This window comes from Euleptes europaea, chromosome 6, assembly GCF_029931775.1.
Source record: "Euleptes europaea isolate rEulEur1 chromosome 6, rEulEur1.hap1, whole genome shotgun sequence".
Classification (NCBI taxonomy): domain Eukaryota; kingdom Metazoa; phylum Chordata; class Lepidosauria; order Squamata; family Sphaerodactylidae; genus Euleptes; species Euleptes europaea.
The window spans coordinates 60338881-60483059 of NC_079317.1; the positions used below are offsets into that span (position 1 = coordinate 60338881).

General features: G+C 44.5%; 3 protein-coding genes across 4 annotated transcripts; 1 reads left to right on the forward strand and 2 right to left on the reverse strand.

The window, feature by feature from the left end:
- The first annotated feature begins 6480 nt into the window (after nucleotides 1-6480).
- On the forward strand, nucleotides 6481-8197 carry CHRM4 (cholinergic receptor muscarinic 4). Its single transcript, XM_056851227.1, has one exon. The coding sequence runs from the start codon at nucleotides 6514-6516 to the stop codon at nucleotides 7930-7932; it is 1419 nt and encodes a 472-aa protein (XP_056707205.1). The 5' UTR covers nucleotides 6481-6513; the 3' UTR covers nucleotides 7933-8197.
- An 8789-nt stretch (nucleotides 8198-16986) lies between these two features.
- On the reverse strand, nucleotides 16987-20930 carry MDK (midkine). Its single transcript, XM_056851225.1, has 4 exons — nucleotides 20836-20930; nucleotides 20518-20679; nucleotides 18628-18789; nucleotides 16987-17295 (listed from the first exon to the last, which is right to left on the reverse strand). The coding sequence occupies exons 1-4, from the start codon at nucleotides 20912-20914 to the stop codon at nucleotides 17270-17272; spliced, it is 429 nt and encodes a 142-aa protein (XP_056707203.1). The 5' UTR covers nucleotides 20915-20930; the 3' UTR covers nucleotides 16987-17269.
- Nucleotides 20931-47884: 26954 nt separating this feature from the next.
- DGKZ (diacylglycerol kinase zeta) lies at nucleotides 47885-108422 on the reverse strand. 2 transcript variants are annotated; one of them, XM_056851440.1, is made up of 31 exons: nucleotides 107548-108422; nucleotides 105185-105293; nucleotides 103310-103405; nucleotides 96572-96649; nucleotides 93603-93659; nucleotides 91897-91965; nucleotides 91258-91329; nucleotides 90043-90159; nucleotides 89875-89946; nucleotides 87086-87181; nucleotides 86873-86955; nucleotides 85842-85902; nucleotides 84591-84704; nucleotides 84318-84458; nucleotides 83143-83221; nucleotides 82676-82731; nucleotides 79797-79859; nucleotides 79486-79559; nucleotides 79214-79325; nucleotides 77448-77647; nucleotides 76380-76480; nucleotides 75503-75582; nucleotides 73620-73689; nucleotides 67965-68005; nucleotides 66130-66311; nucleotides 59188-59219; nucleotides 57123-57166; nucleotides 55246-55366; nucleotides 53734-53770; nucleotides 52496-52595; nucleotides 47885-48295 (listed from the first exon to the last, which is right to left on the reverse strand). In XM_056851440.1, exons 1-31 carry the CDS (start codon nucleotides 108417-108419, stop codon nucleotides 48179-48181), a joined length of 3546 nt encoding a protein of 1181 aa, XP_056707418.1. In that variant the 5' UTR covers nucleotides 108420-108422; the 3' UTR covers nucleotides 47885-48178. The 2 variants fall into 2 exon arrangements, 1 of the variants encoding a protein (XP_056707418.1); XR_008933365.1 differs by lacking the exons at nucleotides 47885-48295; nucleotides 52496-52595; nucleotides 53734-53770; nucleotides 55246-55366 and having other exon boundaries at nucleotides 57148-57166; nucleotides 66103-66311.
- Nucleotides 108423-144179: the final 35757 nt, after the last annotated feature.

The window sequence follows — 144179 nt, forward strand, 5'->3', positions numbered from 1 at the left end:
ATTCTCCACTCTAAGTTAAAAATAAGGCATGCACCAAAGAATGTAGGACATGAGTCAGAGGTACAGAAATTAGGTGGTGGTTTCAGAAGGGGTTGGTTGGAAATTCTCTAAGAAATTGTGACCTATATAGACTGGCAAAGACAGCAAGAGTGGTGTAGTGGTTAAGGTGTCGGGCTAGGACCTGGGAAACCCAGGTTCAAATCCCCACTTGCGCCATGGAAGCTTGCTGGGTGACCTTGGACCAGTCACACACTCTCAGCCCTGACCTTGGCTAGTAGTGGACGGAAGACCTCCAAGGAATACTAGGGTCATGATATGGAGGCAGGCAATGGCAAACCACCTCCAAATGTCTCTTGCCTTGAAAACCCTACAGGATCACCATGAATCAGCTGTGACTTGACAGAAAATATGAGGTTTGAGGTCACAATCATTTCATAGCCGTGCCATGACTGGCATCCTACAGTCTATCAGTGTAGGGAGCTGTGGTCAAATAATCCTTAATTAATGGATACTTTTATGTCCTTTTGTGGCAGGAAATCTGGCGTCAGACAAGTATCATTATATAGCATCTAAAGATTGGCTGTCAGCACCCCCCATTTCTTCCCATTCGCTTGGATCCAATTTTCCCCTTTTGAAAACCAGTGATTTCTAGCATGAAGTTAATTAGACCTATGGATATGCATTAAATTAAATTAACCCTAAAAGTGGTATGAATGCTAAGTCAACAATTTCTAAATACCTTTTTTGGATTGTGGGTTTTGGGTGTTTTTATGTGGGGTGGTGGTGTTTGTTTTTAAGAAGAAGAAGAGTTGGTTTTTTATATGCTTTCTCTACCACTTGAGGAATCAAACTGCCTTACAATCACCTTCCCCTCCCCACAACAGACACCCTGTGAAGTAGGTGAGGCTAAGAGAGCTCTACGAGAACTGTGACTAGCCCAAGGTCACCCAGCTGGCTTCATGTGTAGAAGTGGGGAAACCAACCCAGTTCACCAGATTAGTGTGTCGCTCATGTGGAGGAGTGGGGAATCAAACCTGGTTCTCCAGATTAGAGTCCACTGCTCTTAACCACTACACCACACTTGCTGGAATCATACCACTTGTTTGATACCCTGGGTTACCGTTCAGAAATGTTTACGATTTTTTCATACCAATTGTAAAGACAACACAGATGAGCAGATGACACAAGTGTTTAGTTCTTCCTCATGTTATCAGTAACTATGGGCCCATCATGATGTTGGTCTGCAGGCAGTGTGAAACAGGAGACTCATGTCCTCAATACCAGGGCTCGAAGGCAATCTGTCTGGGGACAGCAGCCTAGATAGAGAAGGGAGAGAGCCAGGTACAGCAGCCCGATAATCAAGGCTGACTGCTGCCCTGTTCCTGATGTGGATGTTTTTCTAGCCTTACCAGGTCACAGGAAACTAATTATCTGCCTGGATAGAAAGTGTCACCCTTGAGCACATCATAGTCTTGGGAGCTTTTTATTTTGCAGCCCTGGGTAGTTTATTATGGAGGGCAGCAGAGCAGAGATCTGCAGGCTCCGAGGCTCTGGTAGCCCTTGGTTTATCTGAGAAAACAAACCGTATTGACTATCCCAAGAGGAATATTGTCCAGGGTTATTATCTCAGACAGATGTATAAAGTTTGGCCTATGACTACATTGGTCATGAGGGGGAGCAGAAAGTATGTATGAGGGAAACTGTCTCTTGGCACCATCAAGGCAGTGCCACGGGAAGGTGGATGGGGGCGCAAGATAAATGTGTACCCAGAAAACTGTCTTGCCTACCCTTTACCCATGCATAGCTAGCAAAATAGCAAGGCAGAGTACCATTCCCAACCCAAGTTACTGTCGGCTACAATTTGCAGCTCAGACAGAGTATACTGAAAGGTTTATAAGCAACTGGTTCAACTCTTTTGCAGATAAACTACTTATAATTTGCCGGCTGGTCAAGATGTCTCCCTCCAAGCATAGCCAGAATTTCAGCAGAAGATTGCATGTGATGGTATCAGCAAATGGTCCCCTTCCTTATAAATCTCTTGGTTTATTATGCCTCTGAGAGAGATGTATGATGAGTATAAGACAAAAGGGAAGAGGAGTGGAGGGAAAATTCTCAGCAGCCGCCCTGTAACAATATCCTAGATGGAGATTTCAAAAACTGCCTCCTTTATTGCGGTGTCTTCTACTGCTCTAATAATTTGCCATCTAGCCTAGAACAACAGAGCACCTCATTCTCAAAAGTAATTTAGTTATCCAAAAGTTGGTGCTCAGGAGAACGGCACTCCACTAACAGGATTCCATGTTGGGTACTGAGCAGATTAATGTAGTCTTGAATACAGGCAGTCTTGAATTCCTTTACCTTTTTCGTGTATGTTCAATCATCAGGGTTGCCAAGTGGCTTTGGAAAAAAAAAAGGTTCCATCCCTTTGATGGTGGGAAATGTCCCTTTACCAGAAGCTTAACATGTGGAAATGGGCCATTGAAATTTTTCATGGTGACACCCCCTGGTAAATAACAGCCAATTAAGCCTCTCTTAAAGGGATAGGATATTTTTCTCCAAGCCACTTGGCAACCCCTCACTGTTTTCTTCACTTCAACACTATCTCAGTTTCTCTCTGCATTAATTAATTAATTATGTTTAAGTTCTACCCCACCCTCCCCAGCCTAGGCCAGGCTTCTTCCTTCATCCACTCCCATAGATTGGCTCCCTTACTCAATCACATCTTAGTTTTTTTACTCAAACCTTTGTCAAGGCACCTTGGATACCACTTTATATCTGTGCTTTCTATTTGGTTCCTGCCAGGGCTCCTTTGCTTTTTATTCATGCCAATGGGCAGATGTTCAACAGGTAGTGCATTCATTCATTCATTCATTGCATCTCCATTCTGGGACAGCTGTCCTGTGGAATTTCTGCCATGAAGCTGTTAAAGGCAAAACTTTCTACCTGCAGAAGACTTTCTTCTATAAGTCAGATCGGGAAGGCTTAATCTGATTGTCCTGTCTTCAGAAAAAGAGTGCCAAATTCACAAGGGCTAGGAACTTCCTTATTTAAAAATTTTTTTTCTAAAATGTATATAAAAAGTGATGCTAATCAATAAGGATTAGAACAGCAGTACAGATAATGGTGTAGTGGTTAACAGCGGCGGACTCTAATCTGGTGAACCGGGTTGGTTTCCCCACTCCTACGCATGAAGCTTCCTTGGTGACCTTGGGCTAGTCACAGTTCTCTTAGAGCTCTCTCAGCCTCACCTACCTCACAGGGTGTCTGTTGTAGGAAAAGGAAGGGAAGGAGATTGTAATCTGGGTTTATTCTCCTTAAAAGGTAGATAAAATTGGCATATAAAAACCAACTCTCATTATTATTTTAAATATCTCTATGCCACCTTTCCACCCAATTCAGGGTCCCCAATGTGGTGGGAAACATTAAAACATCAAAACAAAACATTTAAAAGTTTCAGATGTTAAAAAAATTAAAATATATAATGACAGGAAACAATTTGAAACAAATAAGGGGAACAACACAGGAGGATCTTCCACTGTTTTAAAAGAATACACATAAAGACCTCTATAAAGCTCACATTCCTGATTTCCACTGCTTGCATGAATTTTTGTGGCTGTGATCTCACTTTAATTGGCAAAAATGGCCTACAGTATATTCTAAACCAGACACAGCAAACAGCAAAAGCATTACCCCCGCCCCATCCTCCAAAGATTATGCTCTATGCCTTCCTTTCCTGTGGCTGGGGAAAGAGTTCAGAGGGCTTTGGAGAAGCAGGTGAGACGCTTGCAAGAGGTCAGCTCTCAACAGCACAATACTAGAAACGCCCAACAGAGAGCAGGCTCCCCTAAGCGAACCCCAGGAGTGTGCCTGGCGCAGAGCGGTCTGCTTGGAAGGCCCTTTTCCCCTTGCTGGTTTTCTCCGGCCCTTTGGGCGTCTGCGTGTTCTCATAAATAATTGAAAACAAAACCGAGAGTTGCTCCTGAGGTTGCTTCAGTCCATCATGCAAACTGCTGCCATAAATAGCTCCTGTGGAAAGTGCTGCAGAGATCTGGGGACAGACAGGAATAGTATGGCAGTTTTTCCCAGACATTTTGCCTGGGAAAATGCAGGGGCTTAAAGAGCCACAACTGTTTTAGCTGAACCGACAGTCCAGGGAGGTGAAGGTGGTGGCGGAGGGACGGTGGCTTCTCCATTTTGCTAAGCAACCTCTTAGAACATGAGAACATAAGAAAGGCCATGCTGGATCAGACCAAGGTCCATCAAGTCCAGCGGTCTGTTCACACAGTGGCCAACCAGGTGCCTCGAGGAAGCCCACAAACAAGACGACTGCAGCAGCACCATCCTGCCTGTGTTCCACAGCACCTAATATAATAGGCATTTTCCTCTGATCCTGGAGATAATAGGTATCCATCTTCTGAACAAAAACAAACATTTTCTGCCTTTACTTACTGTTGGATTTGAGAAATGGAGGACGACAAGTTTCGCTGGGAAATGGAAATACCTTGACACCATTCACAGATTATTGGACTTCATTCTTTCGATATGCAGGGAGGAAGAGCCAGTGTTGCATAATGGTTAGAGCATGGGGGGGATGGGGACCGGGGAGGTCCTGGATCAGATCCCCACTTACCATGAAGCTCACTGGCTAACCTCAGGCCAGTCACTCTTTCTCAGCCTACTACCTCACAGGGTTGTTGTGAGGATAAAATGGAGGAGGGGAAAGAATCTTGTGTGCTGCATAAAGGCATCCAGCTTATGTGTCTCCCTGGTGCTTTTGGGGTATCATCTGAGCACTTGTTAGGGCTCCTTTATACAACCAACAGGTGAATTAGTAAAGCCATTCTTGGACAACAGTATTCCAAGCCAAGAACCATATGATTCACTTCTTCTCCATGAATAAAGTTCCCTGCATATGGAAAAATTGCACATTGGGGTGAAGGCTAGCACCCCTCTCTCTGGTACAGCTGGTTTTCTATATGCAGGGAGCAGTGGTACAGTCCTAGAATAGTGGTCCTACCTTATTAGCTGTATGTTCTAGGCCATAATTGGAGAGTCTCACCTTCTGCTTCCTGTATGGTCCCTGTATGTTTCCTCCCATATATAGTGGCCTAAGGGTGAGGCTTGCCCTTTCTCCTGCCACCAGCCATAGAATGTTTTGGGGACCAAGAAAAGGTGTAGAGGGCTCCACCTTTTGCCTCATTCAGGACCCTGGACAGTGGTCAATGTTTCCTTAGCCAGAGGAAGGAAGGAAAGAAAGGAACCTGGGATTGAAGACCAACCCCTCCCTTGCTGCCCCACGGCAGCTGTATTGAGGGGTTCTCTGGCACATGTTGAGAGCTCACTAAGAGAATTTAGCAACAACTTATTCCTGATAAAAGCAAAGATACTTATTTGGAAGGTTTTTTTAAGGTAGAAAGGCTAATAAGGTTAGCATCAGTGCAGATCTAATTAGAAGTCAAAAAAGGACGCAGCTAAAATCCACGAAGACAAAAAGAGAGAGAGAAAATAAATAAAAACATAAACAGACCATCTAACTGGGTACATCTCCTGGCAATCGAAAGTAGCATCATGTTGGTGGGATGAGCACCAGGATTCAGCCCTCCTCACTTCTCCAGTGATTGTCAGGAAGAGAACAAAGGGCAATGGTTTGAAGTCTTCTTTGATATGAAAACTGGTGCTCCATCAAGCCATTGGCTTAATTCCCACAGGAAACTGTTCATAGCCTGCAATCTGGTCAGGTGGGGGATTCAAGGGCTAATTATGAGGTGTGGAAGAAGCCATTCACAGGTTGTTTTCTAGCTGGCCTAGTTACTGAGTACAACTGGACATGTCAGATTTTGAAGCATCTCCGTTTCTTTTCTGTGGATGTGATAGCCACCTCCCATACTGTATTTTCCAGCCAGCTAGCAGGAGCCTGGGATTTTGGTTACCCAGAGAAAGAAGGTTGACTGGCCTATCACTACCCCATAGGGCAAAAAGCAGCAATGGGCTGCGCATGTGTGATTTGCCTGAGGCAAAGAGTTAATCTCCACTCCTGCATCATCACCCCAATCTGAACAGTGTCTTGCCTGCCAGGTTAGATCCTCTTCCTAAATCCTGGTGGCGGGAGGGGTTTTCACTATCTTTCAGTCTAATCTACTTATAGGATTATTGTGAGACAAAAATGGAGGAAATTCCAAGTACATCACCCTGAACTGTCAAGGGAAGAATGAAATACAAATATGATGAAGGGCAATTTGGCAATGTATCAGTACCCTTCAAAAAGTCATTTCTGCCAAATCAAGAGGTGACCTATAAAGGGAAAGCACCTAGAAATTATAGCTCAAATGTATTCCATAGTAATGCTGGTTTAAGGGGAGTTGCAAAAAGGGAGGTAATTTGTGAACTTTCACCTCTACAGTGCAATGTTAATTCTTGAGCACTGCAGATGACCTATTTCTCCCATTTTCTCTTCCCCCCTCCTTTTCTGCAGACTCTATATACAATCTTACTTCTCAGACATTGCTGATAAAGATGGATAACCTCACCAATGACAACATCACTGAGAATAATGAGGTCTCTACCAAGTATAAGACTGTGGAAATGGTCTTCATAGCCACTGTGACAGGGTCACTTAGCCTTGTCACTGTGGTCGGAAATATCTTGGTCATGCTGTCCATCAAGGTGAACCGCCAACTCCAGACTGTCAACAACTACTTCCTCTTTAGCTTGGCCTGTGCTGACCTGATCATTGGCGTCTTCTCCATGAATCTCTATTCAGTATATGTTATCAAGGGTTATTGGCCACTGGGGGCTGTAGTGTGTGACCTCTGGCTGGCTTTGGACTATGTGGTGAGTAACGCCTCTGTCATGAACTTACTCATCATCAGTTTTGACCGCTACTTCTGCGTAACCAAGCCACTGACATACCCAGCTAGGCGGACAACCAAAATGGCAGGGTTGATGATTGCTGTTGCTTGGATATTGTCCTTTCTCCTTTGGGCCCCTGCCATCTTGTTTTGGCAGTTCATCGTTGGAAAGAGGACAGTTGAAGAAGGCGACTGCTACATCCAGTTCCTCTCCAACCCAGCTGTGACGTTTGGCACAGCCATTGCAGCTTTCTACCTCCCTGTGGTCATTATGACCGTGCTCTACATTCACATCTCACTGGCAAGCCGGAGCCGTGTGAGAAGGCACAAGCCTGAGAGCAAGAAGGAGAAGAGGTCTAAGCCCATTAATTTTCTGAAGAGCCCTCTGGTCAAGCAGAATAACAACAACTCTCCCAAAAAAATAGTGGAGGTGAAGGAGGAGGTGAAAAATGGCAAAGTCGATGAGCAACCCCTACAGCCATCAGAGACTACTGGTCATCAAGAAGAGAAAGAGACCTCCAATGAATCCAGCACTGTAAGCATCACTCAGACCAATAAAGAGAAGCAGGTGTTGGACATTTCTACAGCTGATCAAGGGCAGAGCCCAGCCCACCCACGGGTTAATCCAGCATCCAAGTGGTCCAAAATTAAGATTGTCACCAAGCAAACTGGCACTGAATGCATCACTGCCATTGAGATTGTCGCAGACAAAGAAGCCAGCTCTACCCCAATTACCTTGTCAAACAGCCGTCCAGCCAACGTTGCCAGGAAATTTGCTAGCATTGCCAGGAGTCAAGTGAGGAAGAAGCGCCAAATGGCAGCCCGGGAGAAGAAAGTCACCAGAACCATCTTTGCCATCTTGCTAGCCTTTATTCTGACATGGACGCCGTACAACGTGATGGTCCTCATTAATACCTTCTGTAATTATTGTATCCCTGACACAGTCTGGTCCATTGGGTACTGGTTGTGCTATGTCAACAGTACTATCAACCCAGCTTGCTATGCTCTTTGCAATGCCACATTCAAAAAAACCTTTAAGCACCTTCTCATGTGTCAGTACAGGAACATTGGCACAGCGAGATAATTTGGAACTGAGGCACTGCTTAGCAGAGCTGTTAGGGAGACTTATTCTTTTGTTCCCCAGCCAGATATATGTACTGTTGTACCTGTACTGTTAGATTCCAGAAGTTGTTCATTCAGTGCCAAAATTAAAAGAGATAAGGCACGGCACCTTTTAACCATTCTTGGCCCGCAAGCCTTTGCTAATCAAGAAGTATCCCTTACACCTACATAAGCCTGCCTGTGCTTCTCCAGAAAATGAAGGAGAAGGGAAGTTAGGTGCCGGATCCTACAAGAAGGTGGACGGACATGATCAGTCCTACTCCATTGGTTGAAGATATCCTAATCTCTGGATAAAACCCACAAAATTCCTTTCTGATGGCTATGCCAGTATGTTAGATGGAGCATCTCTATACAAGAAAACATGATGTACCTCATAGTTCCTCTTTTCCCTGGATGCCTTGCTGATGTGTGCGTGTATGTGTGTGAGTGGCTGAGTGCATGTAAAGGCACCTCAGTGCTAATTAATTCATAAACAATGGACATGAAGACCAAAAGGGACTGTCTCCGCATCAGTTTCCAAGCAAGTGGAATCTAGACTGGTCATGCTCAGAATAGGTGAACAACCGATGTATAAACATTTATTTTACTCAGTGTAGTACATTGTCCACCTGGATCTCTGCTGTTCTGGGTGAAAGGGATGGCTTCCCCTCAGGGAGAGTGCTCAATAGTTGGAAGAACACATTTGTGTAGATTATTTTGTCTTGATTTCCCATGGCAGGCAGTTGGACCAGACAGACAGATGAATGGAAAGACTCATATCCAGGTTAGAAGTATGACACCTAATGTAATTCTGAAAACAAATATCTCTCTCTCTCTCTTTCTCTCTCTCTCTCTCTCTCTCTCTCTCTCTCTCACACACACACACACACACACACACACACACACACACACACACACACACACAAAAGAGTTAGTACTGCAATGTTTTTGACCACATTCTCTTGGCATGACCAGAATTCCCCTTAGGGTTTTTAAAAAATGCCACATGCCATATGTCCTCCTAGCTCCAAATATTGCAGATGGAACAATTTGTTTACCTATTAGATATTAGCCCTGACCTGGATGGCCCAGGCTAGCCTTATCTCGTCAGATCTCAGAAGCTAAGCAGGGTCAGCCCTGGTCAGTATTTGGATGGGAGACCACCAAGGAATACCAGGGTTGCTGTGCAGAGGAAGGCACTGGCAAACCACCTCTGTTAGTCTCTTGCCATGAAAACCCCAAAAGGGGTCGCCATAAGTCGGCTGCGACTTGAAGGCACTTTACACACACACACATTAGATTTCCAACGGCAGGTTCCTATAGGAGCTGGAGGAGGAAAGTGGGTGACCCTCCTTGCTCTCTGCTGCTCCAAGTGCCTGAGAGCACGTCAAGCAGATGGCCAGAGAGCTTTGTAAATGACCATTACCTTCTGCCTAGTCAGTGTTGTCATGGAGTCTTCTGCATGTGGGCTCCGGTGTAAGTGTACAGCCAAAATCCCAGAATATTCATGTACAACTAAGGCCAATTCAACTCAGCTGTTGCTCAGTTTCTCCTGCTGCTACCAGCACCCTCCAGCCTTCTCAGGCAGAGCAGGTCCATCGATGGCCTGGCATATCCTGGGCTGAGACAGGGTGGCACAGGTGTGCAAGTCTGCATCTCAGGGCGAAGGGTTCGGGGCTTGGGAGATGCAATGGTATTTGGCCAAAGGCTGCTGCTTCATTCTGTTGGGGAGGCAGATACGCTGCCTCTGCCTTTAGAATAATTTGCATAATGTTGCCCAAAATGCCTTGCAGGGTTTTTTTTATTGTTACAACTACAGTGGGACCCACTTAAACAAATAAAGTAATTGAGCTACATGAGCCAGGCCTTTTGGTCATTTTTCAGCAGGTTGCAGATGCCTTCCTCTTTATTTATGTAGTTATTCTAAGAATGTGGTGGTTTAATCTAAGATCTAAAACTTTTGTATATCTATGGCTATGATGCAAAACCCAAGGCGGACTAGTGTGCCACAGTTATAATTCAAGACATTTTGAATTAATGATCGGGTATAGAATGAGCATAAACACTGTTGCACTTTTGACAGGCTGCAGAACTAAACAAGATGCAAAATAAATGTATCTCAGATAGGCCAAGAAAGAGGCACTGGTTGAAGAATATTTACTTTAGAGTCCTGAACTAGTTAAGGAAAGTTCTGATTTTGGCTGGCTTCTAAGCAGAGCAATGAAAGGTGGCATTAATCTTGTATTTGGCATTTTGCCACATAATGACAACCACCTGCTTGCTCAGCCAATTAATTTTGTTTCCTGGGCCTGCAGTAACCCCTGGCAGATGAAGTAAACCAGGCAATAATAAGGCCTGAAAGTTTTTCTGCAGTGTCATAAAGACCACAGGCCATATTAGACAAATATTTTAAAAGAAAACATGCAATAGATGTCTTAAGTGTACATTTTAAAATGTAAAGCATGAAATCAAGAAGAAAAAGAGTTGGTTTTGATATGCCAATTTTCTCTACCACTTAAGGAAGAATCACACCGGCCTACAATCACCTTCCCTTCCCCTCCCCACAACAGACACCCTGTGAGTAGGGTTGCCAACTGCCAGGTAGTAGCAGGAGATCTCCTGCTAATTCAACTGATCTCCAGCTGATAGAGATCAGATCACCTGGAGAAAAATGGCCACTTTGGCAATTGAACTCTATGGCATTGAAGTCCCTCCCCTCCCCAAACCCTGCCCTCTTCAGGCTCAACCCCCAAGGTCACCCAGCTGGCTTCATGTGTAGGAGTGGGGAATCAAACCCGGTTCTCCAGATCAGAGTCTACCACTCCAAACCACCACTCTTAAACCACTACACCACGCTGGCTCTCAGGAAACACAGCATGTTTGCAGGTGACTGTATTGTACAGTACACTTTGCTGCTGTGCAATGTATGGAACAGGTTCTTGATGTGCATGATTTGAGTCCAGTAGTACCTTAGACAAACCAGATTTCCTGGGTATAAGCTTTTGAGATCCAAAGCTCTCTTTGTTATCTGACAAAGGGAGCTTTGACTCTGGAAAGCTCATACCCTGAAAATCTTGCTGGTCTCTAAAGTGCTACTGGACTCCAATCTTGCTTTTCTACTGCAGACCAACATGGCTACCCACCTTAATTATGGTTTTTGATGTCTTTGCGCAAGCTTGGGATAGTGCAAAAGAAGCTCCTACTTGAAATAAGCAAGGAACTCACGTCTTGCACTGACCAGCAGCTTGAAGTTTCCACAAAGGTCGCAAAAAAGCCAGTGTGATGTGGCTGGATTATTGGACTAGGATTGGAGTGGCATAGGTTCAGGTACCTTCCGTGCCATGTAACGTCTTGAAAGGCCTTAACCCAGTCACTTTCTCTTGGCTTATCCTACCTCACCGGGTTATTCTAAGGAAGCCACATTTGCTATACTTAGTTCTATGAAGGAAGAAGAGGATGCAAATGTGATACATATGATTAAATTCCAAATGCCAGGTCTCACAGCTGAAGAACCCTGTCTAAACTACATTTCCTGTTACCCACACAGCTTTCTGTGCAATCAATTTGTGATTTTTTTGGTGTGTCACCAAGAAGATAAATGAGGCTGCAATGCAGCAAGAAGAAACAATTAGCAGGGCTTATTAAATAGAGCCCCTATGATGAGCTCATAGGAAAGGATTGAGTAATATGTATTTATTGTAGACAGAGAGCATGTGTGCAAAGTTTCATGAAGATGGCACACTGCTTGTGAAACTCTGCAATAAGCTTAGCAAGAGATACGACTGGGGCTTTCGAAGCAGCTCCAGTGTATTTAATGTAGTACAGCCATTGGTTTTATAGGGTGATATGACAGAAATGTGAGGTGAAACACATTGCCTCAGGTCTACTCTGGCCTCAGGTCTTTCACAGCACCTATGTCATGATCTGTTTAACTGAAGATGCCAGGGATTGAACCTATGATCTTCTGCGTACAAATCAAATGCTCTGCCACTAAGCCACAGTCCATAATGCATGAACATGGTGAATTTTTCTTAAGTAGTCCAAACATATCTTGAAGTAGCAACCATTGTAAATGGTAAATGGTAAATTCAGCTTGTTCATAATCTTTTGTCTCACTGGAGACCATAATATTAACTGAGGGTGGAAAACTTTGCAAGACTGGCCCAGCATGCTGTATGGGGTCATTTCCTGGGATGAGAAGGCTCCCCAGGCAAAAGCAAATGGACACCTGGCTTTAACCATTTAAAGAAACTGGGTTGATTGGTGGGTCCATTGTCTTCCAGTGCTCCAGTAGCAAGATTTTGTTGGATGTTTTGCTTGTGACACAGCTTCAAAGTAGCAAAGGCCTGAAACAGCAATTCTGGTAAGAGGGAGAGTTCTGCAGATAAAACACACACACAAGAATCAGCTGGTTGGACATTGCCCTGCTGGCCATATACCCAAGAGATCTCTCTTAGCCCTTGAGTGGGCTTGCAATCACCCTGCAGCATTTCTAGTCCTGAGCTGATCTGGTAGCAATTATGTTTCATTAATGGAGGAATTTTAGGGATCATGATGAGAGCCTAGAGCAGGGATTATGCTCCCACAAGGGGAGGAGCGTTTTTGGAGAGTAGGGAGGGAGGGACAGGCAGGCAATCAGGTGGCTACCCCTGCAGGAATACAGAGGCCCTCTCTGAGGCCCTTCTGTCATTAGGTACTGGGCAGCATACCTGCTCTCGTGACCAGGTGGAGAGTATTAGGCTGGCCTCAGCAAAATCTCCAGCTAAACCTTCCCCAGCTGCCTTACCTGAGGGGTGTACAGTGACGATTGATAGCTGAGTTTGACCTTTGAGTGGAGGACCCTGATGAAGGCAGAGATGGGAAGGCTGGAGAAGTCAGAAGAAACTGGAACAGCTTGTCTTCACGCGACATCCCTCAGGATGGAAAGGAACTGAATTCACAGTAAATAAACGGGAAGCTTGCGAGGTGGAGAAAGGTGGAGCCAATCATAACTGCAATCTGAATGGAAGACCTTTGGGGTTTTCCCCTTTGCAAGGATGGGATTTATGCAAAAAGCACATAGGCACCTATTCATTTCAATAGCTCTTGTGCTGGAGATGCCCTCAAAGATTGTGCCAAGATAAAGTTCAATAATGGGAATGGTGTGTTCACTCCCCAGAATACCATATCAGTCTGAGAGATCACTCAAAGAAAAGTGAGCTAAGCAGTAACTTTGCTAACACAGCAAGTCCAGAGAAAGAAGTAATAGGCATGCAGATTATTGCTCAAAGCATTTCAGACTACACATGCTTAAGTGGAATATTTGATATCTAATCTAGATACAGTGAGGGGAAAAAGTATTTGATCCCCTGCTGAATTTGCCCGTTTGCCCTCTGACGAAGAAATGACCAGTCCATAATTTTAATGGTAGGTTTATTGTAGCTGTGAGAGACAGAATAACAACAGGAAAAAACCCCAAAAACCCTGAAGACAAAAGTCAGAGATTGATGTGCATTATAATGAGTGAAATAAGTATTTGATCCCTTTGCAAAAGATGACTTAGTACTTGGTGGCAAAACCCTTGTTGGCAATTACAGAGGTCAGACATTTCTTGTAGGTGGCCACCAGGTTTGCACACATCTCAGGAGGTATTTTGTCCCACTCCTCTTTGCAGATCCTCTCCAAGTCAGTAAGATTTCGAGGCTGATGTGTAGCTACTCGAACCTTCAGCTCCCTCCACAGATTTTCGATGGGATTAAGGTCTGGAGACTGGCTAGGCCACTCCAGGACCTTAATGTGCTTCTTCTTGAGCCACTCCTTTGTTGCCCTGGCCGTGTGTTTTGGGTCATTGTCATGCTGGAATACCCATCCTCGACCCATTTTCAATGCCCTGGCTGAGGGAAGGAGGTGCTCATACATGGTCCCGTCCATCGTCCCTTCGATGCGGTGAAGGTGTCCTGTCCCCTTAGCAGAAAAACACCCCCAAAGCATAATATGTCCCCCTCCATGTTTGACCGTGGGGATGGTGTTCTTGGGGTCGTAGACAGCATTCCTCCTCCTCCAAACACGGCGAGTTGTGTTGATGCCAAAGAGCTCGATTTTGGTCTCATCTGACCACAACACTTTCACCCAGTTCTCCTCTGGGTCATTCAGATGTGCATTGGCAAACTGCACACAGACCTGTACATGTGCTGTCTTGAGCAAGGGGACCCTGCGGGCTCTGCAAGATCTCAGTCCTTCACGCCGTAGTGTGTTACCAAATGTTTTCATGGTGACTATGGTCCCAGCTGCCCTGAGATCATTGACAAGTTCCCCCCATGTAGTTCTGGGCTGCTTCATCGCCGTTCTCATGATCATTGCAACTCCACGAGATGAGATCTTGCATGGAGCCCCAGACCGAGGGAGGTTGACGGTTAGGGTTAGGGTTGTCACCTTCTCACCCAGCTGCTTGGCTTGTAGCCCAGTCCAGCCTTGTGTAGGTCTACAATCTTGTCCCTGACATCCTTGGACAGCTCTTTGGTCTTGGTCATGGTGGCTAGTTTGGAATCTGATGGATTGATTGCTTCTGTCAACAGCAGAACCCTAACCCTAATATGGCTGGTTGATAGGGGATCAAATACTTATTTCACTCATTATAATGCACATCAACCTCTGACTTTTGTCTTCTGGGTTTCTGGGGGTTTTCCTGTTGTTATTCTGTCTCTCACAGCTACAATAAACCTACCATTAAAATTATGGACTGGTCATTTCTTCGTCAGAGGGGAAACGGGCAAATTTAGCAGTGGATCAAATACTTTCCCCCCCTCACTGTACATGAGTCAGTGTGAACCTTCTAAACTAGTATTTTGATTTTCCCTAACTAATAATAGTTGAGGGTCAAATATTAACAGAAAACAAATGCTTCAGTAACACAAAAAGGTTGTCGCGTGGAGCCAGTCAGTCTTGGCTCTGCCTAGACCAGCCTTTCTGCATTGCTATCCTTCCCAGAATGGTCTTCACGCAGCCTATAGGAAGCAAGTTATTCCAGCTACCTTGTGGGAGAAACTAGTTCTACAACCCACTACAATCTTGTTTCAGAGCAATCAGCTGCAACTGACACTGTCCTTGATGTCTTATTCCTCTTTTTGTCCTTTCCTTGGCCTGAGCAGAAGACTCTCTACCCGAGGAGACAAAGGATTCTCAAAGGTAAGTTCCACACCAGACATTTTCCCTGTGGGGCCAGCTGACACATATGTGGAACTTGACATCTTGTTATAGTACTTTTGACAGCCAAAAATATTGCATTTATCCTCACCTTGCCTCAACTAGTTATTTCAAATGCCCCCATGTCTTGTGTATCTCACTCCACCAGCCTAAAACATACACTAGAGAATTCTGAATGGAAAGCATGCTCCCTGCCCTCCAGTCATAGAATCATAGAGTTGGAAGGGATCACCAGGGTCATCTAGTCCAACCCCCCTGCACAATGCAGGAAATTCACAACTACCTCCCCCCACACACACCCGGTGACTGATACTCCATGTCCAGAAGATGGCCAAGGTGCCCTCCCTCTCACAATCTGCCTAAGGTCATAGAATCAGCATTGCTGACAGATGGCCATCTAGCCTGTGCCTAAAAACCTCCAGGGAAGGAGAGCTTACCACCTCCTGAGGAAGCCTGTTCCACTGAGAAACCCCTCTAACTGTTCGAAAATTCTTCCTAATGTCTAGATGGAAACTCTTTTGATTTAATTTCAACCCGGTGGTTCTGGTCCGACCTTCTGGAGCAACAGAAAACAACTCGGCACCCTCCTCTATATGACAGCCCTTCAAGTACTTGAAGATGGTTATCATATCACCTCTCAGTCTTCTCCTCTTCAGGCTAAACATACCCAGCTCCTTGAACCTTTCCTCATAGGACTTGGTCTCCAGACCCCTTATCCATCTTTGTTGCCCTCCTCTGGACATGTTCCAGTCAATGTCTCTCAGTTTTCTTTTGGCCTCCTACTAAGGTTTGTCAGGCCTGAATGGCCGGTCCCCTTTCCTCCCTCTCACCTATACATATCCAGGACATTCCTATGCTCACACAGCAGCACTGGAGTCAGTGAACCTCAGCAGTCGCAGCAACAGCTGTCATCCTCCTTCATAGTCCTGTAGCTCAGCCTATGGCCTTTACAGCATCTGCCACCGAAACAGGACATCAAAGAGGAGGATTGTTTTTGTAAAAAGATTTTTATTGGAAAAGGGGAGGGATGTAAAAAGCAGAGAGGGCTTCCCCAGCACCAATAAAGTAGGGAAAGGCTGCAGCGTCCCAGCAAAAATACAGATAAGAAGGGACAGAAGGAATGAAGACATCATGACTGACAGAAAAACAATGCTCGTTAACTCTGGTGAAGATTCTTTTCTGGATGCCGAAGGGGATGGAAGGTATGGTCTGCTGGCAACCCCCCCCCCCAAAAAAAAACACCAAAAAAAAAAACTGGGCAAACATGGCTCATAGAGGAAACCCCTCTCACTCTCACTCTCTCTCTCTCTCTCTCTCTCTCTCTCTCTCTCTTTCACACACACACACACACTCTCTCACTCTCACACAGTCCTCTCCCCAGATGGGGAGCCTCCAACAGAATGTGATGCTGATGCTCACACATAAATTGGAGAGATCACATAGGAAAAATAACCACACACACGTACATAAAGCGCCATGGGTAGCAGGTACAGATTTAGCTCCCTGGAAATCTGAGGGTGCCAAGATGTCATCAAAGAAGTCAAAACCTTCCTACTCACATGGTCTCCCTAGTAAGGAGGAAGGCAGATTTGGGGCTCTGCACTCCCCCTATTCTCACTGCAATTACCTCCCCCCCCCCCACCAACATCCTCTGAAGCTGTCCGCCTTGGCTAGCTTAATTTGTATGTGGCAAGGCAAGGTTGCATGGGGAAGTTGCCACCGCTGCTAATCTTGCAAGAAGTGTGCCAAAGGCCACTTGGCTTTGACAAAAGATCCCAGATGTGGATCCACCGCCTCGCTCAGCCCAACCCATCTCAACACGCATCATGCTGAATTTTTGGGGGGTGGGAAGGGGGAACCAGAGCAAAGAACACTGGGGTACATATAAAAGGGGGAGAAGGGAGGAGTTAAGGGGAAGGCAAACAGCACCTCCTTCAGAACAGGGTGGGCTTGCTCTCTACAAAACTAGTGTTTAGAAATAGTATCTTGGTTAAGGACAAAGTTGTGCATGCAGAAGAGCAGTGGGATTTGGCAAAGCATCGCCGAGCTGGGAGGGACCACGCTGCAGCTCTGAGTGGTGTGTGTCCGATTGGGTTCAGGCATCATGCCCTGAAGATGGTGGGGTTGTGTCCATCGTTCTAGTCTTTCCCCTTTCCTTTCCTGGCTGTGAAGAAAGACAAGCATTAGTGTGACCCATGGAGGCACCAATAGTCGTCTGGATGGGGAAGGGCCAATGTTAGCCTGGCACCCACCAGCATTCAAACATGCCAGCTGACCACGAGTCTTGACTCGTAGTTTAGGTGTTATTAGCAAATCAAACAACTACCCTGAGCAAATCCAGCCAGGGACAGGTTGAAATATTCTACTTATTCCTGTCACCTTTTCAGTTTGCCCTTTTTGAACAAAGCACTTGCCTTTCACATGAAACTGCTATTTGCTGACAAAGCACCTCCTTAGAATCAGAGTTGGAAGGGGGCAAACAAGCCATCTAGTCCAACCCCCTGCTTAATGCAGGATCAGCCATTGTAAGCTAGTTGGACAGGCTCGTGGAGCTGCCCTATACTGAGTCAGATCATGGGTCTATCAAGGTCATTACTTTCTACTCTAACTGGCAGCAGCTCTCCAAGATCTCAGGTTCAGGTCTTCCACATCACCTACAATCTGATCCTATTAACTGGAGATGCTAAAGACTGAAACCAGGGCCTTCTGGGGGCTAAGCAGATGCTCAGCCACTGTGTCATCGCCCCTTCCCAAACCAAGGTGATGTTGGTTATACTCAGGAATGCTGGGCTTTTGACTGCTCTTTTAGTCCATTTAGCACTTCATACTTTATATAGCTGTAATAATTTAAAAATCAGATTAATAACTTTAATTGTAATATTAAATTAAATGAGTTTCTGTTTTGAGCTGATTCTGAATCTGAAATAGTTCTTTATTACTTACACACCCCTACTTAGCAAGCAGGAAGTTCTTGTTTCAGTCCCTGGCATCTCCAGTTAAAGGATTACAGATTGCCAACATCTGCTTAAACCTCTCTCTGCCCGAGACCCTGGAGATCTACTGACAGCCAGAGTACATAATACTGAAGGAGGACCAGAGCTCTAATTCATTATAAGGCAGTTTCTTATGTTAATTCTGATCCTCAGAATTGTCAGATTTGCTCACATGGGTAAGAGTGCAAGATCATAGCCGGACTTGGTACCATCTTACTTCCTCTGGGTCCAGACAGGAAGAGGAAGAGTGCAGAGTTATTCTGATGGGTGTTTGGCAATGTTGGATTCTTTCCTTCCCCCGCCCCCCACTTCTTTTAACGTATTTATAACTGTAAACTTGTCATTGTTTGGCTTTCACGTCAGCCACCTTTATTTGATTCTTGTAGATAGCAATGGTGGTGTATAAGTACAAACAAACATGCTAAGTTCTGACTCTAATTCTCCAATATAAATTATCAAAGGAAAAAAGACCCCCCCCCCAAAAAAAAAGAGCTGGAACTGACCTTTGGATTTTGATTTGGCCTTAGGAGAACAAGGCTTAGTCACTTGAATAGTATCCTGACATTCGGCATTGTACAGGGCCTTTTTCAGGGTACCCGAACGGGCCTTCAGACCTGTTGCTGCATCACAGCCACCCCAGCTCTCAAATTTGTACTTGCAGTCAGCTAGGAGAGAAAGTAAACCCTGTTAGACCTGCTCAGCATCCGCAAGACACCTGATGATGAAAAGCATTCACTTAGATTCCACCTCCGTGCTCTGACTTTCGCCTCTCCTGTTATGAGTTCCATTATGTTGGGTAAATAATTCATACAATCTCATGTAACCAGAACCTGACACTTCATGATGAATTCATTTTACCATACAGCCTTTTTGTGTGTCATTGAAGAACCAGTTTTGTTGTTGGTTTATGAGCCTGTTTGAAAAGACTGGCAATTTCCAAGACATGTACTTCTATACCATGATCAGATGAACTCTATTTATTCCCAAGCCAACACAGGTTGTAAGAAAGTCATCAGCAGCAATCAGCAGCAGAGATTCAAGTTAGAGTAAAGCTGGGAGGTTGCCACTGATAGTAAACCCTTCTCCCAGCTGGTCATAGCCTAACCTTTCCACTGTGAGCTTTTTCTCCCATTCACAATGAACCCAATGAAGTTGATAGGCAATAAGGAATAGGACAGATAAATACGTGTAGGCAATAGGTATAGGACAGACAAAGGAAAATACTTATTTACTCAATGAGCAATTAAGATTCCCTGCCAGTGGCACAGTTATGGCCACAAGCATCAATGGCTTTAAAAGGGACTAAAGGGAAAATTCATGGAGGACTGATCCATCAATGGCTGTTAGTCATGGAGACTAAAGGGAACCTCCACATTCAGAGGCAGTTAACATCTGAATACCAGGGGTAGGAGGCCATACCAGGGGGAGGCCTTGGCCTCTATGGCCTGATTTTTGGCCCTCCAACGCAACTGGTTAGCCACTGTGTGAAACAGGATGCAGGGCTTTTCTTATGTGATTAAACAGTGATGCAGAGGAACATTAATATGACCACGAGGTGGCAGTAGAAGCACCAGACTGGCAAGGAGAGAAAGAGAGACAAAGGGGACGGATGGAAAGTGGTTTAAATGTACAGATCAACCAACTATCGACCCTGTTCCCTGCTGAGTTCCATGTCTTTTCACGGAACATGCTCCGTACTCCTATATCTTCATTAAATCCACTGACCTGTTTCTTGCTGAGCATCAACACTCACACTGCGTAGGAAGGCTAGAGCCAGGTATTTTGCTCACCTCCGGGCAATTCAGCTTCCCAGCAGAAGGTAAGCAGAGTGGAAGCTACTCTAGTTACGGCAGTATTTTGGGCCAGACAAACTCCGTCCCAACAACCCTTATCTTTCCCTCTCCTTCACTTTAGATCCAAAGCCCTTTACCAGCACCCCCTTTGGCCTCCCAACAAGCCCAGTTGGTATCACTGACGAGAAACAACACGGAAAAAATTAAAATATACTTATTTGACAGTAGGTGGGAACACAACAGTTTTCTGACAAAGTTTTGCTTTTTAAGGGCATTGTCTAAGACCACAGCAGATACAGGAAACCACAGTCACATATCTTTGTTGGAAAGTCCACTTCCTGCCAGGATATGCTTCTAATAATGGAAGTGCTGGAACAAGAAGATTACCAGATGCAAATACACTGTAAGCAATGCAAATCAGTTAAACACATGTATGACCTACCACTGCCCACACTCTCCTATGACCATTCTGGATCATGAACCATTTATAAATGCTCTACCATTTGGTAAACTGCCTTACTAGCACACTATAGCTGTCATAGGCCAGTGCATCATTCCTTAAGCCTAATTGCGTTCCCTGAGAAGGAGATGTCCGCTCACCTCCAAATTCCTTCTTCCAGTTGCAGGGGATCTTGCACTTGAGTTTCTTGGTCTCCTCATTACAGGTTCCTTCACGGTAGCCCACACCACAGTCTTTGCTGTTGGGGACGCAGGGACCCCAGCGCCATTCCTCACAATCAGAGCCATTTTTCTTCACCTTGTCTGCAGTGATAATACGGGAGCAGGCAGTCATTAGAGGAGTCATCTTACCCCTCCTGCCCAAAAGCGTTAAAACAGCCTGTGTCCCACCTTCAGGCAACCCCAAAGGACAGCAGATTGGACCTCTTCTGCCTGGGCAACCAGAAGTCCCCCACTCACCTTTTTTATTCTTGCCAGCCTCAGAAGATACAGCCAGAAGAATCAGCACCAAGAGGAGAAAGAGTCCACGGACCTGCATTCTGTGAAATAAAAGGAAATCTCCTTAAGGATTCAAATTCCTACATGCAGAGGTGAAAAGGAAGAAGAAGAAGAGTTGGTTTTTATATACCGACTTTCTCTACCCCTTAAGGAAGAATCAAACTAGCTTACAATCACCTCCCCTTCCCCTCCCCACAACAGACACCCTGTGAGGTAGGTGGGGCTGAGTGTGACTAGCCCAAGGTCACCCAGCTGGCTTCATGTGTAGGAGTGGGAAAACAAATCCAGTTCACCAGATTAGCCTCCAGATCAGAGTCTACTGCTCCAAACCACCACTCTTAACTACTACACCACGCTGGCTCTCAAAGGAGAAGCATACATAGAAGAAACATAGCTCCACAAATAACTACTAGCCGTGGTAAGAAACAGGAACCTGGACATTCAGAGGCAGGAAGCCCCCAGATACCAGTGTCCCGAGGCAGCATCAGGAGAAGGCCTTGGCCTCTGTGCCCTGTTTATTGGCCCTCCAGGGTGACTGGTGGGCCACTGAAGCAATATGCTGGAATAAATGGACCACTGGTTGGATCCAGCAGGGCTGTTAAAGTTAGGAGCATCGATAAATTGACAGTCTTGCTACCAGCCTTGCCCCTGTGCCTTGAACTGCAGGGATATGCAGACATTAATCAGGCAAACCATCTTCATTCCAGAAGCAAACTTACTTTGACAAATTGTCTGCTTGTAAACTTTGGTTAAAGATACAGAAACAAGGCCGGGGAAGCAGGATTTGAGACCAACAAGAGATTCAGGGTATATGTTTTTGAGACTCAATGCTCCCCTCATCAGCCATAAGTAATCTGATGAAGGGAGCTTTGACTCTCGAAAGCTTATACCTTGAAACTCTTGTTTGCCTCTAAAGTGCTACTGGACTCAAAACTAACTGTTCTCCTGCAGACCAACATGGCTACTCTCTGAAACTTATTATTTAGGGATAACTAGTGCTACTAACTTCTAAAGCACCTCTCAGGGTACAAAAAAGCTTTACAATTCTACTGTCTTTCAGGTGTCCTCAACCCCACCCTGTGAGGAAGGTTGCTTTTTTACCTTCTACTCCAACTGTGACCACTGGGCAAGCCCTGTTGAGGCCAACACTTACATATATGCCTACCATTTCCGCATTGGACTGGTCAACTGGCTCCCCCGTCATGGGTCACAGGTTCAAATAAAGGACCCGTACTCCCCACACACTCCAATCCATCCCTAGACCAAGAGGCAAAAACTGATCAGGATTCTGACCTCCCATTTCAAAATTTGGGCAACACACTCTCTTTCTCTCCCTGCCCCTTCCCAGATTTCACACCCAGAGCAACCAAGTGGAAACTGGTAAAGCAAACTTGCCAGTGGGATTTATGCTGTTCCCGCCTTTGGATAGCCAGAAGGCTTCTGCCTGCTGGCAATGGCGAGGCCCTGCTCCCCTCAAACACTTCCACAGCCCTCCTCCCCCATCCATCCCCTCATTTCCCAGTGCCTCTTTTATCCAGCACTCAGCGGGCTACCTCGCTGATGCCAAAGTTCCCCGAGATTGGGGGGATCTCAGCTGCCATGGAACCTTTATCCAGTTCGAAAAGAATCCAGGGTGGGAAAAGAAACCCCGACAGGCACAGTTTTTGAGAACTAAAACAGAAGATTAAAAATAAAAGCCTTGCACAATTGGATCTCATGTGGAGCTTTAGAAGGCAGGCTGCTCCCCCTGCCGGCTCTCTTAATGTCAGCCCATTACCATATCCCTACAAAGGGGCTATGGAAACAAGGCTCCATGTCTATGTGGATGTGAGTGCCATAAAGAAGAGGCCGCAGGTGAATAGAGATGAAACAGAGAGCTGTGTGAACTGTAGTTTTCTGCATGTATGCTTGGGTGCACCCACAGACATACATGGTGTATAAGAGGTGGAGATGAAACGCCATGGTTACAGCCAGGGCAGACACTGAAAGTGACAAGAGTATACAGCATGTTCCGTTTGCTGAAGGACTTTTTCCTCTGTGCAGAATCAGACTGTGGAAGAACCTGCAGTTCTCGTAATGCAATTAATTATTTTAATGTGTAATTCTTATACAGCCAGGAGTGCCCAGCAGCAAGCTGGTTAGAACAAATAATCAAGAATAAAGGAAATGCATAGCAAAAGTCTTCCATTCAAAGCTGGGAGGCCAGGAATGTGGAGACAGAACAGAAAACACAGAACAGAAAACAAAGTTCTTATTTAGTTACACAGGGTTTGCTAATGTACCCCCCAATACATTATTCTGTCTTGCACATGCAAGGTTTTTTACTGGCATGGAGGGTGCACAAAGATGGACTATGGACAAACTATGGATGTTGTAGTACCACCAGAGGGAGCAATATGGTTTGGTACTGGAATGCAGAATCTGCCTGGAGGCTACATTCTACTTTATCAACTTAAATACTGTAGCTTTGAAGAACTGGGCAACAAGCAGCTACCACTGATTCAGTGGCTGTTATAGTCTCAAAATAGCCACAATAGACTCCATAAAGACAGGGTGCATCAGAAACACCACTTGGGAATAATACTGAATTTCCTCATTTACACGCAGTATTTTTCTTATAAACCCCATGAACTGCCTTTTTTTTTAAAACAGAAATGTTATGCTATGCATAGCTCTGGCTATTTTAAAAATTATATTTAATTTCTACCCCACCCTTTCCCGGCTAAAGTTGGGCTCAAGGCAGCAAACAACAATATAATTTACATGTGTTAAAACATCAACACAATTCCCCCCCACATATATATAGAAGTTGTTTAATATCAACCATAATAGACTTAAAAACTCAATAGTTAAAATGTACTCTCCATGCTAAAATATCTACATTCCACAATCCAGATGAATTGTTTCCCTCATTTTGCATAAATTATCCTGTTTTTACTAGTCATGGTGAGAGGCAAAATGCAAGGAAGGATGGTGAAGTTTTGTCCTTGGACCCCTGAAAATGCTTCTCAGGCTTGTTCTGGCTTCTGACATTTCATAAACACTGCTTTAGGACTGTTAAGGACTAGAAACATGTTTTCAAATGAAATTCTCCAGATTTTCAATTTTGATACAATACAAGATTCCAAGCTTGCATGGTATTTTTCTGGAATCTACACAGCTGTCTGACTATATTGCGTGACAGTCTGGAAACATCCCAGGATGAAACTAGAGCTGGGACCATGGCATAAAACCTGAAAGCTTTTGACAAAGGCTGGGTAGAAGAATGGGGTGGGGAGGACGACCTTCCGGATGCTTCTGCAGGAAGCATGACATTTTTCTCAAGCACACAACTCCATGGTACCAGCTCCAAGCTGGAAGATCTAACCAGTAGATGTTTATGGATTTGCAGGATTTCCAGTCTTCTCCTTCCTATGCCCCTCTCCCCAAAATGCATGGCAGAGGAAAACCGCCCCTGAATGGAGCCTTGGAGCGCAAAGAGCTCCAGAGTGCACCACACAGGGCATAGTGGAAAAGTTCTCTTGCTTCTGATCTACTGTCACAGCAGCTCATAGAGGGGCTGGCTGAATCACAGAATGGGTTGAAACATGCCGTGCTCAGTGTAGGGGAAAGAAATGTCCAGAAGAGCTGAGGAAAGAAACACTGGGTCAGCAATTCTGCCCCTCCCCCCCACGTCCCCCCAGGCAGCCCACTGCCGAGAGCGGCAGCGCTGTTCATTATTCAGGCTCCAGTGGGCTCACCTTTTGTGTGTCTGTTGCTGTGAAGCTGCTGGATTCACTCTGAATTGAACTGTCACAGAGAATTACACAGCTTGGGTGGCTGAAGGCAAAGCCCAAGGGAGGAGAGCCACATTCCCCGCTTTCAGCTGGGAACTGTCCTCCGGGGAGCAGAGTGTCTGCCGGGGTGCTGCCCAAGCGTCTTTCCACCAAACTCTGTCCTCCAGGGACAGGAACTTAGCCCTGACGGCAATCCACATCCAAACCCTGCTGAGATTGGAGTCTCTGATAATAGTATTGCCAGTTGTGTGGGTTAAGGCAATTTATTCAAGTCATGAACGTTAACAACCCACATAAAACCTGCAGTTAGGATTGGAAAAAAAATGGCCTTTAGATAGCTAGAGGTCAAGCTAAGAGCTCTCCTATGATACCATCATTTCCCATGATTAAAGTTCTCTAGAAAAATGTAACAACAAGAGGGAGACAGAGATGACCTTCTAGGTGAACATCCTGGCTCATTGTTGCAAGGGGGTGGGAAGAAGAAACTCCAAGTGAGGGCAAAGTCATATAGATCTGCAGGGTGTTGGCTGCTTCTGTGTGGTTAGGTTGTGTGCCCCCCCTCCCCTGGTGAGCTTTGATAATGATGAGAGTAAGGCTTAGTCTAGGCGAGGTAGGCATCCTGGGGCCATTTCTCTTTCCTTAGTTCATTTAAAAGATTTACCATGTAAATCTCCTTGCTCAAGAATCTACTTCAAGGATTCTGTGATTGTTTCCTCATGATCTTTTTTAGTCCATAGCAATTAAAACATATTACATTATGCTCCCAGAGAAGAAGGCTGTTAAGGATCAGCTGGCTGCAGAGTTCTGATTTCAAACCATCTGAAAGGATGGGGAATATCCAGCTGCAGTTATCCTTTCAAAGAACCAAGTTCTGTAACAGCCCTTGGAAAGCTTACAGTGACTAATAGGATCATTTCTCCAGAGCTCTTGGGAAAAGTTTTTTCCCCCTTTAAAGTCCTTTACGACATGCAATACAATTAACATTTGCAGACATCTACAGTTGTGGCAAGTACTTTTATTAGACATCGCATCATCAGACAGGAACATGGTGAGTGTATCATCTAACCTTAGCTTAAGTGGGATGGCCATTGGCCATACAATGCGTTTACTTTCCGTGGCAGTACCTCTGGCTCTCCAAAAGGGGTTTCAGAAGTAATCACATCATCTACCCATCTCACATAACCTTTCTGGTTCAGTTTTCTCCAGCATGGCATCAGATCTGACCACGTAGAAACCGAAACCACACTGGGGTGTCATTGGCCCAAACTGAATATTCCTCTCCACCAAACAATGAGCAAAACATATTCACCCAGGATATCATTGTTATCTTCTTCTTGTTACCATTATTTTTGAAAGAACATTCACTGTGGAAAAACAATTCTCCAGAGAAACTTGGCATGGCCCAAAGCATCACCCACCCACTCTTCTTTTGTTAACATCAGCTCTGGTAAAGAATTCTGACAGAATGTGAAAACTTGCACACTTTGGTGGATATTACATGGGCATTTTTTGTTTGGTTTTTCTTTGGGCCAGCATGGCTTCCTGGAGCACCAGGCATGTGCTGGTGGAGCCGATCCAGCTTCTCATTCCCTTCCCCTGTAAGCCTCATATGGAGAATGTGCAGGTAAGGATCAAGGGATCAGAAGAGAGTGGATCAGATAATGATGAGGCATGCTGTGGAGAGGCAGGAAAGAATCATCTGAATAAGAAAGCAGAATTGAAAGATGGTTTAAATGCCTCCGTGTGAACTGAAAGTAGACATCAAATTGAATTCTATGTTACTTGTCTCCATATTTTTTTAAGCAAAGCAGTCTTGGCATGGTGACCCATGGGCTTTGGATGCAGTTGATTTTGAACTGAACAACTGCTGAAGGTGCATGACATAAGCCAATAACTCCCTACCTGGCCTTCTGCTGGTCAAACTGGCAGTTTGCCTAGATTTTTGCTTTTAAAAATGCAGAGGAAAGTAACACAGAACTCTGTTTAATGCCTAGTTTGGCCCATAGGTCTGTCTACCAGCAATGCTCACTATAACTAGTCTCTTCCTTGGCCTTGGTCTTATCATCCTTCTAATGCTATAAGGCTCTGACCTGTATGTCCCAGGCTAGCCCGATCTCTCATCTCCTACCTTGAAAACCCTCTGGTGAGCTGTGACTTGACAGCACTTTCCATCACCGAAGCCACATGACTCTGGGGTGATATAAATTCCACTCCTTAGTAACAGCAAGTTCCTCTAGCCTGAACTGTTGCAGTTCATTTGTCCTTGGCCTTCTGGAGTTTTAGCTGTACTTTCCTTCCCATGCAACAGATCACTTTCAATCCCTCCTCTGACCACTCCAGAGTTCTGTGGGAAACTGCTGCCCTTTCTTCTTCTTCTTTTTTGCTTGCTGCGATCTTGCTCTGCCCTGTGTCACAGATCTCCTGCTCTTCTGTGGGCAGGTTTCTCAACAGATTCAGAAATCTGCCTTCTCTGCAGCTACTTCGGATGAAAATATGACAAATCCCCCAAGTCTTTGGAAGCAGAATAGAGCTCCCATTCTACTAAGAACAAATGCAAGGAACATGTTTAGCATCTGCCATCAAATAAAATGGTGGGGGTGCAAAAAGAATTACATGGCAAGACAAACTCACCAACATCCAAACAGACATGAGACTGTGGAATGGAAACAGCCCCGTATGGCAGGTAAAGCTAACTATAGCTAGGACTAGAAACAGGAGAATCTACTCCCCTTATTTCAGAAGCTATTTTCAAAAGTAAACAGAATAGCAGTATGCAAGTCCTCATTTGCTGATTGTGATGAAATGTGTTACGGACAAACAAATGAGGGAACTTATTTATGGTCCACTGGCAACTAAAGCTCAGCACTAAGAACTAAGGCACACTACTTATTGAACCGCATCTCCCAGTAAACTCCCCATGCACCAGTTACATTCCTCAGACAGCCTCCACCTAATATGCCCTCCCTTAGGACTGTCCATAAGGCTACAGTGATCTCACGGGCCTTTTCCACAATGAGAGCATTTGTTTGGAAAGGTCCACCCGATTGGTTGAGGAGAGCACCTTCGCTTGGGGTTTTTATACCCCAATTTTCTCTACCTTTAAGGAGTCTCAAACCGGCTTAAAATTGCCTTCCCATCCTCTCCCCACAACAGACATTGTGTGAGGTAGGTGGGGCTGAGAGAGTTCTGACAGAACTGTGACTGGCCCAAGGTCACCCAGCAGGCTTCATGTGGAGAAGTGGGGAATCGAACCCGGTCCTCTAGATTAGAGTCCTCCACTCTTAACCACTATACCCCGCTGGCTCTCATGGCATAAGGTGGGTAAGGCAGTCTTTGCTCCAGAAGGCATTTGGTGGAGATGTAAATTGTCTCATCAGATTTGCCTGTGTTCATTCTACTCCTCTGTATTTTAATGCTTGTGTGTTTTAAATCCTGAGAGCTATTAAATTTGTATTTTAATTTGTGTTTTAAACTTGTTAATTGGACTGGTATAATTAGTGTCCTGGCAACTTGATTGCTGCACTGTTTGCCACCTTGAGTCCAAGGTGATAATGTGGAATAGAAACGTTTAAAATAAATTAATGAAATAACAGTTTGATGTATCACTAAAGTCCTACACTCACAGTTGTACTCAATACAAAAACCTATGTATTCACATGTATCATTCCTACACAGAAGTGCATTTTATGTAGGAGTTTTGTTATGTATGAAGCATTGTTCAGTCTCCATTGAGTCAAAACAACAAATCATGCTTTTTTGCAGTGCAATCCTATGCAGAGTCTATCCATTCTAAGCCCATCAAAACCAACGAGCTTAGTCCGGAGTCACTGTATAGGATTGTACTGCAAGGCTTGGAAGTCCTCAGGCTTACATTCTCCCTCCATGTTCTACCTCTGCTGGCCTCCAAAACTGATGACTTCCTGGTTCACAACAAACCATTGTTATTTGTAGGTAACAAAAACAAACTATGGCTTGTTTTTTGCCTACAAACTAGGGTTCCAAATCAAGCTTCAACCACTGTACAGGTAGGTTCCTCTTCTTTTATAATTTAAATGTGCTGAAGTCAGAGATTGGCTTAGGGGCATTGTGAACCCATCTGAAATAAAGAGAGTGGAGAAAAAACTGGCAGAGCAAGAGATAGCCAGGTGCCAAAGTATCACCTAAAATTAGAATCTACTGCTTCAAATAACAGAAACCAGCAACGTGCATAATCAGCTCCGGCATTCCTCTTTCCCCCTTCGATTTTGTTCCAGTGAAAACAAACGTTTTAAAAAATCAAAACTCTAGTTTAGATGTTTAGAGGCAAGCCCCCCACCCGATCCCACAGAAAATAATAGAATACAGTGAATAATCCCAAATGAGAAAATTTATTAAGATGAATCAAACATTTGGGGATTATTTTTCCCTTCCCTGAAAAGCTAAGATGCTTTTGGTAAGCAGTTCTCCCAGGCTTCCCAGTGACTCATTCTACTCTCCTGTCACATTTAACATATTCAGGTCTGGAAGTACCCCTCATTGCTGTTACCTCTTTCACCTCACTGACGGCACATGCTGAGCTGTAGCTGAAAGTTTAGACATACTTTGGCAACAGTTAGGACTGCCAAGGATTTGACTAACCCTGGACCATATCCACGGAAAACCTCTAGTTGATACAGGAATGGGACTGTAGGTGCCAAACACAATAATGAGGGCCCCTTCTGTCACTCTGACCTGTATTCTTTGCCAAGCAACATCTGCTCCAGGTGTTCTAATCTAGTTATCAGCATAGGGTGCTCCTACCCACTAGATTAGCCATTACACAGGCTATGAACTCCTTCACTGGGCCAACTCAAGACTCTAAAGCTGTAATCCTAGGCCCACTTTCTGGGGAATGTCTGATTGAACTCATTGGGGTTTACTCTTCAGTAAACAGGCACAGGACTGGACTACAAGTATTGATGAACAGTTAGCTATTAACATCCTGTAAGTCCTTTGAATACATATACTTGCCTGAGATTGATGAAGGCAGAGTCCGCCCCCCACCAAATATGTGGACTACTCTCCAGCAATTCCCTCCTCCCTCCTTTGGAACTGCAGAGCTTTCAGGAAACAAGAACCCTGTATATTGCTTCATTAAGAGGTCTTAGCAAAAAATGGGAGGAGGAGTCAGAATGCCCAAACACATTACTGATGCTGGGATGAACCCAGGTGGCTGGTGGGGAAGGCATAGGCTTTCCCAAAAACATTCATAACTCTCTCAAAATAAATGATGGTCCAGTTCTCATAACTCAAGATGTTCTAGATTATCTTGGAAGCTCTCATCTATTCCAGGGTTTTGGAGCTGGTCATCAAAATTTCTCAGGCTGGCATTCTCCCATTTCTTTGGAATAGCAATCCACATGCCCTCCTTTTCTTATATCAGCTCACAATGTAAAATGTTGAGCAACCCCTAATTCTGTTGCTACACAGATGTCAGGAGCATGAGATACAAGACTAGAAAGTGTTGGCAAAGCCACCACAAGCAATACATGATCTAAACAGGTTCTTTCTCAAGCTTTCCTAGACAGTTCTCTTAATTCCCTAGATTGGATTACTGAGGCCTGATTTAAATGTGATGCCAGCAGACAAGAAGAACTTACCCATGCAACTTTGCATACCCTCAGAGTATTGTTAGAATAGATGTGTGGGCAATATTAGCATGCCAGAGCGACACCTACAAAGGCTAGCGTCCTCTGATGTGCTACCGTTCTATGCATAGCGGCAGAGGGTCAAGTTTAATTGAGAAGCTGGGCACAGGCAACATTGCATGGGTTAGTTCTTATGTCCTGCCAGCACTTTGCTTAAATCAGTCCCAAATCCTTCTTCAGGGCAGAAACCATATCCCTGCATTCCAATCCAAAATGTGACCCACTATATTATACAATGAGGTTCCTATACACATATTCCCTGACTTCTTTGGTGCATCAATTTGCTTCTTTGAGGAGCTGACACACCTAGATTCAGTTTTCCATGTGAAAAAAAATGAATTTCCACATGGCGGCTGCCACTGAGGAGTCAATTATTATAGGGATATCCTCTCATGGCATCAGTCCATCACCTTACAATGTGAGGAAGGTGGGAATAATTAAAAAGGGCCATCCATTGCACACCAATGGCCGTAGGATATCAAACAGAAAAGCATCAAATATATCACGTTGATTCAAGTACAGCTAGGAGTGAAGGTGGGTACTGACAGGTATAGAACACAGTGAGCAGCAAATAATGGGAATTCAAGAAAGACCTGCCACTCATTTTCTTCACTATGCATAACTCACCTTAACCTTCTTCCCTGAATTAAGGAAGTTTCAGAAGCAGAGAATACTCTGGAAGCCATGACATCCAAAATGAGCGATGTGAATCGATAATATCCTTGAATAACGGGTAAACATGCATCTAAGGCACATCCTAAACAGGGTAAACATGAATTGTACAGGTTCTCTTATCCCCTCCGTCTATTTTGGGGCAGCTGCTTGCTTCTTCCTTTACATGGAAAAAGACCACATGCCCTCCCCAACTCCTTTCTCACCTGCTTTCCTTCTTTTGGCTCCCTTACTGCCTCCCATTGTTGGTCCTGCCTCTCCCCCTCCCCATAAAGTATTTGATAAATTGGCCCCCTCCCCTCACTTTCTCCCTGCAACCAGCAGCCTCCTCAAATTTATGCAGCCAACATTGTTCACTGTTCTTCCACTCAATCCTCTGTGCCTCCTCCCACCCCTCAGGCTCTTTCCTGCCATGCTTCAGAGACAGCCTTTCAGGACTCCTTTTCCACGGCTCTTTATTCTCAGACTTCTCCCTCACCCATACCTGTTGTTTCCAGGGCATACAGTGGTTCGGTTACACTTTGCACAGATTCAGATGGGCAGAAGGCTGCATCTTCATGGCATCTTCTACCATGGCTGACTTAGCACTGAACTGGAAAAGGCCCCTCAAAGAAGCACCAAATACGGCCACCTGTTTTTCAGAACTGACGGTTTATTTATTTCCATTTATACCTTGCATTTTGGACAATGGGGAACCAAAGCAGCTCACCTTGTTCTCTTCACAACAACTCAGGTAAGTTAGGTTGAGTGTGTGTGATTGGCCCAAAGTCACCCAGCAATCTTCCATGGCAGAGTGGGGATTTTAACTGGGGTCCCCCAGATCCTAGCCTGACACTCTAAGCACAACCCTAAACACAATGTTCTAAGCCCACTAACTTCAATGGATGTAGAAGGGTGCAGCTTTGCTTAGAACTGCACTTTACAGAGCAATCCTAAGTGTGTCTACTCAGAAGCAAGTCCCATTTTATTCAATGGGGCTTACTCCCAGAAAGTGTTCTTAGAACAGCAGCCTTACAGTGCAATTCTAGTGACACTTTCCTGGGAGTAAGCCCTATTGAATAGACCTGAGAAAGATTCTGAGTAGACTTACTTATGACCCTTCTCTTAGTCACTCCTATGGGCTGTGCAGCCTGCATCTACCCTGAGAGCACCTGGTTTGCTATGTAGACTAGCAGCAATTAGCAGAAGACCTGGCACAGTCCCTATGTGGGTTGCCAGGGGCATTGACCCAGCATGCCTGACACTTCCCCCCCTCCACCAAAAAATCCCTGCAGGCACCAAAATGGACTATCACAATTCCAGACAGAGAGCAAAAACAAGAGATGGATTCTTGCTAAGCTGACATTTCAACCAGTGGAGCCAATGCAAGAGGAGGATAACGCTACTCTGTGACTCATTAAAAACTGGAGGTAGAGAAGGAGGATTTTGCTTTGTGTAGTCGGGTGGAATAGATGCATCGTAGATTATTCATAACTACCCTCAGGAATGGTTGGAGGGCACAGCTAGAGATGGACAGGCAGACCTAAGTGCTGACACTTCTTTGGCCCATGAAGCCATGAGAACAGTGCCCTGACAGCTTGGAAGAAAAATACTTTTCTGATGGAGGACTTGCCAGTAAAGGTTGCCATTACAAAGGACAGCTGCTTCAGCACAAGACATCCCCTCCCAAGATTCCCTGAATTGCTTTGCAGAAGAAGCAAGCTACGCCTCTCCAAAAATCATACCTTGGAGGAGCAGCAGGGAAAGAATTATAATTTTACCACATAAAAACCCAAAGCCAGGAAGGTGTAAAGGAGACTCAACCACAGGTCTCATGATTGTTATGGGCTACAAATTTTGAAACAAGCACATTTCAGGGTTGCAGATGTAAATGTGTTTGCTAAAGGTAGGACCTAATTCATCTAGCTTGTACCCTCTTGCACTGTTTTCGCTCCTACATGGGAATCACCTCCACTCCAGTTTGTAATGAAGTTTCAAAAATCTGGAGGGAAAGGAAGAATGAACCAAAAAGATGCTTTACGCAGAGAATAATGCACGTAACATTCAAAAATAAAAGGGAGGAGAGAGAATGATGGAAGCTCCTTTGGGTCTCCATCAAGGAGAAAGGTAGGGTATAAACGAAGTAAATAAATAAATGCACACCAATTTGCCTAAAATGTACATTTCAATCCAGTTGAAGAATCTGTGCTTTCCAAGTTTCATCAGTCAGAACGATTTTTTTTAAATGCACAATTCTATTGACTCTGGCCATAGCCCAAGATCCCTAATTGAAGGAAGAAGGGAAGAGGAATTACCTCAATACCTACTTGTTGCCAAAAACTTTCAGACTTTGGGTGTGGAGACCATTGCAGAGCAGGAGAGGCAGGAGAGCACGTTCTCTTTACAGGATTCAGTTTTGCATCTTGGTTGTTAATGTATCACAGGGCTACATAAAAAGCCAGGCCTGAACAAACTGGGGTCAAGACTGGGTAGAGAAACAGGCTGAGCTCTGGGAAAGGCCCCTGTTAAGACAGAACCCTTAACTGCAAAATTAGTTCAAAGGGGGTTATAAAGACCCACCAGCAGCTTCCCCTCTCATAAGAATGCACAATTTTTTTTGTTTGTTTGCATGTATAGTGAGACGAGCTGTCCTAGTTTCATGGGGACACTTCCTTCCTGGAACCAGCCACGGGGAGAAATAACTCCCTTCTCTTATTCTTCTTCAGGCTGGAGCAGGTCCAAGAGCGCCGGGACTTTTGAATAGAGTGAAGCTCCTCATTTCGCATTATGTTCACTCTTCAGTTCCAAATGCCTGGCTCTGAAGCAGCCCCACACTAAGTTAGTGCCCCTCTATCCCCCAGCAAAGCTCAGCCTGCTCCAGGCAGGAGAACCAAACAGAGCAGTCTTTGGAGCACAGCCTCAGTGGGAGAAACAGTCACCCGTCATTAACAGCTTCCTCTCTATGTACAAAACATGCCATGGGGCCTGGATCGATGCAGACCCTACTCCTCTGCTCCCAAAGGCTGAAAGTGGTGTGGAGGACACCTGCCATAGGCCCAAGCGTTGAGAAGGAACACCCCCCTCCTCCTTTCCTTAGCCCAAATAACCCCAGATTAGACTGTGACAAAAGCAGAAATCATCCAGGTGCACTGGATCAGAGGTGCAGGACAAATCAGAAGAAAGTTTGGTTAACAACAACACCTGGTGTAGTCTCATTCTCACTTAAGGTGAACTAATTAAGTTAAAGTTCTCTGTAACATTTTTGCAAACAGAGGACTTAAAAATGGATTTCCCCCTCAGCGTTTTCGACTCATGCATAGAGGAGTTATGTGTTAGTGGAAGTGAGAAACAAATAGTATGTGCGTATGTGTGTCTGTCTGTTGGTATTTGCAAGAGCATAAATGTGGTACCAGATGGTTCCAGCAAGCAAACCTGTGCTCAGGAGAAAACAGAAACACCCCCTCGCAGTTTACAGGTGGGGCACAGAGGAGACCCACTGCTGTATCTGAAGCAACAGCGCACAGGGGCAGCAAACCCAAAGAAGGGGATCTCCAGTTCTATCCACTTCTTTTTACTTGGTGACGTACCAGCTTCCCACGCAGAACTCGATTAAGCACACACATGCCATTGGTTCTTGTAGGTTATCCGGGCTGTGTGACCGTGGTCTCGGTATTTTCTTTCCTGACGTCTCGCCAGCAGCTGTGGCCGGCATCTTCAGAGGAGTAACACTGAAGGACAGGGTCTCTACAGTGTCTCTTCAGTGTTACTCCTCTGAAGATGCCTGCCACAGCTGCTGGCGAAACGTCAGGAAAGAAAATACCGAGACCACGGTCACACAGCCCGGATAACCTACAAGAACCAATGAACTGTGACCGTGAAAGCCTTCGACAATATTTTACACACATGCCAGTTACCTGAACTGCGCCAGGATGCCCAGTCGTGCAGCCTTGGCATCAAACTACCATACAGGGGCAGTTCCTGTAGCTTGTGATAAGATTCCAAACCCTCCCTGCAAAGATCCGTTTCCCTGGGACACTTTAGCGGGCACAAAGGTTGGTGTGCCCAATTGCAAAGGAAGCAGCGGTATGAACCCTCCGAACCCTCCCTTCGCTTCCAATGCTTCGGCGACCCGTAGAAGACGGGTCTCCATCGGCTCCCTCTCCAAACGACCAGGACAACTCGGGAGAAAGCGGTGGGGGTCTCAAATAAGGCGCAGCCCCCTGCAGGAAGGGAGCTGGGGCCACAAAGCGAGCGCCTTCTCCGCCCCCTTCCTGGAGAGCTGGAAGGGCTCTCGAGGGGGAAGAACGCAAAGAGAAAGCAGCCCCCTTTCTCCAAGTCGAGGGGTCAGGATACTTTTTAGCAGCCCGCCGCCGAGACCCTTCTCAAGTGTCCCCCTCCATCACCCCCACCCCACCTCACCCCGGCCTCCGAACCAGAGATCGCTCAGCGCCGGTACCACCGGAGCCCCGGGAAGGATGCTCCCCTGGGCACAGGAGCGGAGACCCTCCCAGACGGCCGCTCCACCAAGCCGCTGGGAAGCCGAAGCCCCCCCCCCCCGCGCCCCAAGCCCCCCGCTGCTTCCCACTCCTTCGGGCGGCAGGACAAAGGGACGCCAGGAAAGTCTCCGGGTCGCCCCCTCCCCGTCGCCTGGCACGACCCCGGAGGGGAGCCGAGACCCCCGCTTGCCGCCTGCGGGGGGCAAGGGCGCAAGTCCCGCGCCCGGCGACTTGCCTGGCTGGCTGGCTGGCTGGCTGGCGAGGGAGCGAAGGCGCCGCCCGGCTGTGCGTCCTGGCGCAGGCTGTCCCTTGCCGCCGCTCGCTCCGCTCCGCTGCCGGCCGGCCCGCTCGCTCGCTCGCTGCCTGGCTCCTTCCCTCCCTCGCCTTTCCCTTTGTGTCTTGGGAACTAGTTTCAGCTGGTCACACGTGGCCACAACCCGGCCTCCGACGTCACGCCCAGCTGGCCCCCGAAGGGGGGGCCGGGGACCCAAACTTTCTCCCAACTCGGCTTCTCCCTCCCTGCCTCCCCTCGTGGAGCCGCGGACAAAAGGCGCCCGGCCCGAGGGGGCAAAGGCGAGCTGGGGCCTAGTTGCCCGGAAGCCCCTCGACGTTGGCCCGGCCCCCCATGCCCGCCCCACCGACTCCTCTTTCGTGGGGATGCGACGCTTCCAAGCATCTGGAAACGGCGCTCTTCGCCTTCGCCTTCTCTCACTCGCGTCTGAGCCGATTTTATCCCCCCCCCCCGCAATGTGGAGCATTAATTTGACTGCGCTGCAGCCTGTACAAACCACTTGAGCAAGGGTTTAACGCTGCGCCCTCTTACCAGAAACGTCCCCCCAACTTAATTTTTTTTAAAGCAGTCTGAGAAAGGGTTTTGTGTACCTGGAAAGCTCTACACCGCTTTGGTTGGTCCTAATAAAGGTATAATTTCACTGGATTTCATTGTTTCTTAACCTCAGGGCTCTGGTATGATCACGCCATTTGCTCAAGTGACTGTTAAACTGGTGTATTAAACCTTTCCTGCCTCAAATTCAAATCCAAAAATGTACAGATGGGTTAGAATAATATACAGTGGCTTCCCCCACTTTTTACCCACGTCAGCAGCATTTACAGATTACGCATTTCAGTCATGAAAATGTTGACTGAGTGTGGGGCAATGGTGAAAAAGGCCAACTCCTTACTATGGAGTATTAGGAACGGATCTGAAAATAAAATAGACGGTGGTGCAATGCCCTCATAGAAATCCATGGTGTGGTCACATTTAGAATACTGCGCACTGTTCCAGTTGGCGTACCTCAAAAAAGATATTGCAGAGCTGGAAAAAATGCCATAGAGGTCAACCAAGACAATTAAGGGGTTGGGGTACCTTTCATGTGAGGAGTCTAGGGCGTTTCAGTTTGGACAAAAGGCAACTGGGGCGGGTGGGGGGGACACACACAACAGAGACTTACAAAATTAGGTGCAGGGTAGAGAAAGTGAAAAGAGAAAACTTTGTCTCCCTGATGGACAATAAATTCAGGATGAACAAAGGAGATACTTCTTCACTGAACTAATAAACTGTGAAATTCACTGCCAGTGGCTGTAGTGATTGTAGGACTGGCAGGTCTCCCACTATCGCTATAGTGGGAGACCTACTGGCAGCAGCTCTGATCCCTGTAGCCCCTCAGTAGGGCAGAGAGGGGAAAGTGACTCCAAAATTGCCATTGCTTTGAAGGCATGATGTAATTTCTCAGGTGAACACAGATGTCACGTCACACCATTGACATGACACTCTATAAGGGTTTCCAGTGAATGCTAGAGTGTTGCATTGATGGTGTGACATCACTTCCATTCACCCAAGAAATTACATCATGCTGTTGATGCAACAACACCCCCCATGACACTGCCCCCCAGTCTCCTGCTAGTAGCTGGCAACCCTAATGTAGTGGCCATTAGCATAGTTGGTTTTTAGACAGATTTGTAGAGGATAAGTTCATCACTTCTAGTAGTGGTGATGACTAAAGAGGATTGTCACCCACTCTCAAGTTGATGTTCCCACTATGTGTTTTATGTCTGCTTTTAACAGTAGTGGTATAGTGATTAAAATATTGGACTTGGGAGACTGGAGATCCCAAGCTCACATTTCTGCTTGCTGGTTACCTTGGTACAGTCAGTGGTTTTCATCCCAATATACCTCATTGGGTTGTTCTGAGGCTAATGTGGGAGAGTGGAGAAATGCGTAAACTTCCCTCAGCTCCTTGATGGAATAAAAATGCACCAAATAAACAAAGGTCTTGGTCAAGTCTGATTCTGAGTTGTATGTTTGCAGTAGTCTACCTTTACAAGAAACACTTGAGATGTATGAGGATTATAATAATGCTATATAATATAAACATGTAAGTATTACAACTGCTACATTTTCTGTCTTACAGGGGACTAGTGAATTCAGATTAGTGCTAGAGAAAAATTCAAATTATTACAGCTATACAGGGCCTGAGAAAAAAATTCTGTGGAACTTGAAACTTGGCTCACTGCTTTGAGGATTGCAATTGGTGCTAATATAGGCATTGTGCTACTGTCCCTGGCTAGCACCTCCATTTTTCTTCCACCTTCTACATTGTATCTCGTATGATGGGATGGTAAACTCATTGGAAACAGTAAATCTTAAGGAAGGGCCCATTTGCCTTTCTCTAATCCAGGGAGAGGGTGTGTACTGAGGCTACCTCCCCTACTGAGCTGCCAGTAAAGTGTGGAAAAGGTAAAGGTCCCCTGTGCAAGCACCAGGTCATTCCTGACCCATGGGGTGACGTCACATCCCGACGTTTCCAAGGCAGACTGTGTTTACGGGGTGGTTTGCCAGTGCCTTCCCCAGTCATCTTCCCTTTACCCCCAGCAAGCTGGGTACTCATTTCACCAACCTCAGAAGGATGGAAGGCTGAGTCAACCTTGAGCCGGCTACCTGAAACCAACTTCCGTCGGGATCGAACTCAGGTCGTGAGCAGAGCTTTTGACTGCAGTACTGCCGCTTAACACTCTGCGCCACGGGGCTCCTGAAAGTGTGGAAGCTCATGTCATACCCAAAGGAATCAGGTTGTGGTGAGGAACGAGGCTATTTTTTCCTACATCCTCTCTGGAAATTTGTTGCCAAGTGGGTTAAAGCTGTCTCAAGAGTTTATGAGCTGCTTCAGCGCCAGAGATTTCTTGTTGAGCCATCCTCACTTTTAATGTACATGATGATGACAGTTCTTTAACGTCAGCTCAGTTATAGTCTGATGCAAGTTACAATGCATATAAAAAATGCATGCATACTTCCATGCACAAACCATGGCAGCAGAAGCACACAGAAGCGTTGTACTCAAAATGTCAATGGGCACAGTTCCAAGGAGCATATTGCTTTTGCATGGTTTCTTTCCGTTTGTTCCTCCTGTGTATGAGGAACTGGCAAACTTTCTCCTCAAGTCATTCAGAACTTCAAGATTTGTATGAGATGAGCCTCACTAATATTTTTTTTCTGGAGTACAAAGCATGGGGATAATTGAATGCAGCTCAGAATGAGCAAACAATTTCAAAGAACAGCTGGAGAAAAGCTACCTTTAATGTACAAACATAAACTCGATATTTTCAGTTTATATGGAGCATAAACACCAACCAGATTCTGCATTTATATTAAATTGTGCCAACTAGACTAACATGCACCATTTATTTATGGCAATGATCTTCCCATTTCTTATTCTTTGAGGACCCTTCTTTTATGGATTTCCCTGCTGAGGAATCCCTCCATATCTAGTTGTAGGAGCTCTAGGTTTTGCTGTCTAATAGAATCTTACATTACACAGGATACTGGTTAGGTCTGCAGGATCAAACATTATCCACCCAAATCTTGGCAGCAAAATTGCACCTTACAGGGGTGGAGCATGGAACTGCTCATGGGGTCCCCTATTACATGTTTCCCTTATAATGCTAATGTTGGGCAAGACGATATTTGCTGGGAGGGTCAGGAAATGTGAAGGTCCCTGACCCTATGCCACAAACCATCTCTATCTTGTAAATGCCATATAGTTGCAAATTCTGTCCTTGCATTTGTGTTAACTTGCAATTGCTGGTATATGTAGTTCCACCTTGACAGTTTACATAGAATGTGTTCAGCATTATTTTTTCAGTGGCACATTTCAAGATAAGATCAGTAGTAGAAAACAATCTTTATTATGGGCAACTTCTCCACCAATGTTTTGTGAATGCATAATCTACTTCTGGAGAGCCCCAGTTTCCTAGAAACACAGTTTGATAATCTACTCAGTGCTTAAATTAAGGTTGGACATATTTCAGCAGACTGTCTTTCCTTAGCAGCTGTACGGTTAGGAGTTTTAGCTAGTACTAATTCCCTGTTTGAGACAACTGTGGGGCAGCCCACATGTTCAGTCTTCTGCTATCTGTGCAGGATTGTCACAGAGAAAAGGTCTTGAGGAATACTTCAGTTTGCCTTCTGCAGTATTCAGGGGGAGAGTGCTAGCTACTGCTATGTCAACCTGCTCTTAGTCTTCCACATTTATTTCAATTACAAATCTCTTGTGGCATTTCTGAGTGCATGTATGGCGGACTCATCAAATATCTTAACATGCAGTAAGGTGATGGAGGGAAACTGTGAGTTCAGTAGTTGTGTGGGAAGCAACTGGAGACAAAGCAGAAACAAGAAGGAACATTGTACCGTTCCAGTTCAGAACCTGAAGCGGACCGGGACCCATATAACTTATGGTGTAATCCTAAGGAAAGATACACCAGTCTAAGGCCATTTATTTCAATGGGCTTAGACTGGGGTAACTCTGCACAGGATTGCACTGTTAAGGTTCATCTGTAATCAGAAATCCAACTTCTGACTATTGGGTTGAGTTCATTAGGCCTAGGTGTCTAGCGTTTTATAAAACGCCATTCCTGTCTATTGACCCAGAGCTTCACATATGAGCCCTTTAATTGCTGAATTTTTGAGCAGACACGGTCTCCATCTTTCTAGACCTTCTTTCCGTCATTACAAAAATGAATGCTGAGCTTTTCAGGATTCTGTATATAGAAGAAAAAGGGTTGGTTTTCATACCCTGCTTTTCTCTACCGAAAAGGAGTCTCAAAGTGACTTACAATCACCTTCCCCCCCCACAATAGGCACCTTGTGAGATAAGTGAGGCTGAGAGAGGACAGTGACTAGCCCAAGGTCACACTAGGGTAGCTTGTTGTCTGTATAGGCACACAGTGCCGAAATGCTCTCAAAACAATATAGGTGGAGGGACTTTGGAGCATAACAATTTGTTCTTCTCCAATCTTGTGTGCTGCTGTCTTCTGTAAATTGAAGGGAACATCTAGGACCAAGTTTCTGTAATGGTAGGATAACACTACTATGACGGAAAGGTTCATGTTGAAGATTACACATTTCATATTGGCTCAGTTTTAAATAAAATTTGCCTATGCTAGTGTAAAAGTGCTGTCAGTCTGGATGTAAAGAGCTTTGCCTTGAGTGGTTTCTTGTTTTTGTATCTTGGCTGCGAAGAAGAAAGTTGCTTGTCTTATCACCAGTTCTGTCAGGCATGCTCTCAAGCACTTATGGCAAGTTTTGCTTGAGTAACACATGGTGCTGGCAGAAGATACATCTCAACTAGGCCCTGCTGCACACAGATGTACTTGACATATGAAAGAATGTCCTTGTACTTTTAATTTGCTTGGTGATGTCTTTTACCTCCATCCCTCTATAATTCATACACAATTCAATATTAATCACCTTACCTCTGCTTCAGTGCAAACCTTAGAAATCCTCCTGGCACAATTCCACAGCCTCCTGTAAGCTGTGGGCAGCGTCAGAAATGCAATGCCAGTTTTGGAGACTGATATAATTCTCCCTAGACGGTGGTGGCCACAGATTTAGGAGAATAGATTTAGGGCAAATAATTTGATTCCCAGGGTCAACAGATATCTGAGGCTTCTTAGACACTCCTGCTAAAGAGAAACCAAGACCTGCTTCTTACTTTCTATGACAGACTTGTGTTGCATCTGTGCTTCCAATGGCATACATAGGATGTAGAATCACAGCTACCCAATATGTGTCTGCAAATATTTAGGGACGTACATCTCTCCCTTCCAACTTACAACGGGCTCTTGGAACAGAGTAGGCAAGGGTGGGGTTTATTACACAAATGATGCCTACAGTCCTAGAGCAATTTTTTGAATTTAATGGTATTACGTAACTGAAGGCTGAGGAGAACACACAAGACTTCCTTATGTATACTGATAGACATTGCTCTACAGAGAGGCAACCTTTGGCAGTCATGTCAGGCAGATTTTTTAGATGGCACCAATCTTCCATCCTGCCACACCTGCTTGAGAGGCAGAGGAGGTAATCCTCCTTACCTCTTTGCTCCCTCAGCTCTCTATAAAAGCAATACCGCAAGCCATGCATTCCAGTCCTTGAACATTCACAATATTTCTTCTTCTTTGAGAATTCAGCCTCCAGATTTGGCTGCTCGTACCCAAAATAGTAGCTGAACTCTTCCGACCAAATGTAATCTCACAAAGTTTCAGGGAGCCCTACTGGCATGTACAGCTTGACATGCTATTTTTAAAAAGAGCAGGGGCAAAGAAGGAGGGCTTTCTCCTTCGGCCTCCTGGTGGCAGCAAGGGCAGCAGGGGTGAGGTTAAGGTTGCCAGCTCCGGGTTGGGAAATACCTGGAGATTTTTGGGATTGGGGCCTGAGGAGGGCAGGATTTGGAGAGGGGAAGGACTTCAATGCCATGGAGTCCACATTTCAAAGCAGCCATTCTCTAAACGTGAACTGATCTCTGTCACCTGGAGATCAGTGGTAATACCAGGAGCTCTTCAGCCACCACCTGAAAGTTGGCAACCCTAGGTGAGGTGCAGTGGTAGGCACCGCCACATGAGGTACCAAAGCACCTTCAGCCACCATCAACCGGGGGCTTGAGGGGAACAAGGAGGACAGAGGCTCATCTGAAACAGGAATTTGACTTGAACGTCTTCCAGGTTTTGTAATTGGAGAGTGGAAACATTACAAGAACCCATTCACGTAGTTATGCAGTGTATACAGATTCTAACCCATTATATCCTACTCCAGTATTGGGTTCCCCCCACCTCACAGATACTGTTTGAAGATGATTCTTAAGACATGTGTTGAAGGCAAGTATCATAATGTTAAATGTGAGCCTTACTTAAAATTCATATTCCCCATTCAGGTTTTCATTTTTTTTTAATTTAGCAAACTTCTATCCTTCTTTTCTGTTCTGAAAAACACCCAAGGCATTTTGCTGAATGTACATTACTCTCTTTAGACCCAGACCTTTGCTGTGAAATAGTAATTCTTTCTATGGGCATTTGGATTAATGTTTGACGCTGTTTTTAAGGTGCAAATCTCAAAGTGGCCTTCAGAATACTTACTTGTGGCATTTTAGAATGTTATCTTCTACTTACAGAGAGAAACACTGAAAGAGGAATTGAGATAGTCCCTCAAATATGAGTCAGCATGCTAAGCTAGGAACAGAATTAGAAGCAGGCCCTGGTCTTAACTTCAAACCCCATATCCTTTTAGGAGATAGGGCCAGGCAGTTTATTGGTATAATGATGAGAATGCCAAAATGTTCCGTTGAGGAGCTCCAAAATAAACATTGCTAATTAAAAATTCCAAATGAGCAAATCTGCTATTACAAATGAAGAGGAAAGTCTGATTCATAAGCATATGAACTTGCTATCCTGTGCCAGAATAAAATGGATGTTCTAGCCTTTAGGGAGTCCCAGCTCAATACGTCAGGCACAAAGGTGAACACCTCAGCTAAACAAATCTCTGCTTCATACTAGATCACAGGCTTCACAGCTGCAATCTTATGCAGATTGTTGTAAGTACTGCTGAAATACATGGGCCTTCTGAGTAAAGACAGAACTATATAGCATTCAAGCATTTGTCCCAAGGAGTGCCTCTTGAAGGACCACTTCTTCCTGCATGGGGCTGTGTGGCAACATCTCCTTTGCTGTCTGTCCCTTTATGCAGATCTACTGGAACAGCAGCTGCATGGTAGCTTAATTGTGGAGGCACATGATCTGTGGAATTGTATTCCCATAGAGCTTCTTTTCTGACATTCAGGAGGCTGATAGACAGGAGGGACTTTAAAGGAGATATTACTCTGATGTGGACTGTGGTTTTTAGTGGTCTATGGTGTTTCCATGACTGGTGTGTTTTTGTTTTACCATTGTAAGCTGCTTTGGGTCTCTTTGTAGGAGAAAATCAGGGTAAAAGAACTTAATAAATAAAATAAATAAGTATAGGAAAGGGGGGGGAGATGTTGAGAACTCTGAAGAAAATTAAAAAAAGATGGAATTTTAAGAGGCAAGGTTCTGATCCCATATTGGGGCTGCTGGATCTTTTTGTATGGTGTCATACATAACCCATTTCAAATTGGTCAGATCCCCACATGCAAGAAAATGCAAGGAGTATAACAATACTGAAATTAGAATTGATGGTAGGTGATGTATTACCTGGTAGAGCTTCTGTCTTGGATTTTGCCTGTACAAATCTCAGCCAAGCTACTGGTGGGTATGGGAAAGGATATGCATCCTTGTGTGTAGCAAAAAAAAAAAAAGGTTACCCATCTCTGGTCCAAACACTGGCTCTTCAATTGTAGCTTAACATTCATACCTTGCTGAAAATGTCTGATCATTCCATCTTTTACATCTACTTGCATTTCACACACATTTCTTCGATGAAGTAGACACAGGCCAACAAAACGACAGCCATAATATATTTTTGCTAGCACAGCACAATACTCTTGTTTGCTGGAGCTGACTAATCCTGAGCTGTACGGTGTAACAAGTTGAGGGCCTGCATGGAACTGAAGGGGCTTATGGAGGCCAGTTTCTCCTCTCCCACACTCCATTTCCTTTCATTATAGTTAACTGCTATCAATATTCTGTCCTTTTTGAAGCATTTTCAGTCCACACCAAGATTTTTTGCTCCCTCACCTTCTTTTGGTCAGCCTTCCCCCCTCCAAACCTGGGGATTCCTCCAAGTATGTAGACACCCTACCTTGTTGACAGATGGCCCCACTGAGCAATTTTCGTAATATGTTTATAGCTGGGAAACTGCTACCTACAAGGGCTCCCCAGCACAGATACTGGAATTGAAATACAAATGTATCATGGCCTTTGCCATGCAACACTGGCCATGCTTTCCCCTCCAAATACAGGTGACATTTATGTTGCAAAACATGAAAACCTATCAGGAGACCCAAGCACACAGTTGAGAAGATCTGCAGGGTTGGGGTCTGGGATTAGCAGGGGCTAAATGGGAATATTAGTAACAAAGATAATGGAGATGGGGACTGGTATGATCTCTAGTTGCCCACTTTGACACAAAGTGTCACCCCAAAAGCCCCCCTTTACAAACCAGGTCAAGTCTTGGGCTTTTACTCAGGGCACAAAAGATCTACGATGAGCATCAGCATCACATTCAAAAGAAAGAAAGTAAAATATCCATCCTTGTATTTTAATAGCAAAACCCAACAAAACATTTAAACTGAAAGAGAAAAGCCAATGGAAGCACAAGCTTCCAACACAGTTACAAAAAAAATAAAATAAAAATACAGTCAATCCAAAGATTTCTAATACAGAATCTAGGACACAAGAAGTAGGTATTGCACAGGGAATAAAATCCATCCTCAGAAACACTCCTCCCTCTTGGAATAAGAATAAGCCAAGGTTTTTGAATTGCACAGCAACTCTGCTTCAGACACGCACGCGTGCACAAACACACATACAGAGATGAGGAAACAGTGTGCTTTTGAACTACCTGTACAAAGTTTTAGAGGAGCATATAAAAGGAGGGGTGAGAAGACAACAGCAGGCTTATGGTGCGTAAATGCTTCCAGGAGACTGGCCTGAACATCCAGCTTTAAGAGAGCAGTTTTCACAATTTTAAGAAGAACAAGCATATGCCCTGCCGTAGCTTGGTGGTAGGACCTTGCTCGACTGCTTATAGCATAAGAATGCCATCGTACGCTTGAACTGCAATATCCATTATCCAAGAGGGGAACCAGGAGCCATCTTTAGTGGCAGCCATCTGAATACTGTGAGGCTGCACCCGTGCCTAGTTGCCTTAAAAGCCTCAGATGTTTCATTTTACTTCTGGAGAGGAAAACAGGGAAAGGTACAAGTATCGTGGAAATGACAGCATTTGAATGAGCTTCTGGTTTAGGACTGCCCACCACTCACTCAGGAATATGGTGTTCCACAGTGCTTGTGTGTAGTTTTAGTTGCATGGTGCTCTTGGTGGGGAGAGGGGGCAATCAGATGGAAAAGTAACCTTCCAAAGGGATTCAAAAGGTTTCATGGGCACAGACACACACACCAGCAAGCATCTCAAGGATTCCCAACACTTCTATAGTCCTAGGAATATTCAATACAGAAAGAGGGTAAATGTGGTAGTCTTTAAGGAAGGCAAGCTTATACACACACACACACACACAAAGTAGGTCTCTAATAAGGAATGATAACTGTTTCTTATCATAATCGGGTTGAACCTTTCAAAAATGTGGAAAACAACTGTGACAAATCCCTGCAGCTCATCCCCGCCCCCCAATTCAAACTTTTGCATCTATAACACTGACTGATCTGCATGCAGACTTTCCTGACCCTTCAATTTACCAGTGACGGTCACACCTTTTAAAGATGCACCTACGTCAAGTACTTTTAATATGAAAAAGGTTCTTTTGCCAACCAATGATACATTGTACTCCCTTGCCATCCATGGCTGTCATTATCCCAGAGGAAGACATTCATCTCCCAGTCGTTTCAGAACACTATTAGAAGACTTACTGAGGTTCAAACGGTTCTTGCCCTCAAACTGGTTCTTTAGACTTCCTAACCAGAACTCTCAGACCCCCTAACCTTCTGACAGGATTGGCTGCTTGGAGGACTGCAAACTACCTAGACACAAGTTTCCATGGTTACTGATCCCACTTCCATGTGCAGCCTGTGCCAGGCCAGCTGGCAACTTGCTCAGTACATCCCGAGGATGGAAGAAATTAGCATTTTAGCATCTAGAGATGTTCAGGCTGGTTAGGTGTAAATGTTCCAGAGTATTTTGGTTAAAAATTAGCTGAAAAAAAGGTTTCTGCCCATGCTAGATCACTGCAAGGTATGAGTTCCTTCAACATTTTTTTTCTTTAGCAATACAAACAAACGAACAACAAAAATGGATCAAGTGTTAGAACTGATAGACTTGGGTAAGCAAGGAACTTAGGAAGAGAAGTAGGATCTTGCAATAGCGTTCCAGGTCAAATAACAGGGTGTCGGCTTCCTATGACGGAATGGAACACTACGTTGAAATGATTCAGGATAAGCCTGGACCAGCGGGAGACGGATTTTCCCACTCACAGGTGTGCATGTGTATGTGAGTTTGGGTTGGACCCAGGAACAAAACCCCAAGATCACTGTGATCAGGAATTTGGTGGCCATGTAGACATTTTTCCTTCCCTCTTAACTGTTAGCATGCCCCACTCCTCACCCTTGGATAAATGGATACAGTGTACAGTTAGCAATGGTTGGTGGATTCAGGTCCCTTTATCTTTGTATAATAAAGGAGCAGCCATATTGTCCCCAAACAAAAAGGGTTTTTTTCCCCTTTACCAGTACAAAGAGAATCAGAAGTTTGCCCTTAGTCCTTAACTGTGACAACAGCAAATGGTCTATTTCAGGGTGAGATCTGAACACCCCCCTCAGAGGCAACTCCCTGCTGTCTCAACACCAGCCTCTGTAACGTTCACTGCAGGCTGATGTTCTCCCAACTGAGCAAGCATTAGGTGAAGAGAAGCAGCATGTGAGAGCAAAGAAAAACAAACTTGAGTGGAACAAAAGGAGGGCAACAGGCACTTTGCTCACAACTTCTACTATTGCAGGCTCAACAGTCACCTTGGAGGGAAGGGATTTATTTGACATGGTGCTGCCTGGAAGGCTTCCCTTCTCTTACGTGAGCACCCTTCACAGGGTTACATGCAGTACGGAGCCCGTGGACAAGAAAAGGGGAACAGGGGATGATGCACTGTGAAAGAAGGGGTGCAGGACTGGTCCAACGGTTTGCTTCAGACAGTCGCCCATGTGACTGCTGGCCAAGGGCCGCACAAGCAGCTGGATGCTGCAATCTGTAGACAAAAGGCAGGATGCAGAACAGATTCCTGCCTCATGAGCCACACCAGCAAATTTCCATTAACAGGATATACCTGGGCAACACACACTATTGCCAGAACTATTGAGAAAGGCAGCACTCACTGCTGAGAATCAGAAGGGGTGTATGTGACTGGAACTGGTCAGGAGAAGACCAGAATGGGATGCAGACACTGCCCCTTGGAGACACCACACACCAGGTGCAGGGGCATCATAAGGAAGGACGCCAACAGGAGTTGGAAGAGTAAGATCTTCTTTCCCAACGCTTTAAGGGAACAGAAGCGGCCCTCTGTATGACCCAGAGTCAGGAAGTGAGGAGGGAACGTTCAGCAGCAGAGTCCATCCATGGAATGTGGTGGTGGGGACACAGAGTCAGCATTGCTCAACACCCACTACACTAATAAATAACAGTGCCATGGCCAAGACCAAATGTAACTCTTGATTGTCCCCGTGCTGGATATTCAAGGAAAGGCCAGCCTGGCTCCTGTGCCACTCTGCTCCTGCTCCCCTAGGCAGGGATAAGGCACGCTCAGTGCTACACCGCAGTTTCCTGATCCTCCCGCTGGATCATCTGATAGTGCTGTCGGTTTTCGAGGTAGGCAGCCAGGTCAGGATCATTTGCCTTCTCGGCTCTGTGCTTGGGTGTATCTCCCTGCAAGAAGGGAAAGAAGAAGGAAGATATCAAAACAGAAACTTTCTGGGTCTTGCCAAAGCCTTTTAGGTCCTTTTTCATAGTAGTTATTGCTGCATCAAGCACAGGCATAAAATGCTGCCACGTGCTCATACCAAAGATATCCCACCACGTTGGGCCTGAAATTCTGCATCGTCCCTGCTATTAAGTGACTTTTTGGGCTTTCCATGCACAGGTGCCAGATGTTTCCATATACTATAGCAAAGTCATAAGAACATAAGACAGGCCATGCTGGATCAGACCAAGGCCCATCAAGTCCAGCTCTCTGTTCACACAGTGGCCAACCAGGTGCCTCTAGGAAGCCCACAAACAAGACGATTACAGCAGCATTATCCTGCCTGTGTTCCAAAGCACCTAATATAATAGGTAAGCTCCTCTGATCCTGGAGAGAACAGGTATGCATCTTGACTAGTATCCATTTTTACTAGTAGCCATGAATAGCCCTCTCCTCCATGAACATGTCCACTCTCCTCTTAATGCCTTCCAGGTTGGCAGCCATCACCACATCCTGGGGCAGGGAGTTCCACAATTTAACTATGCGTTGTGTGAGGTCAAAGTCAGTCTTCAGAGCCCTTGATAGAGAAGTGACTGTGGTCATAAAAATCTTATTGTGCATGCGCTAGGTACATGTGGTTTTGTAGACTCAACAATTTGGAGATCTTACTTGACCTATGGAAAGGTATGGAGCCCGATAAGATAACACCTGACTACTCAGGATACTGCATATGTGGAATTCCACTCAGGTCCACTGCCTCTGGGGAATGCACTGGAAGAGGCTCTGAGCAATGTACAAGGAGGGCGGGGGATGGAATATGGGGAAGGAGAAACCGCTGAGTGCAGAAATAACTGGTTATTTCCACTTGGAAGCACTGCTTTCTTCAGTCCTCAACCCAACATTGCAACAGAAATCTAGAAAACGCACAGGCAACAAAGTACGTTAAGCAAGTTTTGAAATGATCCTATATATATATATATATAAAGAATGGGAGAAAAAGTCCTAGAAGGGAGTGATTTCTCATCATATTGATAGAAGCCAGAGAGGGCCTCGAGGAAGACTCCGCTTGAGGGATGTATGGTTTATCTTGGAACATATGTGCAAAGGTAGCTATGAGCAGACACAGAGAGGCTCCCTAGAAATGTCTGTGATTGCACTGCCTCAACAGAGGGGAGGAGGGAGGGAGGGCAAGGCTGGAAACCAGAGGGGAGTGTTGGAAGGGGATGCTTGGAGTTCATTGGGAGATTAGCAGAAAACAGCTAGATAAGTCTTCAAAGATCTGTTGCCCTCCCCCACCAACAGCACAACTTATTTGCTAGGAAAATAAAAGCTTGTTTTTGTACGTCCCCACTTGTGACCATGTAAACAGAAAAAAGGCAAAAGGTTTGCATAGTTGTACAATGAAACAGTTGCTGCAGCCAGCTTACTTTTCTCGCTCTGTGGAAGCCAGGATAATCTAAGCAAAAGGAGTGGGGTGGGGGTGGGGGTGGGGGGCTGGGGCGAGGTGTGCGCCTGGGGAGTGCCCTGAAATACCATCCCTCCGCCTCCCACCCCCACAGCCTCGCTAGCGCTCCTGATCCCCTGAGGAGGCTCACATTTCATGAACTTATTGCAGCCATCTGGACTGCGTCCACTAATGAACTCCTGCACTCCATAAAAAGCAAATCTGTTAACAGCTTTCAGCCATGTCTCTCCCCCTCTTCCCTCTTCCCCCACTCCACCAACTTTTCCCTCCCCCTCATTAGCTACCCCCACACCGAACAAACTCACTGCTGAGAAAAGGCCAAGGAAACCTGGCTCTCTGCCGCCTCCATTGAAAGCGGGAAGAGGACAAGTCTCCCACACTGGCTCTCGCATCCTAGCAGGGAGAAGGCAGCCATGGTGAGGCAGGAAAGGATACCAAGTCCCAGGGACAATTGGCAGCTATATTTCATGGGAGCGGACAAAGGGCTAGCCACACAGAGGCTCTGTCTCTCACACACACGCAGCTGCAGAAACAAGCACAAGTCACTCTGTCCCCTCTCCCAAAAGGATGGAGGGACAAAGGCAGAAGCGAGGGGCATGTACAAACCCACCTACAAAGCTGAACCACAGGTTCACCTACAAGGGGCGCGCACAAGGGCCTCTCTGCACATGGACTCGTTTTGAGCATGGAAACTTTGGCTAAAACAAAAAATGGCTTCCCTTGCAAATAGCTCCCCTCACTGAACATTCAAAATTTCAGCCTCAAATGAGAACGAAGAGGTGTGCATGCACACACAGACACCAGTAACTGTAATCGGATGCTCTCTGGCCACATTATTATGGAGTCTGGTTCTGTCGAGGCAGCAGTGACCATGCCTCAGTTATGCTACTGCAGCATGCTACCATTTGGTGGGAGAGGAGTCAAATGCTGTTCTACAACAGCGTGGTTCCTTTTGTGTGAGCATGATCCAACCAGTGAATGCCATAGAAACATGAATCCTGCTCACAAATCCCAGAGCCCTGATTTCCCTGTGGCAGTGTCTGTGAAATGGGCTCGTGGCTAAAGGCAGAGCGAGGGCCACTCTTACTTCACATTCTGTACTATTCAGAAATGCCTACAGACTTTGCGGTACTGTCCATACTCATTATCCCACCTTCCTCTCTCACCTGACCCTTTGCCACCCCATTGCCAGCCAAAGCTTCTTTTGCTTTAGCCAAATCACAGTGCCTGAGCCACTGTCTTAAAGGTTAAGGGAGCAAGGAGCTGCCAAGATCTGACTATAAAATGTCTTGGTGCAGCTGGCAGAGGGTTTTATTGCTTGTCTGAAATGTGCCAGTGCCTTTACAGCACCATTAGCATTGACACTGGTCAGGTGAACTCAGAGGCCCCAGGAGCCTTTGGGAAACATGACCTGATGCATCTCGTCGGCTAAGCATATGGCTCAGTTCTAGGGCACAGCTAGCTGGCACCAAGACAGTACTATCACTATCTTATTGGCCATTGTGTACATGTTTGTTTCCCCCACTGTTACTCGCAAGAAGCTCCCAAGAGCTAGCATCAAAAGATGACCCCAATTTCTTCATCCTCTCTCTCCTGGCACTTACTATGTCTTGGCTGATGTATCCAAAGATTATATGATTCTCTGAGCCTAAAGGAGACTAAAGGGGGACTGTCTTCTTCGGTGGCTGTGTGTGAATACACACACACAAACAAACACGTGCATACTGAATATTTACATGCTCCCCTAAAACAAAACAAAAAACCCAATTCTACCTACCCAAGGCCATCCACAGCAGAGAACAGAAACCTACCCCACTGTTGCAATTTTAACAGAGTTGCCAATTTTAAATGCCCTTCTTCCAATGCTGGATCATCCTCCTATCTAGCAGACTTCATAGTCTGCAGCAGGGAGAGGGAAAAGTTTGCAGCAAAGCTGTCCTTGCAGTGACCTCAGGGAGTGGGAAGCGGGGAAATAATCCATTCTGGCCCCTGGTTTAGGGAGGGAAAAACAGCAGAAGAGGCTCATTTAACTCTTCTGGTGGGTTAAATGCTGTAATCCATACCCAGAAGATACAGCTGCTTCTGCTTCATATACATACTGAGGACCTTTCCTTCCCCAGTTCTGAGGCTACAGTTAGCATCTACAGCTCTTTCAGATCACTTCCTTCCGAGGGTCCTTCATACAATCAGAGAATCAAGCAGTGAACTCCCCCCCCCCCTTAGGACTGTTTTCCTCTTGCCTTTTTTTCACACACATGAATGTGCCTATGGGATATTTTCCCTTTCCCTAGATTTAACAGCCACTGGCTATCCATCAAACACTTCACACTTTAAAAAGGGGAGCTGAAATTTAATTTTTCTTTGACACTGTAAAGAGAAAAGTTGCCACATCTCTCATGCAACTGACCGATGTATTTGACAGCAGATAATGCAGTATCCGCTTCTCAGAATATTTTTTGCTCCCCTCAAAAAAAATCTCCCCATACACAGAAAGCTAGCAGGTCAGAGAAAGAACCAAACTCAACCACTCTCCCTGACCTTCTATTTTTTTCATTTCCAAGGATAATTTCCCCCCAGGGCAGGGAGAGCTGTGCAGTTTACAGTTGTACAATTAGGAAACATTTTACCTGCCGAGCGTATGAATCAGACCTAAAACTTCAGTCCTTTTGCAACACTTCCTCCCTGCATTGCAAGCACTTACCTGCAGGTCTGTTTTCATCAGGGAGGCCCCAGCCTCCACAATGTAATGGCAGATGGTGCGCTGGCGAAGGCCTGCAGCCAGGTGCAAACTGGTCTCACCACTGGAAGGAACAGAGTAAGAATGATACCCAAATTGGGGTTCAGGTTCATCTGCCTGGTGCTGTTTTGAGGCCAATTACAACACATGCTTAGTGGAAGGAAAAGAAAGTTTATTCGTGGCCACGAAGAGTCATCTCCAAAGCTTGCATAAGGAGACAATAGGTGTGCATTACATTTTATACCTTGATTAATTTGCCATTTCATTGGTTTGACAACACATAACATAGCATGTTATATCTCATTTCCAACACACCTCTTAATCCATAGTTGGCCATTGGTTCCGCTTATTTACCTGGTGCCCAATACCTGTGTCCTTTCAACTTTGTTATCTGCCTAGCTGACACATTCGCTTTGAAGTACCCATTACAGTAACTGGTACACATTTCTTCTTGGCCCCTTTTCCAGCTACCTCATCCTACTCCTTCCCTTTCTGTTCACACAAAGATTCCTCTTTCCTAGCCTGAATATAGTTTTTGGCAATCACTAATCAATTTTAACATATCTTAATAAAGCATACCACACAGCACTGATGTTTATAATAATTCCTAAAATTTTACTACATAATATATATTTTCTCATACTGTCAAGAACATCACACACTCCTGTCTAGCCCTCCTCAAGGGACAAGGAGTAGATATGTGTGTTGTGACAGAAGAGCTGGGCCAGGATCAAGCCAGTTCACACCACAGTTTACTGAAGGTGGCTCTCTTCCACATCCCAGCCACGTTCTCTCTGCTCAATTATCTAATCCAGCTGGGGAGCACAAAAGGAAAGGAAGCAGCCAGCTGAGGCAAGGGAGATGGATGAGAGCACCTAACTGGTCTCTGCCATTTTCCCCCCACAGGTATCCAGCATGCTGTGATAGACCGCAGGCTGGCTGCTTTTTTGGGGAGTGCCTCCGCTGGTAGGGCAACAGAAATGTCCGTCTTCCCTGAAAACGTATCTTCTCCTAAGACAGACATCTCTCCTCCCTTTTCATCCTGGTGCAAATGAACCTAAACTGGTTGCCTGGCCTGCCAGCACAGGGAGCTGGAGTGTGGACAGGAGGAGGAGGGGTGGGGAGAAAAGGACCCAGACCTGCCTTTTGGGTGGGTGGGCAATAGGTTAGTAATTAATACTGTGAACTAGGAAGGAACTTACTTCTCTTCTTCTGCCGTGTCCAGAATCTCTGCAGGAGCTGGGGACAGAAAGGCAAAACAAAACCGTGAACAAGGCCAGCCTATTTGCCACATGTCAGGTCCATGCCAACAGGATGGAAAACACAGTTTCTTCCCAGTCATTCTTATAAACGCTCACAGAGGTAAAGAGGCTGCATATTTTTCATAGTTACCTGTGAAATATTTCGGCAACATCAGTCCCATTGCTGCTTCCCTAAGTTAACAAACATTTTAGTCTTACTGCACCTAGGATGCAATGTTACATTATTTGCTGCCTTTGCCACAATGTCCTCATAGGGTGCCAACTGATCAGTTTTTGTGGTGGGAGAGGACAACAGAAACCCCTTTTGGGGGAAGAAGGGGAAGCTAGTGACCAGCTGCTCATGAAACAGGAGAGGGGCTTCAGGAGACCACTAGAAATAAAAAGCAAGGCAAATGGAAACAGCCATGATGCACATAGGAGATATTGTGTGTGTGTGGTGTGTGTGTGTATGAACCATCTGCATGCAGTCTCTCTCATTTCTGCCTGAGAGACTGGCAGTGGAGTCTCCTCTCCAAGTGTATGTCTCTTGGGCCAATCCAGCATGGTGTAGTGGTTAAGAGCGGTGGTTTGGAGCGGTGGGCTCTGATCTGGAGAACCATGTTTGATTCCCCACTCCTCTACATGAGCGGCAGACGCTAATCTGGTGAACTGGATTTGTTTCCCCACTCCTCCACCTGAAGCCAGCTTGGTGACCTTGGGCTAGTCACACTCTCTCAGCCCCACCTATCTCACAGGGTATCTGTTGGGGGGAGGAGAAGTGAAGGTGATTGTAAGCTGGTTTGATTCTCCCTTAAGTAGTAGAGAAAGTAGGCAAATAAAAACCAACTCTTCTTCTGCTCCCAATATTTTCCATTTGTGCAAACACATTTTCCACGGTACCCCTACCCCACCCGCACTGCCTAGGACTTTTTACAACCAGCTTCCTGTTGGGGTAAAAAAAGATAAGAACTCTTGGTGTGAAAATGCAGCCCAGTATTCCCACTCCACCCACTGCCAATGGGGCATGCCATTATCCCATTTAGGAGACAGAAAACTGCGACTGAAAGGATATCAGCATTGAACACATGAAGCTGCTTTATACTGAATCAGACCAATAGTCCATCAAGGTCAGTATAGTCTACTCAGACTAGCAGCAGCTCTCCAGGGTCTCAGGCAGAGGTCTTTCACGTCACCTACTTGCCTAATCTTTTTAACTGGAGATGCCGGCGTTTGAACCTAGGACCTTCTGCATGCCAAGCAGATGCTCTACTACTGAGCCACAGCCCCTCCTTGAGGCTTTGCTTCAAAGCCACATGCCGTGTTCAGATTCCAGGAAATGAATCAACTCCACTGCTTAATCAGACTGACCCAATGTTTTATCCACATGCTAACAGTCATCTCACTACACAAAAACAATTGCAACGTTATGATTCCTGATGCGGCTTACCATTTTCAATTATGTATCTGGCTTACCATTTTCAATTATGTATTTGACAATCTCCTTGCTCCCTGATTTGACTGCATGATGCAGGACAGTTTGGCCTGTGTGATCTCGCACCATCAAGCTACTTCCAGCCTGATGTATTTCTCTGAACTACAAAAAGACAGGACAGTGCAAGATGAGGCAATAACACAAACTTCCTTGTGGAAAACCTTAAATCAAGGCAGTTTATGGAAAGCTGCAGACATCCAAGGAACATCAAGAACAATCCATTTTAAAATCATTATATGGTCTGCCTAGTAAACGTCATGATGTGACATCGCCCCATGGGTCAGTAATAACCCAGTGCTTGCACAGGGGACTACCTTTACATAAACCACTCAATTAGAACATTGTATCAGGCAGAAGCAGTTTTTTAAAAAAAGACTTGGTCAGACAGGAACGTTTTCTTATTTAAAGTATAGTAATGTTGGATAAAGGAACTCCGTGGCGCACAGTACTGCAGTCCATGCTTTGCTCACGACCTGAGTTTGATCCCAACGGAAGTTGGTTTCAGGTAGCCGGCTTAAGGTTGACTCAGCCTTCCATCCTTCCGAGGTCAGTAAAATGAGGACCCAGCTTGCTGGGGGTAAAGGGAAGATGACTGGGGAAGGCACTGGCAAACCACCCCATAAAACAAAGTCTGCCTAGTAAATGTCGGAATGTGACGTCACCCCATGGGCCAGGAATGACCCGGTGCTTGCACAGGGGACCTTTATCTTTTAATGTTGGACAAAACTAGATCTCCCTAAGGAGGAAGTTGGACAAAGCCAGGGCTACAACAGAGAGAATTCTGTCCCTCATTCCTGCAGCAGAAGATGCTTCTCCAGATCAGTGATACGGAGCCAGGCCTTCCTCACAGACCTCAGGAATCATGGAGGCTCACATGGATGCATAAGTATGCTCGTAGACAAGCTCAGAAGGACCAAGAATTTTTATTTTTTATGCCAACTAGGGAGTCTCACCACAAGATGAGAAATCACTACAATTCTTCCTTGGCTGCTTGTCCCTTTAAATGTACCCTATTACAGTAAAAAGCACATGCCACCAGTAAAAAGCCACTATTAATGAAAAGGCATGGCTGTCTCCCTCTAGTTCACCCAACAAAGCAAGTTATTATGAAGGCTTAAGTAATACATCTGGCTTGGTGAAATGTCAGAAGAATGATAGAGATTTATCACCTTATGGTGAAGTAACCCCCGTACAGACTCACCATAATGGAGTTATGCTCCATTAGAAAAGTTTAGGAAAGAAACATCAACATACCCTTCTCCTAGCTGGGTCATTACAGCTACTAATCTACATTGTGGGACTGCCATGCTCCCAACTTCAGCAGGAACCACCATTTCTCTCTAAGCAGATGCAATGTGGCGCGCACAACAGCCCAGCACCAATATCACTCCTGACTGCAGTGCAGATGGATGTGGGATGGCTGCGTGGCACAATGCAAATCTTGCGGATGAAATTCAGTCGAGATGCATTCAAAAGGCTACTGACCTGCAGGAATAACCCTTAATGCGCACCCAGTCTAGACTGCCTGACTGGAGAATCCAACACAATTCTATGGAAGGTGCTAAAATGCCTTTGTACCATCTTGACTTCTTTGGGTAAGCCTGATAAGAAATCCACCTGGCACAAGATGGGCAACACTTAAAAGGAATCCTGTACTCTGCGCATGGGGGGGGTGAAGCCTACAGATACAGTTGATATCAAAAGGCTGGCTGGCACTGCCAAGGAGTTACAAAAGGAACGTTGACAACACATCATGTTCAACACTAGAGGGAGGTGGGAGGGCAGCAATGCTGTGACAAAGGGCCACCACCCCTTCCCCCAGCTCTGGACTTGGGGTTTAACACCTGGCAGCTGTTACCTTGAGGAAATCGTTATTCTTGGCAGCATCTATCAAAGCATCATCTGCAAGGAGGAGACATAGGTCAGGGTTACAAAACCAAGCAGGAGAAAGGGTGGAGGTAAGGCGCACATGTGCATAAGTGTAAGGATTCTGGCCAGGCAGACAAAGAGACCGAGGGCCAGACCACTACACTGGGCAGGGACATGGATTGGTTAATAACCCCCAAGTGATGTCCATTAGGGCTCTAAAGAGATTTCCATCCTCTGCATCATACTAACATGTTCAGACAGTAACGAGGCAGTCGAGTACTGCCGCAAAACTGACCACAAATATCTAAGCTACCCGGAGTCTGGAAGAAGGGAGAGAAAGAAGGGAGAATGTGTGAAACACCAAGCTTTGACATTTATCATGAAATCAGCATGATGCACATTAATCCAGCCCCTACTGAGTATGCACATAGCTCCATTTCAACATGCTTTCCTGTTCCCAGTCGCTTCCCATTTATAAAGCATGTGTGAGTGTGTATGTGAACTATGCACACACATGTGGTTTTTACTATGAACCATTCCTGAATTTGCTGCAAATATGTGGTCTCCTGTTTCCTTTGACTCCATTCCTCAGTCTGTGGCATAGAAAGGACCAAAAGCTGCCCATCAAAGAAGACCTGGGTGGTGGGGAATGATGGAATTGACCATGGGGAGTGGGGAGGGGAGCAAGAGCACATGGCGAGGGAGAGGAAGAGAGGACTTTTCAAGCAGAGCTGAGGTGAGTTTGGCAACGATTACTTCAAGCTCACATGGAAATGAATGGTCAGCACGAAGAGGCAATATAGTGGACGGGCGAGCAGAGGAGATGGAAAGCTGGGGGTCCCCAAAGAGGTGGCAGTTGGGGATGCCTCTGTCAGTGACTCACTCACACTTCCAGGAATTAAGCTCTGTTCAAGCGCCAGGAACCTCTTTCCATTCGCTCAACCAGCAGAGGCCCCCTGACCTTGCACTCACACCTCCTGGAGCCCTCACTGCCGCCTGGCAGAGACTAGCCATACCCCCCTACCCACCCACCCCCGCCCCCCAGCCATGCAACTCAAGTCTCTGCAGGTGGGAGATTAAGCCTGCACCATAATGGTATTTCCTGCCAGACTTTGTAAAAGTCGCTCGCGAAGCCAATGGATGTCAGATTTCACCCAGCTAGTCAAATCTTGCAGCTGCATTCCCCACCCCCCACCCCGGAATGTCTTGGGCATCAGGGCCCCTACAGCACTCAGTTTCACAAGGATGAAGACTCTCCAGTTGTAATTCTCTTGCATGCCAACACGCTGCAAAACCCCAGCCTGGCCACGGCCTCTCCCCTGCAGCCTCTGCTACTGAAACATGTCCAATTGCAACCTGCTCAATGCCAAAGATGAGACTCCTATAAAACTGTGCTGAAGCTTTCTTGTTTCCGAGTCTGGGCTTGTTCCTTTTGAAGATTCACCCTCGTGAGTGACTGTAATGCAAGCAGCAATTGGAGCATGCCCCCTTTATACCGGGATGTACGGGAAGATGTACTTTATTGCAGATGCTGCACTGACATTTTCTATCTCCAAGATTATATCAACTGTGCCTCCAAGATGTCAACTGTAGCAGCATCAGATGGAAGCCTAGAGTATATTCTGGGATGGAAAATGTATGCCAGGTTATGATGGATGTTCCAGAAATCTCAATTGCCGTGGTGGGCCCTGCTTATCTGGACCATTCCAACAGTAACTGAAATAATCGCATTTAATTTAATTTAACCTTTTATTTATCATCCAGCATTCTCATTAGGACTCAAGGCATATCGCTCTCTCATTAGGCATCATACAGACATCCCAAATAATTTGGGGAACAGCCTGTGTGGGTGGCATTTACTGAAGTCCCCTGATGTATCATGCAAGACCACGTATAAAGGCTCTGGTGGAGTGGGATGGATGTTTCAGAGGCTGCAAGAAGGATGCGATCAAAGGGCATGAAGATGAAACAGAACAATGACAAAGAGCTACCTGAAAAGAGAGATTAGAGAAAAGATGCTGAAAGCTCATCTTGGGAGCAAAAAAAACTCTCACCTTTGAGGGGGTGGCAGCTCCCCATTTCTGAGCTGGAAATAAGAGATAAGAAAGTCAAAACTAAGAGGTGAGACCTTTCCTGAAGCAGCTCTCTTCAGCCGCACAAAATCCCCCCCAGTAACTCTTCTCTATGGTCCCAATTACACATTACATTGAACATGTGATTATCATGGAGACTTGCAACCATATGCTAGCTTCAAGTTCCTTATGGGAACTTAATTCAGTACTGCAGGTAGGGCCACCAAAGGGGGGGGGACAGGGGGGATAAAATTATAGGAGCCCATATGTATCAAGTTCTCTAAATTCCCAGTTTTCATTTTTTTAAAGTAAGTCTCTATCCCTTTCCATTGTGGAGATTTGCCTTTCCCTTTATATCTCCACAATAGAAGTGGCTAGAGATTAATTTTCAAAAAAATGAAATCTGGGAATTCAGAGAACCTGGAATACATATTTCTTATAACATTATACTGATATAATAATATTCTAGTGCCATAATTTTTTTAAAGCCTCTTGTGGCAGGGCAGAGAAGAAAATGTCCAGGGTAGGGAAAATATCAGGGGAGAAGGCTACTGTGTGGGTGGAGAAAATAAAAAAAATCCCACCCACACAGCAGCCAACCAGGCTTTACCAGGATCTTTCCCAAAGCTTCAGACCAAAGAAGGTTTGAAGAAGATTGGAGGAAAGCCAGTAAGTACACAAATGTACCACGATGCTGTGGAGAAGCAGGAAAAACCCTCGCTTCTCAACACTGCTGAAGCCAAGGCAGGTAACCCATGCAGAAGTCAACAGAGGCTGGATACTTTACTATAGTGAGGCTGAAGCAAACACTTGCCTGTCCCGAGATACTGCTAAGCCCATCAACCAAGCCAGCCCTGGAGCAAGGCAAGACCCCTTCCCCTTATTTGCAAAGTTTTGGTCTCATTCCTTTTCATCCTCACTGCGGCTGGGAAGTTAAAACATACTGAATAGCAGAATAGCAAACATCTGTTACTATTATGAACCATTAAGTTAATATTTCCCAGTGAGCTATCAAAAACAGTGAAAGGGCGATTTTTCCCTCCCTCCACCCTTTACATGTATTGTGGTCTCTATTAATTTGTATTAGCAGTCATAAATGTGGAATAGCGAATGCCTTTCTGGATTACACACCACAAACAATATTGTAGTTAAAGTATGTGACTATAATTTGTGTTTGTGGTTTTTAATAGATCTTGTTTTAGACTTAACTATGTGCAAATTGGTCTTTGACCGTAATAAACAAATGATGATGATGATTTAACTAACGCATATAAGAAATCTGAGATTACTAGTTAAAACTACTAAACCCCCCCCCATAATTAGACGTGTTTTAATTTACATTTTAAACTGTTCAAGTAATCTGTTTTAATTATTATTATATTGGTGGGACATCTGATACTTGGCCTTTTGGAAATGGAACTTTGCTACTGCAGGCATTAAGCTTCATGTTACATGACAAACAATTTCATCTTTGTAAAAGATATAATAAAAATCAACCCCAGTGATCCTTGTGCTTTTCATTCAGCACCACTATATAAGCAGCACCTGATTTTGTACTAGATAATGGTACCCGGGTAAACTGAGATAGATTTCTTACTGATTTACTTATTAAAGTTTATTGTGAAATGATGTTTTTGTGAACTAGAACCCACTTCATCAGATGTGAGAAGTGTCATCATATATCGGTAGACATACAGTGAGGGGAAAAAGTGTTTGATCCCCTGCTAAATTTGCCCGTTTGCCCTCTGACGAAGAAATGACCAGTCCATAATTTTAATGGTAGGTTTATTGTAGCTGTGAGAGACAGAATAACAACAGGAAAACCCCCAGAAACCCAGAAGACAAAAGTCAGAGATTGATGTGCATTATAATGAGTGAAATAAATATTTGATCCCCTATCAATCAGCCAGGTTAGGGTTAGGGTTCTGCTGTCGACAGAAGCAATCAATCCATCAGATTCCAAACCAGCCACCATGACCAAGACCAAAGAGCTGTCCAAAGATGTCAGGGACAAGAATGTAGACCTGCACAAGGCTGGACTGGGCTACAAGACTATTGCCAAGCAGCTTGGTGAGAAGGTGACAACCCTAACCCTAACCCTAACTGTCAGCCTCCCTCGATCTGGGGCTCCATGCAAGATCTCATCTCGTGGAGTTGCAATGATCATGAGAACGGTGATGAAGCAGTCCAGAACTACACGGGGGGAACTTGTCAATGATCTCAGGGCAGCTGGGACCATAGTCACCATGAAAACAGTTGGTAACACACTACGCCTTGAAGGACTGAGATCTTGCAGAGCCCACAAGGTCCCCTTGCTCAAGACAGCACATGTACAGGCCTGTCTGCAGTTTGCCAATGCACATCTGAATGACCCAGAGGAGAACTGGGTGAAAGTGTTAGATGAGACCAAAATCGAGCTCTTTGGCATCAACTCAACTCGCCGTGTTTGGAGGAGGAGGTGGAATGCTGCCTACGACCCCAAGAACACCATCCCCCCCGTCAAACATGGAGGGGGACATATTATGCTTTGGGGGTGTTTTTCTGCTAAGGGGACAGGACACCTTCACCACATCGAAGGGACAATGGACAGGACCATGTATCGTCAAATCTTGGGTGAGCACCTCCTTCCCTCAGCCAGGGCATTGAAAATGGGTCGAGGATGGGTATTCCAGCAAGACAAAAATCTGTGGACGGAGCTGAAGGTTCGAGTAGCTACACATCAGCCTCGAAATCTTACTGACTTGGAGAGGATCTGCAAAGAGGAGTGGGACAAAATACCTCCTGGGATGTGTGCAAACCTGGTGGCCACCTACAAGAAATGTCTGACCTCTGTAATTGCCAACAAGGGTTTTGCCAAGTACTAAGTCATCTTTTGCAAAGGGATCAAATACTTATTTCACTCATTATAATGCACATCAATCTCTGACTTTTGTCTTCTGGGTTTCTGGGGGTTTTCCTGTTGTTATTCTGTCTCTCACAGCTACAATAAACCTACCATTAAAATTATGGACTGGTCATTTCTTCGTCAGAGGGCAAACGTGCAAATTCAGCAGGGGATCAAATACTTTTTCCCCTCACTGTATGTGTGTATGTGTAAATATAAAATCACAAAATTAGACTCATGGCTAGAAAAGCAATGTTAAGAGGCACAGGCTGCGCAAATTGAGTAGATGATATGGTGGGAATCATTGGGGGTTGACACAAAGAAAACAGAGGAGTTTGAAGAATCTTTACAGTGCATTCCTGAAGGGGGGGGGGCGAATGATCTTCGGAAGCAGCTTGATCCCTACGCCGGTATCCGTGCCACTAGTGCCAGGCAAACTGGCACGGACGCTAGCATAAGGGCACTTACACTGGCCCCTCTGGACCGCGGCAGCAGCATGGCCCCCGGACACTGGCGCGGCCTCCTGCTCACATTCTCCCAGTGCAAGTCCCTGCGTTGGCACCCCGGGAGGTGTTCGCAGGGGTGGAACTACACAATGGCAGTTGTCTAGCACAACGGTGTTGCCTTGCCACCTTTTTGGTGATGCAGCATTGCTGTTTGCAATGGGGCCTTTCCCCCATTTCCCCCCCATTTTCGGTTTTTTAAAAATAAAAAACCCTCCCCCCCCCCGGCAGCGGCCACGAAACCTTACTGGAGGTGCCGCAGCCACACTGTCCTCGGTCACTGTGGCTTTTAGGAATGGGCTGTGAATAGCTAGAAGTGCAGGGCGTTTTTGGCAGGATCAGCTTGGCTGGAAGGTGGTGAGGAAACTGCCCCTGCTTTTTTAAAAAACACATGTTTGAAGGCTTATATAGATAGGTAAGTTATATGAAATATAGAGGCTTATAAACTAACAAATGAAGTGAATAAAATGAAAAGTGGGAATTTTTTTCTGCCTCACTGCTACAGTTCATTCATAGTGTACTTGATTGTCAGCAGGTTCAGGACAGCCAAAAGGAATTATTCCACCAAACACTGCATAATTAATTTATGAAATATACTACTATAAAAGATGAAATTCACTGCTTCAGAAAAATTTAAAATGAAATTAGACAGATTTGTGGAAGTGGCCAGGTCCACCAGTGGCCATGATGGCTAAATAGAACGTCCATGTTCAGAGGCTATCTGTCCAAATGCCAGTTGTAAGGGCAACTATGAGGGGGTGGCTGTTGCCTTTATTCCCTGCTGGTGGGATTCCCAGAAGAATATGGCTGGCCAGTGGGGCAAATAGGATATTGGATTGGACAGACCATTGCTTTGATCCAGCAAGTCTTTTATTCTTATGAAAGCTCATGTCCCCATCCTCAGATTTATAGAGGGGGTTAAAATATAATTCAGTGATTCCACTTCTTCCTTTGCATCTTTAAGAATGCTACTGAATTATTAAACTATGTGGAGGGGAAAAGGAGATTGCAGTTTTCCAGTGCTGAGGGAAAGGCAATATATTTCTTCCAGGACCCAGCCTGTGCTGAAAACAAACTCCTGGAGCAAGCCCTAGTGAAATCTTGGCACAAACTGAGTAAGTAGTTGTGAAGGTTGACAATAGTAGGGACAGATTCTATAAGGGTAGCCATGTTAGCCTGTTGTGGCAAAACCAAAAAGGAATCTTGTGTGTAAAAAATAACCCCACAATCTGGGAACTCAGCTAAAATACCTCCTTCTCCAGTGAGGATATAACTAACTTTTCACATCTTCCCAATTTCCCTTCCCCATTAAACATCTTTACATTGTTGTGAGCTTTTTTGTTTTGGGTGAGTAGAAATATTTTAAACTATTTTTTCAACTGAGAACTTTTTGAGAGAGACTGATGTCTCACTTCATTCAATGGTGTTTATTCCCAAGTAATTTATGTGTCATCTGTATTTAATTTATAGTGCACTTCAGTATTCTGGCTAGGTCCGTTGGTCGGAAAGCCTTTCTGATTCTGCTTGCTTATTTTTTGGTGCTGTATGTATCATATTGCAATCTGCACAGGGTAAACCATAAGTTAAGTAAAATCTATTCTTTAATAATCCTGTCCCTTTTTCTTTACAATTGTGTGTGTGTGTGTTATATGTACGATTGCCAACCTTTAGATGGTGGCTGGAGATCTCCTGCTATTACAGCTGAGCTACAAGCTACAAAGGTCAGTTCACTGGGAAAAAATGGCTGCTTTGGTAGGTGGACTTGACGACATTATACCCCACAGAGGTCCCTCCCCTCCTCAGGCTCCCCAGTCTCCGCCGTCCTCAGGCTCCAGGTATTTCCTAACCTGGAGCTGGCAAACCTAGTTAAGCGCTATCAAGTCACTTCCTACTTATGGGGATCCTATGAATTAATAACCTCCCAAACATCCTATCGTTAACAGCTTTGCTCAGGTCTTGCAAACTGAGGACCGTGTCTTCCCTCATTGATTCAAGCCATCTCATGTTGGGTCTTCATCTTTTCCTGCTGCCTTCAACTTTTCCAAGCATTGCTATCTTTTCCAGTGAGTCTTACCTTCTCATAATGTGACCAAAGTACGATAGCCTCAATTTAGTCATTTTAGCTTCTAGGGCAGGGGTCCCCAGCATTTTTGAGCCTGTGGGCACCTGTGGAATTATGACACAGCATGGTGGGAGCAGCAACAAAATGGCTGCCGCAGGAGAAGGAGCCAGACACAAAATGATTGCCACAGCTTAACTTCAGTAACATGGTGCAGATCCTTGTGCTGTGGTGGCAGTTGCTGCCGAAACAGCATTTTAAAAAATCTGCACTGCCAATCAAACCTCCAATAGTCAATCAGAACCCTTGCTGGGCAAAAGCCCTACCTGGCTCTGACCACTTCCTAAAAACACTTGGCGGGCACCATGGTACCATGTTGGGGACCCCTGTTCTAGGAAGAGTTCAGGCATGATACGATCCAGAACCCACTTATTCGTCTTTTTGGCGGTCCACGGTATCTGTAAAACTCTCCTCCATCACAATTCAAATGAATCAACTTTCGTCCTGTCAGTTTTCTTCATTGCCCAACACCCACACTTAGTAATAGGGAATACTACAGGATGAATTATCTGGATCTTAGTCACCAGTGACACAGCCTTACACTTAATTTTTACAACTGTTATTCTACTAATTCATGGTATCAGGAAGCCAAGTGACTTGTTTTGTTTGATATTCCGTATGGATCAAGGTGATGCGGGGAGGCCCAGATGTTTGGGGGCCCATGGTATATCTTGGCAGCCCTGACTGCAGGGACCCGATTTGTATTGACACCATAGCAGAGGGGAGGAGGGGCTTTAGCCTTCTAGCCTTCTGTCCTCCTCCACTGTTTTCTCAAACCAAAACAGTTGGGGGCAGTATTTGCCCCACTGGAGGGCTGCACATTTACTAAATGATTGTATATGCAGCCTCCCCTCCCCAGCCATTTCGGGTTGGGAACACTGCGCAGGAGGAGGAAGGCTGGAGTCCCTTCTACTCCCGGGCGATGGTCCCAATCCAAATCAAGGCCCCATTGCACTTCTGAACTGTATCCCTACTGGGAACTCACAGCTGACACTCTGCTGCCAGTCCCTGTCGGGGTCATGTGTTAAATGTAACATGTAGTATGGGCCTATTTAACCTAGCCTGAAAGGGCCTAGTGTTCTCTCACTCATTTTATTGTATCATACCAGCTCTGCCTTGCATGATTCTTCCTTCCATGCCACTCACTAAACTGCAATCCTGATTTCGTACAATATCAGATTTACCAGCTATACTCCCCTGAGTAAATTTCCCACCCCATGAAGCCCGAAACAAGACCAGATGTAGACAGCCTGTCTAACAAATCAGAGCCCTCGGACGAGGGGTAGTCGAGTGCCTATTTATTTAAACGTGTCCACCACCTTGCACCTGTTCTTAAGCTAGCTTCCAACTCTTCCTTGGGTCCTTCCACAAGCAAGCCTGGCCTTTCTTACCTCCAGGCCCCAAGCAGACAGCCTCACCTGGAGACTGGTGTAGATGGTGACAAAGTTGGGACAGCAAGGTGTTGCAGTGTGGGTGTTGAGGGCACATCAACAAGGTCGGGCATGGCAGGAGAGGTGCCCACTGTCTGGGTGAGCACCAGCTCAGGGTCCAACACGAAGAGCTCATCCTGAGAGATCTCCGTCACGTAGTTCAGATGTTCCTGAAAAGTATACATCGGTCACTTGGAAGACAGGATTCACACACCACGTCCAACTTAGCTGTTTGTTTTCTAGACAGGAACATGCTCTGACATTAGTTTCTTTAACTAATTCCCTTCTCAAAAGTGATCGTGAGAGAAGGGCAAACAAAGCCCTGACGTCTGACTAGAAATGCTCTTTCTGGAACCTTACTGAAAGTTTTATACATTCAGACATCACGTGTCAACAATTCATTCCAGTTAACTCATGTTTGCCACAGACAGCCAGAGTTAGTTTACCAAGACTCTGAAGAAGGAGGGAGGGGGCAGGAGGGAAGCGTGCACGCCAGCACGGCCACAGATTTGGCTCAGGTACATCTGAGCTTAACGTTGCTTTGTTATGACATCTAAGTGGTCATGGGTTCACACCTGAAGCTACTGAATGTACAGAAGTGGTATAACCACTGACACACACAGTTCACTGAGATATAATTTACTAAGATACACACACTGTGTACTACCATGGAAGATGTGGTATGGATGCTAACATGAAATCCGGTCACTTGAACAAAATCCCGAGAATGCAAAGGTTTTCCATTTATATATATATATTTATATATATATATTTATATATATATATTATAACACCGAGGGTGACAGGGGAAGGACATGGAATCATCTTGCCTCCCTAAGAGTAGCAGAACACAGTGCGTGCCAGAGTGCAGATTTCAAAAGGGAGAGGGGGCTGCCACTCTGTTTACCTACCTATCCCAGTTACTCTGCTTATGTGAGATCTTTTGCCCCCACTCTCATGCTTCTTCTTGCTCTGCAACAGATGCACCAAACCAAAGTTTTCCTATCCCCAAAATAAAACTAGCCGATGTTGATGCATTTTTGCTAAGTGCAAGCGTACAGTTTTTATGTTACAAAATTGGGAACACAATCATGCTTTTACTTATTCTATTTACAATGCAGACTTTAACTGCATTTAAAACAGAATGCAGATCTTTCGCCTACAACTGTGATTCGAGAAATATTGTAAGAGACTTGAGAAAAAAACAGGTCAGATTTAGTGGCAATTTCCACAGAAGGAAAGCGTTTGCTTTGGCAAAATGGGACATTTTTCTTTTCTTTCCTCCCTTCCACTGCAGCTAAAAATACTCCCCAAAATGCTGTTCCAGGGAGCTGGGACCCTCAAGAACAACATAAGAGGTGAACTGGGGATTTATGGAGGGCAGAAATTGGTGAAAATCACCCCCTTCTGTTATTAGAAATTTACTGCTGGATCCAACCTAATATGTGCAGAGAAATGTGAGATTTCACTGGAGACACAAACCACCATGTTTACTACCCAATAAATGAAGAAGCCTTTACAAGCATTCCCTACATTTCCCAGACATTCTTCTCTAGACATTTAGCGATACTGTGCCCTAAATGTTGCTTCCACATGAGTGGATCAAGAACAAAATGGAAAAGATCATCAAAAAAAGGTCTTGGGGTTTCTGACTGCAGGAAACCTCTGACCTCAAGACCAAATTGCTTTATTCCATAAATAAAACCACTAGGCTTGGAACATTCTAGAGGAAATGGAAACCAAGGTGTAGGCTTTGCATACGTGCATTTCCATTAGGCATGGCAGCCATTCTCGCCTTTCCCTGAAAGCAAACTGGAGCTCACCTGTGCACGGTCTATTCTGTAAAAACGATCTGCTGTAGTTGCTGCGAGAGAGAAAGAAAGTAACATATAACATTTAGATAATGATTTAGACCATTCAGAATGTTCTACGTACATTTCCTCTGTAATACTCACAGCAACCGTGCAAGGTAGATCAGTAAGATCATCCTCAAATTCAGATGCACGGTAGAGACAGAGAGAATCAAGGAATGCTTAGAATCCCCTGGGCTACCTTCAGACATCACAATAAGCTGTATCTAAACTATGACTGGGCACAAACACAATTTGTTCCTGCTGTGTTCACACATGCCTCTTGATGCTCCTTCTCTGCAGCATGGAACTTGACTGAACTCTTCTTGGCTTAATCAATCTGCAATCCACTGGGATGCATGAATGTAGCAGCCTCGGTGAGTTGGAGTTGTTTACCCCACACAAGCTGGGATTCTAGTCAAGGTTTAGAATCCTAATAGATTTCGAATCCTAATTTGTGTGGAGTAAACACACTCTAGTTCTTTGAGGCTCCTGCTTTTGAACCTCTGAATGAACTGGAGCTTGATCAAGCTGGGAACTATTCAATCAATCCCTGCGCACTAAAAGAGAAGGAGGGGGGAGCAAGGGGCACACGGATGCACAGGAACAAACTAGGTTTAAACTCTGATGTGGCATAATTGTAGTTTGCAGCTCTAGAGCACGGCTAAAACAAAATCTATAGAGACTTCTTGCTTCAGGGTGTAGCCGTTCGCCACATTCAGTTATTCAGATTACTAGAACTAGAAAAAAAAAGCAAGGCTAATTCACAACAATGGATCCATCACAGCCAGGCCACGATAATTAATGTGCTTAAGGACCATTTTGCAACTCCAAAGGACTGAACGAAGGGAGGGAATATAAGGCAGGACAGCAGCAGAAGATTTCAAAGTATGCTAGAAGTTATATTCAAAAGTGCACACATAATCTAGGATTTTTTTTTAAAAAGCCTTAGGTTTAAGAGAAAAGTTTACAAATTCGCTCATACCCAGAGCATAGACATTGTAAAACAATTCCCTCTTTTTTCTGTTACCATGGAAACACTAAGCATGCTCTGGAGTGAGTACCCATATTTGACCTTAGTCTCTCATGCCCTCATCTGCACCCCTGAAGTCTGGGGCTCAAAAACCTAGTCACTGTAACAATATGGCTGTCCTCCTGCCTCTAAAATATCTCCTTCGTGGTTTTGCCTTTAGGTCTACCAATCAGGGATGCAAACAACAGTGGAGAATATGTTGTAAAGTTTATTCTCAATTATTCAAAACACTGGTGTATTGGGTTGTTGTTGTAGTACTGGTTAGTATAAGTCTCTCGTATATTTTGTGTGCATTCACTTACCAGGTTGGGTTTTAAACTGTTTGTATTTGCATTTGTTAACATAATTGTATTTCTATATATGTGTGCAGACTTAAGAAAAGGTTTTAACTAACCACTGATGAAGGCCCTAGAGGCCGAAAAGCATTTGGGTTTGTGGTTATAGATATCAACCTAAGTTTCGCCATTGTGATATTTTAATGCTTTTAAAGAATTTTAAATTTTGCATAGCGCTTCTAATAAATTATATTTGTAATATTTCTACATAGACTTATATAAATCTTCCTCTCACCCAACCTCAGGTACCCAGCTAATGGTCAGAATGTCAGATTAGGACCTGGGAAAACCAGGTTGGAATCCCCACTCCGCCATGGAAGGTTGCCAGATAACTCTAAGCCCATTACAATCTCTTACCCTAATTCACCTTACAAGGTGGTAGTTGTAAGGATAAGGTGGAGGAAGGATTGCAGGAATGATTCCTGAAATCTCACTAGCTCCAGAAGAGCATCACTGATATTGGGAATTGCTCTACCATTAAGGAGCAGAATACAGGATTACTTCTGATTCACACAGGATTGTTTCCACATGATCTTTTTTTTTAAATATATTTTTATTATTTTTCAACAATTATAACATATTCAGTTGACATTACCTTCCATATAATGTAAGAAAAAAGGACTTTAACAAATTCTTAGGCATTTGTCTTCAACATTAAATCAAATATAATATAGTGAACTTCCCCACCGACCACCTCTCTCCCATCATTAAACTGGTATCTCCTTTGTACTAATATCTTCTAATCCTGATACTTTTTTTTTAATTTTAATATTATAATTCCCCCTTATATTATTCCTTTTCATAAATGATAATAACACAGTAATATTAATAAGCAGGGGGGAAAGCTGAAAAAAACCATTAATTTTTTTTCACATAGTATATTTAATACAGTAGTTTCCACATGATCACAAGCATTCATGAATGCAGTGATTATTGAATTCTAGGGCCTGTTTTCTTTTCCTCTGATGTACACCTAATAACTTGACTTCTGAGTTCAGAGCAAGCCAGAGTTTGCCATTATATCTAAACTAGCAAACTATGGTTTGCCCTTGTCCGGCAAGCCAAGATTCCTGATGCCAGGCTCACTCTCAGCAATTTGCCCCAGCATTTGAACCACGTCAGTGAGATCCTAAGAACAATATAAATGCCCTGGACCCTCACTCTGACAATGGAGCTGTATTTTCCTACCATGCTAAAAGTAATTTCTAGGTCATACAGGAGATTGAGGCAAGCTGTTTTACAGTTATATTGGGGGAGGGGGCATAAAGCATGCATTCAGGACCAATAATCCTCTCACTTTCAACGTACGGATTGTGTTTGAGAATGCCAGACAGGGCAAAAGGAAAGTGGGACAGAGGACTGCACCTATGTTAAGAGTTGCATTAATGAACTTTCATCTACTGTGATCTCTCATAAGGCTAAAAAGGCCTTATGGCCAGGCTGAGGTTGCTATGGCTGGGCCCTACAAAGACTTGAGAATTCTCCCTGGGAATAGAGAAGTAATGGTGGGGGGGGGGGGAGGAGGGGTGTCCATGACACAAGCCAGAGCAGATTAGAAGAGTGAAAGAGCCTCGTTTATCCTGTCCCGGGGAGAGATTTACAGCCACAGAGCAGTTGATGAAGGCCAGTAATTCAACCATTTTAATGAGCCTGCGTTGCCCTTGAATGCCACTCAAGCCTTTTTTCATCAACACATTTCCCTCAATTTGGAACACGCTGCTGGGAAACTGGCAAGAAGGAGAAAATAATCTGCTGCAGTAATATCTGGGAACAAGGCCCTCATATGTGGTATGCACAAGAGAGCACCATTCACAGAACAGTAGCAATATTAGTAAGCTCACGCTTTCCCTCCCTCGTGATCAGAGACTATGCACATCTGATGGGTGAGTTTTGCTTTGTATAAGAAATGAGGAGTATATTGGAAGGGAGAAAAAGCTAACAATTTAGCAGCCAAAACTGATTCAAGGTCAGCTCCACTTCTGGCCCACCCCCCACACCCTTCCTTACAATAATACACACAAAAAATCAGAAAATTGTGAACAGGAGTGTGTGTGTGTGTGTGTGTGTGTGTGTGTGTGTGTGTGTGTGTATGAAGTGCCGTCAAGTCGCAGCCGACTTATGGCGACCCCTTTTGGGGTTTTCATGGCAAGAGACTAACAGAGGTGGTTTGCCAGGGCCTTCCTCTGCACAGCAACCGTGGTATTCCTTGGTGGTCTCCCATCCAAATACTAACCAGGGCTGACCCTGCTTAGCTTCTGAGATCTGACGAGATCAGGCTAGCCTGGGCCATCCAGGTCAGGGCGAACAAGAGAGTAAGAGAAGCCAAATGAGACAAGAAGAAAAATAGTGTGAAGGACAGACGGAGACAATTCTTTAGCCAGCATGGAAGAGTCCTGGAGTGAAATCTCTCCCACCTATCTCCAAATCTTGGTATGACTTATGCCCCTTTACTTTCTGGGTTCTCCCTGAGTTAGTATTAAATTCCATGGGAACAGGTGCTCTCTCCACCCATTAGGCCTCTCGGGCCTCCTTGCTGGTGTTTGCTATGACCATGGTGGAGGGAGGCCTTTGCTGGCTTTCAGGCTCACTGCAGCCTGATAGCCCCAGCTAGCTGCTCCCTGCTCCCTGTGTGTTTGGGAACTCGTTCCTGCATTGCTACAAGGGCACAAAAGCATCTATTGTCTCGGTCTGTGGGAGAGCCCCCCTGAGTCTTGTTCGAACCAAAAATTAAACAGCAAAAATGTGCTAGTAAAAGTGAAATGTGCAGTCAGGAGAACAGCGTCGACTCCTTGGCTGGGAGGGGGAGAAAGTGGGGGCAGAGGGTCTGAGAAAAGAGCCGAAACAAAGCTGTGTTTGTAAATAAGTCTCTGAGCATGGGGGGGGGGGGAAGGGTGGATTCTTGCAAAAACACAGACAGTTGGGTCATAGGCTCAGCAACTGGGGAGGGGGGGAATCAGACGCACTTCCTTTTCTCATTATACACCCCAGTGTAAAATCTATAACTGTATTTGATCTACAAAAGGTAACTCTGAATACAACATATGCACTGGTCCTAGAAAGCTTATGCTGGATCTGGCAGGGTAAGGCTAAGGCTGCCATATTTTCCTCACTCCTGTTCTTACATAGCCACCTGCTGGAGAAAAATGGGATTCACCTTTTAGCTGAAAGATTCTTTAGTTTGATGTGAAAAAATAGCGAAAAGAAACTGTGTGGTACCCAAACTCTGTCCATACAGCAGTGTCTCCTGCTGGGAGAAGATGGAATGTGCTCTGTTTGGTCTGAATTCTACTCTACCATGCTTGAAATTGGAGTAGAGAACTGAGGTACTATTTGGTGATTTCCTCGCCATCACCACCATCCTTGGATCTGTGGTTCTAAAATAATGGGCTCCAATAACCTGCCGATTATTCTTATGACAGAAACAGTAACAAAGGCTCTGCACTATTTGATCCATTAACAATGAATGAACCTCAGAGCTTCAAGTTTATAGTCTGCCTGCAGGCCTGTAAACATTTTGGGCAGTAAGCCAATATTTGAAATTTCTGTGCTCTTGTGGATATTATTAATACAGAAACCAGGAACTTCACTTTATTTTTTTCAGGGCTAGGCATGATTTTGCTCTCAGTTCCTTACTGGCCCACATACACAATCTTCCCTGGCCTAGAAGTTCCCCTCACCTTATTAGTTGACAACTAAAAACTGCATGAAAGCATAATAAGCCAACATACACTGCTGTCAACTCTTCTGCCAATACATCTTTCTTTTTGCGCACAAAAAAGCAAAGAGTAGCCAACCTACTTCAGTTAGAATTCAGCTGGGATGGATTTGCCCACCAGCTACTGCATATGGGCACAGACAGTTCTGAAACATTTAGCTGGATTTCTAGGCTAAGAAATTCCCGTATCACAAGGTTCCCATTCTGCAGTATCTAGGCACAGGTGTTATTTTGAGTCCGAAGGTGGGATCAGGTCTTTACCCCCTCCCCCTTGTAGCTAAAGAATTGGGGGAAAGGAAATGGGAACAACTGACATTTCAAAAGGTGCCATACAGTTTATATTTGGATTCTACACAGAAGACGACATTATGATTAAGGAATCATTGCCCGTGACAGTGCCCACGTCACTGGCAATGAACTTCCCCAAGATGGTAACATTAGTCAGTGGAAACTTTGATGCATCAGCCCTTGCCTGTTGCCTCCAGCACTAATCACTAGATGCATATGTCCTCTACATGCACACAGACATTTCCATATGTACTCACAGTCCAAGAAACACCACTTGGGGGACAGCTTCTGGCATGACAGTGTCTTTGGTTTGGCTCCATCCCCTTCCTGCATTAGAAGAAGCAACAGGAATCAGACATCTCAAGCCCTCTCCCACACACACTCCTCTTTCACAGATCTCTCATGGCTTGATCCTGCATTAGGAAGCTCAGGCAGACCCCACTATAAAAGCATATTGCCGACTGAATAGAAATAGGTTAGATGGAGAGCTACGGAACACAGCGACGGCTCAAAAGAGGAAGCACTGAACTTCACTGGCAGCGATGGCAAGCACATCATGCACGACAAAGGGAAAAGGTGATTCCAGCCAAGGTGAGAGACAGAAGATACACACCTGAAGGTACAGGCTCTGAACAGTGGGAGGGAATGAAGGGAAATCCTGTGGAAAGGGAAGGAGCTGGGTTACCACCACAGTCGATGTGCTTGCATCTCTCCCTCGTGAAAGAATTTGCAAGGTGTCCCCCCTCAGACTTTGAGCAGGCAACCTCCTCTACACCCAGGTTAGTTTATGCGATCTAATGAATGAGTCTACAAGCTCCTGCAGGTAAATGGGTCTCAAGCATGTTGCAAAGATTTGAAGGTGGAGGAAAGACAGTGGAATCCTGGCCAATGGTTCCATGAGCTACTCCAATATTTCTGGTTTTACAATGTGCATCAAGCTACACTTCCCTTCCTGAACACAAGTACTTTATTCATTGTTACTTCTTATAATCTGCTTTACCACCAGAACCAAACTTAAAGGACTCTGGGTTCTTCCACACCTAACATTATGCACATTTACCTGGCTGACACCAAGTACTGAACAAAGAGTGAATCAGAAAGGTTGGGTGGGGGAGAGAGATTGACCTACACACACTGCCCACTCATTTAACTTCCTTGTTACCCAAGTAATATATAGTGGACTTCTCCATGCATTCTTGCTTGAGCTAAAGAAGAAAACCAACAGCACTTTTCAGCTAAAAACAATTGTGTTTTCCATTTGTATAAAACTGGCAGGTAAGATGCAAGCTCTTCTCAGAACTGAAGCAGTCCAGCAGAGTCTTTGGAAGGGAGCATGATAGAAATCCATACAAATAAAATACTAGGCAAAGTCCTTGCTGATTTAGATACTATCTGGCCATTTATGCATTGGAGGTTTTTGCCTAGGATTTGCCACTCTTCAGATGCACATTCTTCCCATCCAAATTCTCAAAACTCAAAAATAAGCCCCCATGCAGGGTTCTGAGAATTCGGATGGAGAAAATGTGCATCTAGAGAGCGGCAAATCCAAGGCAAAACCATCCATGCATAAATGGCCTCTAAGTCTGAGGAATGAGCCAGTAAAACATTTATTACAAATAGAACTGATGTTTAACATCTGTAGTGAACATTTCTTTGAGCATATAAAGGAATAAGCAGGTACCTTCTCTCCCCCCCATTTCTCTTTGCATTACACCAGGATCAGCCGCTGTTTCCCTTCTGCCCATACTTCAGCGTGTATACAACATTCAGCTCTATCAGTCCTGGCTTTGGTCACGGGTTCCACTTAAGAAACAGGCAGCTTGTGCTGTCCTTCAATGCTTTGATTATATGAGTCAGAAAGGAAGGTCAAGCCTCACTTTGAACCCAATGAGAAGTAACTAAACAATTCCCTGTTACTTTGTACATTGAAATGTGAGTGGGAGCAGGAAGAGCAAGTACTGTTTATTCCAGCAATAGTTGAAATTCATGAGTGGACACAGAGAAATCCAGATACTACAATGGCACCGATAATTCCAGAGGCATTTACACCCATTACAATTGTAAAACTGCTGCCCCTGAAAAGAATGCCACTGCCGACATGAGAATGCCACCTCTTCTAAGCATTTTGCTAGCATCTCACCTCTTGCAGCCTCTCAATGTGAGTTCGGCACATCTCCAAGTCACTATCTCCAGGCACGACAATAATTCCCATAGGCACCGCTGAAAAAATGAAAACATCTCTTAAGAAACATCATTCTGCCTGCTAACTGCATTCTTGACAACCTAGACAGTCAAGTGTCACTCAAGAAGAGGCTAGCAAGCAATTCAAGCATGCCACCATGCAGGTGACAAGCACTGCTTTTACAAAGCCATAGGACCTCACAACACACATGGGAGTACTTGCTTGAAAGGGCCTCAACTAAATCTGTGCATGCAGAAATTAACATGTCAGCCTGATGCAGTGATTAGACCACTGGACTCGGACTGGAGAGAGCAGATTCAAATCCCTACTCAGCCACGAATTTCAGTGGATGACCTTGGGTCAGGCATTCTGCCCAACCATAAGGTTGCTGAGAGGGTAACCAATTATACCACTTTGTGCTCCCAGGAGGAAGGGTGGAATATGGAATAGGTAGAAGCGCTAAACCAGAAGCCTTCTCCTACAGAGGTGTTTGCTTCTGAGGAGTCGAACACTCAGATGTGAGCGCGCTTTCAAAAAAACTGATATGTGCATTATGAAACGGTACAGATTCCCACGAAAGGACCCTACTATGTTGTTTTCAACACATTTGAATACAATACAAAGCAGGCGCTTGCTCACAAATGCTTATACAGCAATAAGTGTCCTAGTTTCTATAGGGCAACAAACCTCTCTATTGTTTTCACGTTCCGGTAGACTCGTAAAAGCTGGCAGATGGTCAAGAGAGGAGTGGTTTTAATACCTGCTCCGGCAGGACACCACATCCCCTTCACTGAACAGGGCCTGGCAACCCAGATTAGAAAAGCCAACTACTCACAGGCCTCCTTGAGCTTCTCTTTGTCGTAGTGAAGGGCCTCGTAGTCATGCATGCCAATTCGGCTGACACGGATTCGTAGCCGCTCTGGGACTGGGTGCTGTCTGTATGCATAGCAGGAAGAAAGAGAGGTGTGGTAATTAGGATTGGCTCACTTAAAAGGGGCATGATGGTGCTATTTTGGTGTGTAGGGAGGAACAGGCGGTGGGGAAACCGGGCTGACAAAATCTCAGACGGCAACAAGAAGTGCTCCATAAAGACCTAAAAGCTATGAGCTAATTTCTTTGAACTTTTATCTTGCCTTTCTTCTTTGGACAAGAAAAAGTAGAAAACCAACAGCTGAGGACACTGTGCTGTGGTTTGCTAAAGACACGTCTGCAAAGACATCAGCACCAGTGCTTTGCTGTTAAAAGTGGGCACATTACATCAATGCTCTGGGGGGGGGGGAACCAGAGGTGCAACTGGCACAGGGTATTCCCCCCCCCCCATGTCCACACTGCAACTCTGGCTGTGCCCCCACGGCGCTGCTCCCACCACTATCCACTTAATAATGTGGACAGAGATCTGAGCAGGCTCAGCACTGGCTCAGAAAGGAATGGAGGAATTGCACTTCCTCTGTGAACACACATATGCCTGCTCCCTCCATTCTTTATCCATCTGCTCAAGGCTAGACCTCAGAGAATACTCAGCACCTCCAGATAAAACAATTTTAGAAAAGCGAAAGCTGTGTTTGTATGTACATAGTGGAGAACGAGGAGGAAACTTTTATATTATTGGCAGATATTTTAATTCTGTTGTAATCCAGAAGGTTTTGTACAATGTCTTGTACAAGGTTTTGTACATTGGAGCTTGATTCTGGATGCTTTTAGAAACACTGTCGATTCACCCTGAACCTTTGGATGTAACAAGATACAAATCCAAATAAGCTGAATCTTGAGAACTGAATTAACAGGTGAGCTTGTTAAAGGATCAGGAAGCAGCAAAGTTAGCAACAAAGTTTTATATTTTGCACTGGTGTTGCCACCTTGCCCCCAAAGCCTTTGGGAAGCCCTCACGACAAATAGAACGTACTCGTTAAATTGGGGCATAGAGTTGCGCCGCTTGGTCTTCTGCACCATGTTGGCCTGGTTGCGCAGGGAAATGCGAATGCAGGAGGGCCCCAGCTTACAGGGCTCTCCATCCACTTGCATGGGGATTGCCTTAGATGTGGTGAGCACCACCTCCCGGCACTGGTTCAACCGCTCTCCATGGCCACCCACCTGCAATGCTGCCTGCAGAGCAAAGAACAAGAGTGTAAAAAGGGAAAGACCATGACAGCCAACAACAGGACATCTCACATCTGAACTGCCCTTGGGAACCAAAGTTACCTCGGTTTGGTCACCCAAGGAGAATGAACCCATAGGTACACAGGGCGGTTGCACTTCCTGACCCCTGCGGCAACTAAACATATCCCCGTGCAGAGTGACAAGCTGCCCAGCTTTTTTCTTTGGTTGGCTAATAATAGTGTGTGTGTCTATGGGGGGGGGTCGGTTTCACTTAGCAAAACTGCATGGTGAAGAAGAGTTAAACTCCCCAGCTTTTCCTCTGCATCCCACATCAGTCCAAAAATTAGGCCAGTGCACTACTTCTATTAGTGTTTTTAAAAGTCTGGGAAAATCTGATCAAGGATCTCCAGATGGCTCAGGTGCCCTGAGCCAGAACCAATCTATCTAATCAGGCATAGTCTCCTCTAACAGGCTGTGGTTCTCTCTGAACTCAAACAGGGAGTATTTCCCAGCCCCGATACCCAAGATGCTTCCCCTTCTTGGATGCACACTTTAATGTGGTGAGGGGGTTTGTGTGTGTCAGCGAAGCTCAAAGCAATACCATACGGAGTTTACACTCTCCTAGCTGAACTCCTAGCAGAGTCCCTCAAGGCGGAATGGTGAGAGGAAAATTTATGTAAGTCTATGTGCAGCTTGACTCCCCCCTTTAGCGATAGTGCCTAGACCCCCTCCAATTCAGGCCCTGGGTGGCTTCTAGGTTGGGTGAGAGGAAAATTTATGTAAGTCTATGTGGAAATATTACAAATATATTTTATTAGAAGCGCTATACAGATTTTAAAATTCTTTAAAAGCATTAAAATGGTCACAGCTGAGACACCAGATTAAGATGCGCCCACCCCCTTCAGGGATCAACGGCCACATCAGCAGGAGACAACAGACAGTTCAATTGGTGATTTCCTAGCCCTGATACTCAAGACCCTTAGCTGAAGATATTGGGGACTGAACCAGGGACCTTGTCTATGGAAAACATGTGTTATAGCATTTATACATATAAGGAGCTCTCCAGGGACTTGAACCAGCAGCTACAGAAGCAGAACACAGTGCTTACACTAGATGGAGCCTTCAGTTAGCTTACTGAACATCTGGTTAGGTTTTTTTAAAAGTGTTGTGAAGTGTTGCAGAAGCCAAGATTCCCTGTTGCGCCAGGCAACTGTTGCCATGGCCTCTCCATACCAGTGTGGTATTGTGGTTAAGAGTGGCGGACTCTAATCTGGAGAACTGGGTTTGATTCCTCACTCTTCCACATGAAGCCTGATAGGTAACCTTGGGCCAGTCACAGTTCTCTCAGAACTCTCTCAGCCCCACCTCACAAGGTACCTGTTGTGGTGGTGGGGGGGGGAGGGAAGATAATTGTAAGTCACTTTGAGACTCCTAACAGTAGAGAAAAGCAGGGTATAAAAACCAACTCTTCTCCCAGAAAGTACAGAGGGAGCTAAGAGATGAGGCTTTATGAGAAATGAGGGCTTCTGCTCACATGCTATTCACAAGCCACTGGGGACAACAACAACTTACCAGGGATGTCATGGTGAAGCCAATGACCTCAAGACAACCATCGTCATGGCGCTGTGGCTCAAAGTCATGGTGTTCCCCGGGGTTGCCCCAAGGCATAGTGCCTGCACAGTACCTTCACACAGACATGAGGAAAGAAAAGGGCTGTTGGAAATAAAATGGCAGCATTCCTCGAATCATAGGCAAGCAAAAAATGGGGGGGAGGGGAGGGAGATAAAGGAGAAATATTGGCAGAGGATCACTGAACTTCCTAGGTTCTAAGAGAGGCTACTCACCTTGGAATGTTCAGGAAGACTAGGCATTGGGGCTTCAGATCTTGGATCTTAGGGGTCAAGTCTGTTCCATCACACTAATTAAAATAAATAAATAAATAAATAAATAAATAAATAAATAAATAAGAGGAACCAATCAAGTTCCAGGGCTGGCTGTAATGGGGATGAACCACAAAAGCATCTCTGTGGATGTGCCCAGGGATAACTTCTTAATGCCTTCCATGTTAACGTGTGAAGGACAGTTGTCAACACCCCCCCTCATCCCAGCCAGTACCATCTTCTTGCCAGTGCCCTCCAAGAAGCCATCAACTCACCACCACTTTGATGTGTTTTGCTAAGTCTTTGGAGCTCCCCATGAGGAAGTCAGAGAATGCTGTCTGCCAGCAGAAGAGAAACTAGGTTAGATCACAGAGGTAGAATACAAGGCAGCATACAGAGTCAGGCCACTGATCTGTCAAGGAAAATACTGTCTACTCTGACTGGCAGTGGCTCTCTAGGGTTTTGGGTAGAGGACTGTTCACTTCACCTGTTCACTAGTATGTTTAACTGGGGATGCCAAGGATTGAACCTGGGATCTCCTACATGAAAAGGAGTTGCTCTACCCCTGAGCCATGGCTTCTAATAAAATTAACCCGCACTAACCAAGCATAGATCTACATGGAGGTCTAAGAAAAAGCAGATGGATTTTGGCCCTTTCTTAACCTAGAGATGGCTATGTGGTAACATCTAACATCCACTAGAAAAGGCTACCTAAAGTATTATAACAGGGGTCCCCAACTTTTTTGAGCCTGTGGACACCTTTGGAATTTTGGCACAGTACGATGGAAATAGCCTCAAAATGGCTGCTACAGGAGGTGGAGCTAGCCACAAAATGGCTGTCCCAGTTTACTTCAGTCACACAGTGAAGGTCTTTGTGTTGTGGTGGCAGCTGCTGCCAAAGCAACGTTTTTTTAAAAATCTTCACAGCCAATCAAAATCTCCGATGGCCAATCAGAAGCCTTGCTGGGCAAAAGCCCACCCACTTTCTAAAAACACTTGACTGGTGCCAGAAAAAGTAGGCACCATGGTGACCACAGGCACCACGTTGGAGACCCCTGAATTACAACATACGTAACAATATTAACCAGACAACATTCAGTTTACGTGGGAAGGATGTAGGTAGACCTACATCAACTCCTCCCTTCTGACTGCTCCCTATTTCACTGACACTGTTTACAGCCCGTTACAGTTATGATGAGGGCCATTCTTACAAGTCTGGTGCACATATGACTTAGTAAACCTGATGTGTATTGGTGTTACACTGAGAATCCTGGACTGAATCACTGTTTTCAAATGATACTTCTTGGCAATACTTTCTACTCATAGGCTGCTGTGTCTTGTACTTTCCCCCCTATTCTGCTCCTCAAATTCTGCCAATGCTTATCAATCACTCTGCTATTACAGCCTTGATTTCTGAAGATGTTAGCATGCACTAGGAGCTCTCTGAGGAACGATTTTCAAGAAGATGATGAACATCAGACTCTGCCCTCCCGTCTGTGCTGGTCCTCAGCCCACAATACCCAGCTGCCCTGCACACTGCACAAGAACAATAAGACTGGATCTGACTGTCTGCTAGCTAGAACAATGTTAGCAGAGGACTCTGCTGCCATTTCTATTTAATTATTATTTATTGAAATATTCATATCCTGCCTTTCCTCTTGGCAGTTTACAAATGATACAGTATACATGCCAATGCAAGACATTTTCCCCCACATATGGCATAAAAAAAGAGAGGGCCGTCCTACATTCTCATACAAGTTACAGTCATATCCAGTAAAAATTATTTTTGGTGTATCACATATTTTAGGGGGATTGTTTTACATTCAGGGGTTGTGTATGCTTGTGTGTGTTTTTTTAGTAAAAACCTTTTGAATAAAAATGCCAATTAAAACATTACAGATTAAAATCAAATAAAGACCTCCGTCTACATCTCTTCCCCCTTTGAAAGATGCCTGCCATTCACCCCCCCCCCTCAAAATCCCAAGCTAACAAGGAAGTCTTGCAGTGCCTCCTAAGGATCACCAATGAGGGGGCTTCCCTCACCTCTTCAGGGAGACTATTCTACAGTGGGGAGCCACAATGTAAAATGCCCAGGCTGGCTGACACCAGCCCGGCCACCCTGACTGAGGGAACAGTTTCCAGTTGGTAACCTGATGAACACAGCTAGCACACAGGAACACAAGAGAGGAGACGGTCCTTTAGGCATGTGGGTTCCAGGCCACAAAGAGCTTTAAAGATCATTACCAGCAATTTTAATTGAACTTGGAAACAAACTAGCAGCCAGTGTTGATGTTTTACGACAGGCAAGGGATGTTCTCATTGGCTATTCCCTAACAATAACCAGGCTATCATATTCTGAACCAGGTGAAGTTTCCAGGTTGTCTTCAAAGGCAACCTAGCACAGAGCACATTATAGTAGTCCATCTGTAAAGCTAAAAAAGGATAGATCAGCAGAGTCTGAAAAGGGTGAGAGTTGGCGAAACATGCAGATGACCGATGGCGCTTCTTATTAAACTGAAGCTGAGCAGAAGGACACCTAGGTAAGCTGCATTAGGGACAGGAAAATTAAGCCTGCTTGCTAAGTGTAGGTTGCCTCCCAAGAGGATGTGAATTTAGGAGCCAGTGTAAGCTTCATAAACTCAAGGAGAGGCCAAACTAGGAAGGACATAGGAATAGATCCCTTTCTTTATGGAGAAAGCCAGCAAATATTGCAATCCTCATGAGAAGATGAACCAACATGGGACAAAAAATGCTGTTCCTTTCTACTTCTGAAAGATACATTTGTCCACAACCTTACATATAAAGTTTGAGGGGAAAAGGGGATGATTTCTCTGTGTGCGTGAATTGGATATGCTCAGTCTGGGTTAGGCTCTACATCTCTCTCAGAAGATCAGAAAAAGGCAAAAAGTATTAAAACGGATAGAAATGTTATGATGGAATTGAAAAAAACCCCATGTAGATTCTCATTTCCAATGTAACATTTTGCATGTGTCTATTTCCATGTTAGTCATTCCCTAATGTGATGAAAACTGTTACACAAGGAAACCTGCCTCAGATTGATGGACATGTTTTAATGATCTATTATTTCAGTGATAACGAGAACAGAGGCAAGTAATTCTGGATTGTTCATGACAGAATTCCCTGGTGAACTCACCCCAGCATAGAACATTTTATTCCGAAATCGGCTGTTAAATTTCTCTGGATTGGCCTCTGGAGAAAGAAGGTAGCTGTTAGTTACTTGCTCCCAGGAAGGAATTTTCCCTCCCATGGCTACAGTTTTTTGCGGCAATGTCTTCTCTCTATAAAATCCCCCCCTTAAAAAAGAAGGTGGGACAACCACCCCCTGTATCCCCCCCAACACACTGCAAGGCCAACTGTTGGCTCTCCTGCATTGCATTCATGACAATATATTGCACCATATATTACAGTCGTATAGCGCTAAGAATAGAATGTGGCTCTAATGGATTTTCTAGTCATTTGCCTCCAATTCCTTGTCACTGTCTCTCTCTGTCTGGGCATATTAAGCAGGTTACAACTCATGACCTCCTTCCCAGAGGAGGTCATTCTTTCTTAACTGGAGCACTGAGAGCAGCAGCCCTTATTTCATTAATTGTCACTTACCTCGGGATTCATGGAATTCTAGCGTCACTCGAGCATCAAAGCCAAGACTGAAGTAATTGTTGAAGACATCAAGAGGGAGCTGAAATACACACACACACACACACACACACACAAGAATGAGAAGTTTGAAGGTGAAGTGACTTATAAACCCTTCTACAGATACTTGTAACCAAACAAAGCAAAGCTCAATGAACAGAATCTCTCTTCCTCAGGCGATGAACGATGGGAGTAAATGAAAAGCATATGAAGGCAATTCTGGTAACCCAAATGCCTTTAGTTTCATGAGTTTAAAGGGCTGGAAGATTAATGTGGCGTGCATCTTTATGTAATTTGATTTGTCCCCAAAGAACACGATAAATAGGTTGAGCAGTGTTTATAGTCTTGAGGAACACCGTCACCTAGGCAACATCATCAGATATAACAACTTTTTGGCTTATCTCTTTGCACTGCCATACTTCTTATATTTACAACTGAAAACAGGCCTTGGATGGTTTCATACCTTACTCACAGGCACATTGAATCGTGGGATGTGTAATCTGTAGGTGATGCACATATGGGGCCATAAGACTTTGTCTGCAGTGCAACTCTGAGCAGGTGACATGTTCAGGGAAACAATACCAACCTATTACACGGTTCCCCATTTAGAGCCAATCAGGTAAAAACAGAATGGACCTTATGTTAGCTTGTCTGCACTTTAATACAGAACTGCATATTTTGACTATTATTAAGTTTTTGTTGGCATTCAAGGCAACCCTAATTATTTGAGCATCGCCTAAATTCATGTTTTAAAATTTAAAGAATAGGCCCCAGACTCTTGGAGATCCAATGACATTCAGCTCTCTCCACTGTGAAAACAATCTTTATCTCATCCTCTGTATCTCATCTTTGCTTTAAGAGTTTACTCTGCGTAGTTATTCCGTAATAGTTTGTATTGCACTTGCTTTCTGATGCACATGGGAATTTGCAGTAAGGTTAACATGGGAGTTCAGAACCTGTGTTTTTCCCCTTGCCATAACACTTATCCCTATGTTTAACTTATCTGTTCTTACAATTTACCCACCAAGAGAGAAGCCAAAGAAACGGGGAGTCAGCATATTGTGTTCCTGGGAGGTGGCTGATGAATAAGGATAGGGTTTTGATACTGTGTTTCGTGATGATGGCATTGTGGAACTCACTTTGTCTGTAGCTGTCTCATCCTTCTCTTCAGGGTATTCTTCAAGGTTTGGCTCCACATGTAGATTCCAGCGGTCAAGCTGCACAATCTCCCCCTCCTCCACATGCGATAGGATCTTTGAAAGAGGTTCATCCGTGTAACCCTGTGGGGTTGAGAAGTGCTCTGTGAGGGACTAATACTTCACAAGTATTAACTCAATTTAATCTCAGTTAGATGGGCAATGCTGACCTGGAACAAAGACAGGCATTGAATTGGTAACCATCAAATCACTTACCCCACCCCAGTTCAATGTTCTTGCCAGGTCATTTCCTGTCCCCAGGGGAAGAATGGCCACAGGCGGTGGAGGATTCAGGCGTAACTGGTCCAGGATGGAGAGAATCCATCCCACCTATTTAGCCGGGAAAGACAACATATATTAAGTCAGAAATTGAATAACGTGCTGCAAGTTTTTGCTTCTACCCTTTACTACTAACAAGGGCAGTATTGTCTTTATAGCATAGTAGCAAGAAAGATATATTGTGGAAGAACACAGTGTTGATATCACTTCTGCCCTTTCTGTTAGCATGTGCCTATCATGTAAAGTCTTCCTGTTTGGAACACAGCCAAGTGCAAGGAACAGTTTCTGGGGAGGGGCTGTGGCTTAATAGTAGCATATTTGCTTTGTAGGCAAGGTTAAGTCCTCAGCATCTCCAATTAAAATAATGAATCAGTAGGTGTTATGAAATGCCTCCACTTGAGACCCTGGAGTAGACAATACTGATCTTGAACATGCAGGGGAAGAGCCAGCATGCTGTGGCTCAATTCGCAGAGCATCTGCTTGGCATGCAGAAGGTCCCAGGTTCAATCCCCAGCTTCTCCAGTTAAAGGGACTAGGCAAGGAGGTGATGTGAAAGACCCCTGCCTGAGACCCTGGAGAGCCGCTGCCAGTGTGAGTAGGCAATACCGACTTTGATGGATCAAGGGTCTGATTCAGTATAAGGCAGCTTCATGTGTTCAATCTTTGTTCTCCCTCTCACTACATTCATTCAGTGTGCAGAGGGGGTCATGTGTACTGGGCTAGAGTCTTACTCTATTAAATATCCTCACAAGTGCCAAGGTGGGAACTTTCACCTACCACGTGCAGTCTAGATTCAGTACTGGTCAACCTTTAAATCTCAGAACCTCTTCTTCCATATGCACAAAATTATGGCATTATATACCAGGATCACCAGGGAAGGAGGAAGCACACTTCCAGGGGAGTAACAGAAAGAGGATAGCGAGCAACTTAAAACACCACCTATGTCAGGGCTACAGAGGAGCTGCCAAAGCACAAGGGGCTTAACGTAAAAGGAAGCCAACTGTAGTCTTAATCAGTACTAAGTAGTTACCAGCCCCTGCAGCAAAGATAGTGAGAAGAGCAAGGACAGCTGCCCCACAAAACACATCCCCATATCCCTCAAAGAGCACTGGGCATGGATTCAGTTTGCTGTTCCAGCCTAGCTCCATTAAAGATCATCGAGACCTAACGGGTTTCCTGGCCACTTACCGTACCATCTCCCCCACATGCCAGAATCCGTAAGTTATGCACTTTACGGTACATCTCCAACCTGCACAGAAACCAGAATGAATAGAAGTTTAGAGAGATTGAACAGAATAAGCTGTGAAAATCACAACCCTATCCACTGGGTGGGGGGAAAAAAATCAGCAGGGCACGACTGTCATTCCCGTAGGGCTTTTGGAATATAGCTGTCAATGACGAGCCTCAGAGGCCGTGGGTGGCAAGTCACAACTTTTAGTAGCTGACTTTTAAAGTTTGGTCAAGCAAAGCTGCTCTGTCTGTTCACTACATGCAACTTCCCCTTCCTCCTGATCAGAAAACTGTTTGCTAGTATGTGAATATGAAATGCCCTTTTCCTTCAGAGTAGAACCTTCTATTTCCTTCCATCTAAAACATCCCATTGGGAGACCACCAAGGAATGCCAGGATTGCTGTGCAGAGGAAGGCACTGGCAAACCACCTCTGTTAGTCTCTTGCCATGAAAACCCCAAAAGGGGTCGCCATAAGTCGGCTGCAACTTGACGGCACTTTACACACACAAAACATCCCATAGGAAGCATGAAGTTGCCTCCACAGGAGAGAACATTCTTACTTTACATTTATATATTGTTTCAAAACCTGATTTCCATATTCTTTGTGACTGGCAGTCTTTTAGCCAAACAGATAAAGGTTAAGGACAAGCTTCTCAGCCAGGCTTGACTTAGTAGTCTTTGATCAGCTGGGCAGGTTTAAATAAGATTTGGCTCTTTTATTTTCCTGAGATCTTTGGAGATGCGTATGGGCTTGGGGTCAAATTTAACTTTGTGGTTCTTGTTAGCCCATTATTCTGAAGAGCTATGCAGCCAAGCCCATTAGGGGTGTGTATATACCCAATTTATTAAGAAAGGTGGAATACAAATTTAACAAAGAATGCATGAGGTCTTTCCTAGGATTTTCAGTCCTTGGACAGCTACAAATGAAGCAGCTAACACCAACAACAAAGATGGGAATTGAGCTAAGAGTCCTCCTACTGGTACTCACGCCTCTTTGGGGCCCCCTTGGCTGAGATCAAAAACTTGTCGAGGGTTGAGGTACCACATGAATGACTGGAAGATCTTTGTTCCCTAAAAGTATGGAGGGAGAAAATAAGGCAAGGCCATAGAAAATGAATTGCAGGTTTGGTGCCAAGAGAAGAAAAGATCAGCACACGGCCTGTAGTCAACAGACCAGTACACTAGGAAAAAACAAACTTACCTGATTTCCACCGCTCTTGGGGTTCACAAACACCAACAGTGGCTTCATGAGTGGTGCTGGGATGGGTTTGATGACAAAGGGTTTCCATCGCCCTTCCTGAAAAAGAAACCCATAACCTTGAATGCCAAAGAAACAGAATTCTTACTTATGGTGCTCAGGTATTTTTAGGACATATACTGTGATAAAACAACCTAAGCAAACAACACAAATGTGCATGTGATTTGTCACAAAACTCCCAGAGTTTTGGGAGTGTTTTTTTTTTTTAAATTAAAACCCTGGTATTTTATGTTTATTTCTTGTTATGGATGAGGGAAACGGAATGAAAATGGTGGGCCCACAGGCTCTTCTACCTATCCAACTTCTAAGCTTCAACACAAAATGTGAAGATGTTTTCATCTTTTTCTGCTTCGAACTTTTGCCTCAGTCTTTCTAAGAAGCATTCTGGGCTACTTTACCTTACAGTTTACCAAGTAAAGTGGCAAAGATTTCCTGAACCCTTAACTGTATGGAATCAGAATTATTTAGGGTTTATTCAAGCTGCAGTGTCAAGGCAGTTAATAATAATAATTAGTTTTAAAAACCACACAATCCTTCAATGGAATTACTAGTCAGTGGTGATCATCAATACAGGATTTTGTTGCATGGGTATCAGCATTTCCTCACTGTTAGCAGTCAGAAGCTAGCTGATCATTTCAAAGAATTCCAGAGGAACAGCCAAGTTAATTTTTTGTTCTTGCTATGATAGGGCATTTGGACGACGTTAATTCATTGGGTCGCCATATGTTGGAAGTGACTTGACAGCACTTCTCACACACACACACACACACACACACACACACACACACACACAACAAAAGAGTTACACAGCAGCATACAATAAATCTGTTAGTCTTTACAGTGCCATGAGACTCCTACTGCTGTTTTACTTGAAAGACGTTCATGTAAATAGGGAGCTGATAACCATGCAATAAAAGTGTATGTTGATGATCACTGGAGACCAGTCATTCCACAACTAAGAAATTAAACTAGGAGTCTGTCAAAATTAGACTAGGATCCCAATTGTTTCAAAACCCATGATGGATTTGTCGCAGTTGTTTTTAACAGTATATTTACATGCACCGTCAATGGATTCAAGGCTCTTGTATATTCATACTCAATGCTTGCTCTTGAACTTTTGTATACAGTCTCTTATTGTATCCTACTTGTCAACCAAATTTGTATTTTTTCCTACAATACAATGCAATACAAATATCTACGCGCTTCTATTCAGAAGGCGGCTTTCCTCCATCTCAGATTCCTTGATAGCTCATGTGATTTCTTTATTTCTATGAAACTGATGGAAATTCTGATATGTGGAGACTAAATCATCCAACTCATTTAATCCCATTTCCCTCTCTTTCTATTAAAATCTTAGTGTTTTGTTTTTAAATAAGATGCCAATAACTATATATTTTTTGTGGTCTCTAAATTAAATTGAATGGACCATGCTGATCACAGATTACAGCAAAGCTTTTGCCTGTGTGCATCATGAAAAGCTATGGCTGGTTTTAAAGGAAATGGGTGTGCCACTACATCTGATCGTTTTGATGCACAACCTGTACTCTGGACAAGAGGCCACAGTTAGAACAGAATATGGAGAAACGGAATGGTTTCCAATTGGCAAAGGTGTCAGACAAGGATGTATTTTATCTCCCTATCTCTTCAATCTATATGCAGAACATATAATTAGGAAAGCTGGATTAGATTTAGATGAAAGTGGAGTGAAAATTGGAGGGAGGAACATTAATAATTTGAGATATGCTGATGACACTACATTACTGGCAGAAAATAGTGAAGATTTGAAACGACTACTGTTGAAAGTTAAAAGAGAAAGTGCCAAAGCAGGACTACAGCTGAACATCAAGAAAACAAAAGTAATGATTGCAGGAGAATTACACAACTTTAAGGTTGACAATGAGGAAATTGAAATTGTCCAAGACTTTCTATTCCTTGGCTCCACCGTCAACCAAAAGGGAGACTGCAGCCAAGAAATCAGAAGGAGATTGAGACTGGGAAGGGCAACCATGAAGGAGCTAGAAAAGATTTTGAAGTGTAAGGATGTGTCACTGGCCACCAAGACTAGATTAATTCATGCCATCGTATTCCCTATTACTATGTATGGGTGTGAAAGCTGGACAGTGAAGAAAGCTGATAGGAAGAAAATAGATTCCTCTGAAATGTGGTGTTGGAGGAGAGTGTTACGGATTCCATGGACTGCCAAAAAAAACAAATCAATGGGTTATAGATCAAATCAAGCCTGAACTGACCCTAGAAGCTAAAATGACTAAGTTGCGGCTATCGTATTTTGGTCACGCCATGGGATGACAAGAGTCACTGGAAAAGACAGTCATGCTAGGAAACGTTGAGGGCAGCAGGAAAAGAGGAAGACCCAACAAGAGATGGATTGACTCAATAAAGGAAGCCACAGCCTTCAATTTGCAAGATCTGAGCAAGGCTGTCAAAGATAGGACATTTTGGAGGACTTTCATTCATAGGGTCGCCATGAGTCGGAAGCGACTTGATGGCACTTAACACACACACACACACACACACACACACACACACACACACACAACTGATCAGAACACACATTTGAATCAGAAGCACCTCTTCTTCTTTCTACTGTATATTAACATTTGTAAGTGAAGCACTGGAAACCACTGTTCAGTACTTTCTCCATTGCTTCCTCCCTCCACACCTTCCACCCTCTCACTTCTCAGTCCTCCCCCATTCTAGTCTTCATCACTGACCTCAGGTCCCTTCTTGCTGGACTTCCGCTTGAACGAGGTCCTCTTTTTTTTCTTACTTGACTTCAGTGGATTCTAGTGAAAAGAAGAACAAAGGCTGTGTGATGGAGGAGTTGGCTTAAGCAGGATCACTGATTCTAAAGAGGAAAGAAACTCAAAGGCGTAACGTACTTGCGGGTGCCGGACCCGCAGGATCCAGGTGGGGGGGACAACAACTGCGGCATGTGCTCCAAGAGAGCAGGGCTCCTCAATGTGCTGCAGCATGAAGCATGAAACTTTACTGTGATACTGAAAAGGAAGGGAAACAACAGAACCTATCAGTGATTATGGCGGTCAAGGGCCATCACAGCTTTCTGTCAGCCTGGCCAATACATGAAACAGAAGGAGTTGGAAATTGGGTGGTACGGTTCTGAGGCAGTAGAATGGGCTGTACTATTTTAAACTGTAGGTGGGGGAGGGGTAACAGAATATGTATATAAATCATGTCAAGTCAAAAGGCACAGGTTACACCGGCAGTCATCTCAGTCATCTTCTTCTGGGCTGCTGCTGGCTGGGTCCAAGATGAACTCTAGAGGCTAAATGACAGCAAACCACACCCATCACTTCCTCCCATGTCACTGCCTGCTGCCCCGTGTCAGGTTGGAAATAGCCCCATATGTCTGCAGTAGAGCACTCTGCCAGAGGAAAAAGGGAGTTATGGAAACAGTTGGGTGGGCAAGATGTTGGTCTTGGACATCTGAGATGTGGTTTCAGCCACTCACTCAGTTTTCCTGATTGCGGACAGCCTGGAGGAAGTTTTAGGTATATAAGCCTGGGTGTGGCCAGAAGCTCTTTCAGCAAGGGAGGAGAATTGTAGGTAACATCTCTGCCAGAGGAATAACATCTAGGGCTTCCTGAAGCAGGGATACGCCTGAACATGAGCCTTTTGGCAAGAACCAAAGGCCCACAGCCTAACGGATTGAGGAACACCCAAAGATGCCCTTAGTTCTACTTCTACGCCTAAATAAAATTTTAAGAATGCATTCTCTGAATCTTACTTGTTTATTTGTAGAGTGGCAACCTCTCTCACTGGCCTATAATTGAGGACTGATGGTACAAAGTTTAGGGCAGAGGTGTCAAACATAAGGCCAGTGGGCCGGATCCAGCCCCTTGAGAGCTCTTATGCGGCCTGAGAGCCAGCCGAGGCAGTCACCCCCCACTCTCGATGTGGGCTGGCATGGCATGACCCTGCACGACCAAGTGACATTTATGTCATATCCAGCCCTCGTAACAACTGAGTTCGACACCCCTGGTTTAGAAAGCACATTTGTATGGTGGTGGGAGGCAGAAGTACACGTGTCTAAAACGTGAAGATATTTTTAGCAAACAGATCCACGCTGCACTCACTGCTTGCTTACACCAGGAACAGCTGATGGCTACAATCTCCTTGCTGTGAAAGGCGAACTTCTGCTGGAAACCCTGGAGAGAAGAGGACGAAGCTGCGTGTCACTATCTGATTTCCTTCTGTGTTGCAGCAAGAAGTTCATGGTCCATTAAGTACATACAACAACAAAGACTCCTCCTGTGGCACCTTAAAAATTAATAAACATATGGCAACAGGAGCTTTTTGTAAACAAGCCCCCTTCATCACACACACAGCTCTTATCTATGAACAGCTACACCACAATAAACATGCTAGGCTTTATAGTACCACAGAAGGACTTTTATTTGGTAGGAATAAACTATTATGGCAACTTTTCAGAAAAGTATTAAGTAGTAGATGCTTAACTATGGGAGTGCTACTCCTGTGCTACTCCTTAAAGCCTCAGTTGCTCTATGGGCTATCAGGTGCCTCTTAATTCTGAAATGGCAGAAGCTTGGAATACATGCAAAGCAATATCTTCTGGGAACACACAACTCAATTGTACTCTCCCAGCAATAGGATTGCAGTACTAGCTCAAATGTCACATCAGTCACAGACCAAGGCATACATTTCTTGATCTGGTTCTTCAAGCAGTGTGTGCTCGTGCACACCTTATTCCTCACCTTCCCACACTGTCGGCATTTCCCTTCCTGGCGTCTTCGGTGCACCCAATGATGCCGCACCACTGTAGGCTACAAAGACACATGTGAACAAGTTCAAGAGGAGGGGGGAAAAAAGAGGGAAAAGAGATGTCCCCTGAGTTCAGGTCTACACTGGAGTACAAAGCAGTTGTGCTCTCAAAAACCACCTGATTCCCCAGAAGAACATCGTCCTTTCTCCTCCCACCTGTTTTGGAATGCCTCTGAGAGTCAGCCTCAAAACCAAATACTAGTTCAAAAGGAGGGCAGAAGAGATTAGAACCAGTTTCCCTCTGGGAAGGCATTTACTGTGTCCTTTACAAGGACAAAATAAGAAATCTTTTTTAAAATCAAACCAACATTATTGAAAAATATTTTTCACTGCTTCAAATTAAATATACTCTATTGTATTTGTTCCACCATTCACACATTATGCTGTACATATTTTTTTCTGAGGGCCAAACTGTACATGACACAGGGTATAGAGCAGGGGTCACCGGGTGGGGGGGGGAGATAGTTGTGAATTTCCTGTATTGTGCAGGGGGTTGGACTAGATGACCTTGGAGGTGCCTTCCAACTCTATGTTTCTATGAGACATGTAAACAGATCAGAACATTTTTAATTGGTACACATCAGCTGGGGATATCTTGGATCAGAGCTATGATTTATGCAGGGGGGGGGAGGAGGAGAGGCTACTTTCCACACCTCAAAACAGTTCACTGGAATTGTTTTACCAAGGTGAGAGGCAACATACCAGCAACAAATACAGGCAACCTGCATAGATCTCCCACCATCAAATCTTATTTAGCCTTGAGAAAAGCATAGGCTCTGCCCTTTACTTTTTAGGACAATGGAGAGTGCTATCATACATTAACTATGCATTTTGATTGGTTACAAAAACAACCATTAAATATAGCAACGAGCAAAAGAACTGTTGGCATTGTCAGTGAATGCATTTAAATAAGACAAGATGCATCTCTGGAAAACCAAATACTCCAGAAGAGGTGCTAAACACTCCCTGAGCTCTTTGGAGGAAGGTCGGGGAAATATGACTAAATAAATAAATAGCGAAGTATCAAAGGGAGCACTGCAAGGATTCATGGCAAAACTTTATAATAAGACACCACTTTCATTACTTACCATTGCAATATATGAATATCATAACGAATAACACTACTTTTCTACTGTCACTAATAACAGTTCTCAAAACGGGACTGTATGGTGACCATGCACTCCTAAGCTCATGTCCATCCCTTCAGAAGTGCCATTAGCTTAATGTATGAACAAACCTTGGGTAACCGATATCAGCTGACTATAGGGAACAAGCCTAAGCAGATCTATGTAGAAATAAATCCCATTGAACCTCATGGGGATTTAAGTGTGCACATGATTGCAGTAAAATATGATTATTTCTCATTAATGCTAATACTATGTGCAGCGTCATAAACAAATGTTGAGGAGGAATTGGTCCCCACTTCTCTTTTTCTATTGCCCAAACATGTCTTACTTTGTAACTGCACTTTAGTTTTTCAAGATCAAGCTGATATACAACTTTGAGACCCAGCTACAAAGCAGCTGACTTTTTCCAAAAAAAGCCTGGCCAGAAATTCTGAATCTTCTGGCATTCAGCTGTGTCTGCAGACAGTTTCTTTATGCTTCTACACCATAAGCAATTCACACAACTCTCTTACCTCTCGGGCATTCCTTGATCCAGATTCCCTGAAGGAAGGTTTACAACGGAAATTGATCTGTAGATTTAAAAGGAGTAGAAGGTGGACACACGTTTTTGACAAAACTGATCTCAACGAATAATCGAATAGTGTTAATCATGGTTACAAATACCAGGGCAGGTAGCGTTGTGAAAACAACAACAACAACAATGACAGGCAGTGTCAAATTTATTAATACGGTCGACTGACCAATCACGTGCCAACATATCAAAATTTCCACACAATAGTTTTGCACCGCAGAATCACAGACTGCCCATGCATATAAAGGTGTAAGGTCAATAAAAGCAACCCCTGGTTAAAACTACCACATTAAAATTGATAAAATTGTAAAATATTCTAACAATCAATCTCTAATAAAGCTCTGCGTATTTTAAGCAACAGTGCAGAACTTGGCAGTTTGGAGCGTAAGTTGAGGGTCTTCTCCTAATAGGAGCTTCTTTGCCAAAAGCTTAACTGACTCATCAAGGAATTTACCAAGTAGGGGGGAATTAAGCTTTGATCTAACTTCGTGGTAGAATGGGCTTAACTGACTCATCAAGGAATTTACCAAGTAGGGGGGAATTAAGCTTTGATCTAACTTCGTGGTAGAATGGGCAACATATCAGTGCATGTTCAATGGTTTCAATGTCCCCTGTTCCACACGGACATAACCTCTCTGATCTAGGGATATTCTTATATTTCCCCTCTAAGACAGCTGATGGTAGGGCCTGGCATCTGGCAAGGGTAAAGGGCAGTGTAAGAATGTAAGAGTAGCTGTACTGGCTCAGACTAATGGTCTATCTAGTCCAGCATCCTGCTTCACACAGCAGCCAACCAGCAGACCCCTTACTGCCTCAGAACACAGTGGAGTCATTTAGTAATTGTGGCTAATTACCATTGATATATCTATCCTCCATGCATTTGTCTAATCCCTTTTAAAAGTCAATTAAACAAGCACCCATCAATACATCCTGTTGCTCTCAAATACACAAGGTAATTACTTGTTGAGTGAAGCTGACCTTCCTTTTTCTAATCTAAAGAGACTACCCATCAACATCTTTGGGTTCCTGTGAATTCCAGTATTTTGGCAGGAGAAAAAGTTCCCTTTCTCTACTTTCTCTCTCTATTCTATGCATGATTTTTATAAACGTCTATGTCCTTGAAGTCTAACACTTATTCCTGCAGAAGCATTCATGAGCTAGAGCCCAACTTCTATGGATCTATGAAGTGGTCTCTAGCCCATGGAAACTTATGCTACAATAGATCTGCTGGCCTTTAAGCAAATGTAGGATTCCTCCTTTATCTGTACTCTCAATCAGTAACTGAACAGATGCTGAACAGGTGATCTCCCATCCAAATACTAGCCAGGGCCAATCCTACTAAGCTTCTGAGATATGATGAGATCAGGCTAGCCTGGGCAAGGGAATGTCCATCAAGCTAGCCTAATATCTGAGCAGTAGCAGCTCTTCAGTGTCTCAGGCACAGGTCTTTCACAACCCTGCTTATATTGATCCTTTTAACTGCACATGCCAGGAAATAATAATAATAATAAACTTTCATTTGTACCCCACCCTCCCCCGGCCATTCATTCACTGAAGCCATGTACTTCATCACTGAACTATGACCCCTCTGAATTCAATCTGGTTTGTATTCAGCATGCACAACAAAGACCTGAAAGAGAGAACTTATGAATTTCTCTCACCAGACCTATACACACAAACAGAGCAGCTAGACCAGAATTTCACATATCCTACTTTCCAGTAAAACCATGTAAATGCTTATAATGTTAAAATCACAACTTTCAATCAAATGCAAAGTAAAATAAGTCAACAAAAACAACCAGTTGGTAAAATCAAAGACTAAACCAGCAGAGCAACCGCAGTAAAAAAAAAAAAAATCTAACATCAGCAGAATAGAATCATAGAGTTGGAAGGGCCCATACAGGCCATCTAGTCCAAACCCCTGCTCAAAGCAGGATCAGCCTAGAGCATCCCTGACAAGTGTTTGTCCAGCCTCTGCTTACAGATTGCCAGTGAGGGGAAGCTCACCACTTCCCTAGGCAGCCAATTTCATTGTCGAACAACTATTACTATGAAAAATGTTTTCCTAATATCGTGTTATGTACCTTTCCGCCCGCAATTTAAACCCATTACTGCGAGTCCACTGCCAACAGAAACCGCTCCCTGCCCTCCTCTAAGACTTACAGTCTAAGTGACAGCCCTTCAAATACTTAAAAGAGAGCAATCATGTCCCCCCTCAACCTCCTCTTCTCCCAACTAAACACCCCCAAGTCCCTCAGCCTGTCCTCGTAGGGCTTGGTCTCCAGGCCCCTGATCATCCTCGTTGCTCTCCTCTGCACCCGCTCCATTCTGTCCACATCCTTTTTGAAGTGAGGTCTCCAGAACTGAACACAGTACTCCAGGTGTGGCCTGACCAATGCAGTGTACAGCGGGACTATGACATCTTGTGATTTAGATGTTATGCCTGTTGATGCACCCCAAGATCACATTACCTTTTTTTGTCGCTGCATCACACTGGCTGCTCATATTTAACTTATGGACCAACCGTACCCCAAGATCTTGTTCACACACAAACTCAAATTAAATATGAACAGAACATCCCCACCACTATTTCACACCAAAAATGTGTGTGTGTGTGTGTGGGGGGGGGAGGATAATCTTCACCTGCCTTCTGAAAATTAAAAAGGAAAAGGGCCAAATGCACTTTCTAGGGAAGACCTCTCTAGTGGGCCTAAGTACATTGATAGGCTTATGGCAGAAAAGGCACAGTCCAGTCCCAATTCATTTGCAGATTTAAAACTCAAATCCAGCACTTTGGACCTGGAAACAAACCTGAATCAAAATTAGGCCAATATAAACAAAATGGCTTGTTTGTCAGCAAACAGTCATTTGCATTCTGGACCAGTTGCAGTTGGCAAGAATTTTACTCACTTTCTCTAGCTGTTCTATGCAGGCCGTGTGGACTACAATCTTGCAGGCTGCACACTTACGCTTGGACATCGGTTTTTGCTATGAAGGAGAAAAACAAACAAAAAGTGGTCTTCAGCAATTAAGTGTACCCTTGGGAAGCCTGCATGCTTCACCTTCGCTTATGCAGAAGGAAAGACATCTGAAACAAATGCAAATGTAGGATAGGAATGCTGCCAGTAAAGCTTCTTCTTTCACTTGCATCCCCCCCACTAAAGAAGGCAATGAACTTGTGTGCCTGGGATATGTTGCCTCTTAGTCATGCTTGAACAAATGGAAGTCAGGAACTGGCACACTCGTATATATGCAAGTTATGGAATGATCATCACTCCCAAGCTCTCCAAGATCAATCTGGCGACAGTAACAGCAGGACAGATTTTTTTCCTATCCCACTTGTATGCCTCAGTTGGATTTTAGAAATGACAAATGTTTAAAACCCAGATAAATGTAAAAAAAATACATACAGTGCAATAAAAAGGGGAATCACAAGCTAATTTCAACAGACCTGCATCAAGAAGAGTCCCAATCCAGACTGTGATTCTATTTTCTCCTCCTTTTATCCCTGAAAAACCTGTCTCTTTTGAGGCAACCAATGAAGCTATATATACACCGTATAGTATTCTGTTTCTAAATATTCCAGTGGTGATGCCAGTAAAGGTCAATACAGCTATTAAAACAACTTATTCTGTGCTGGGAGGCTTGCACAACTTAAAAGTTTTTATTCTCATTGTGCAACTGTGGAAAAAGAATTGTAGAACTTCCTTTTAAGTTGGATAGTGGAAGAAAGATTCAACCTCACCAGACACTGAGCAATCAATATGCAGAGGCAAAGGACAGGGACTGCTAGCAGCTACCCATAGCATCCGGAAAATCTTCCCTAACCCGGTTATCTTTTGGTTTAAAATCTGGGGGTGCTGGTGACTGAACTTAACATAGTTATGAATAACAGCAAGAACAAGCTCTTCTCTTTGACTTGGATCTACAGAGCTTTTCCACAGGCAGATGGTTTTCCACCGATGGAGGGCAGCTTTCTCACCTCCCTCCTTCCCACTGCAGTCCAAAATGTCCTCTGAAATGCTTCCACCATGAAGAAGCTTCAGTGGATCCAAGCCCCTGGGTGGCTGCTGCCAGATTTCCTAGTGGACACAACATTCCACAGTTCTGCTGGGGTTCTATAAAATACCAGACAGTAATATCCACAGTAGTATCAGGCGCAATATGAAGGACTGCATGCTATAATAATCCCTCCCCCCAAAAAGCAAACAGTTACTGTGACACTGAACGATCTCTGCGATGTGTGAATCAGGAAGATCCTCAATTTCTCCACTAGATGGTGGTGCAGTCCCATATACTGACGAGTAATGCAATCCCAAACAGTGTTAAACCCTTCTAAATCCCCAGAAGTCAATAGGTTTAGAAGGGTAACTCTGTTTAGGATTGCCCTCCATGTTTGCCAGAGAGTAGCTGCTCCCACACAGCAAGGATGCTGCTTTCATGTCCATTGCAAATACAGAGGCATGTGCATTAGCAGTGGAGCTTCCACCTGGGGGCTTTCTGTTTGCCTTCATGATATACTGCTATAATGCCACAGCACATATCAATATTTTAAAAGCCCACCAGTGACGCAAAAGTGAAAATAGCAGCCACAATCCTGATGGCAGGAAAATGGCACCAATGTAGGCCAAACCTTTGTAAGGCAAGAAAATATGCACCTTTCCATCTATGCAGATGTTGTGGTAACATGCTCGGACTATGCCTTTTTCCAAAAACCAGGTTAGGGGGACAGCATGTTAAGGACAGAGAAGGATGATCAGAAAGGAAGACTAGCACTTACCATGAAAGTTCCTTCTGCTCTGAGGAAGGGAGGGCATCTTGACATGGATGATGCCCATCAAGGTGGCGGGACTAAAATTCTTCCAGACTTCCTGTCTCCTGGGCAGAGTCACCCACTTTCCTCAGTTTGGTAACTCCCAAAGCAGCATCTGTACTAAATTATTACGCAAACCATTCAACATTTTAAGAAACAGGAAAAAAAGGAAACATATTAGGACAGGAAACGAGAAGGCATTAATATGGAGGAAACAGCTTGTTATCCCCACCACCACTTTAAATCAGGGTAGGACAAGATACCCTCCCTTCCTCAGAGCAGCAGGAACCCTCACAATAAGTGCCAGTGTTCCTTTCTCACTCTGAGGGAAGGGCATCTTGAGATGGGATGTCCAAAAGCAGTTGTATCCCATGCTGGGTGGAAAAATCAGTCTACCTGCACCACTTGCTGTGATACCCTACTTTCAAAGGCTGCATCAGCTGAGGGAATGGTATTCATTTTGTAGGGTCTGACAGCGGTCGACAGAAATGACCACATGGCCGTCTTACAGATTTTCTCAATGGAAGCTTTGGCATCCCATGCTGCATTAGGTGCAGTATGAATGAAGTGTAATTCCAGGTGGTACCTGAAGCTTGCTAACCTGGTAAGCGTGTGAGGTGCACTGCCTCAGAGTCTTACTTATTGGCGCTCTAGACATTTTCTGTCCCTTGTTGGGTGGGCTCACTGAGATGAAGAGAGAATCCATTTGACAAACTGATACTGTGCGCCTGATGTAGAGCCTTGGGGCTCTGTGAAGATCTATCATGTGCCATTCCTTTTCTTTGGGGTGGGATAGCTTTGTGCAGAATGAAGGAGGTGGAAGGAAGTGTTGACCTTTGATTGAATTTTGGATCTGTTCTTAGGGCCACTTGTCCTTGTGAAAAACACTGACCTTTCCCGGTATATAGAGCTCCTGAATCCGAGACCTTTCTGGCCGAAGTCGCAGCAGTCAAAAACAGGACCTTCACTCTCAACCACTTTAGAAGAACTTCTCTGAGAGGTTCAAATGGAAATTGAGTGAGTGCCAAAAGGACTATGCATAGTCACCCAGAAGTAAATCTATGGACAACTGGAGGGTGGACATGGGCTACTCTTTTAAGCACTCTCTTGCAGGAACTCTAGGATTTGGTGTAACGTAGGGTTGAATGAGTAGGTCTTTCCATTCGTGCCACCTGGCATACCCCTTCCATGAAGAGTTATTCACTCTTGCAGAAATTCTTCTAGAGGCCAGCATGGTGCTCATGACCCTTTTAGAATAGCCTAGCCTTAAGAGTGTTTCCCTTTCAATTTCCATGCAGTCAAGTGTAGCCATGCTGAGTCTGCGTACCACAGTGGCCCTTGCTGAAGCATGTCTAGACAAACTGGAACCTGCAAGGATCTTCTATTCACTAATGCTGAAAACCAGGATTTGCATGGCCAATTGGAGCTATGGAGACCAGGGTTGCATTTTCTTAGCTCAGTTTCCTCAGCATCGTTGGTACTAAAAGAATAGGCTTGCATCTGTAAATATGTTGGGTTTGATTAATTCCTTGCCCTTGGCCAGATAGGATAAATGGGTCCACCATATGAGGTCCTGTCAAAGTGGTAGGGGGTTTGCTGTCAAGTCACTCCTGGCTTGTGGCGACCCCATAGGGCTTTTCAAGGCAAGTGACATGCAGAGGTGGTTTGCCATTGCCTGCCCTGTGTTGCAATCCTGGTATTCCTGGGTGATCTCCCATCCAAGGGCCAACCTTGCTTAGCTTCTGAAATATGATGAGATCAGGCTATCCTGGGCAAGGGAATGTCCGTCATCTGAAAGATATGCCGCTGGAAACATCTCAGGAACCACTACAGAGGATGGGAGAGAAACCTCGCCCAAGGAACTGAGTTAAGGCAAGCGACCATTAGACCTTGCAGTTTTGCCAGAGTCATTAGTGATGATGACCTGGAATGTATCAGTTGTCTTGCCATACCTGAAATTTTCTGCATCTTCTCCTCTGGCAGGTACAGCCTGTTTATAGGGGAATCTATTGTGATCCCCAGATGTTCTATCCACTGTAACGGAATTAGATTGCTTTTGGCCTAATTGGTAAGGAAGCCATGGAAGGCTAGGCATTTAGTGGTGGACAGAATGTCCGTGTGCACTTGTATTAGGATTGGAGAACTGATCAGCAGGTCATCCAAGTATGGATGAATATGGATTCCCTGATGACAGAGAAGAGTTGCCAAGGTCACCATCACACTTTGGAGAACACCCCTGGGGCTATAGCTAGCCGAATGGGTAGGGCTTTGAACTGCTAATGTATCTTGTTGTAGGCAAATCTCAGAAACCTGAGGTGAGCTGGAAGAATGGGAATGTGGAGATATGCCTCAGTGAGGTCTATGGAAGCCATAAAATCTTGTGGGCGAAGCACTTACATGATAAATCTAAGTGTCTCCATCCTCAAGTGTTTGTGAACCATGAATATGTTTTAAGTACTTTAAATCTATAATCGCTCTCCAGTCCCCATTTCTCTTGCAGACAGTGAAGAAAATGGAGTAAACCCCTTATGCTGCTTCGCAGTTAGGGACCTGTTCTGTGGCCTCAATGTTTACTAGGTGACGAATGGCTTCCATAGTTGGCATCCCTGTTTAGATTTGGAGACAGGAGAAACCTGTCTGGTAGGAAACATTTGGATTCTATTGCACATCCCATTTTTATTATAGCCATTATACACTGGTCCACTGGGGGAGGAAGTGGGCTAATCTTCCTCCCACTTGTGGGAATCCGGTATCATGCTCTCTTTTGTTGAGGATTATCCCCTTATTGGAATTAAAGGACTGAGGTTGGTTGTTTTAGGACTGGTAATAATCTTGTCTATTCCTGTTCCAGTTGAGGCATCTTTGGTTGCCCCTGAAGCGCAGTAGAGTATGCTGGCTTAGAAGACAGCATGAAGGGTTCTGCCTTCTGTCTTTTCTCCTGTATACTCTAGACGTGACTTTCTTCTTATCCTTGGTTTCTACAAGGATGTTGTCCAGGTTGCCTCCAAAGAGTTTATTTCCCTGAAATGGAGAGGATGCTAATATTAGCTTGGAACAGTAATCAGTTTGCCATGCTCTGAGCCACAGGCTTCTATGTGCTGCTACTGCTGGCGTCACAGCATGAGAGGAAAAGTGGAGTGTCCAGAGCAGCATCAATCATAAACGTGATCTCTTTAAGGAGCCTACGGGCACCTTCCCTGGTCTTTTTATTCACCTCCAGAATCAGCTGAACTAGCTATCTAGCCCAAACGATGGAAGCCCTTGCAGAGATGATGTTTTCTGATGCCCTAACTGCAAGGGCTGAGGCCTCATGGGATTTTCTGAGACTGTAATCTGATTTACAATCCAGTTGGTCACATAGAGATCTGTCCCTGTCATTAGTATCCAAGTCCTCTGAGAGGAGAGCTATGGCAGGAACATATACTAATGAAGGCTGTAAGAGATCCATAGTGTGTTCCGGCAAAGAATAAAACCTTTTTGCTAAACTCAGGTTCTCTTTATTAGAAAGAGGGTTTTGCCCATTCTTCTTTCATTTGGTTCTTGAAGAATTCTGGGAATGGCACTACTTTTTCCCAACTAGGTAATCAGAGGAAAAATTCCTTATTCCCTTTGGGTTTGGCTTTAGGGATTGGTCTGTTCTTCCCCAGTTTCTGGGAGCTTTGAGAGATCTAATGACATTACAGCCTTGGCTAATAGTCCCTGATAGTCCTCCTGGTAAAAGAGACATTTGGGTTGCTCTGGGACTATTATCTCCTCCTCAGACGTTTTTCATTTTTCCTTATCAGAAGAACTATTTGATTCCCTTGAGTCCCCACAGGAGGAGGCTGGGTCGCTATGAGAAGGGTGGGGTCTGTGCACCACCATTTTTTGTACTGCCTTAGTCAGCCAGGGCTAGTACCCTGCAACCTGGCCCCTATCTGGGGAATCCTCCATGCTTCCCCATCTAAACAAGCCAGGAGAAGGGGGGGTATAATCTGGAGGAGGACCTTGAACAATGTATTTTTCAGCTGCCTCGTGGGGAAGGTGGGGCTTGCTCTTGCTGGGACTGAACCTCCTCCAACACTGCATGGTGAATACAGCTTGGTCTCTCTTCGGGGGCATTTGTAAAATGGGGATTGGGAGGGGAGGTGTCCCTACCTTGCTCCATGGTGATGCTCAGTCTCGCTGACTGCTCCACTGCGGCCGTGAACACTGAGCCTGAGAATCCGCCATCTTTGTTGGCATGGAGGATCTTCCTGCCAGAATCAGCCACTGCCGCTGAGGTGTCCTCCGCTTGCCTGACACTGGCCACTCTTCTTCAGTTCTGTGCCTGCTTGACTGAGCCAGGGAGTAATCCCTTCCTCCTGTTTTTGGGAGCACAAGGGGATCCCCCATCCTCCTTGGAAATGAAGCTATCCAAGGCTTTGTGAAAAGTACTCTGTGTCCTTCATTACCTCAGCCCTGGGGGGGGGGGGGGAAGTGAGAAGTCGGCAAAAGGAGAACTTGAGGTATAGAATAAAGAAATGAGAAGAAGTGGGTGTAAAAGTGTAGAAATAGGAGTGTTAGGTGCTTTCTGCTTAGTTGTAGGGGCCTTGCTGAACAGCTCCTACAAAAGCCTGCTCTCCTTAAGGAGGCAGTGGGTGACTCAAGTCTGGAAGAATTTTAGTCCTGCCTCCTTGATGGACAGATAAGGAATCACCCATGTCATGATGCCCATCCCCTCAGAGTGAGAGCACAAGTTTATGTAGATGCTCAAAGTGAAAAAATAAAACAAACAAAACCATTTGTTTGGAAGCCAAAGCAGATGAAAACCTCCATGTGGAGCAGCCAGTAAGAGCCCCTTTACAAAGACTTACCAGCATTTTTTGTATACAGTTTTGTTCTCCTACATAGCAGAAGTCCCCGGAGACATTGGTTTCAAACCAGATGTGTTCTCCATAAATTGAAGCTTCCTGAAAGACAGAGTCAGTGCTGTTATTCTTTAGTAGCCATGGAGTCTTCGTACTTAGTTTGGGGCCTGATTGTGATTTTCTCCGGGAGAAGGACTTAAATACTCTCCAACCCAGTCATAAGAGTTTAGTGAACATGTCTTATCTCCAAATATAAAACCTCCCACACATAACAGTCTCTTTTCTGGACAGCTTCAAAGCAATTTCACTCTAAGCCTCTAAACCAATTTAAATAAAGGGAGAAGAAATATTGAGAAATGTAAACAGACAAAACCTCAGGAGACATTCAGACAGAAGTTGTTACTCCGTCGCCATCTTGGTTCCCCTCTCTCCAACCCAGTCAAAAGGATGAATTAGCACTGGTCTATGTATTTAGCTTATTTGTTTTACAAGACTTTTATTTCACATTTCCATTAAAAGATAATAATCGAGGCAGACAAAATACACATGACTATGTCACATCAACTTTCTCATAGCAAGATTCCACAGTCATACCATTATGTGTGCAAACACTGGCAGCATGATGTGGTGTCTTCCTGTTGTGAGTTTCCCTTCTCAGTACCCATCTATGGCTGCCACTGAGATGAACCCAGGGCAGGGAAACTGATGTGATCAATCTGGCTGTCTCTTACCCAGGGCAGGGCTGTTTACTGCATGCACCGCTGATGGGATCAGACCTACCAGACGAAGGACTCCAAAGCTATGGAGGTTTCCAACAGGAAGGACAGAATGGCCTCCTGTGTCCAGTAGCACATATTGCCATGTATAGATAAGAAAGGCTTTCCTGAACCCATATTAATATGGCAAGACAAGCTGGAACGTGTCCAGAGGAGGGCAACAAAGATGGTGAGGGGTCTGGAGACCAAGTCCTATGAGGAAAGGTTGAAGGAGCTCGGTATGTTTATCCTGAAGAGGAGAAGACTGAGAGGGGATATGATAACCATGTTCAAGTACTTGAAGGGCTGTCATATAGAGGAGGGTGCTGAGTTGTTTTCTGTTGCCCCAGAAGGTCAGACCAGAACCAACGGGTTGAATTTAAATCAGAAGAGTTTCCATCTAGACATTAGGAAGAATTTTCTAACAGAGCGGTTCCTCAGTGGAACAGGCTTCCTCGGGAAGAGGTAAGTGCTCCTTCCCTGGAGGTTTTTAAGCGGAGGCTAGATGGCCATCTGTCAGCAATGCTGATTCTATGACCTTAGGCAGTTCATGAGAGAGAGGGCATCTTGGCCATCTTTTGGGCATGGAGTAGGGGTTGCTGGGTGTATGAGGGGGAGATAGTTGTGAAATTCCTGCATTGTGCAGTGGGTTGGACTAGATGACCCTGGTGATCCCTTCCAACTCTATATTCTATTCTATTCTATTCTATTCTATTCTATTCTATTCTATTCTATTCTATTCTATTCTATTCTATTCTATTAGGAAAGGCTTCAAGAACTGGGCCCAATTTCCCCTTTAACTGAGATACACTAAGACTTCATACAAATTGCAGCTTTCCTACTGTGCATTTTTGTATAAAAATGTAAAATTCATTTTTTAAAAAACGGTAGCTTTCCATGCTGCTGGCTGTGTGCTATAGCACAGGCTACACTCAGGACCATGGGAAGCATAGTGGTTCCGTGTCCATTCCCCTGGAGATATGCCTGAACCCAGTGCAGAAGACCTGCACCGCACTGTGAGCCTATGTTCGTGGATTGGCCATTAGATGCATGCTGCTGTGTCATTAGCACAAAACACTCATTAACCTCCCACTTCCTTCACCCAGGAGGAAGAGAAGACACTTACACTCCAGTCGACAGTACTGCGAATTTCCCTCTCTGAGTCCCTTCTCAGGGCAAGCGTGGGGATTGGTTGGGCTACCATATGCTGAAGACCAGATTTGGCAATAGCTTTTCTGAAAGACAGGAGGAAGGGCGGCCGTATAAACATTTTATCAAATAATAGTAGTAATAATGAACAAGTAACAATCACAGCTCCTCTGGAAGGGGCCTGCTAAAAAGGGACAGAAAGTGGGGAAAAGATATTTTATGAGTTAGCATCAGCCCTGGGACACAGCACAGAGCAACAAAGAAATCCTCCCAAACCGCAGAACGGGCAATACTTATTCAGCAGAAGCCAATGGCCTCACAGTCCACCTATCCTAGTGGCAATAAATCCAGCTTATAAGGTTCAGCCGCTTAAAACACACCCCACAAGGCAACTGCTAATGCACAGCAAGCTGTTTGCTAGCAGAAACTCACTATGTGGATGGAGCATTTTGTACCATGCCACTGCAAACATAACCTGTGAAGAAAATATCTGCAGTGATGTCGTTTTTTTTTTTTTTTAAAGCAGCTTTTTGGTAGCAGTCCTCAAGTGTGGAATGGTCCTGAATCCCTCCTCCAAAAGGAAAAGTACCCCAGAGAAAGACTGCCATCCTCTCAAACAGGCAGAAGATAAAAGGGCACAATTATCCATGCCTCTGACTACTGAGAAGTTGGTCCAGGTTCCCCTGCTGCTTCTTAAACATCACAGCTTTTTTGGGGGGGGGGGCAGAATTAAAGAACACATAAAGTTACTGCAGATGAATCAACCATAATGAATCAACCATAGTAACTATAATAATCCCTCGGGTTTTTTCCTCCTCGCAAAAAGATAAGAATCAATACTCCACTCAAAAATGTGTAGTGAAATAATTGCTAATATCCTGTCTTTGTTACTCTTTAATCCTTCCTCACACGTATAAAAAAATCATGATTAAAATTTATTAAGAGATGTTTAAGGCCTAACTGGTGATTTTTGAGGATGCAGCCTAAGACATCTGGTATGAGGGCTTATTGAAAGATTCTGTCTTCCCCACTATTGAAAGCGCCACTGCCTACTGCAGGCCAGGGTGCTAAGGAACCTACCTCCCTAGCCTCTGCAGTATGATGCATGAAGACGTCTGTCATCTTCACCCTGGGGCACCTCAAACACCCAAATGAGCAGTCCCTTATTCACTTCCCTTTCTCATGGCCTCCTGACTTTCTCGTTTGAGGAAAGCAGGAAATGGCACATAAGAAAAGGAAGTGAAGCTCTAGATGGTTAAAGAACAAGTGAAGTCTAGTGGTTGGAGTGGAAAGCCCCAGTTAAAGTCACCAAAGCTCTCTGAGCGGCCTTGGACAACTCATTCTCTTGCAGACTGACAAACCTCATTAGGCACTCTTTGTGCTAAGAGTGAGAGAGATAAATGCGACAAAAATGTTCATGAAGCCTGCCATGGAGTGGGGGGGGGGAATCTGCTCTGGTTCTAAATCAGCTGCCGCAATAAAATGAACTTCAATTAGTTATGCTGCAGTGTGTTGGTCCTCTCCTCTCAACTCCCACCGCCATCTAAATGAGTATGATGTCATTTATAAATTCCTGTCAACAAACAAACAGGGGAAAAGAAAGACCCAACCTAAAAAAAGCTGGGTACCCAAAGGTTGGGTGGAGAAAGACTACCGGTAAATAATGTATAGAAATGTGTTTATTTTAAGGCGCTGATATCTATATTAAAAACATAAAAGTCATATTAAAAGAAAGCACAATGGCAACTAATACAGGTTGATAAACTTAAACCACAAACCAAACACGTTTCAGCCCGCTGGCCTTTATCAGTGGTATAATAAAATCCCTTGTAATGGACACGTACACATTATACAACATGTATAACAGTGTTTTAACAGAATTACAACCACCCAGGTATGTGTTGGGGTTGTATTCCAATCTGACTCTGTGCCAAATATATTTGATCAAATTAAAGAACCCAGTGCCGTGGAATAAGTACTAGTTGTTTTTTTCTGGGCTATGTAAGACTCCCATACAAAGTGTGCATACTAGTATCAACCAGATAAACGGATGCGTTTGGCTTGTGGTTTAAGTTTATCAACCTGTATTAGTTGCCATGGTGCTTTCTTTTACTATGATTTTTATGTTTTTAATATAGATATCAGTTCCTTAAAAAAAAAAACATTTCTATATATTATTTAGTCTTTCTCCATCCAACCTTTGGGTACCCAGCATTTATAAATCCCTACCACCAACCCTGGACTTTAGCCTATGCAAGCTTGGTTTCGGAAGCCACTTTCCTCGGACTCCACCTCATACACAACACAACATAAATATCTCTCCTCTTAGAGATTACATACGGCAGTTGGGCACTGCAGCCTTCAGAGAAGTCAGTGCGACAGCCACTATGGGCAGCATCCTTTCCCAGGAACGTGTGCGCGGTTGCCGACAGCCACCTGGTCCCGGCAGGCACCTTCCACCTCCTGGCCGCTCTCCGCATTCTGACAGGCTGGAGTAAAGCGCCCGGCTTGGGAGTTTCACTTGAGCGCCGCCGTTGGCTCAAACATCTGTAGCGGCCTTGAAGCCCACAGGCTGCGCTGCTGTGTACAAACTCTGCAGGTAGGAGGTGGGAGGAGCTGCGGCGCAGGCAGCGAGGGCCTCGGAGGAGAGGCCTCAGGCCAGTGGAGTTCTGCAAGGGGCGGCAGGTGCACAGTGAAAGCTCTCTCTGCAGCTCCTTCCTCTCCTGCTCTGCTGCCAAGCTAGCTCCTTCAGAGCCTGAGGAGGCCGCCTCCTCACTCTGGTCACTCTCCTCTAGCCCGTCCTCAGGAGTTTCCGGGCTGGAGCTTTCAGTACAAGGTGACTGCCTCCTTTCCTCTTCCTCACACACTTGGATGAGGCTGGCCAGCAGCACGGAGGGGCCTAAAAGATGAGTGTCTATGGTGTGCACTTGGCCCCCACGCTTCTTCTGGACAGAAAATCTAGGGCTGAGATGCGGGGCAGTGGTGCTGGATCGCCTTCGGGCATTCAGCCTTGGCTTGCGCCGGGAGCCCAAGCATGACAGACATTGTAGCTGGGCACTGGATCTGCGCCGGCGTTGTGCTAGCAGGGCAGAGGCCTGGCCCGCAACAGAGCGCCGCCTTGCTTTGCTGGCAGGCAGGGCCACCACACTGCTACGCAGGGACCCTGATGACACTTTCTTCTTCCTGAAGTGCTTTTTGAAAAAGGTTTCCATAGCAAATGGGGGCTGTTAACAAAGAAACCAGGTTAAATTAACAGCTCTTCCTCCCCATCTAACTTATCCTTCAAGACGTAATTGCAGTGGTCATGGGACGCTTCTGTCCCTCAGGAACTCAAACAAAACTGGGTCACGCAAGCCCCATCTGGACCCCAACCCTGCCCCTCTAAGCCTCAGACCTTTATTTTGGGCCATTACTAGCCCTGTGCCACACATGCGGGTTCAAACGTAGCTCTTGAACCTGACCCAGGTACCCAGTTCATCACACAGTACTTAGAGAAAGAGATTTATGATCTAACACCATGTTCATATCTACACTAAGGAAAGTTGAGCCAAGAGGAAAAGAGGGGTAAGCATAATTCAATCAATCAGTAGATAATAAATAAGTTGGATCATGTTCATCATGTTCTAAGTTCTGAAGACCTGTTGTGCTTGGAGCTAAGTCAGGATTGCTTTTGGGTAGAAGAAGAAGAAGGAGAGTTGGTTTTTATATGCCGACTTTTTCTACCACTTAAGGAAGACTCAAACCGACTTACATTCACCTTCCCTTCCCCTCCTCACAACAGACACCCTGTGAGGTAGGTGGGCCTGAGAGAGTGTGACTAGCCCAAGGTCACCCAGCTAGCTTCATGTGTAGGAGTGGGGAAACAAATCCAGTTCACCAGATAAGCCTCCACCGCTCATGTAGAGGAGTGGGGAATCAAACCCGGTTCTCCGGCTCAGAGTCCACCGCTCCAAACCACCGCTCTTAACCACTACACCGTGCTGGGTACAAAAGAAGCAAGAAGTGCTGCATATCCAATAATAATGTTCAAACAGCTGACAGATGGCTCTTACTTTTTGCCAGACATGTGCCTGAAAAACTCTGAAGCACATGAGCAGCACATGAACAGACATCCTTGTCAGTGGTTCAAATGATCCCCATTAACTGGATATGGACTAGGGATTTTTTGTGTGTGCTACACCCTATCACAAGTTACACACACACACACCTTCACTCACATATCACCAGGGATTGACAAGAGCAGCAATCACAATGAGGTGCTGGGAGAAAGCCACTCAGCCTACTTTTGTTATCCTAGTTTAAAAGTCACCCCAGGGATGGGCCCAAATACAAGAAGCATATCGGCTCACCCTGCATTCAGACCCTCCACAAAATCATGGAAGAAAAAGACGGTTGGTTTGGAAAGACAATAACAGTAGGCAGAGGCAGACCAGGGAGATGGGAGAACTAGGGATAACACAACAGGTCTGAGAAGCAACTACAGAGCAATACAGACACCCAGAAACGAAATAAGAATTCTAAGGGCGAAAACGCATGGTCGCTTTATCCTCCTTTAATCCCTGTTTCAGCCAGGATTCAGCCAGGATCGAACACATGCGTTTCGCCTAATGTGTGTTAGATCCTGGCTAAACCAGGGATTCAAGGAGGATAAAGTGACCATGCATTTTCACCCTAAATGTGCAGAAGAATGCATCTCCCTCTGTAAAACTCTGTAGTGAAGTCCATTCTGTGCTTCAAGTACTCTTGGGCTGAGACCGAAGCATACAGGTACCGCAAAGGACTCCTGTCTCTTTATCTGCATCCTCTACTTTGATAACAGTAGGGCACATGGATCACATGATACCCCTGTAATCCCATATGTCCTGTAGTGAGGCCACGGCTTCCATTTTCAGGAGCTTGTTAACACCGAATGCAGCTACACTACATTAACATCCATCAACAGTCAGTTTCTATAGGAAACTATGAGTGAATCCTTAGATTTGATTGCGACAGTTGCCGCAGAGTTGCTGCATTCTAGTCATCCAAATTTGGACATCTTACATAAATGGCTTGGAAAATATTCAAAACAGATGCCAAAACTTTGGGCATTTACCACCAATTGCTTGGTGGTTGCTCCTAGTATGCATTAAAAGTGGAGCAGCACAACCATCTTCCCTTCGTCCCCAGAAAGGACAATCTGCCATCATTTATACCGGGACATCAACACACATGGCCCTTCTTCTCGAGGCAGAAAGGCCAGCGAAACCTGCCAGAGAGAGATACGGCATTGGCTGCTGGGTCGTACTGCCCTCGCTTCCCCAGCTCCAAAAGAATATGGCTCCTGGGTTAATGTGGGAAAAGTTCAAAGCACAAGGAGTAGCTCCTTGCTTTTCTTCTAAAATAAATATATAAAGATAAATAAATAAACCGTGTGCCCTTGGCAGCGCTCTCAACGAAGCACCCCTCCCTTAGCTTTCAGATTTATCCTCAGTGAGGGGGAAACTCCCAACATCTTCTTGGTCAGCAGACAAAAAGTTCAGGCAGAAAGCCTACACATGTCTCCTTGACAGTCAATCCAAAGTAATTCCAGACAGCACTGCTGCCTTGGATCCAATCCTAACCACAGTTATTCAGAACAAAATCTCATCAAAGACCGTCAGCCTAACCAACTTCACAGGGTTCTTCTGAGGATAAAATAGAGGAGATGGGAATGATTTCAGCCACTCTGAGTTCCCATCAGGGAGAAAGGTAGGATATAATTTAAGTTTAAAAATGAAGTCGGTTTCAAGTATATGGCTCAAGGCTGACTCAGCCTTCCATCCTTCCGAGGTCGGTAAAATGAGCACCTAGCTTGCTCGGGGTAAAGTGTAGAGGACTGGGGAAGGCACTGGCAAACCACCCCATAAACATAGTCTGCCTAATAAATGTCGTGATGTGACGTCACCCCATGGATCAGTAATGACCTAGTGCTTGCACAGAGGACTACCTTTACCCTTTTAAAATAAATAAATTTAAGTATTTACTTTCAAGGAAATATGTTTAGTATTTTTTAGTATGTTTAGTATCCTTACACATCTAGAACTGAGCCTTAAGGGGAAATGAAAGGTTAGCTTTGAATACAGGTAGAATCCAGATTTCCAACATATTGTCCAGACTTCAGCTGGTCAGCTACAAAGCAGACTGTGCCAAAACAGACATTTCACTAAAACTATTAAATACTGATGTAAATAATACTTTTCTTGGATATATTTGTGAATGTGCAGCGTGCAACGGAATAGTGCCAAAATTTGATTCTTGTAACTGGGTTTACTAAAAAAAACAACAGTAATGACTTATTCAGTTTTTTAAAAAAAGTCTTCTCATTCCCCACCTCTTCCAGTACCAAAACTCAGACCCAGAATAGGTGAAATAATAAAATGAACACTTGGATATGCTCAGCTTGAGCACATATTTACTGCTATCAAATTCTAAGAGGAAGATGCTAAGTAAGATTAAGCCTTTGCGAATTAAGCACTGCTCTCAGATCTCAACGCCAAACCCTCACGATGATTGAGAACATTTTAATGGAATCAACCAACACACCTGTAATCGAACACATCACACAGCAGCATTTGCCGTGTAACACATATGTAAAAACGTTATTCGTTGCAAAAGGAAACACATGCGTAACTATGTGGTCACATGGAACCTTCCACCCCTTAATAGGCAGGTGGCTGTCACAATTTTGCACAATGCTTTGCACAAGACACAGTTGCTGTGTGGGAAAACGAGTACAGTAGAGCCACACCATTCCTCAGTCAAGTGATTCCCTGCCATCTCATGTTAAGTTCCATACATCTGGATGCACCTCTGGACAGTCTCCAGGCAGTGAGGAAACATTCCCTCGCAAAGCAATGTTCAAGGGCCTTTGTCAAAACTGCCTTTAGAAAAAAAAAAAGACTTTCCCACTGTGTGGGGAAAATATGTATATATTCAGACAACAAGTTCACTGGGAGATCTGGAGCAGATTCAGTCTCTCACACCAACACCCCATACCTAAGTCACAAGGTAGTTGTGAGGGTAAAATGGAAGAAACGAGAACCATGCAAGCTGCCCGGGAGAAAGGCAGGATAAAATGCAATGGACTTTCTTTTTAATGCCACCCAATAGAATCTAGTCCTTGAATTCTTTCCCTTCACCCAAGAGTCTCGCCGCTTAAAAAAAAGGCGGAAATAAAGAAACCTTGTTTCCTTCCTCTTCCTTGCTTTCTGTTTGCAATGCCTACACATCTACCTTAACAGCGACTTCTTACTCAAGTAATGAGCAGAATACTGCTTGCACATTTCCCATTATGCCTGAACAACTATAAGGACTAGACTTTTTTTTTAAGGTATCTGGAACCTAGGCTAGATGATTTCCTAAACAAGCATTTGGTTGCATGTCTTGAATTTGGGCACACACAGATATCCAGGCAGCATGGCAGCTCTGATCTCTGCATGCAACTTTTTTTTTTTGACTGTCACATCACAGCTGACTTAAGAGTAACCCTGTACGGCTTTCAAGGCAAGATATGTTCCAAGGTGGTTTGCCATTGCCTGCTACTGTGTAGGAATCTGGGATTTCATTGGAGGTCTCCCATCCAAGTACCAACCAGGGCCAACCCTGCTTAGCTTCTGAGATCTTACGAGATCTGTCTAGGCTGGGCTATCCAGGGGCAGAGCTCACATGACAAACCCTGAGTAAATTCTCCTTATTCAGAACCACATGTGTTCATGGTACAAACATATGTACCTGTGTTACAAAGAAAAAGCACACACCCACACAATCAGTGACAAAACCGGACTTTTTTTTAACATGCAGGAACTGTAGATTTTATGACGAAGTGTACAGAAACAAGCAAATTCCCACACACAAGAACTCTGTTACTTGTTTATTTAGAACATTTTTATGCAGCCTCTCCAGCAACAAAACATTAAGATAGTAATTAAAACCTTGCATATAATCCAACTAGGTTAAACCTCTCCATAAGACTGGCAAAGACCTCAGTATAGTAACAGTTTGGCATTGCTGTGAACAATGCCCTTTCTAAATTTTGCCCAAGCAGAAGAGATTAATCTACAATGTGAATGTGATGGGGATGATAGCATCGCATCTCTGAAACTGCGCTTTTCATGTAACTTTTTTGTGAAGCCAAGCTATCATACCGGACAGCTGAAGCTTATCTCACTGAGAATGGCCAACCATATTTACTGATAATGCTAATCTATACCAAATCTTTGCAACAGGAACAAGAAGTGCATTTGCTTCACTTCTATTCTGAACCTCTGAAATGTCTTCCAATATGTCACATAGAGTGTTTTTACAGAAGCAAGGGGCTGGCAAGGAGGCAGGGCAGTGGGAGGAAGAGAGGAAACACGCATTCTGCTACTCCTCTAAGACTCTGGGTCCCTTTGCACCCCCTTTGCATTGGGAGCATGTGATCCTCTTCACTAACAAGAGCCAGGAGCGTTCATCTGCTAACAATCTGGAGCACATTTCCCTAAGAAAAGAACAGCTGAAACCCCGGAAGAACAAGCCAACATGCCAAACGACTGCTCTAACCAAGTGCTTCATATTCCTGCACCTCAGTCTTTCGGACGTACTCCCTTACAGCCTAGATGTAGGGATGCCAGCCTATCTGGGGGTCTGGAGATCTCCTGGAATTACAGCTCATCTCCAGACTACAGAGATAAGTTCCCCTGTAGAAAATGGATGCTTTGGAGAGTTGACTTTATGGTATTGTACTGCACTCAGGTCCCTGTCTTCCTGAGGCTCCATCCCCAAATCTCCAGGAATTTCCCAACCTAGACCTGGCAACCCTTTCATCCCCCACCAGTGACCATGGGGGACCTGGCAACCCCACCTAGAGGAGATAAAGAAAGCCTTCTCCAGCTGAGCAATTTCTGCAGTCTAAAGGTTTGGAACCAAGGAATCTTCCATCTTAGGAGATCCAGGCTATTGCTCTACACTGTGCTAATGCCACCTAGATCCCAGGTTAACCCCCAAATTCAGCATTCTTGCAAATCTCATCTTCAGTCAGCAATGCCTCATCCAAACATTTTGGTGGCAGAGTGAACGAAGTAGAATGAGGGTGTTCCTACAATTTTCTCTTCATCATTTATCCTTATGCTAAGAAATAAAATTCCATTTAAAAAGTCACTAGCTTGGGTTTAGACCTGATTTAAACATGATGCGGGTGGGACAAAAGGCCTCACCTGCGCAATGCTGCATGATGCCTCATTAAAACTGGGCCCTAAGCCACTCTGTGCATGGCTGTAGGGCGACTGCTTAAGCTGCCGGAGCATCTGCTGCGCTGTGGCTCAAAAACAAACAAGCAAACAGAAGAACTATGGGGTATGTAGTTCTTTCGGAGAGGTGTTGGCGTCCATGTTTACTGACTGGGCTATCATCACTGAGAGATCAAGTTTGGGGGCAGTGCTTGGATGCAGAGCATGGAGACAAGCACAATTACAGAAATACTAGAGTGCTCCTCTTTGGTTTGCTGTTTGATTTGGGAAATCCACAGGTAACTGCACACTGGGCAAAGCCAGATCTATCCACAACTACAGCAGCCAGGAAAAAAAGGGGGCACCATCTTGTGGGTGCAGCAGGGCACTGCTGTGTACTGTTCACACCACATCTGCAACTAGGTGTGCAACATCAATACTCAAGAGGTTTGTGGCTGGAGAGGTCCAGTTTAGAAGAAACACTGAGCACCTGCAACGTCACCCAAGTGAGCTATTTTGCCCTGCAAGCATCTGTGTTTTAACCAGGCCTCGTGTGCGAATGGGAAATAAAAGCCAATGTAAGAGCCAGCGCTACATAGTGGTTAGAGTACTGGACTAGGGCCTGAGTTCAAATCCCTACTCTGCCATGATAGTCATTGGGGAGCTTGGATGAATTACTCTCAGCCTGACCTACCATACAGGGTTGTCATGGGAATAAAACGGGAGGGGGGCATATACACTACTACAAGCTTCTTGAGGGGAGAATACAAAAATGGAACATTGTAAGACAGACCATTTCTTCCCCTCCCCATACAAAAAGACGGTAGCTTATTAGAGAGCTTATTAAAAGAGGGCAGACCCTGACGTCTGCCAGATGGTTATTTTCCTACAACACCAGCCAGTATCTTCCCCAGGATCAGGAAACTACTAAAAGCACAAGGCGCTATAAATAATCTGCACTGTTGACACAGGGACCTCGCCGGGCTCTGCTCACTATTGCTTTGCCATCAGGACGCCGAGGAGGCCTGGGAAGCTGGGCCAGAGATTTCACTCCGACTCCTGACCAGTTCACATGCCGGAGCTTTCCTCTGGCTTGTGTTTCCAATACAAATCTCCTTACTCCCACACCCTTCTGACATCTCAAGATGTATTTTCTCATATAGGCAGCTGCTTCACCTTCCCCCTCAACAAGAGATCCTCTTTCAATTCTAACAAGGCTGTTGCCGCTCCTTCCTCTATCTGTATCCCAGCGTCTCCTGATCAACGGAACCTCACCGTCTTTGACAACACTCTTTTGGTCAAATGTGTTAGGGAAGGGGGTGAAGATTTCGTTTGATGCTGTAACCCGCGATTCACCAGCTGCAGAATGGCCATCTGTGACCAGCCAAGGGAAGGAAACCCTATGTGACTATCAGCACATGGGCTTGGTGAGGAGGAGGAGGAGGAGGGCAGACACGGCTCACAGGAATGTGTCCTTGCCCTTGAAGAAACTCATCAGGCCCAGTTCCCTTGCCACGTGCCAGTGCACATGAGTCACAAAGCCACACATACCCACTTGGCATAAGAATGTACGGCCATATGTGCACAGAACGATCCTTGAGGTATAAAGCCTCTTGGATCATCTTGGCGGTCAGCATCTTGGCTGTCTGTCGAGGACATTTAACATTTGACATAACTGAGCAGGAGATGCCCTTTGCCATCTGCCTCTTAACTGGGAATGATATGGCGATTTTGCTTCCAAACAATCTGGAGAAGACAGGCAGTATGATCACTGAAGCCTCCACAGTTTCACAGCCAAGCTGAACGCACAATAGCCTTGTGGGAAGAAACAACCGAGCTGGCAGTGCGATAGCAGTAGCCGAGTCCTATTTTAGGAATCCCTGAGCTGAGGAACTAAAACAAGTGCCAAGGCCTGCATGAGGAACAGGTGTGTCTGCTCACACTCAGGCTCGCTGCCCAGGAAAACACCGCTGGTAGTAAATGGAATACAGAAGTCAACATATTCACAAAGCACGCATCCTTTTCTAGCCAGCAGCTAAGTAAGCCCTGCCTCAGTTTTGCCAAAAGCAGAGCAGCCAAAGATAGAGCTCTAAGGTGCATATGCACAGGCCTCTTCCTTGGTACATGTTGGGTACACGTGCGAGGAGCCTGTCTTTGGTCGTACATGCAAATATATATATTTTAAAGTAATATGGCTTGGCCCATGTAAAGCAATTGAAAAGACATAGCTTCCCCTCCCACTCCACAAGGTACTTTTAAACTCAAGTTATGTGAAGACGATGAGAAATCTTTGTTGGAGATCCCTCCCCCCTCCCCACAGAACTATATGTTTTTGGCAGGATTTCATGGCAATTAAATTCCATGGTTTAAACATGGAATATAAGCATATCTTCAATATGTGTCCTTTTCACCTTTAAGTGTTTAAGTAAAAGAAGCCATTGAGGAGAATGTCCAAAGGTAGGGACCAGAGACTGTTGACAACTTGGCAATTTATGACTAGAGTGTCCCCTTTCTTATGACGTCAGTTTCTACCAAAACACAGCATGTAAGGGGATGGGGTGGAGATCAGTTTTCTACAAAGCCTGACTATTAATGCCAAAATAATCCCGAATAAGGCATATCTAATAACTCCATCTTAAATCAGAAGTTCCCTGCAGCTTCTGCTACAAAAACATACGACTAGGCAAACAGACCACTTGCCTTCTTGACTATGACCCTGATATTTGCACACTTTTAATTACCATGGCTAATGTAGCTAGAGCAGTGAAGACTCAGAAAAATTGAGGGGGGAAATAGATCCCCCCCTTTTTCAGTGGAATTTATTTTTCCACTTTTCCCATACAAAAATTCAGAACTGTTGGGAGAAACAAAAACCTCCTATAAAATATTTTTTTTTTTTGGAATTAATGAATGCTTTCTCAAAATGTATAGTATGAAGACGTTATGTCAGAATCTACAGCACTAATGCTCAATGTAATTTTTTCCTACCTCTCAGATGGCAAAAATTAAGACTTGTATTAAGGTACCCTAGGGTATAGCATTTTGCAGTTCTTTTTCTCTCATATTGGTTGTATTTATAGTTTTGCTTGTAGAAAACTAAGATATTTAATATATTTGAATCCCATAAATATGCCAAATAGTACAATTTAGCATGCTAAGTCATAAATTATAAATTGTTAAAATAAATTTATTTTAACAAGAAAGTAATGCCTATATTTTATATTTCCCTAGTATTTTTTTCAGGGGGGAAATCAGTCCTCCATCCCCCAGTTTCAAAATTTCTGGATGCTTTAAATCCCTACATGTGATTATCAAGGTATAAATCTATAAGCAACGGCATAAGAAAGCTATTGGATCTTTTTTTTAAGGGACCACAGTGATCTCTTAATATAGCATAATTTACTGTAAGGGGTCAGACTAGCTGACCTGCTAGCATCCTTCCAACTCTGAGGTATGATTGGTCTATTTGATTTTTAGCCTGTGTAACAACCACCTCAAATTACAGGAATATAGAGGCTGGAGAGAAGAAAGATAGGAGTTCCTAAGGTAGACAAGACAGACATTGGATGGATCCTTCACCTCCTTTCCCACTCCTCTGAGCAAAGTCTGAAGCCTTCCTCCAGACCATGGGGGCCTTCCTCCAAATTCTTCTTAAGTTAGGGAAGGCTCCTTAGGCTGGAGGAGGACTGGATCCACCCCACACACCTATGGAACACCATTATGACTGCCTTCCCTTCCCTTCCCATTTACTTTCTTTGGAAAATAGCAGCTTTTCTTGGCTTCACCTCTTTTCGTAGATACGAAGCCTCTGAATGTGGCTTTATTACCATTGTGGATAAAGCATTGAAAACGATCAACTTTTGCCCCTTACCGTTTCACGTAGACCTTTCTTTATGTGTTTATTTATATACACCTGCTCCTTTGGAAAGTGTTGAGCAGATTCCAAAGGGCCACCCAGGACTCTCCAGCCAGGCACTTACCAGGACCAGAGTGTCTAGCTTTAACAGCCTTCCGTGAGATGGAGGAAAATCTGTCCCTGTAGCTGCTATCCATAGTTAGCACCGTTAACAGCCATGCTAATAATTTCCAAGTGGCTTCTGCAATATCTCCCTCCATGCAATTTCTCTTGCTGAGGTCAAGTAACGCTGCTACAGCATGCCTAGAAGCAATACACAGCTTGTCAACAACACTGCTCCCCCCCCCCCCCCAGCCGCTGGGCTGCAAATGCCTGCTTCAGTATTTTTGGCTGCTGGCAAGCACAGAACCATCCACTCCAATCACCAACAGCTAGCTATCAAACACAGCAGGGCAAGGCAGCAGAATCCACAGAAGTATTTATCTCCTCTCAGCTCAAGCAGAAAGCCACAATCCTGCCTGCATCCAACGGGCATGCCCCTGCCCAATGCAAGTTCTGGGCTGTTGCATTTGCATGTGCAACCACCCACCTGCCTTGCTGCAAGCTGAAGCTGCTCTCAAGGCTCTGCAAACAGCTCATCCAAATCACATTCTGTCTCTCCTGGCTCCAGCCTTCCCAGCAACCATAGATTTTCAAACTTAATTTCAGTACTGACATGGAATAATAAAAGCGCTTTTGCCCTGCCCTATCTGGAGCTTGCGAGCCCTCAAGGGGCCAGGATCACCAAACAACAATAGGAAAAAACCAAAACAAATGAAAACTCTGGGTCTGCAGCTTCATTCTTCATCTATCATGCTCACTATGTAGCACTGGCCTACAGCCTTACTAAGATCTGACAGAAGGCAGACATTCTTTGCATTCACGCACGCACGAACTTCACATAAATATCTGTCAAGACTAGGCAAATTGGCTTTAAAACGAAGTTACTACCAAGTTTTAAACATTAAGTGTTAGCAGGTTGTGCTAGGCAACTTGGCAAAGCCAACTAAGCATAATTTTGCATGGTGTATCCATGAAACATGCCAGCCAGGTCTCGGTTTGAACCAAAAGTTGCCATGGCCCAGCCCTGTATAATGCTTCCAATGGCAGGACAGCAGTAATAAGAGGCGCACCCAAAGGGACATTTCTTTTATTGCTAAATAAGCACAGCCCATCACCCCACTCCCAAAGTTACAGGGACAGTCATGTCTAACATCTCTTCTCAGAGATAAGTACTCACACTATGCCCAAATACCTTAATACTTGTGTTGGACTGAGCCTGGAACATGCATGTTTTGCAAAATGATCCCCACCATGTTTTTGAACATATGTGGAAAGAGGGTTAAAATGTTACCCCCTAAATACTTAGGGCTGTTTAGTTTAGAAAAAAAGGCGAGTAAGGGGAGACATGATAGAGGTCTATAAAATTATGCATGGTGTGGAGAGTGGACAGGGAGATTCAAAGCAAATAAAAGGAAGGATTTCTTCTCACAACACATAGTTAAATTGTGGAACTCCCTGCCCCAGGATGTGGTGATGGCTACCAACTTGGAAGACTTTAAGAGGAAAGGGGAGTGTACATGTTCATGGAGGATAGAGCCATCCATGGCTACTAGTCAAAATGGATAATAGGCATGATGCATACCTATTCTCTCTGGTATCAGAGGAGCATGTCGATTATATTAGGTGCTATTGAACACAGGCAGGATGTTGCTGCAGTTGTCTTGTTTGTGGGCTTCCCTAGAGGCACCTGGTTGGCCACTGTGTGAAAAGACTGTTGGACTTGATAGGCCTTGGTCCGATCCAGCATGGCCTTTCTCATGTTCTTATGACCCGTAGCCACCCCCTTAGCTGAAACATTCAGCCTATGGCAATGTGCCACCCTTTGGTACTCTCCTCCCCTGTACCTTTCATAGCCTCTTTGCAGCCCTGATTAACACTAAAGAACAGTCTTCTTTTCAAAACAGCTGTCTTTATCATAGAAACAATCAAATATGGTATAAATGAAGTAAATAAAATGAATTATGAATAGCTTAATTTGCCATAATCTAGTGATGGCATTACCCAGCTAATGACATTTGACTATGTGATAACTCCGTCAAAACAGGAAGATTTTTTTTAAATGCTGCAAAGGTAGCAGGTAATCTGGGCTGCAAACAACAGTGAACAGCACCAAAATCCAAAGTAAAATTCAAGTACTGCACTAATTAATACCCAAGTACCTAAATGCATTGGCACAAAGGGTGTGGGATGCTCAGGCCTTATTCTGGCCACCTCTACACATCCCTTGTCCCTACATTATATAGAAAGCTTTCTTAGTAGGTGTACTAAGCATGAAGTAATTTCCCTACTACCAACTTCCTCTTTTCCACCAAACTTCTTCAACCAACCTCTCATTCCCCAGAGCTGCCACCCTTCTCCCCCACCCCACCACCTTAACAGTATAAGCACAGAAACAGATCAAAGATGCTAAAGAAAAAAAATGTAAGTGGCTATAAGAGAATCATCAGATGTGCTGAAGAGTCAATATTCATTATTCCAGGCTTGACAAGATGATTCAAAAGAAGAAGAAGAAGAATTGGTTTTTATATGCTGACTTTCTCTACCACTTAAGGGAGAATCAAACCGGCTTACAATCACCTTCCCCTCCCCACAAAAGACACCCTGTGAGGTAAATGGGGCTGAGAGAGCTCCAAGAGAACTGTGAAGAGAAGGGTAAGGACTGGTTAGTGCCGGAGGATGAGGTGGCATCATATGGGAAGTGACAGGATGGAGGAAGAAGGAGGGTTGGTTTTTATATGCTAACTTTCTCTACCACTTAAGGAAGAATCGAACCGGCTTACAATCACCTTCCTTTCCCCTCCCCACAACAGACACCCTGTGAGGTAGGTGGGGCTGAGAGAGTGTGACTAGCCCAAGATCACCCAGCTGGCTTCATGTGGAGGAGTGGGGAAACCAACCCGGCTCTCCAGATAAAAGCCCACTTCTCCAAACCACCACTCTTAACTGCTACACCATGCGGGCTCCATTTGTACATTTGACAATGGAGCCAGCCTGTACAAAGAGGAGCAAGATCACATAGGCTTAGGTTTTTTAAGTGATCGTTTAGTGCAGAAAAAATACTTAGTTGGTCTATTCAGGAAAGATGGAGGGCCAGTTTCACCCGCAAGATATAAAGCAGTCAGCTACTTAAGGTAGCTCTTATCCTGCTGCTATACATGAAAGAAAACGGCAGCCCTTAAACTTGACCCTTCTAAACGCAACACTGAAGGAACAGGATCTACAGCCTACGCTGGGAATGGCCACCGAGTGAAGCTCCAGGCCACATCCAGCCGCTGAAATAATTCTGCAAGGCCTCAAAGGTCATACCAGATTTTAAACCAGATAAAAGGAGGCAAGTTTTTACCATTTCATTCATGAGGTTAAAAAACAAAACAAATTTCAACTGGTTATGTTTGTTTTCAGTCAGTCATGTTTATTTGTTGGAATCCCAAAGGCCATCACAAAAATGCCACATGTCGTCTCAGAAGGGGAAAAACAACAACACTTGTCTGCTTGAGAGAACAGAAACTTCCCTTTGAGCTGACATGTTTGGGACAGTTTACTACTTTAAGAAACAAAATAGAGATATACAAAGTATTACATTATCTTTATTCAAAATGCTTTACATCATGTGTACGTGTGTCTAACCACACACACGCTCCATAACTGTGAAGCTTTCACTGCTAGAAGGCATCAAGTTGAGTAGAGGGCCTACCAGTTTGGGCAGCGAAGTGCATTTCTGGCTCAAAAAGTCACCATCAGGAGAAGAGAAAGCAGTAGAGAATGCAGAAGTGGGCTCTTTCTGATCTAGACTAAGCTAAGTGCCATGAAGCTTGAAGGCAAGAAAGCTACTGAAGTTATCTGGTCAACTTGTTAGCAACTAGATTTCCTAAGGACCCCCCCCCCATCTACTAGAAGAGAACTAGTAAGTGACAGCCCATCAACTGGCTTTCTGTGGGAAAAGTCTGACCAACAAGGCATCAGTTGCCTACCACTGGTCCAAACTATTCCTAGAGCCTAAGCACATATAGTTTTATTTGTTTTTCCTGTCAAGTCGCAACCAACTCATGGCAACTCATATGGTTTTCAAGGCAAGAGATGTTCAGACGTGATTTGCCATTGTCTGCCTCTGCGTAACAACCCTAGACTTCCATGGTGGTCTCCCATCCAAATAGTAACCAAGGTCAACCTTTCTTAGCTTCTGAGATCTTATGAGATCAGGCTAGCCTGGGCTGACTTGGCGTTTGTGGAGGCACAGAGGAAAGATCACCTGAATCATGACATGGAGGCAGCCTCCTGACACAAGAGCCCATGGTTCGTCACATGGCAACAGTTGCCTCATACAGCCATTTATAGGGCTTCTTTCTGCTGCCTGAAACACAGATACTGTCTCCGGCTCAAACCAATTCAGAACTAGCTTATACACTACTGCTACTGGTGCAGTATCGCAAACTTTTGTTAGAGGACAGGGTACCCCTATTGTTACCTTGTGGGGTCTATAAAGCTCTTCAGAGCTATAAAGCTCTTCTTTAAGTGCAATCTGTAAAATTGCATACATGGTGCTAAAAGGGAAAAGATGGCATGCCTTGAGTACAATAGGAAGTCTAAGAGTACTGGGACAAGAAGTTAACAGTCTAAATATGAAGCAAATCCCTGTGTACCTTCTATGGGAATTCACAGTTCTCATCTCACACAAGCTTATTTTGACAGTCTATGCCTGAGGGACTTGTGCAAAGAAAGCAGCTGTTGATTCACAAATTATTTGTTATGACAAGAAATGGAGTGGAAGGGAAAGACATTTTCTTAAGGGTTTTCAGCAGATAATACAGACAGCTTGCAAGAAAGTAGTGCAATACTACCCCACTAGAGCCCCAAGTTCATAAGCTGCTGATTAAATGACAGAAAGAGCCATCACGATGACTCTTATGACTAGGGACAGAGACCCAGATGCAAAATCAGAGAGAAGTGAAGTGCTGGGAACCCTGTTTACAAGCCAAACAGCACCTTCAGACATTATTTGGCCCTTCTATATTATTGAGAGTATTAATACTTTGTCAAGATGCCTAAATAGACAATAGTGGTGTCTGATTTTTGAGGTGATAGTCCGTATGTAATGACTTAATGTGCAGCCTTCGCTTCAATCAAGTGAGGTATTCATGTGAGCAAGCCCCTGTATAGAAAATTCCCAGGCTGCCAGGTCAGAGCACAATGCTTTTCTCCCATTGCACATCTCAAGGCTTTTCATCACATGACTATAAAAAAATTGGAATGCAAATGCAATCGCGCTGATCTGTGTTCCCTTTCCCCACCTCAGGAAACCACAGCTCAGTAGTTTCTGATATGTTAAAGCACCACTCAATGACCACACCATATCAAAACAAAACTTTGAATGGCACCCCAGTTTGTACCACCAGATATATTCCCCAGCATCAGAAGGGGGGCAATGGCAATCTCCTATAGGCACTCTCTTTCCAAGGCTCAGTTCACAACAACAACAGAGATCTTCTCTCTTTCTCCACAAAATGAACATGCAGGAGGCCCAAACTGCAATTTAATTGTACTTTGGTTACAAACCCCACTGTCCTGACCCACATTAACACCCCTATCTAAGCCTCATGAAGCCACTGTTGAGCAGATTCTGACACCATTTACCTCCCCCGCCCCCAACAATCTCATTTTGGTCTCCTTAACGATGGCTACATTTCCTTGTCATGATCCAGCGTCGTGGTCAAGGTTATTTCACACAAGGTTCCAAAGTTTCCTTTCCCACCCTCAAAGGTTTCTCACTTCTTCAATCTAAAGACAAAGCCTAAAAACTGAAGATTAAACTGGGGAGGAAGAAGCGGAAAGGACCAGCAGAGCCCTTGTGACCTGATCCGAAGCTGAAGAGAGAGATCCTGCAGGTGAAGCGCCTGGAGCAGCGACTCCAAGGGGAGGAGAGGCTGCCAGTCCTGAGAAGATTCAGTCCTAGTTTGGAGAGAACGGGCTCTGTTTATTCCCTCTGCCTCTTCCTCATGCTGCAAATCATGACAGCTCTATTTAAAATAGCCAACAGTGTTTCCTCCTACAGCAGCTATGGGGCGGCTCCTTCAAGAAGGGGTGGGGAAGTGAGTGAGAAAGAGCATCACTCACTCTCTCTCTCTCTCTCTCTCTCTCTCGCTTATTAACCCTAGCTTAATTCAGCATAGAGAGTTCTGGCTTCGTGAGACTTGAAAAGTGAGAAACAAATCAATCAATTAATAAAGCTATCTTACTTTACAAAATACCCTAGTCGGTCCATGTCAACCCCAAATTTAAACACAATACAAAAGAGGAAGAAGAAGAAACTGTACGCAGACAATGTGATTCAGAAACAATTTACCGACTGGACAAAGTTTACAAGAGTTGTATCACATACAAACAGAGATAAAACTCTCAGCTCTTGAAAAAGCTTCAGGACTGCCTGCCACAGGATTTTGCTTCTGTATTTGTGGGGTTGTCCTCCTTTTGATCTCTTCCAGCATATATTTCTGGTATTGGAGCATCACATTCAGTAGCCAATTTGAAGACTACAGAAGACTCCCCAAACCAAAGATCTCTCTCTCTCTCTTTCAAACATACACACACACACACATTCAGAAAGAGAAAGCCATTCTCATCTGCCATTTCTCACATTATATCTTTTACTTATAACAATAAGCCTTTGCCCACTTTTTCTCCGGCAAATTCGCCCTCCTGCCTCATTTCTTTTCACACTTCACTATATAGCTGCTCTCCTTAAACAGATGGTGCCACCAGTCATAGTTCTCACATTCAAGTCTCTCTCTCTCTCCCCTCTCCCCCACCCCCAATGAGGCAGGCAGCCATTTTGGCTCATTAGGGGGAAAAACCCCAGACATTGGCATAATAACATTTTTAGTTGGTCCTAATAAGACTACCTCTTCTGTTTCCGTTACCTGGATGAATTCTGCTAAACTTGAGAAGAGCCCCACCTATTGCAGTAAAATCAAACACCATGAGATGATAATCTGCTGAAAGAGAGCAAAATTATTCCTCTGTGAGGCCTCTGTGCAGGCTGCTACATTTGATACCAGTTCATTAAGCAGAACTTACTTTTCCTTTTTACAAACACACGTAACGCGCAGATTGGTCCATAGCAAAGGACTGGAGATAAAATTTAGGGACGGCTGCTTTGCATTTCGTTTCTTGGGGCAACTGCTTTGGAGCACGAATTGGCAGAGGGAAGCATGTGTATTGCTGCTGCTCAGGCCCCAGGCGGGCGGCAGAGCCTCTCTGTGCAGCCTGCCCTGAAGCTGTGGAGGGCAGCATAGGAGAGGGGCACTTGGGCTGGCAGGATGGATGCAGTTAGCCCTACCACTTGTTCAGCACAAATGCACACGTTTCTCAGTTAATGCACATAAATCCCCATTTTGCATATTGTTTTTTCCTAAATTTCCTCCTGAACCCAAACAGTTAAACCCTTAATAAGGGATGCCAGAGAGAAATGCTAGTGAGACACAATCCTCAACTTTTTGGGGTGTTATTCAATTTTTATGAAATGTACACATGGGCACAATTATGCTGCAGTTAACTTTTGAGTAGACTTGACACTTTTGTGTATGTGAAGAAATGTGTGTCCCCAAATCTTTATTGTTCCAACTGGCCTTCTGCAGCCCTCTTTCTCAATAAAAAAGAAGGTCCGTCAGCCAAGTTTTCTGACACCATGCACAAATTTTCTTCCAGGTAAAGAGGCATTTATATTTTCCTCTTAACTGAATAGATGCACACAGATTTGACATCAAATATAGCAACTTTCAGAAGCCCATGGGAGAAGGTTAGTCTACCAGGACACCCTGTAGAGTTAATTCTTCAGCAAAGGAAGTCAAAGTCAGCTTCCAAAAAGCAAGGACTGAATCAGAATTTATCAATAGATTTTATTATAATCAACCAAGAATTAAATATACATTCAGCCTCTTGCAGGCGTTAAACTGCTTAACACCACATCCCTAATTGCAGCTATTATGGTCAGTGAGCTTCTGCATGGTTTTGAATTTTGTACAGATATTACACAAACTGAAGTATCTCTTGTATTTCATGACCTTTTAACCCACACCACATTGTTTCCGCTCTCTCTCTTCATGTATATACCTCCCTGACTGAAAATTCAATTCACATATTTGGTAAGAACCCATAAAAGCTTATGCTTCAATAAATCTGTCAGTCTTTAAGATACCACTAGACTCCTTATTTTTCTTCTTATCTCCATAAAAAGGACACATTTAAATAGTTAATGAAGATAATCGTTCCTTTACTAAGTGACAGGGAAATCGTTCATAGTTGGAAAGTAGCCGAAAAGAATAGAGCATCCAAGATTGTGGTAACAGTGCTGAACACTCTAGTTTTTAAAATGAGATTTAAAGATCCACATTTCAACAAGCAAAAGTTTAAGTTACTCTAATGATCCTCCCAAGAAGTTACTTTCTGACCTTGCAAGACAAGGAGACAGAGTAGTTCCATACTTGATGCTACAAATGAGCTTGCTGCACATATGCTCTATTTCTTGTAGCAAGCACAAAAGGGAGGACAAACTTGCCTGAATACGCATATTTCAATACTTGTGCATTCATGTCTGTAAACCCCATTGGACCAGGATCCCCAGAATCGCACAGCCTTGATTTTATCATAATCCACATCATATGTTTGCTACATAAAACATACTAATATCTACAATAATAAATGTGTTTGCTGCAGAAAGAGTTAAGTTATCCTAGCACAGGATCATTTGTCCTAAAGGAAAAAAAGGGGGGCTTGGAGACAAATTAGTACCCAGATATTAAATATCTTTCATTTTTACTTCGCCCTTCCTCTGAGGAAGTCAGGTAGGGTTGCCAGGTCCCTCTTCGTCACTGGTGGGAGGTTTTGGGGGCGGAGCTTGAAGAGGGCGGGGTTTGGGGAGGGTAGGAACTTCAATGCCATAGAGTCCAATTGCCAAAGCGGCCATTTTCTCCAGGCAAACTGATCTCAATTGGTTGGAGATCAATTGTAATAGCAGGAGATCTCCAGCTAGTACCTGAAGGTTGGCAACCCTAAAGTTAGGACAGCATTCATGGTTATCTCTTTCTCCATTTTATCCTTACCTTAAAAGGTATATTAGGCTGAGAAAGAAAAAGTGACTGGCCCAAGGTTACCCAGCAAGCTACATGGAAGAGTAGGGATTTGAACGTGGGTCTCCCAGATACTAGTCCAACACTCTACCCCATCCCAACACTGGCATAACTATACAGATGCACACATACACATATAATTCAATTCCCTCCCACACTCCTTAGAAAACTTTTAGTTGGTAAACATTTATTGTTACATGGTAGACTGCTGCAACTGCTTCCACTGGGCAGCCTTTAATTCATTTCAAGGCATCTTCTCACAGGCGTAGAACTTGGTTTGTGTTTAGAATATGTTGCTGCTTAAGAAGGGAAAAAAGATCTGTATCTACACCCTTTCAGCCAGGACTGGTCACAAAGCGACTTCAACGCAACCATCACCACCGCCCTGGGCTAACAGCCTCACATATTGTGCTACCATATTTTAAAAAGGGGGAGGAAGTTCTAAGATACTGCACAGTTGCCTGCTACTGCTCCACTGATTATTATCTTCAAAACCTCATACAGGATATCATTAACCAAAATGAAGAAAAGTCTCTGCAGCAGTTTCTGTTATACACACAAAAGCGATATTCTGCAATAGAAAGCAAAACATCATTTTTTCAAAGCATGGTGCTTTCACCAAGGCTGTTTTACCTAAATGGCAAAAGAGAAGCAGCACACCCAGAGTGACTAAGAGAATAAGCTGTGATCTGGGAAGTCCCTGGTTTGAATCTCACCCCTGCCACAAATTTACTTGGTGCCCATATGCAAACTCCACTCTCTCAGAACTGACTAGAACTGTCTTACTTTACAGGAATGGCATTAGGAGAATATGACAGTGAAATCTGAAAATGCTGCATCAATTCCAAGTAGACGTATCTATCACATCTTTACCCTGCAGCTCCTCCAGGGATCTTGTGTGGCATATCTAGGGCTCCCTACTGCCGTTTTATCAACACAACAATGAGGCAATGAGCAAGGGGGAATCTCACACTGGATCTTCCCAGTCAAAGTTCAACCCTCCAACTAGTGTAACACGTTGGTCCTCACGCTGACAGGATTATACCAGACGAAGAAACCTTTACTGTTCCAAGTCAAGGTGAACCCTGTTGCTCCTGTGAGCATAAGCAAGCTTCCACTTGACTGAATGTAGTCAGCATTTCTCTTTCTTTCCCTGGGTAGAAGATGACCATGTAAACAAGTCCCCGCTGAGGGAAGGACACAAAGAAAAATGAGGATCACGCAGAAGGCAGCAGACAAGCTCCTCTAATGTAAACATAATAATGGCAACTGGAATATGTTTTGATTTTACTGACTGAAAAAAGTTGCAGCAAGAAGGACGATGGAGGAAAAGGATGTGCACCGTGGATAAAGATTTCCACTGCTTTAAAAACAAGGCTTGCCACTGGTGGCTTTTTTTCTTAAAACCCCAACTGCTGAAGTAGCAAAAACCAACATTTTCTCACACAAAAAGATGCCTCCAATGCTCATTCTTGTAATTATACAGTTTGCAAGCATGATCTGAATGCCCTAAAGACATTCAAGAACAGAAAGGATGTAAGTATGGATGCATCATTAAAACGGAACTTGGACCATTAACAATTGGGAACATTCGTTTGAGAAAGCAAAGTGTTCTCAAGGTTCAGAATGGCAAGAAGCAGAGAAGTCCCTCTGTACTGTTTAGTGAACCAACTACCAAGAGTTAACACACTTTCAAAAGCTTTTCAGAGCTACTCTTCAGGCCCTAAGTTTTAATGTATTTTTCCTATAGCAGAAACAATTTGGTTCTGCAGCTGGTATCCCAGGAAAAACAATTCAGATCTTCTGTGTATGCAAGACTTTCTGGAAAGCATTGCATTCAGTGAGGATATCTGTCAAATGCATTGTACAGGAATGGTCATATTTCTTATCCTTCCCAGAACTGCAACTGCCTTAAAAAAATACATCACATTCTGTTTTATGTGCATACAAGAAACCAACACTTTACTTTGGCTTTGCAGACATGTTCAAGTGTAAGACCCAAAGAGAATTCAGCTCATATATCCTTATTCTCCATGTTCTCCATGCTAAGCTCTTGTCAGCCTTGAGTTAAACAATGTTCCATATACCAAGAACTTAGGAAAAGGCAGAGCAGAGAAGACCTGAAAATGCCAGTGTACTGAACAGGTCCAAATCTAGTTCATATTTCTCATTTATTTTACTTTCTACCTTGCGGAACTCAAGGCTGATTACAATGTAAATACAACAACGATTCAGATGTTGCAATGTTTGTGGTATGTACAAGCATACCTCAGAGATATTGCAGGATCGGTTCCAGGCCACCAGAATAAAGCAAATATCTCCATAAAGCAAGTCACACAAATGTTTTGGTTTCCTAGTGCATATAAACGTTAGGTTTACACCATACTGTGGTCTATTAAGTGTACAATAGCATTATGTCTAAAAAACCCAATGTACTGTAATAATGAAAGTTTGAAATACTGCGAGAATTACCAAAATGTGACACAGAGACACAAAGTGAGCACATGCTGTTGGAAAAATGGCACTGATAAACTTGCTCGAAAATGCAATTATCTGTGAAGTAAGAATTAAAAAGTAAACAAAACTGGAGAGGGGAAAGCCCCACTAGCACAGGGGTCAGCAAACTGCGGCTCGAGAGCCGCATGCGGCTCTTTGGCCCCTTGAGTGCAGCTCTCCGAACTTGGTTCGGAGTCCCTGCTCTCGCGCCCGCTCGCGCCGGCAGCTGGGCTGCAGAGCCGGCGCGCCTGAGGGAGAGAGCGAGCGAGCGCGCGAGAGCAGGCGAGCGGGCATGCTGTCTCCCCCCCGCGAGCTGTGGAGAATGGCCGGGTCCCCCTTTCCCTTGCCCTCAATGGTTGGGAGGCTAAAGCCTCCCCTCCCCTCTAGCCACGCGATTGCTGGATGGGCGGCTGGGCGGTTCCTGGCCTGGGCCCGCTTATCAGCTGTTGGGCAGGGTGGGCTTCCTTTGGCGGCGCGTCCCCAGCACCGGAGCTGGGCCGCGGCGCCCCGTCTTCTGTGGCGCCGACTCAGTTCCCCCGTCGTCTTCTGGGCCTGCGGGTCCCTGTAAGCCAGGAAGAGGCACACTTTGGAGCCAGCGCAGGGGCTTGTTTGGTAAGTGGAGGGTGGCGGGAAAGCCCCGGGGTGCGGGGTGGGGCCCCCAACTCGGAACACACGTAATGCTACAACTCGGAGTCGTCTGCTGAAGCTGGAGGGTGGGAGATTCAAAACCGATAAAAGGAAGTATTTCTTCACACAATGCGTGGTTAAGTGGTGGGACTCCCTGCCCCAGGAGGTGGTGATGGCTGCCAACTTGGAGGGCTTTAAGAGGGGAGTGGACCTGTTCATGGAGGAGAGGGCTATCCATGGCTACTAATCAAAATGGATACTAGTCATGATGCATGCCTATTCTCTCCAGGATCAGAGGAGCAGGCCTATTATATCAGGTGCTATGGAACGCAGGCAGGACAATGATGCTGCACTGGTCTTGCTGGTGGGCTTCCTGGAGGCACCTGGTTGGCCACCGTGGGAACAAACTGCTGGACTTGAAGGGTCTTGGTCTGATCCAGCACGGCCTTTCTTATGTTCTCATGTGTTTACTGCGTCTGTGAATCTAGAAGTGATAGCCAATGGGTAGACCTGGCCTCCCAATGGGACTCAGCCGGAGGCCAGGTCTACCAATAGGCTTTTATGGCGGTAGACCAGGCCTCCAGACGAGGACTCCGGACGGGGAGGGGGAAATGGCAGGGACTTACAATTTAATTTTTATCAATAAATAAGATCATTATTAAGTATGATATCAAGTTTTATTCAGTGTACCAATAGTTTAATTAAGACTTAAAACTTTAATTAAAGTTTATTAAGTTAATGAACAGTGTACCTACCTATATAGTTTAAGTTTAAGAAATTTGGCTCTCAAAAGAAATCTCAATCGTTGTACTGTTGATATTTGGCTCTTTTGACTAATGAGTTTGACGACCCCTGCACTAGCAGAATAACTGTTCAGATTCAGGTTGGATAGCAATGGTTCAGAACACCCTACTTTCATGTTTCACTTTTGAAGAAGCAGTTATAGTTTTTCTATGCTTTCCACCCCCCAAACACTATATAAGTCTATGAAGATTAATGCTATGGATACACCAATGAATGAATATCAGTGCTAGGAGGCAGCAGCAGCAGAAGGTCTTGGCCTCTATGCCCTGTTCTCAGCCCTCTAGGTCTACTGGCTAGCTGCTGTATGAAGCAGGGTGCTGGACTAGATGGACCACCAGTCTGATCCAGCAGAGCTCTTCTTGTGTTCTTAATTTTTTGTGCACCACGTGGTCTATGCCACACTGCTTTTGTGTATTTGGAGCCATAAACATGCATGCACTTTTAATTCCCACTTTCAGGTTGTGGGACATTTGTAGATTATACTGGCTTGGCTATTGTCCACCAGACCATTTGCTAGACTAACATATTTAATTCAGAGTATTTATATTTCATTATATTTCAGCCCTCTCCTATATTACCAGACTACACCTCAAGAAGTGATTCCCTCGAATAAATGTACCCCAAGGTCTCCACACATCTGAGTCAAGTTTTCCAAGAAGCAGGACTAACCCAGCAATGCACAAGGACCTAAGTGTATAAATCAACATAGGGCAACAGCCTCCTTTATTATTTTTCACCACCAGCAACTGCTATTCCGAGGTATGCTGTTCTGTACAAGGAGATTTCATTTAGCCAACATAGTTGACGTTAGTTGATAGGTAAAAGGTTAAGGTAGTCCCCTGTGCAAGCACAAGGACATTACTGAACCATGGGGTGACGTCACATCCCAACGTTTACTTGGCAGACTATGTTTATGAAGGTGGTTTGCCAGTGCCTTCCCCAGTCATCTTCCCTTTACCCCCAACAAGCTGGGTATTCACTTTACCGACCTCAGAAGGATGGACGGCTGAGTCAACCCTGAGCTGGCTACCTGAAATCGACTTCTGTGGGAATTGAACTCAGGTCGTGAGGAGAGCTTTTGACTGCAGTACTACAGCTTACCATCTAAAACAGTGGTCTTCAACCTTTCCAGACCTGGGACCCACCTTAAATGCCCAGCATTGCTGTTTTCAGTAACCTGTAACGATGTGACAGGAAGACACATGATGCTTTCCTTGGAGCATCTTTTGTTTTTCTTTCGAAAATCAGCTTTTGCTATGTAGGAGGGATAAAAGCTAGTAGAATTTCAACAGAAGGCAGAGGAAAAGGAAACAAATGGACGTCTTTGAATCAGAGTTGCTCAAGAAAGCTTTGTGGACTTCTTTTCAGATCCCCCCCCTTGAAGGCAGAAAGTAACATCTTTTAACATTTCTTATGCAATGGAAAGGCATTTAGGAAAGGCAGACGCTAGGCCAGGTCTGGCTGTGGGTGTTTTTTAACCCTGGAATATGATTGCTCCTAAATGTAGCTACTGCAAGCTCCAGAGTAATGTTATTTTGGACAGCAAGGTTCACATTTAACGCAAAAAAAATCTCTCTCCTCCAGGAAGATAATGTCATTGCTCCAGGTATGACAAAAATCCCAGAGCTGCACTCCTGTGTGTTCCTGCCCCACTACTGGGGGCAGGAGGAGACTCTAATCAGTTACTGCTCAATGCAAACTCTTAACAGGAAGAGACAACTAACATAAGGCTACTTTTCCAAGGCAGTTACAGACCAAAAATGGACTTGATTTCACTTTATAACCCCTCCCCCATACAGGTTTCATTTAGAGAAAGCAATGTAGTTCTAGCTTAGCTATGCAGAGAGAAATCCTTTAAAACAAGTGAAATAAAGGAACACAGTATGTCCTCCCTAATACAACATATTACTTCATAGCACCTGCTGTACTGAACAAGTGATATGTTGCAGTTGCCAAGATAGCAGAAAGGCAGGGTAGAAAGCAAAAAGCTCACACCATTAAAACTCCTCTGCTCCAAGGAACAGGGGGAGGGAGTTTACGTTCAATATAATAATGAACCTTCTAGATTTGGATTCAAAGAAGATTGAAGAGATCACTAAGGTTAGAAATCATCAAGGACTTAATGAGAATTGTAGAGTGGGGCCAGAGGCAACATAGATATTGTACAGAGCTTAGCAAAAATTAGGATAAAGGAATGGGGACTACGAGAACAGATCTAGTATGGGAGCCTCCAAGGTTATAAAACCTGAGAACTTGCCCTTTGGTGCACAGATACATGAGTCACACCTCACAAAGATGGGTGAGAATTTTGCCTTCTTAAACCCAGAAGTGTTCAATCAGTGACCACTCTGCCACTGATCTCTCCAGAGATAAAGGGAAAAGTTGCTTGTAAGGCCGTCAGGTAAAGCCAGCAGGAACTCAAGAAGAAAGAATCTTGGAGGTTTCGACACTATTACACAAACCTTGTTCTTCCTTGGAAGAACACAGAACAGCTTCCATACAGTTCTCCTGAACTGTTTCCAGTCTAGACAGCTTACAGGCCAGACCTGTCTAGCTTCAGCAGACAAATTTCATCATGTGCCTTCAGACTACTGTCTCAGGGATTAAACTAAATCTCCATTTAAAGGGACTAGGCAAGTAGGTGATGCCAAAGACCTCTGCCTGAGACCCCGGAGAGCCGCTGCTGGTCTGAGTAGACAATACTGTCCTTGATGGACCAAGGGTCTGGTTCAGTATAAGGCAGCTTCATGTGTTCATTTGATTCTCATATGCCTGCTATCAGAGTTAAAATAGTCTGTACTGTTTCTAGCAAAGCCGAACTGGAACAAGCACTAGCGAGCAACACCATGGACATCAAGTCATGCCAAAACATGGATAAACAGTATTTTGAAAAGGACAGAAAACATCAAGCATGAAAGGGCTTCATTGCTTCAACCACCTCCCCTTAGGTCAGAATGGCTGATACCTTTGCTTGCACAACCCTTGGAGTGCCTGTTGTTGGAAATGCCTAACAGGTGCCAGATGCTGCAGATCCAGGTGCCATGGGGTTAATGGCATCCATACCAGCACAAGAGAGCTCTCAGTAGGGAAGCAGCAAGTTCTCATTAATGGCTTCCCTTTTTAAATAAACTTCCCCTGAGAGCAAGGCTGAGCGTCAGAAAAAGCAGAGTAGAAGCTAATGAGTAAATGCTGGGGGGTGCTGTGCTCTGTAAAGGTACTAGACAGCAGCCTCCTCCCCTCTTCCCAGGAAGACTCTGCAGGGACTCTTTCTCAAAGAAAAGGTTCTGTTAATGACCTCTCTCTTTTAGCTGGGGCAAGACTAGATACCAGCTTGCAAGTATCTGAAAGGAAGCTATACCTAATGATGTGGTATTAACAATTTAGTGTGAACTCACACACCAGCAAGAGTGCAGATTCTCAGGGGGATATGTTGGAGCTTATCACTGGGGACATTTTTAAAAAGCTAAAGACTGAAAAGACCCTCTCACTACATATGATAGGGTTGCACCAGCACACAGGATCACATGTGCCCTCTTGTGTTTAAAGTGCAATATTTCCTCTGCTACGCTTCTCAGATGTGAAGTAACTAGTGAGGTAACTTAAAAGAGAATGAAGAGTTTTGAACTACACCAGACTTTTCAGGTGACTAGCAAGGTATATAACTCTCCTCTATTTCTAGTCATTCTTGATTCAAGAATATACACAGTAAATGGATTCTTAGGGCATCCTGCCTCCGGTAGAACGGTCATTCACTGTAGCAGTGCAAACAACCCTAAAGTGAACGGAGTGGCAACACACTGATTCAGAGGTTAAGTCAGTTGCACAACACTCAGGAGGCTGTTTGCTACAAGCAAACTCGAAACTAGGCTAACAACAACAACAACAAAATCAACCAAACAGAAAATATATAGCCAGCTCTGCGAGGAAGACTGTTCAAAATCAGCCCTAAGCTAAGGACATTTCCAAGCCCAAATGTTCAGCAAATGGAGGGCTCTATTCATATGAAAATAGTACGGCATTTTCCAAAAGTGGGGTTAACATTGTTTCTACAGCAGATTTATCCAGAGGTTAACCATGTGAAGACTTTAGAATGGGGCCAGTGGGCCATGGATCACAGATCTCAGACATGTGTTGAAGAGTAGCTAGTAATCATTTAACTTGCAACCAGTTACACATGGTTTTCATGTCCCAAGCTAGGGTCTTATTTCCTAAGGTTTTCATGTCCTAAACTAGCCTATGGGCACACTAGTAATTTTGAAAAAGGGTAGTGGGCATGGTCACAAAATGGGGAAGGTCTCTGACAGTCATAGAGTATCTGCTTGGCACCCAGAAGATTCTAGGTTCAATCCCTGGCATCTCCAGTTAAACAGATCAGGCAGAATGTGATGTGGAAGACCCCAGCCTGGGACCCTGGAGAGATGCTGCCGGACTAAATATGCAATACTGTTTGGTAAGCTTAATTTAATTTTTAAAAACCTGATGACTTTCAAAGGTCTTCATAATTCATTGGGCAGCAGCTTCACAAATATTTTTAAAACAAGAACTTACAAAAATGGTAGGTGGCAGATTCCAGGTTGAAACAGGAACTGTTTTTCACATATAGATACAGAAATGCCTTTTCTAAGAATGCCTGCTATGAAATGTGTACATATGCATCATTTTAAAATGAAGTATGCTTTTCCCCTTCATTATTATTGCTAGAATTACTAGCTAAGACTTCTTTTGGTGGTGATAGTTCTACTTGTTTCAACAAACCTGGGTACTGCTTAAGGTTTTTTCCTCTGTGGTAGGATCCCAGCCCTTCTAGGAATCCTGAAGTGAACAAAGGACATCCTATGAAATCCAGACTGGTAAACTGGCACATGACAAAAATGAAAGTTATATGAATGGCCAGATGCTGTTCTCACCACCAGGTGGAGTCACCTCCCTACCCAAAAGGAGACCAGCAGTATCCACCAATGAGACCGTCAATGCATTTCAAACCTCTCCCAGTGTCTGTGTGTGACCCAGATATTTCACAGCAAAGCTCAGCGAGGAGAGTCAGGTGGCAGATCTAACAGGAGAAGCTGCTTTACCCTCCCCCTCTCCTGTTCCTGACACCGAGAGCTCGTCAGCAGCACTCACCTTGGCAGCTAGACACAGATATTGATTTGTCATTCAAATGCGCCGGGGCAAGGCACCCGGCACACTTTGCACTGTGACCCTGAATCTTTGCTTCGGTGGGGCTATTTGAAAACAACATCAAGGCCCAAAGTTCCATCCATACACCATCTAAACATAAGTGTACAAGGTGTAACACGGTGGATAGAGCAGTTTAATACAAACAATGTTTGGTAAGGTTATTTCTTCAAAGCTCAAGTGGGAGTGGACGATCTCTCCTACAAAACAAAGGAAGGTTAAAACAAAAAAACAGGAAGTCCTCATTTAATTCCTCACCTGTTTTCTACCACATGTAAATGACATTCAAATTTCTCAAATAAGGTACACCAGGCAGCTGGTTGCCTCGTTAAGAAACAAAACCCTCGATGAACAAGCCCGTCCTGGAAATTTTATCTAAAAGAACAAAGCCCTTTGCCTCTCAACAGAGGACCCCAATGGCATTTGAACCCAGAGCACGAGCTGCCTTGTGCAAGAGTACTTTTGGCCCCACCCATATGAAGCTGCCTTATACTGAATCAAACAAACCCTTGATCCATCAAGGTCAGTATTGTCTACTCAGACTGGCAGCGGCTCTCCAGGGTCTCAGGCAGAGGTCTTGAACCTGGGACCTTCAGCATGCCAAACATGCTCTACCACTGAGCCACGGCCCCTCCCCAGGAAAGAATTGCAGAAAGTGAATACAGAGAACTTTTTCTCCCTCTCCCATAATATTAGAACTCAGGGGCACTCCGAGAAATTGATGGGCAATAGATTCTGGACAGGCAAAAGGATGTATTTCTTTACTCAAATAAAACATTAAATTGTGGGATTCACCGCTGGTAGCTGTAGTGATGGTCACATGCACGGATGGCTTTAAAACGGAATTAAACAGATCCATGGAGTCCAGATCCATCAATGGCTAGTACTCATGGTGAAAAAAGGAACCTCCATATACAGAGGCAGCAAACCTCTAAAAACCATGGCTAGGAGGCAGCCTCCGAGGGAAGGCCTTGGCCTCTATGGCCTGTTCACTGGCCACCATATGAAACAGGGTGCTGGACTAGTTGGGCCACTGGTCTGACACAGCAGAACTTTTCTGATATTCACTAAGACACAGCAATTGTCAGTGGCAGGACAAGCCTCAGGTTATTCCCACGTGAGCTGTGAACCTTCTGGTTCCTGCAGTGGCAAAGTAGAGGCAGTTCATAGTCTATTTTAAAAAAAACAAACCTATCTAACATGGAATGACAAATATAAGAAGTGAAATTGCTCTAGCTCTCATCCACCCATTTCCAAATGCAGAGATTGTCAGGCAATAAAGGCAACTAACACTTATTTTTAATCAGCCCGCTCCACAAGGAGCTGTCTCAGAAGCAAAATATCTGGCCAAGTCTCCTAGGCAGCTGTCAAGCTCCACCGGATAGAAAAGCCAGACATTCTGAGGGTCCAGGGAAGGCACTACTTGCCCTGTGAAGCAAGCAGCAGTGCATGAAGGCACATCTTCTACTGATCTAACAAACACATTATCACCTGTCAGAGAATAGTGCCTTCAAGTGGGGGAGGGGGGGAGAAGACAAAAACTCCAACATACTGTTCCAAAAACCATAGAGTAATGATTCAAAAAGAACAGCACACAAGGCAATTGAGTGTAGAGAAATGGTCACTGGAGACACCCTATTATTCCCTAGAGACCATTTCTACGTTGCCAGAGGGAAACTTGGCTTTTTTAAAAAGGATTTATTATTACGGCATTAGCCAGAAAAGATACAAACCTTGTCATTAAAACCCATTACATCAATAAAACCCATTACATCAATAAAACCCATTACACAATAAAATTCTCTGTATTCTCTTTGTATAAAATACAGCTAAAATTATATCAATTAAAATTAACCTTATTAACACTAGTAACCTTTTCGGAGCGGATTTTAATTGCTGCAGAACAATATTTGGCTTTTTGAATTCACAGGAGAAAAGGTCATCTGACCTGGCTTTCAACAATCTTCAAGTCTTTTAGCAAGGAAAAGAAGTGAAGGCATTTATGTTGTGATGGGGAAATTGGTTGCCTGAACCCTACCAGAAATCAGTAACATCTAGCAAGAGTTAGACACAAGCAAACATAATTACAGAGGGGTAGCCATGTTAGTCTGTAGCAGCAAAATAAAACAGGAGCCTGGTGACAGTTTAAAGTCTAACAAAAATTTATTGCAGCATAAGCTTTCATGCTGGAGTAAATTTTATTAGTCTTTAAGGTCCCATTGGACTCCTGTTTATTCTTCACACACAAAAATAAAAAGTGCAAAATACATAAGCAAATTGACTCACAGCATTAGTCGCAATAGTCTTGCATGCAATTTTCAGGTCTGTTTCTAAAGGAGATTGATACCAGAATGTTGTGGCCTAATAACACTCCCTAGACTTCAGTCATTGCTGAGGCATTATGGGAAAGCTAGGAACTGGCATTGTTCTTCAAACTGCCATCCAAAACTGTTCCCCTTAGGTACGTCATCCTTACAAGTGCTGATCCTATAGGGATGGCTGCAGGGCATTTCCAGACCTTTAAAGCATGTATACACAATTGTTATTCATCTGGTGCTGGCAGAATGCAGATGTCTTCCTTTCAGATAGCATTTCAGCTGCAGTTCTGCTATTCTGTCCCTGTGTAGTGCAGTGGTTGGACTAGGATCTGGGAGACGCAGGTTTGATTCCCCATTCTGCCATGGAAGCTTGCAGGAAGACCTTGAGCCAGTCACACACTCTCAGTCTAACTTACCTCACAGGGTTGCTGTGATTATAATATGGAGGAAAGGAGAACATTGTAACGTGTTTTGGCTCCCTATTGGGGAGAAAGGTGGGATATAAACGAAGTAAATAAAGTAAATAAATAAATACACCAAAGAAAGAATAACTGCATATATGTTGTATAGACATAACAACTAGGAAAGGCCCTATCATAATTTCCCAACACTCAAAATACTGTATGCAAATACTATGTAAATATGATTTCCCCCTCTCAATTTGGTCAATTGCCATCATTAGCACAGAGTTAAGCGGGACCACAACAGCAGTTTTGACCAACCAACTCAATTCTATCAAGTACTTGCAAGGTGAATGTCATCCCCATTCAGGACAAGATACTGGGACTGCTACAACTTTAGCACTATGGATAAAATATAGAATTTATAAAAATTGACTGGAAACAGAAAATTCTACCACCATAGAACAGAGTAATTCAGTGCTGTGGTGTCCAAAACAAAGGGCATCCATATTGTGATTCTATAGTACAAAGGTCAACACTTTAAACTAGGGATGTCGGGAACCCAATTCCATACACCTGTAAATGCAGAAAATGATATGCGTACTACCATTTCAAACTACTGATGCCATAGGACACACATACACACCGGTGAATTACACAGTATCTATAAGGGGTCTTTTCATCACTCTAGAGCTGTACATTCCAAGAATAAGAACATGAAACCAACCAGGCCAAGACACCTGGTTAAGAGGCAGAGAACAAGTTCTTGAATCCCAAAGAAACACAGAATACATTTTAATGAGACTTATTTAGAAGAAATCAAGACCGTCAAAATTCTGAAACTAGAGAAAGCATAAGCACAAATACTGCTAGGTAACCACTGTTTTGTGCAAGTGGCAAGATGCAGACTAGGATGCTTCAATTAAAAATGTCAGAGTTCTAGCTAGACAGCAATGCCAAAATTTATATGAAAGGTTTTTTCCCCTTGTCTAAGACATAATGCAAGGCCCCTTTGAAACAGCCGACTAGCCAAGCTATCTGCAGGGAACTACACTTTAGAAACTTGAAGAATGTTAACCAAGCCTTATTCTCCCTGTTCTACCAGGCATGATGAATTAATCAGAACATCTTTTTTATTTTCAAAACATGCATTGTATCCTTTCCTAGTTTTAGTCAAAAACCTCACAAACCCACATGAAGAATCTGGCAAAGAATAAGAACCAAGAGTGTAATGAATGGAGGCCTCCTGATCCCCTATCTTTCCCTTCTCTCTCTCTCTCTCTCACACACACACACACACACACACACGTGCCAGTCTTCTGGAGCCTGTGTGGTGTAGTGGTTAAGAGTGGTGGTTTGGAGCAGTGGAGACTGATCTGGAGAACCGGGTATGATTCCCCACTCCTCCACATCAGCAGCAGACACTAATCTGGTGAAGTGGATTTGACTCCCCACTCCTACACATGAAGCCAGCTGGGTGACCTTGGGCTAGTCACAGCTCTCTTAGCTCTCTCTCAGCCCCACCTACCTCACAGGGTGTCTGTTGTGGGGAGGGGAAGGGAAGGCGACTGTAAGCCGGTTTGATTCTTCCTTAAGTGGTAGAGAAAGTCGGCCTATAAAAACCAACTCTTCTTCTGGATACCTCCCCACCACACAAAGGCTCTGATTACTGAAAGCCAAGTATTTCAGCCAGTCTCTGGGGCAAGCTGTGCTTTTTGATGGTGACCTCACAGTCCTCAGTTAAGAAGCTTAGTGCAGAATCAGGGCAATTCAAGGCAAAAGCCACTGACAGAAGGAAAAGATACTATATTAACAATCTGATTGAGAGAAAACTTTCACATGAAGCAGGCAACATATGGCTTGGCATTCTCCCCTCCCTCTTCTAGGCTGTGGGCAAGGGTGCGCGTGTGTGTATAGGCTTCACACTTGGCGGCCCACGCAGAAACATATGTACTAGAAACAGGGACCTCCCCCGCCCACTCTTCCTTTAGGGCAAGGGCCTCAAACCACTAGGAGCTGGCTCCCGAGTGTACTGCACATAGGCCTGAAGCTACTTCAATAGTGGATTTCCTTGGCCCAAGGAAAGTAATAAGGAGACTTCAAGCGGGATACGAGGAAATCAAACTTCAGTAATGCTGGTCCCTAGAAGTGGGTGCACACTGGGGCTACAGCTGTCGTCCCATACAACAAAACTGCAGAGAGATCAAATGTCCAAATCCAATTCCTGCCTTCAAAAAGGAGGTAACCCTAAAAAGGTACTATGAAAGTGTTCATTAGGGAAGCGACAGTCCTCATTTCAGATCTCTTGTATGAAGAGTTTTCTCCATGAGCCCCTCTGTGAAGGAGAAAACTCTTTTTTTGCCCTTAGAAGAAGAGCAGAAATTGTTACCTTAGAAGAAGAGCAGTATTTAAGGCTCAGATCATCACCAGACCTAGCGAACTTTCTGGAGTGTTGTTTGCATGACATTTCATGACACTTTCAGCTGGATGTTGACACAACGAGTAGCAGGTAAGCATAATGAGCTGTTTATGGCAACGCTTTCTTTGGGAGGTGAGCTCGTTGGGAAGGGGGCAAAGCCACGGGAACTTTGCTCCCCTGCAGCTCCAAGTCCCACCTGCCTTCCCAGAGCAACACTTATTAACACTTACGATTTAAAAAAATCGATTTCAGATTGAAAGCCACTTAGAAGGAGACCATGTCAACAGTACAAGTTAACCTGTTTCTATTTGATGCTATGTTGATTTGCACCTCTTTTGCATCTTACCATTGACTTCTCAAGGTTCTTATAGAATCACATCCTCTTTTGGGCCTGCGATTTGAACAGCCACACTGCTTCCCCGTATGCAGCTTTCCACTCAGGTTTTCAGGTCTTCCCCCACAAGGTTTTTTTTAAAAAAAAATAAATTCTATCAAGAATTGCTCCTGTGTCCCACTTAGTTTTCCCCTATGAATTTTCTCATAATTATGGCTATGGAAGCTGAATCTGCGCTAACAAGTGTGTATGCATTAAAACAGGGCCAACCCAAGCCTGTCTATCTTTTTTAAGATAGGGAAGCATATATCATGTTGAGTGATTCAGGGACTTCTGTCTGCAAGGCACTGCAGTTAAACCAAAGCAGGGACATTTGTCCCCCTAAAACACAATATAATTTTCCATCACAGCACTTAATCTCCTGAAGAAGAAGAAGAGTTGGTTTTTATATGCCGACTCTACCACTTAAGGGAGAATCAAACCGGCTTACAATCCCTTCCCCTCCTCACAACAGACACCCTGTGAGGTAGGTGGAGCTGAGAGAGTGTGATTAGCCCAAGGTCACCCAGCTGGCTTCATGTGCAGGAGTGGGGAAACCAACCCGGTTCGCTAGATTCATGTCAGCCTTCATGTTTTAAAGAAGTTTGCAGTCCACGTGGCCGTTCTCATGTGTTCTGGCCCCGTGAGTGTGTTCAGTCCTGCCAAATGTCATCAGTACAGATAATTGTGAGGCAAGAGTTACAGCATGGGTATTGCAGGTAAGATACACCATAAGTCCGCTCCAGCTTGAACGCCTATTCTTGGAATCTCCCAGTACAAATAAGCCCCCTGTTTGCACCCGAGACCTTGGAAGAGTCCCACTGATGAATCATTAAAAGAAGAAGTGGCCTCTAGACTACTCTGTCCACCCACTGGAAAGGGCCCCAGGGCAACGTTTATTGGAATACACCCACGTCCAGGTTTTTGACCATATTTGTATCATGACTAAAGCTTGCCATTCGCTTGCACTGCCAGGAATAGCTTAAAGAGAAGTGCATTAACAGCTCGGCAGTGACCATTAGAGATGGCAGGAGATGGTCTGAGGGCGTACAGACAAGCATTTCAAGAAGAGAGCATCTCAAAAAAGCCTGCAAGAGAAAAAGGAAGCAGGTATGAATGTAAACCCAAGACATATGGTAGGAAGAAGGGGAAGTTACAACTGGATTGCCTGATTAAATCCAGCAACACACAGTGATAGTCTTTAGCAATGATCTTGAATTAAAAGTGTTGTTCCTTGATCGACAGGAATGAACGCTCCACTCTGGTGTTGAACGAGCAGGCAAGTCGTTTTGGACAGACAAGAAATGCATGCAGCTTTCTACAGCTGCCTGTCACACTGCACAAGAAAAGTATAGAGACAGGCACTCTCACAACAGAATTATCTAAAAGATGAATGATGTAATTCCATCTATGGTTTTAAGTAGGTCTAGATTTGAGTAGTAGCTGACAAGAAGATCGCTTGGAAATGCCATGTTTGACAACTGTTTTGGGGCTTCTTAGGGAGAAAAATAGGGAGATAAAAAATAAGTGAAATAGGCACAGTTAACAAAAGGAGCCAGAGACTGAATCAGAGTAAGTAACTCTAGATACAGTCACAAACTTTGGGGGAAATATAGTACCAGTTGCATAGCAAGGGTACCAGAGAAGATCTGTTCCATTGTCTGTACAACAAGACAAGAAAGTCTGAGAGTTTTAGCAAAGACACATTGGCGGAGGAAAAGGAGGTTTGTTCTGAAGTTTCTACTCTTTTTTTTAAAAAAAAGACAAAATTTGGATGTTCAATCCAAAATCGACTGTATGCTGCAACATTCTCAGGGGCTAATATTCTAGGAGCACTTGTACAGCATGGAAAATACCCAGAACACTAGTGTACAAAACCAATTACAGCATCTCACTAAAACGCACCCAGAGTAGGAAAGGACAGAACAGTGGGGTGTGCAAGCACAACTCTGCACAGGATGCCCAGGCCCAAATTTTCCTATATTTAACATTTTCCAAAACTCATGAGCCTGATGAAAGGTTCTTGTCTTAGAACACAGGAAATAAGTTTTC

Coding starts and splice junctions, on each gene's coding strand:
- CHRM4 (XM_056851227.1), top strand. CDS start 6,514: ATGGATAACCTCACCAATGACAACATCACTGAGAATAATGAGGTCTCT.
- MDK (XM_056851225.1), bottom strand. CDS start 20,914: ATGCAGGTCCGTGGACTCTTTCTCCTCTTGGTGCTGATTCTTCTGGCT. Junction 18,790..20,517: donor CTGGAAGAAGGAATTTGGAG/GTGAGCGGACAT, acceptor TTTCTCTCCTAG/CTGACTGCAAGTACAAATTT. Junction 17,296..18,627: donor GGCCAAATCAAAATCCAAAG/GTCAGTTCCAGC, acceptor CTTTCTTCACAG/CCAGGAAAGGAAAGGGGAAA.
- DGKZ (XM_056851440.1), bottom strand. CDS start 108,419: ATGGAAACCTTTTTCAAAAAGCACTTCAGGAAGAAGAAAGTGTCATCA. Junction 103,406..105,184: donor GCAGTACTGTCGACTGGAGT/GTAAGTGTCTTC, acceptor TCTGTCTTTCAG/GAAGCTTCAATTTATGGAGA. Junction 48,296..52,495: donor TGATGAAAACAGACCTGCAG/GTAAGTGCTTGC, acceptor CCCTTCTTGCAG/GGAGATACACCCAAGCACAG.